At 35.9% G+C, this 144,179-nt stretch overlaps 2 protein-coding genes, 1 long non-coding RNA gene and 1 pseudogene across 3 annotated transcripts; 2 read left to right on the top strand and 2 right to left on the bottom strand.

Annotated features, from left to right (window-relative positions):
- Positions 1–32,657: 32,657 nt before the first annotated feature.
- Positions 32,658–33,499, top strand: LOC141714373 (uncharacterized). The gene is made up of 3 exons (XM_074517893.1): positions 32,658–32,870; positions 32,955–33,313; positions 33,433–33,499. The coding sequence occupies exons 1-3, from the start codon at positions 32,658–32,660 to the stop codon at positions 33,497–33,499; spliced, it is 639 nt and encodes a 212-aa protein (XP_074373994.1).
- A 7,551-nt stretch (positions 33,500–41,050) lies between these two features.
- Positions 41,051–43,797, top strand: LOC141712479 (uncharacterized). Its single transcript, XR_012571612.1, has 2 exons — positions 41,051–41,172; positions 41,493–43,797. It is a non-coding gene; the product is annotated as an uncharacterized LOC141712479 (long non-coding RNA).
- A 926-nt stretch (positions 43,798–44,723) lies between these two features.
- Positions 44,724–104,496, bottom strand: LOC141714372 (formin-like protein 18; annotated as a pseudogene).
- A 7,508-nt stretch (positions 104,497–112,004) lies between these two features.
- On the bottom strand, positions 112,005–112,886 carry LOC141714371 (uncharacterized). Its single transcript, XM_074517892.1, has one exon. The coding sequence runs from the start codon at positions 112,884–112,886 to the stop codon at positions 112,005–112,007; it is 882 nt and encodes a 293-aa protein (XP_074373993.1).
- Positions 112,887–144,179: the final 31,293 nt, after the last annotated feature.

The following is a 144,179-nucleotide window of genomic DNA, read 5'->3' as shown; positions in this document are numbered from 1 at the left end:
GATATTATCCATGCGCTTTAGTTAGATAATAAAATCACATATTTTGATACTATAAAGTACATCTTGACAAAAAAATATTATTAAAATCACAAATTTTGTTTATTTTTTATCAGAATATTTAAGTAGTGGTTGTGTATTAAGATAATATTTTCTCTGGCGAGAGACTCAATTATAAATAGGCATTATTTTGTATTACTCAATTTTTTTAACATATAAAATATAAATAAGATTATTTAAAAAGTAAATTAATATTAAAAAAATAAAAAGAACATATGTAATACATCAATAATAAATAATAATGTCATTTGTCACTCCATATTAAAAGATAGTGGTACATACGTTTATATTTATACTGAAAATAAATTGTGCTATCAGACGAAAATACAATACATTAAAAAGTAATACTTAATTTAGTTTTGTTTTAATTTATAAGATAAAGAAATAAAATATAATTATACGTAGCATGAGCATATTACAAATAACATTTTGAATTTATAGAATAAAGTTAGGAAATGGATATATCAAAAATAATATTTTACATAATAATTAATTTCTAATCACAAAACAAATATAACGAGCTAACGACGTCGTTAATTTATACATTAAACAAAACTGATAAATATTAAATTAGTACCAAAATTGTTCCAGAATAAATTTGTTAATGGTGTAATTTTAATGGTAATTTTGTATGATTTTACCAAGATCGATTATTATTAATAATTGTATTGTTTTCTATTGGTCAATTTGGTATCAATTTGCGACCTTTATCATTATTTATATTTTAAGGTTGTACATATTAAAAAACTTTTAATATTTAGAAGAGATAACTAATAAACTAGAATGTTGTGATGTGTCTTTATAGAATATGTTAATTATCTCGTCATTGTGAGAAGATGTTTTAAAGAATGTTTATCAAAAATAATGTTAGAAATTTTTGGATGTTCTTTATATTTTTGTAAATTTTTAAATTAATGGACCAATAATTTTTAATGGTAGGTAGTTTATCCTGTAATTTGATTATTATCCTTTCCGTTATATGGTTAATGTTTAAACTATAAATGTGCTTAAACTATATACAAAAAATAGAACTATTCATAGTATTTAATTACAATATTATAGACATAAAAAGGGAAGAGACGTTATCGAATGATTCATTGTTAGTGTTTACACATGATGATATTGCTATAAAAATATTGGTACACATTATTGCAACTTCATGAATATATATCTTTAAAATTTAAAAAAAAGATCGTATATAACTAAACTCCGTGTGCTTAGCACGGGCAAGATAACTAGTTGTATTTAGATTACAAAGTCAATGTATATTAAAAAGTCAAGCAACTAGTAACAATTTTTCCCGTCATTCTACATTTTTATAGGTTAGCTTGGTATTCTCATTTTTACTACTTATGTAACTTGTAACAAACTCTTTCATGTAGATACAACTTAGAGATATTCTCCTCTATCCCGTGTTGTACTGATTTGTTCTTCGAGTCTTCTGTAACCAACACATAATGGCGCATACTATTTGATTAAATGATTTTTAATAAATTAAACGATGTCGTAGAAAAGTACTTAGTTTTATTATTATAACGGTATGTAGTTGTTAAAAAGTCAAAAACTATCATTCTTTTATTTATTATTTTCTCTCTTTTTGTATCTCAGTTATACTTTTATTTGCTACGTTCTTGGTTTATATATTACCAAGATTACAAAGTCAAAAAGACTAAATAAACATAAAAACTATCATTCTTAAGCTTTGCTACTTTTCATCCTCTATTCCCTAGTTAATGGGCTTCCACGGTAGATTTGTATACATCTCGACGGTTGTGCTCAGTATTCACTGTTCAACTGCTGTTTGAATTCTTTATATGATCATCCGTTGGACTTTATGAATATTCGTTGGATATATGATCATCCGTCGACTTTCTGAACATCCGTTGATGGCTTTATTGATCATCCGTCGACTGCTATATCAGGCATCTGTTGATAGTCATTTGATCATCCGTCGATGGCTTTGTTAATCATCCGTCGGTAGATATTTTGGCACTTGACTTCATTTCACTTATGCAGAATTACAAGACATCATTTACATACAATTAATCAACCTATTCTACATATCTAGTTAAAGTCAACATGACTTATAGGCTACTACAGAATCTATACAAAGATGTATACAGAACTGTGCTACAGACTTATTATTATATAAGCTACTCACTCGATGGATAATTAGTTAACATCCGTCGGGACTATAATCAGTTATCCGTCGGGACTATAATTCTTATTCGTCGAGTGCTACATTATTTCACTAAGTAAAATCTACTTAGATGTTTTGTTTATGAAATCATCAAGTACACAACATATGCACAACAATCTCCCCCAATTTATGTCTACTGGAATTGTAGCCATAAATTAAAAGATACTTGATGATAACAAAATATCCTAAACATACAGCTTTAAAGATAAGCAGATAATACTGAAAAGTGCTTCAATTAATCAAAATGTACAAAGTTTGGCTCACAGTCATTTCAAGATGCTCCTCTAGCCTGAGCAGATTTTTCTAGTTTCTTGAAGGTCTGGATCTTCTTCCAAGCTTCCTGTTATTTTCATCAATCTGATTTTGGAGCTGCCTATGGAATTCCAGTTCATCAGATTCTGAGAGATCTAGCTTTTCTTGCATTTCCAAGAGAGTCTCATTGCTAGAGATACTCAATTGGTCTTCTAACCTGAAGAATCTTCTCACACCTTTGTCATCTATGAACTCCATTAGATGCACTCTTCTCCCTGTGTATGGGATGATTAGAGTCTTTGGAAGTGCATCTTTAGCTCTAATACTCCTTAGTTTTTCAATCTTCTTCAATACTAGTCTTCTTGCAGTTACATTGAACCCAAAGTTCTTCTTGAAGGATGAATAAACTTTAATCAGTACAGCTTGGCTTTCTTGAAGAATCCTGTGAAGTGGCCACACAATCTCCTTTCCTCCTTTGTACTTGAACACTAACCTTTCAGGTAGGTTTCTGTATGCATCAATTCCCCTCACTTCATCTAGTTCATTCAGATAGAGGTTTAGATCAGAAAATTCCTTGATGTCACACAAGTACAAGTAGTCTCCCCTGTTAACTTTGGGTTGAACTTTAACTACTGATTTGGATTTGAGAGGTGACAGCTTCACTTTCTTGACTGCCCTTGACTTTGTCCTTTTTTGCTTGCTAAGGATTGGTAAATTGAAGTCAGAAATTGGTATTTTATCCCACTTTATTGGCTCATCCTTGGGCACAATAGGTTCACCGTGAATATTCCTGTAGGGATTCACCACCCTTATATCCTCAAATGCCACAGAGGGCTTTGATGCTTGAGTTGTAGCTGGTGTGGGTACCTTAGAAAATTGATCTTCCAATCATTTGTCAACAATATCCAGTTTCCTTTTTTTTTTCTTCTAGCCAATTCTTTCTTTTTTGGAGATTTCTTATGTTCTTCAATTTTCTTCTTTGATTCAACAGCTTCAGATGGTTGAGAGGGAATTTGTTGAGATGAATTTACAGCCTGTAGCTTAGCCAAGATAGCAATCTGCTCTTTCTTTTGTTTAGTCTTCTTTGCATCTAGAGCAGCTTGCTTCTTTTCCTGCTTTAATCTGGCTTTTTCTTCCCTCTTTGCTTGAGCAAATTGTGGATGTCCAACTACCACACAAATTTTCTTTCTATTTCTGAATATCTTAGCAATTCTCCTTTTTGAAGCTGAATCAGCTGGATCTTTATAGAAGACAATTGATCTTGACAGAAGCTTCTTCTCATCAGGCTTGGGTGTCTCATACACAGTGTCCAAGGGGTTCTTCAAAGATGATTTTGGATAGTTTGCCCTTGGTTTAAGAATTATTTCAGCCTTTGTAGACTTGATGCAGGAAGATTGTCCTCTTTCCAGATAATTCATGCTCATCTCATTCACACTGATTTACTTGAGTTGAGAGTGATGGATGGCTGACTTAACTGGCTCTTTGACAAGTTCAAACTTTTTCTGTATCTCCTCATCAATCTTATCCCAGTTGATCAAACTCAACTTTCCTTTCTCAGCAACTTTCAAATTTGCTGCTGCTTTAATTAGATCTATACCATCTGCAACTGGTGGCTTGGAGATAGTAATTGAAGGTACAATTACTTTGCTGATTTGAACTTGAAGTTTCTCCCCCTCACTTGGTTCTCTCTCCCCCTTTTTGTTATCATCAAGTTGAGGGGTTAGGCCTTGTGCTTTAACCAGTTGCATGAGAAGATTTGTCTGAGTCTGTTGATTTTGAAGGAGGGTAGCCACTGAATTCTCAATAACTTGAACTCTATCTTCCAGCTTGGCCAGCTTCTTTTCAGAATCTGATTCTCTCCTCAATATTAGTAATAGATCCTGCATGGTACCAAATGGCATGACTGAATCCAGCTTCTCAGAATTGTAGGTCTTCAAGTCAGCTATATCCTTTTTGAGTTCATCCACACTCAGATTCTGTCTTAATTGCTGGATCTTCATGAGATGTAGAGAGTCTAGGTGAGCTTGAAGAATAGCCTTGGTACCAGCATCTGAAGTCATCTGAAGGGCCTTTTGAATAGCCATGACCTGTTTAACCAAAGATACACCAAATTGTCCTGGTGTAGATTCCTTTGTCCATGCCCATTCATGTAAATTTGGAACATAACTTGGGCCTTCATCTCCCCCTAAGTTCATGCTTCCATCCAAAGAAATAGAGTCATCATCATTAGAATTTACTCCAAATTCTTCAGATGGCTCATCAGCTGTAGGAGGCATTAAATTGATAGCAGCTTTATCCCTTTTCAGAGATTTTGAAGTATGCACCAAATTTAATGTCTTTTCTGCCTCCTCATTGCCCTGAGCAGCCAACGATTGATAGGCTGACACAAGATGAGTAAAAGTGTCAGCATCCAAGGAAATGTTATCAATTGCAGCCTTGTAATGTTGCTGAAATTGTCTTTCCTTTTCAGCATCATCCACAATCATTGACTCATGAGCAATGGCTGTATCCACCCTTATTACTTCTGTACCTGCTTTTCTCTCAAAATCTATATTTTGTTGCATCAGGGTCTCACCCTGGCTCCCCACCCTCACACCCTAACCTTCACCTACTAAGGTGGGACTCCTCTCACTCACTTTTGCCAATCCTGAATAAATGGATTGCTGACTTTCACTCGTTTCCTCTCCTTTTTCCTGGGAGCAACCCAGCCTCTCACTCAATACACTTTCCTCTCTCAGTCCTAAGAGTGACTGTAAAACCACTAAATCTTCTGCACTTGAAATAATTGAAGTTTGAAGTTGTGCAGAGATACTCGACGGAGAAGTGATATCCGTCGAGTGAGTGGTAATGCTATCCGACGGATAACTGTTGTTAGGCTTATCCGTCGGGATACACTCACTACTCGACGGATGAGCAATATCCATCGAGAGAGTATAAATGAATGAGGTGGAAAGAGAAACTATTGTTGACTCTGTGTTGATTGATGATATTTGGGGCACAGATGTCACAATAGAATCTGAAAGAATTGGCAAGTGAGCCAACAAATCATCTAAAAGATGATTCTCACTTGCACTAGATTTTGGCTTCCCCAACAGAGTTAAAGAAGGGGAATCAGGAATTGAAGTGTTTATCATATTCACTTCCAGAGAGTTTGTTGGTGAGTATGGTGTTTCAGATGCTTCTATTATTAGAGATTTTGGCTGTGACTCCACATTTATTGGAGCCACATCAAACTGAATTTGAGAGAGTGCAGGGACTGTATTTTTAGCACCAGTTTGCACTGTGTGTGTGCCCTGGGCATCCCCAAAGGTCTTAGATTTCTTCTTTCTTGTGTAAGTTTGGGGTGAGCTTGTGTCCCTAACCCTTTTGACCTGTGCTCTTGGCTGAGAGCTTTGTTCAGTAACTGCATCCTTTTAGGAGGATGTAGCTAGAAGTGAGCTTTTATCCTTTTTAAACACTGCAGTTTGTTGGGAAACTGCAGTGTGGCTAGGCTGGGATTCACTCAACTCTCCATCCTTATTCTTGGGGTTTCTTTGATGTTCACCCCTTCCCTCACCTGACTTTCCCTCCTTCACACTCCCCTCTTTTGCTTTTGTGGATTTTACAACTGGTATCTTTTGAGAGATACCAGAGGGGGTTTTCTTTGATTTAGATTTGGAAATTATAGAGGGTTTGGAGGCTTTGGTAGGCAACTGTTTGGTCATTGGCACAGTTGCCATAGTTACTCCTGAAATCAAAGAAATAATGGAGGTTGGAATAGTTGTAGGGATGGATGAACTTACCTCACTTACCTGAGGTGCCTGCATTACAGAAAAATAGAACATTGGCACATCCCTGTGATGGTTGGCTCTGTTCAAATCTGCAATGAGTCTTCTCTCTTGAACCCAACAAGCCAATTTGTTGTTTGGGTTCTCAAGTACAATCTCTTGACATAGATGGTTAGCCAATAACATGAAAAATCTAGCATAATACACATTATTTCCTCTTTTAGCTAACTCACCTAGTTTAAAACCTAACTCAATCAAGACAAGGTCACTGAAATTATAAAATTTATCTGTAACTAGCATGTATAGCATGTTAAGCATGGAAATATTCATGGAATCAAAATTACTGACTTTTCCAGAGAAAACTTTAGTAACCACATCACACACGAAACTTCACTCCTTCCTAAGACCCAGTCTCCTAATATCACTCAGTTTAGTAGTAGGAAGTGCATAATGCATGGAATTAAGCATATTGATAATATCAGTGTCATTGTGTGGTGAAGTCACATTATTATCAGGAATTTTGAAACATGCTTTTATCACATCACTATTGATACAGAACTCATTACCTTTGATGGTTAGAGTGATGGTCTTGTCAGCAGAGTTGTAGATAGCAGTGGTCCACATCTCTTCAACAACTTCACAGAAGATTATGGGTGATTCCAGCATGGTGTAATTTAGCTTGCAATTCTTCACAAAGTCCATCATCTTGTGATAGTCCTCTGATTGCTGAATACCCTTATTGACCAAAGCAGTGAAGTTGTTCTTCTCATAAATGAACCCAGTATGAGACATAATCTTTACTACAGGTGCCATTGTTAAAGAATGAAAGCTTGAAGAGAAAGATAATATTTGCTTGAGAGAGAATGAAATAAAAGCAGTTGAATTTGAGAATGATAAAAGAAAACAATTGGAATGAAATAAGCTTTTATACTATCTCAAAAATAACTGACAAAAATAATAAAGAAAAGTAAATTAACCAATAGAAATTGCCTAAAATAGCCGTTTAAAAGTAAACTGTAAAAATTCCACCCATTATCCGTCGTGTAATGCTTACAAACTGTAAGTATACTCGATGGATAATGTTTAGGGAATTAACGGCTGAGATTTAGACAATTCGACGGATGAGGACAAACTGATATCCGTCGAGACATAAAGTATTCCAGAAAAATAATTGACTTTTATTAGCAAGTAGTATATCGACGGATGACTAAACTCGATGGATAAGGATCATCCGTCGAGATGCAAATTTTGACTTAGCCAAAATTTCATCCAAGACTTAAAAATTAACTAAATTTCTGTCTACATTACAACTTGCAAAATAATTCAGATAAATTTAAGAGTAATTAAGCATACCTAACTCACTTACCAACCTTGAAAAGGTGGATTCATCCAGTGGCTTGGTAAAGATATATGCAAGTTGCTTCTCACTTGGAACAAAATGTAACTCCACAGTACCATTCATTACATGTTCCTTTATGAAATGGTACTTGATGTCTATGTGCTTTGTCCTTGAATGTTGCACTGGATTTTCAGTGATGGTAATTGCACTTGTGTTATCACAGAAAATAGGAATCCTTTCAACTTGCAAACCATAGTCCAGCAATTGATTTTTCATCCATAAAATCTGTGCACAGCAACTGCCAGCAGCAATATATTCAGCTTCAGCTGTAGAAGTAGAAATTGAATTTTGCTTTTTACTGAACCAGGACACAAGCTTGTTTTCTAGAAATTGACAGGTTCCTGTTGTGCTCTTTCTATCAATTCTACAACCTGCATAATCTGCATCTGAATAACCAGTTAGATCAAAGCCAGAATCTCTAGGGTACCAAATGCCAAGTTTTGGTGTTCCATTGAGATATCTGAAAATTCTTTTAATAGCTATCAAGTGAGATTCTCTAGGATCAGCCTGAAATCTAGCACATAAACATGTAGCAAACATTATATCTGGCCTACTAGTTGTTAAGTATAGAAGTGAGCCAACCATGCCTCTATAACTTGAAATATCCACAGACTTTTCAGTAGTGTTTAGTTCAAGCTTAGTTGCAGTGGCCATGGGAGTTTTTGCAGATGTGCAATCCATTAGATCAAACTTCTTTAAAAGATCAAAAATATATTTAGTTTGACTAATGAATATTCCATCACTAACTTGCTTAACTTGCAAACCAAGAAAATAAATTAGTTCTCCCATCATACTCATTTCATACTTACTTTGCATCAATTTGGCAAACTTTTTGCAAAGTTTCTCATCTGTAGAGCCAAAAATAATATCATCTACATAAATTTGAACAAGTATACTAGAGCCATTTAAAATTTCTGAAAAATAAAGTTTTATCTACAGTACCTCTTGTGAAATGATTTTCCAAAAGAAACTTTGATAAAGTGTCATACCAGGCTCTAGGTGCTTGCTTCAGTCCATAAAGTGCTTTCAGTAGATAATAGACATATTCTGGAAAATTTGGATCTTCAAAACCAGGAGGTTGACTAACATACACTTCTTCCTCCAAATCTCCATTTAGAAAGGCACTTTTGACATCCATTTGATAGACCTTGAAATTGGCATGGGCTGCATAGGCTAAGAAGATTCTGATGGCTTCAAGTCTTGCAACAGGAGCAAAAGTTTCATCAAAATCTATTCCTTCTTGCTAACAATAACCCTTAGCAACCAATCTAGCTTTATTCCTGATTATTATGCCATTTTCATCCATCTTGTTTCTGAATACCCACTTGGTGTCTATTGGATTCTTTCCTTTAGGCTTGGGTACCAGCTTCAATACTTTATTCCTTTCAAATTGGTTTAGCTCCTCCTGCATAGCTAAGATCCAATCAGGATCCAACAAAGCTTCTTCTACCTTCTTTGGTTCTTCCTTTGATAGAAAGCTGCTGTATAGACATTCTTTCTGAGTTGCTCTTCTTGTTTGAACTCTAGAGGAAACATCACCAATGATAAGCTCAAAGGGGTGATCTTTTGTCCATTTTCTTTGCTGACGTAGATTAGCTCTAGATGAAGAGACCTCATGATTGTCTTGATGTGTGATTGAGTTTTGATTGTTAGAAACTCCCCCTGAGTTTGTGGATCTTTGATTTGAGAAAGAAGAATTTTCTGTAGGTGATCTGTCTTGACCTCCTGCTCCTTTTGATAACCCGACGGATGGTGAATTTTGAGTACCGACGGATGAGGCAGGTTGTCTTCCGACGGATAACACAGATTGCCTTCCGACGGATGAAGCATTATGCAACTCGACGGATGTTGAGTTTTATGCTTCATTGGTAGTAGATTTGTCTGCATTATCCTTAGACACTGTTTCTTGATCACTCTCATCATCACTGTCATCATTAACCATCTCAATATTGTCGAATTTGAGGCTCTCATGGTAATCTCCATCTTCCAGTCCTTCAATCTTTTTATCATCAAACACAACATGTATAGATTCCACAACAATGTTGGTTCTTAGATTGTAGACTATATATGCTTTACCAACAGCATATCCAACAAAAATTCCTTCATCTTCTTTAGCATCAAACTTCCCATTTTGATCAGTTTGATTTCTCAGGATATAACATTTGCAGCCAAAGACATGAAGAAAGTTTATAGTTGGCTTCTTGTTCTTGAACAATTGATAGGGAGTCATGCATCTTGCTTGATTAATTAGAGAAATGTTCTGAGTGTAGCATGCAGTATTTACAGCTTCGGCCCAGAAATATGTTGGTAGTTTAGATTCTTCAAGCATTGTCCTTGCAGCTTCAATAAGTGATATGTTCTTCCTTTCCACTACTCAATTCTGTTATGGAGTCCTTGCTGCTAAAAACTCATGCAGTATCCCATTTTCTTCACAAAATGCTCTCATGACAGAATTCTTAAACTCAGTTCCATTGTCACTCATAATTCTTCTAACTTTGAAATCAGGATGATTGTTGACTTGCCTTATGTAATTGATGATGATTTCACTAGACTCATCTTTAGACTTTAGAAAATATGTCCAAGAGAACTTTGAGAAATCATCTACAATTACTAGGCAAAATCTTTTCCTAGAGATGGACAATACATTGACTGGTCCAAACAAATCCATGTGAAGCAGTTGTAAAGGCTCTTCAATTGCTGAATCAAGTTTCTTCCTGAATGATGCTTTGATCTGCTTCCCTTTTTGGCATGCATCACACAGTCCATCCTTTGAAAACTCCACTAGAGGAATACCTCTTACCAATTCTTTCTTTACCAGCTCATTCATGGTCTTGAAGTTTAAATGAGATAGCTTCTTGTGCCATAAGCAACTTTCATCCTGACTTGCTTTACTGAGAAGACAAGTTACATATTCTGCTTTAGTTGAGTTGAAATCAGCTAGGTACACATTTCCTCTTCTCACACCAGTGAGAACCACTTTGTTGCTTTGATTATTAGTCACAACACATGCTTCTTTGTTGAAGGATACTGAATTGCCTTTGTCACAAAGCTGGCTGATACTCAACATATTGTGTTTGAGACCATCCACTAAGGCAACCTCCTCAATGATGACATTATCTTTTGAAATCAAGACATATCCCACAGTATAACCCTTGTTGTCATCTCCAAAAGTAATACTTGGGCCAACTCTCTCCTTAAACTCTGTGAGCAGGGTAGAATCACCAGTCATGTGTCTTGAACAACCACTGTCCAGGTACCAAAGATTCCTTCCGTTTCCCTGCACACATCAAAATCAAATCAAGTTGATTTTGGTACCCAAGTTTCCTTGGGTCCTGCCTTGTTAGCTTTCTTCTTCTGTTTCTTAGGTCTTAACTCATTTGGCTTAGGAATTTCAGATTCTTCCTTAGTCATTTGGGTTGGGCCTTTGAAACCATTTAATGCAACAAAATTATCATGCATATTATGGCTACAGGAAATGGCATGCTTGGTGTAAACATGTTATTCCAGTAGGGCATACTAAATGGCATTTGAGGCATACTGTATGCAGCATAATATGGATTAGGTGCAAATGGCATATTAACAAACTGTGCATTCATATTCTGTGTAGGCATAGCATTAACAGGCATGGGAGGCATTGCATTCATGTTAGGAAATTGAGACTGAACAGACATGGGAGTAGGCATGGCAGATTTGCAATTAACAGACAAATGATTTACACTACCACACTTGAAACAGATTTTTCTAGGAGCATATTTATCAGGTGTGTAGTTATTGTGTTTGTTAATCCCTATTTTACCATTCCTGTTGTTTTTCCTTTTAGTCTCTGTTTTTATCTCAATTTTCTCAAGTCTGTCACTTAGCTGTTTGACAGTCATGTGACCAACATTACCCCTTTTTCCTTTCTTAACTTGACTTGACTCTCCTGAAACAAAGTTCTTGGAAACAGACTCATACTTCTCATTTAGCTTGATTAGTTTGGCTTTGCTAATGGGCTTGCTCACAGCCGACAGATGAGGATTTTCATCTTTCGACTGATAACACTTTTTGTTATTCGACGGATAGTCCTCATCATCCGCCGAGTCTACATCTGTCAGCAAACCATCTACCAAATTAGGTTCTAGTTTCTCTTTATTCTTTTTCCAGGCTTCATCACAAAAAGACTCAATTCCTTGAACTTTGGTGATTTGAGCATGGACATCCCTGAATGTTTTCCATGCTTTAATCACCTCTTATTCACGCTCGAGCTGCTTCTTTAAAATCTCTTCCTTTTTCAAGGACTCAGTTAATTCCTCCTTGACAATCTTACACTCAATCCTTAGTTTCTCAAAATCAACAAACTGAGACTCAAGCATATTATTCCTCTCACTTAAAAATAAGTTGTTTTCTTTGATTTTAGCATTTTCTTTAGTAAGAGACTTAAGTGTAACACGCAAATGATATAATTCTATAGACATGTCATTTATGGCATCATTACACTCAGCTTTAGATAAATGTGCAAGGTTTGTAGTAATTACCTGATTGCTTGAGGAACTTGTCTCTGTTTCATCAGACTTGGCCATTAGGGCTAGATTGACATAGCTGACATCTTCATCTTCATCCAAACCATCTGCTGCCCAGTCATTCTCTTGTGTAATAAAAGCCCTTTCCTTTTATTTGAGTAGATCAAAGTATTTTTGCTTATAATCCACAGACTCAAACCTTTTCTTACTGGAATCTGACTTTCTACACTCATTTGCAAAATGCCCTGCCAAGCCACATTTGAAACATTTGAATTTTGACTTATCCACCATGTTTCTATTTGGCTTGGCTGCTCCAAAGTTCTTCTTAAACTTGAGATTGGCAAATCTCCTGGAAAGAAATGCTAGGTGCTCATCAATGTCCTCCATGTCATCTTGACTCAATGAATCTTCACTTTCTACTGCAATCCCCTTGCCGTTGCTTTCACAGACCTTAGAAGTTGACTCAACAGCTTCCATCTTCACTTCCTTCTCCTTTTCCAAATCAGCAACTAGTACAATGGATTCTCCTTTCTTCTTCCCTCTCTCCATCCTTTCATCCTGCTCTATCTCAAGCTCATAGGTCTTCAGGATTCCATACAGTCTCTCCAAAGTAAACTCTTTATAATCTTGTGAGTTTCTTAATGAGACTGTCATTGGTTTCCATTCATTTGGAAGAGATCTAAGGAATTTCAGATTAGAGTCTTTATTCTGATAGACTCTTCCATGCAACTTAAGAGCATTTAGTAGTTTTTGGAATCTACTAAAAATGTCAGTGAGTGACTCACTTTCCTCATTGTGAAAATGCTCATATTGCTGAATCAAGAGCTCCATTTTATTTTCTCTAACTTGCTCGGTGCCATCACAGATTATCTGTATAGTATCCCAGACTTCCTTGACAGTTTTGCAGTTAATAATATTGTCAAACATGTCTGCATCAACTCCATTGAATAGAATGTTCATGGCCTTTTTATCCTTCCTGACTTTTTCAATGTCAGGATCAGACCATTCGTGCCTTGGCTTGGGAACTGATGGCTCGTTTCCTGTTGCAGCTCTCATTGGAACATGAGGACCTCTTTCTATGCAGTCCACATAGGCCTCATCTTGAGAAAGCATATGAAGATGCATCTTTACCTTCCAATGATGGTAATTATCTTTATCTAGAAAAGAAATCTTGACTCCAACGTCTTTCTTGTTCATCTTGCTGAATTGTTTTGATCTTTAAACTCTTTGTAGATTAAGAGCTTGCTCTGATACCAATTGTTAGTCCCTTAACAATATAGCAAGAATTACAGAAGGGGGGTTGAATGGAATTCTTGAACCTTTTTCTCGAAATAAAAATGTTCAACTCGAATAAAAATATAAGTGTTTTGATTAGCACAGTGCGGAATATAAACTTAATTGAATCAAAACATAAGTAATTAAAAACAAGAGTCTTTAAAAACTTTCTGGTGGATTTAAACAATTCCACCAGAGATATATATTATATATCGAGAGGACTCTGTGTGCAAGAATGCTCACAGCCGCTTACAAATCGAACTACTGAGAATACAGGGAAATGCTAAGGATTTTGCTTACAAAGATTTCTCTCTTTTTGTATCTCAGTTATACTTTTATTTGCTACGTTCTTGGTTAATATATTACCAAGATTACAAAGTCAAAAAGACTAAATAAACATAAAAACTATCAGTCTTAACCTTTGCTACTTTTTATCCTCTATTACCCAGTTAATGGGCTTCCACAGTAGATTTGCATACATCTCGACGGTTGTGCTCAGTATTCACTATTCAACTGTTGTTTGAATTCTTTATATGATCATCCGTTGGACTTTATGAATATCCGTTGGATATATGATCATCCGTCGACTTTCTGAACATCCGTTGATGGCTTCATTGATCATCCGTCAACTGCTATATCAGGCATCCATTGATAGTCATTTGATCATCCGTCGATGGCTTTGTTAATCATCTGTCGGTAGCTATTTTGGCACTTGACTTCATTTCACTTATGCAGAATTACAAGACATCATTTATATACAATTAATCAACCTATTCTGCATATCTAGTTAAAGTCAACATGACTTATAGGCTACTACAGAATCTATACAAAGATGTATACAGAACTGTGCTACAGACTTATTATTACATAAGCTACTCACTCGATGGATAATTAGTTAACATCCGTCGAGACTATAATTAGTTATCCGTCGGGACTATAATTCTTATTCGTCGAGTGCTACATTATTTCACTAAGTAAAATCTACTTAGATGTTTTGTTTATGAAATCATCAAGTACACAACATATGCACAACAATACTGTTTTTCAAATATTGCAGATTATAATGCTCTACACTGACTAATTCGGTAATTATAAATCCCAATATCATTCATAATAAGTGATAATATATTACAATTCTTCTAAATATATATGCATTTTTGTTATGCAAACCTAGCTGTTATAGTCATACTAGAACTACATGCAAGTAGTTGAAACTGGTAACTAAGATTTTTTATGCGTTTTGTTCATTTCTTTGCACATACTAGAACTACATGCAAGTTGTTCATTTCTTTGCACGTCATTATTTTTGCAGAATTGTATTGACCTAGATGTATAATTTTTAGCTAAAATAGAATTGTGTTATTAACATCTCTCTTAAATCAAATGATTATATAGCTAACATAGAAACCTGTAAAAAATTCAACTTTGGTATTGTCTAATAAATAGATGCTTAGCTTATTATGTCGGTGTTTTTCATTAATATCATTCCTCCTCCAACTCTGTTTATTGAGTGTCTTTTTTGATATCTTCTAGCGAGATAATTGCTTATGCTGGTATTTTTTGCGTTGTATTTGCAGATGGAGGTTTGCAATATTTACCAAAGTTTAATTATGGTAACAATCACACTCTCTTGATTCTCCCATAGTTGAGAGTTATGTTGCAGCAAAAAAAGAGGCATACAGAAAAGTGCTAATGTCACTGTTCCAGGACCTGAAGAGATGTGTTAAGAGGCCAGGTGGTCTTATAAACATCAGCAATAGTTATGACGTTTTTTTCGATAGCTATCAGTTAACATAAACTTAGCTACTAATTTCTTTTTTTCATATATTCTCAGTTTGTTTTCCGGCCTCAAGAGGTAATCAGTCAATTTTATAATTGTATAAATCTTATTTTGTCCATGATTTCGAACACCTCTGTAGTACGTGTCCATATGTGTTTTTTGATTACTGAAGTGTTATTTTTGTTGGCTTAGTATTCGATGATACTGTGAAGATTAGAAAAACTGTGAAGATTAGTAAAGCTGTTTTGATGATTCTTACCATTTTTGTTAACTTGCATATCCTTGACTGAAGATATCATAAAATGGAAACGTTGTCTTTATCTTTTCAGTCGCCGATGTCATTGCTTTGCCTTTGGTTTCCATCTACTTATCTTACAAAGGTATGTGTACGCATGCACTCTTAATATATAATCCAGTTGAGTCTACCTCATTTTAGGATAGCTTGTAATTAAGTGATAGCTTAACACACATAAGAAAAAACTCATAACCATGTACATTCTCATGTTTCATATCTTTTTCCAGTATACATGTTCGTGTTGAATGCAAAACAGGGGTTATCAACCAACTCAGGAAGAGTTGAGATGAATTTTTTTTTGCCCCCTTATAACTTAAACCTGTTTTTGCTCCTGCTACCTATACTTTAACTGACTCATATGCATCGGACTGGAGAGCAAAAAGACGCAGCTTCTTATATCAGCTAGCAGATTGCTTGTGTTGATGAAGGTCAAAGTGTATGTGGTTATTAGTAGATTATAAATATGCAGCAAAACTGTAGAATTTTTAGTACTGATTTTAATTATTAATTTGTATAGTGAGGAAATAGAGAATATTTTGATAGATGATTAGTATTAGTACTTTTGCACGTTTAAATGTTGATTGGTTTTTTGGGTTATTAGAGCATGTGACTAGCACCTATATTTTTTTAACTTAGCACATTAATTTTTTGACATCCTTCCAACAAAAAATAATTTTAATAATTGACATCTCACAAAAAGTCAGTTTTTTAAATAATTTTTTAGAGAATTCTAAATTTATAATTCTATGTATGGGATAAATGATAAATTAAATTTATAATAATGTTAGTTTAGTAAATGTAAGAAAGAATATTGTATTTTTAAGAAAGTAAAAAATTTCACTAAACAAAATTCTATGTATGTTGGCTAATCTGGTTAAAAAGGGTGGATATGTATAATAAGTAAAAAGTGAAATAAATTTTTTAAATATCGAAAATATTTTGTATCAATTAACTTATTTTTTTTTACAAAATTTAGTATTATAAGCCATATATACAACTTATAATTTTTTTAATTTTTTATTAGCTTATAAATTAATAAAATGACGAAAATAAGTACTATCTTAAAATTTTAAAATTAATTTTTAACTTCCAAATTAAATAAAAATTATGATTATAGAGTGTAGGCAAATTCACATTAGGTGTTGTGTTTCTGAATATCTATAACCATTACATTACTATCATTATTAGAATTATTAAAATTTCTTGGCATGACTTATATGACTCTATAAAATAATTTATGACTAATGTTAACAAAACAAAAAAATAAAAAAAAATGTACAAAAATTGATACTGAATAACGAAGCATGACTTATGACTTATGCTGTATGAAATAAGTATTTATATATGAGTAATGCTAAACACAAAAAATGTACAAAAATTGTTACAAAATAACCCGGTTATGGCTATATATGTGGTATTATGAAATACTTTAATTGTTGTTATTAATATGAACGCATAGAGTCCATTTTTAAATACAAATATTATTAAAATCACAAATTTTGTTTATTTTTTATCAGAATATTTAAGTAGTGGTTGTGTATTAAGATAATATTTTCTCTGGCGAGAGACTCAATTATAAGTAGGCATTATTTTGTATTACTCAATTTTTTTAACATATAAAATATAAATAAGATTATTTAAAAAGTAAATTAATATTAAAAAAATAAAAAGAACATATGTAATACATCAATAATAAATAATAATGTCATTTGTCACTCCATATTAAAAGATAGTGGTACATACGTTTATATTTATACTGAAAATAAATTGTGCTATCAGACGAAAATACAATACATTAAAAAGTAATACTTAATTTAGTTTTTTTTTTAATTTATTAGATAAATAAATAAAATATAATTATACGTAGCATGAGCATATTACAAATAACATTTTGAATTTATAGAATAAAGTTAGAAAATGGATATATCAAAAATAATATTTTGCATAATAATTAATTTCTAATCACAAAACAAATATAACGAGCTAACGACGTCGTTAAGTTATACATTAACCAAAACTGATAAATATTAAATTAGTACCAAAATTGTTCGAGAATAAATTTGTTAATGGTGTAATTTTAATGGTAATTTTGTATGATTTTACCAAGATCGATTATTATTAATAATTGTATTGTTGTCTATTGATCAATTTGGTATCAATTTGCGACCTTTATCATTATTTATATTTTAAGGTTGTACATATTAAAAAACTTTTAATATTTAGAAGAGATAACTAATAAACTAGAATGTTGTGATGTGTCTTTATAGAATATGTTAATTATCTCCTCATTGTGAGAAGATGTTTTAAAGAATGTTTATCAAAAATAATGTTAGAAATTTTTGGATGTTCTTTATATTTTTGTAAATTTTTAAATTAATGGACCAATAATTTTTAATGGAGGTAGTTTATCCTGTAATTTGATTATTATCCTTTCCGTTATATGGTTAATGTTTAAACTATAAATGTGCTTAAACTATATACAAAAAATAGAACTATTCATACTATTTAATTACAATATTATAGATATAAAAAGGGAAGAGACGTTATCGAATGATTCATTGTTAGTGTTTACACATGATGATATTACTATAAAAATATTGGTACACATTATTGCAACTTCATGAATATATATTTTTAAAATTTAAAAAAAAGATCGTATATAACTAAACTCCGTGTGCGTAGCACGGGCAAGATAACTAGTTGTATTTAGATTACAAAGTCAATGTATATTAAAAAGTCAAGCAACTAGTAACAATTTTTCCCGTCATTCTACATTTATATAGGTTAGCTTGGTATTCTCATTTTTACTACTTATGTAACTTGTAACAAACTCTTTCATGTAGATACAACTTAGAGATATTCTCCTCCATCCCGTGTTGTACTGATTTGTTCTTCGAGTCTTCTGTAACCAACACATAATGGCGCATACTATTTGATTAAATGATTTGTAATAAATTAAACGATGTCGTAGAAAAGTACTTAGTTTTATTATTATAACGGTATGTAGTTGTTAACGGTACAACACGTGTTAAGGGCGAGAATATTTCTTGAATCCCGTGATCAACAACATTATAGGAAGTCACGAATGAGCCTTTGACACGTGTCTGACATAGAACAAATACTGTGATGGAGTGAGAAAGGGTAAAAGCTGGAAAAATATGTTTCTCTGTGTTGCTTTATTTTCTCTGTAGTTCTACTGTTTAAGGGGAGTAGCTTTTGAATTTTAATGAAGTTTTATGTTAAGTTTCATTCTCTTAATTAGCTTTAATTAATCGTAGTCATAGAGGTTGATTACAATTTGGTATCAGAGCTATCCGGTCCTTGGCCATGTCAGATGGGACTCGATTGAGAAACTTGGATGAGAGGATGATCCTCCATGAAGGTAAAATGGCTGAAGTAGCCAAAGTAATGGGCAAAACTAAAGCAGATCTAACCCAACAAGTCATTGATCTTAACCAAAAGTTTAACTCTCGTTGGGATGGGGTTGAAGATAGAATGAAGAAGATGAGTGGTGGGTTTGAAGAATTGAAGGCTATGTTGATGAAATTGCAGATGGGTCATCAAGGAGAGGGAGACTCGAGTATGAATGAGGGGCTACGAAAGTGACACCAGATAAAACCACAAGCTCCGTTCTCACTATCGAGGTAAATACTTCATCCCTTCATACACAATTTCCCTTCTGTCAATCTCACACACCGTTAATTCCTCTCTCTGCACAAACAAATAACTCTTATTCTCTGTCGCCATTCCACACTAGCTCTCATCCACTGCTTACGACCCACTCGACTATTGGCACTAATCAGTCACTACCATATCTACACCATCAACCACTCATATACACCCACAGCCCTTTAGTAGTCAACCCACAACCATGAACTCTGTTTATACTCCACCACTTGTGACGCATATACCTTATCAGAATCACCAGTTAGTGATTCCACAATTCCAACCTCATAACTTTCAGCAAATTCCACATACACCTCATACCCCTCATACACCTCATAGTCAAGGTCCACTGTTCATTGCACACACGGTGATACCCACCAGCACCGTTAATCACCATACACCTGTTTTCAACCCAAACCCCAAGCTCGAATTTCCTCGGTTTGATGGGAATGACCCCAAAAGTTGGATCATTAGAGCTGAGCAGTACTTTGAATTTATAAATGTGGATGAGCAGAGGAGGGTCAAATTGGCAGGAATGCATTTTGAAGGGAAGACGGAAGTTTGGTTTAGGTATTACCAAACCAGTAGAACTAATATAAACTGGAGAGGATATGTAAATGATTTGGTGATTCGCTTTGAAAACCCCGACAGTAGGGATATGTTGGACCTTTTCAATAAATTGAGACAAGAAGGATCAGTGGTAGAGTATGAGGATAAGTTTGAGGAATTGAGAGCCTTAATTGTGGCCAAGTATAAGGGTTTTTCTGAAGATTATTTTGTTTCCAGCTTTATAAGTGGTCTTAAAGATTATATCAAAACATCAGTAGGGATGTTTCGTCCACAAACCCTTGGAGATGTTGTATTCTTAGCGAAACAAGAAGAAGCTAAACACAGCAAAAGTACGGGGCATACTTACAACAAAACCATTACTACCAGAGCTGCAGGATATGCTACTACGGAGAGTAAGGGGGTTATCACCACAAACCCTCTTCCAGTGTGGTTACTAAGGAGTTCGGGAAAGGCCGATCCATCTTGAGTAGTAAGGAGATATTAGAAAGAAGGGAGAAAGGTCAATGTTTTCATTGTGACGAGAAATATCACCCGGGGCAGAATTATAAAGCCAGGCTATATATGCTTAGTGGGGAGCAAATTGAATTAGAAGAACCGGAGAATCAAGAAGAAGAGTTTGGTACGGGATTGATAATGGATTGCCCAGGAGAAATATCACTTAATGCTTTGGCAGGTACTATATCCATGGGAACACTAAGATTGCAAGGGAAAATCAAGGGCAAAAGAGTAAGCATATTAGTGGATAGTGGTTCCACTCATAGTTTTATAGACTCGAATATGGTCAAATCATTGGACATCACTGCTGAAATTATATCTCCTCTGTTGGTAACTGTGGCAGAAGGTACTAAAGTCAGGTTGGACTCTAGCTGCAGAAATGTTGAGTATTGTTGGATTTTTAACGCAGCGGGGCATGGCAAAACACTTTTTACACATAAAAAATCCAAATAAAAGCATATAAATCGTGAATAAAAATTCGAGGGATCGAATCTAACCTTTAAAAATAATCCGGAGACAAGGATCAGAGATCCTTAGCAGTTGCTTCTCAAGTGTGAAGCACTCCACCGGTATCCACCAAGAAAACGATGTTAAGGAGGAGGAAGGAGGTGGAGAGAATTGAGTTTTCCAAACTTTTTGGGTTTTCGGGTTTGATGTGGGTTAGAATAAAATTGGGGTCTATAATAGTGTATTTATAGGCAAAATTTTCAGCTGAAATTTTCCCATAAATATTATTATTATTATCCCATTTATTATTCTCATTAATAATTAAAACACCTTTTAATCATTAATCCTTTTTCTAAACACTGTAGAAATAATTCTCTCTCTTGATTTAATTTCCAAAAATTAAATCCTTTAATTAATAATATTAAGAACTTTTCTTAATTATTTTATAATCAATTAAATATCATTTAATCAATTATTAAATTTGCCAATTAATTATTTATTTCATAAATAAATAATTATTAGCCATTATTAATTAATTCCTCCACCATTAAATCATTCTCCTTTTATGGTGTGACCCTGTAGGTTCAATATTAAGCCGGTAGTAGAAATAAATAATAATAAAACTATTTTATCATTATTTATATAAATTTTCTAATTTATTAAATATGATTAATTAATTAATCACATTTATTCTACATCGTGAGTGATGCTTCTCAACATATCGCGACTATCCGGATAATATGAATTCACTGCTTAGAATACCAAGAACCTGTCAGTGAATAGTTACCGTACAATAAACTCCTTCTACCCTACAATGTCCCGATTAAATACAAGGCATGGATCTCGTGTCAAGCCTATCTAATTCAATCACTTGCTTACCATTTACTATGCGTAGTTCTATGCAAATTAGAAACTCCTTTCTAATTTCATTCACTCTGGCCAGAGATTCCTGAACTAGCATAAGTGGATCAACCTTGAACATTCGCTTCCTTCACTGGAAGGGGTAGATCCTTTATTGATCATACACTATCTTCGTGTACAAATTCCTATACCCAGAAGAGCCCTAATAATTGTCCCTGGAGACTAAGAACTAAACCAGAGCATAGTTCAGTGTACACAAGATGACTATGATGACCTCAAGTCTAAGGATACTTGTACAAGTATCACTATGTGAACAACTGCTGACACGTGAGTGAACTCCATCAGTTGTTCAGCTGTGCGAGTCATGTTCAGTGAACTTATTCCATAATAAGCACCTACATACTAGCTATAGTGTCACCACACAAATGTCTATGAGAACAGACATCCTTCATAATGAAGCAAGCATAGTATGTACCGATCTCTGCGGATTATTAATTACCAGTTAGTAATCCTACGACCAGGAACTATTTAAGTTTAGAGTTATCATCTTTTTAGGTCTCACTATTATGATCTAATCATAATCCATAAAAAGCTTTACTCTAAACTATGGTATATCTTATTTAAACACTTAAATAGATAAAGCCCGTAATAAAAACAAAACAAGTCTTTATTAATATCAATGAGATCAAAACAGATTACATAAAAGTTATTCCTAAATCCTAATACACAATTGGACTTAGGACATATTCCTTTCAATCTCTCAATTGTACTAAAGCCAATCACTCTGGTATCTAATACCCATCTTGACGATCAAAGTGACTTTCATAAAGTAGCTTTGTGAGTGGGTCTGCTATGTTGTTATGCGTGTCAACTCTAATTCAATACAATACAAGAAATGTTACCGCGCTCCCACTAACCCTTTTGTAGACGCATGGTTCATCTACGTTTTTTTGATAAAATCAAACTCTTTGATTGTCTCATCAAAACGAATGTTCCATCTTTCGAGAAGCTTGCTTTAAACCACATATGGTTCGCAGCAGCTTACACACTAGGTTTTCATTTCCCTTGGAAAGAAAACCATCTGGCTATTTGCCAGATCACATAGTCGTAGTAAGCAGCATTCGCAAGCAAAATCCGAACTGATTTTAACAGGGCTACAGGTAAAAGGTTTCATCAAAGTCAATCCATTGCCTTTGTTTGAATCCTTTTCCCAAAAGCCTGGCCTTAAAGGTCTCCACCTGGCCATCTGCTATAATCTATCTTTTGTATACCGTATACATAGATTCCATTCTGGATTTCATGGCACTATGCCATTTCTCTGAGTCAACACTACTCATAGCCTCATTATAGGTCACAGGGTCGTCATCATTAATGATCGACAAATCATTGTCATTCTCAATGACAAGGCCATATTACCTCTCAGGTTGGCGAGACACTCTTCCTGACCTATGAATGGGCTGTTCCACAGAAGGTTGTTCAGTCAGAACAGGTGTTTCCACTCGATCTGTAGTAGTTTGTGCTTCTTGAACTTCATCAAGTTCAATTTTGCTCCCACTGTTTCCTTCAAGGATAAACTCCTTTTCCAAGAAGGTAGCATGTTTGGATACAAACACCCGATGATTGGTGTAAAAGTAATACCCTAAAGTCTCTTTAGGATATCCCACAAAACCATATTTTACGGATCGATATTCCATCTTATCTGGGTCAACTTTCTTGACATAAGCTGAACATCCCCAAATCTTAACGTGTTTAAGACTCGGTTTCCTTTCTTTTCATATCTCATACGAAGTTTGAGGAACAGATTTTGGAAATCATCTTATTCAGTAAATATGCTGAGGTTTCCAATGCATAACCCCATAGGAATACTGGAAGATTTGCATAGCTCATCATGGACCGAACTATGTCTAACAAAGTTCGATTTCTCCTTTCAGTTACTAATCTGGAGGAGTCCACTGAGAGAATATACCATTTACTTTGAGATAATCTAGGAACACTCCATTAAAGTATTCACCACCTCGATCTGATCGAAGAGTTATAATACTATGTTTGGTTGTTTCTCCACTTCATACTTATACTCTTTGAACTTTTCAAAGGCCTCAGACTTGTGTTTCATCAAACACATATCCGAATCCAGATCTATCATCTATGAAAGTAATGAAGTATGAAAATCCACCCATGGCTTGCGTAGACATTGGTCCACATACATCTGTGTGTACCATTCCTAGCAAATTTGCAGCCCTCTCTCCATGTCTACTAAATGGAGACTGCAATGCCACTATAAAGTGAGATTTTCATCATCCCTTTTCTTTTATTAGTTTGTTCAATCTGAAATAAATTATGTCACATACATACAGACCATTATTTAAAGCACCACGTCCATAAAGAATATTATCTCTAAGAATAGAACATTCATTATTCTCAATAATAAATGAAAATCCATCCAAGTCTAACATGGGAATAATATTCCTCACAATCGAGGGAACAAAATAACAATTATTTCAAACAATAGTCTTGCCCGTAGGCATATGTAAATGAAATGATTCTACATCTTCAGCAGCAACTCTTGCTCCATTTCCATCAGTAGAATCACCTCCTCTTCCTCAAGAGTCCTACTTCTCCTTGGTCCCTGCAACAAATTGCAGATATTAGAACCACAGGCGGTATCTAATACCCAAGTAGAAATGACATATTCACTTCTATCATGAACATACCTGAATCAGAAGCGGTAGTCTCACTACCCTTCTTCTTCAATTCTGCAAGGTAAACCTTGCAGTTCCTCTTCCAGTGCCCCACCTTGTTACAGTGAAAGCAAACAACTTTGCTCTTGGAGTCTTCAGCTTTTGGTGGAACCGGCGTTTTCTCACCTACTTTCTTCTTCTTGGAAGAGTTCCTCTTCCTTTTCTTAGGATTGGAACCTTCACCAATTAGAAGAACAGAACTCTTCTTAGGGGGAAAATTCGATTCCGCAGTCTTCAACATGTTGTGGAGTTCAGGCAGGCTGACATCCAACTTATTCATGGGAAAGTTCACAACAAACTGCGAGAACGAACTCGGAAGCGATTGCAAGACCAAGTCTTGGCTCAGCTCCCCATCCATGGCAAAACCAAGTTGTCCAAGACGTTCAATCAAATTGATCATCTTAAGTACATGGTCATTCACAGATGATCCCTCAGACATCCTACAACCGAACAACTCCTTCGATATCTCATATCGAGCTGTCCTCCCTGCCACATCATACAACTCTTGTAGATGCATGAGGATAGTGTGAGCATCCATATGCTCATGTTGCTTCTGTAACTCAATGTTCATGGAAGCTAGCATGATGCATTGAGCAACATTTGCATCATCTATCCACCTACGATACACAACATGTTCATCATTATGTGCATCACTAGCAGGTTCAGTAGGCTTAGGTGAGTCAATCACGTATTCCAGCTTCTCAATCCTGAGAACAATTCTCAAGTTTCGAAGCCAGTCAGCATAATTAGGACCAGTCAATTTGTGAGCATCCAGTATGCTCCTGAGTGATAGTGCAGAAGACATAACGTACAAAGTAAATCTGTAAATGATAAACACATAACAACACTTAGCAAATATTCGATTTCATTTCAAAACACTATATGAATCGGGTCTTTATTCATAAGTGGCTCCCACTAGTTTATCTAATTTATTCAACCCCCTACGTGAAAAATTAAGCATTCATAATGCTAGTGGGAATAGGGATCCTACATTCCATTACACGACCCCGACTGTAGCACGAACCGCCATGTAATGTTCAATAGGCAGACAACTCTTGTCAATTACATCTCATGTTATTCCCTAATCAAACTTTAGCCTCTTGAATAATTGAGTCTCGGCTGTAGCACGACAAACTCAATATTCTAAGTCAAGTCTAACCCAACATTCCGTACAGTTGAATCAGTCCCCAAAGGCCCACGACTGTAGCACGTACCGACCTTTAGATTCTTATTCAATGTACACATCTCTATGTAATAGACAAGTATTTCTTATTTCGAAATCAAAGCCCTCGGCTGTAGCACGAACCGACAATGATTCAAAAATAAGAAATACTTTTCTATCATGTTGGAAGGCTATGACCGACACAAGCCCGTTGTGTCATTGGCCAATTACTACTTGATATTATTTAATTTTAGAGGGATTATATTACGTTACAATCATAATCATATTATAAAGAGATTCTTCCTTTTAAATTAAATATTTCAAATCAATAATAAATAATCAGATGATTCCAAGATCGGGTGGAGCATTGTCAAGAGGCGTCACTTAATAACCCTTTCTTACAGATAGAAATTTGTTGTTGACAGAATCATCCTTTCTCTCATATCGAAAATTCATATTCAATTGCGTGTTTCACAAACACAAGAATCTCATGATTGTATTCATAATATTGTTCTTAAGGTTATGAAACAATTTCACTATACTAGGTTGTCTAACAAACGCCTTATATTCATTTAAGTTCACCTAAATCTATCATCGCATGATAAACTAAGCATATATCACATATATCAACATGAATAAACATCAAGGTAGGCATGTTACATCATGTAGCACATTAGTCTAAGCATTATACATCTCTATGTATCACATGAAGCATTTAAAATCAATTTAAACGATCAAAAACAGCTTTAAAACACTTCATGGAATATAAACAGTTCAAAACTTTTATATAAACTAAAATTGATCACACCATTAGATCCGTCTCGAAAAAACTAATCCAACGGTATATTGCACGCCCAAAACGGAGTTACGAAACTCCCAGAAAATCAATTTTAATATCAACAGACGGGCTGTAACGCATTACAGGAACACGTTACAAGCCCTGTAACGCATTCTGGTGATGCGTTACACCCCTTTTAAGCCATTAAAGGGTGTAACGCATTCCGTGAATGCGCCACAGGTGTGTAACGCATTCCCGGAATGCGTTACACCCCCCTTTTTTTTTAATATTTTTGCAACAGCCGCCGCCTGTCCTCCTCGATCAGCGTGTTTGTCAGACTCTGTCCTGTCTATCTTTTATCTCCATACAGCAGCAGTAATAGTACAGCAGAAACAAAGCAGATGTATATATATATACAAACTAACAATTTATTTATATATATATGATTATTTAATTACGAATTTAATTGCAACAACTTCAAAAATTCATAATAAAAAATCTATACATCCTAAAATTATGAAAAAAATACTCAGACGATCTACAACACTTGTAGAACCCAGATCAACATTCAAAATTATTCTGAGAAACGATTTCTCATCAGACAAAATTAATCCATGATATAACTTGTAAAAATCATAATAAATTCATACAAGCACATAAAATTCTGAAATTTTTACCACAGATCTATATGCATACAACTTATGCTCTGATGCCATTGTTGGATTTTTAACGCAGCGGGGCGTGGCAAAACACTTTTTACACATACAAAATCCAAATAAAAGCATATAAATCGTGAATAAAAATTCGAGGGATCGAATCTAACCTTTAAAAATAATTCGGAGACAACGATCAGAGATCCTTAGCAGTTGCTCCTCAAGTGTGAAGTACTCCACCGGTATCCACCAAGAAAACGATGTTAAGGAGGAGGAAGGAGGTGGAGAGAATTGGGTTTTCCAAACTTTTTGGGTTTTCGGGTTTGATGTGGGTTAGAATAAAATTAGGGTCTATAATAGTGTATTTATAGGCAAAATTTTCAGCTGAAATTTTCCCATAAATATTATTATTATTATCCCATTTATTATTCTCATTAATAATTAAAACACCTTTTAATCATTAATCCTTTTTCTAAACACTTTAGAAATAATTCTCTCTCTTGATTTAATTTCCAAAAATTAAATCCTTTAATTAATAATATTAAGAACTTTTCTTAATTATTTTATAATCAATTAAATCTCATTTAATCAATTATTAAATTTGCCAATTAATTATTTATTTCATAAATAAATAATTATTAGCCATTATTAATTAATTCCTCCACCATTAAATCATTCTCCTTTTATGGTGTGACCCTGTAGGTTCAATATTAAGCCGGTAGTAGAAATAAATAATAATAAAACTATTTTATCATTATTTATATAAATTCTCTAATTTATTAAATATGATTAATTAATTAATCACATATATACTACATCGTGAGTGATGCTTCTCAACATATCGCGACTATCCGGATAATATGAATTCACTGCTTAGAATACCAAGAATCTGTCAGTGAATAGTTACCGTACAATAAACTCCTTCTACCCTACAATGTCCCGATTAAATACAAGGCATGGATCTCGTGTCAAGCCTATCTAATTCAATCACTTGCTTACCATTTACTATGCGTAGTTCTATGCAAATTAGAAACTCCTTTCTAATTTCATTCACTCTGGCCAGAGATTCCTGAACTAGCATAAGTGGATCAGCATTGAACATTCGCTTCCTTCACTGGAAGGGGTAGATCCTTTATTGATCATACACTATCTTCGTGTACAAATTCCTATACCCAGAAGAGCCCTAATAATTGTCCCTGGAGACTAAGAACTAAACCAGAGCATAGTTCAGTGTACACAAGATGACTATGATGACCTCAAGTCTAAGGATACTTGTACAAGTATCACTATGTGAACAACTGCTGACACGTGAGTGAACTCCATCAGTTGTTCAGCTGTGCGAGTCATGTTCAGTGAACTTATTCCATAATAAGCACCTACATACTAGCTATAGTGTCACCACACAAATGTCTATGAGAACAGACATCCTTCATAATGAAGCAAGCATAGTATGTACCGATCTCTGCGGATTATTAATTACCAGTTAGTAATCCTACGACCAGGAACTATTTAAGTTTAGAGTTATCATCTTTTTAGGTCTCACTATTATGATCTCATCATAATCCATAAAAAGCTTTACTCTAAACTATGGTATATCTTATTTAAACACTTAAATAGATAAAGCCCGTAATAAAAACAAAATAAGTCTTTATTAATATCAATGAGATCAAAACAGATTACATAAAAGTTATTCCTAAATCCTAATACACGATTGGACTTAGGACATATTACTTTCAAGTATGAGATCCAGGGGCATAAATTTTCAAACGAATTGAGATTATTTCCACTAAGCAGTTCTGATGTTATTTTAGGTGTAGATTGGCTAAGGCAACATAATCATGTGACATTTGATTATCATAAAGTCACTGTCAAATTTCAGAAAGGTGGACAGTGGATTATCTTACAGGGTGACACCAAGGAGGGCAGTATACAAGCTATCTCTGGCAAACAACTCAGAAAGTTGATGAAATCCTCTAAAGGAGTGACATAGGGATATTTTTGTATGATGACTGTATCTCCTGGCCAGACTACACAACATGAGGAATCTGATAACATTCCTACAGTGTTACAAACTGTGGTAGAGCAGTACCGTGGGGTTTTTGATGAACCTAAGGGCCTGCCTCCAACTAGGGTACAAGACCATAAAATTCCTCTCTTGAATGGCAGTCAACCAGTGAACCAAAGGGGCTATAAAGTTCCTTATATCCAGAAAGCAGAGATTGAAAGGTAGATTAAAGAAATGTTACAGAATGGTATTATTCAAGAGAGCACCAGCCCCTTTGCTTCTCCCATTATATTAGTCAAAAAGAAAGATGGTAGTTGGAGAATGTGCGTGGATTATAGAAAGCTCAACAACATCACTGTGAAGAATAAATACCCCATTCCTATAATAGATGAATTGCTTGATGAGTTGAGGGGAGCTTCTTGGTTCACAAAGCTTGATTTACGAGCTGGCTATCATCAAATAAGAATGGCTACTGAAGACATATACAAGACTGCGTTCAGAACTCACCAAGGCCTATACGAGTTCAAGGTTATGCCCTTTGGGCTAACCAATGCTCCAGCCACGTTCCAAGCATTGATGAATGCAGTTTTTTAGGATCAAATAAGGCATAATGTTCTTGTCTTTTTTGATGATATCTTAATTTACAGCAAGTCCTTGGATGAACATGTTCAACACTTACAAGTTGTGTTTCAGAAGATGATGCAACACAAATTATATGTTAAAAGAAGCAAGTGTCAATTTGGACAGCCAGCTTTGGAATACCTTGGGCATATCATCTCTAAGGAAGGAGTTTCTACAGATCCTTCTAAAGTCCAGGTGATGAAGAAATGGCTTGTTCCTAAGAGTCTGAAATAATTGAGAGCTTTTCTGGGACTCACAGGTTATTATAGGCGCTTTGTCAAAAACTATGGAGCCATAAGTAGACCATTGACAACATTGTTAAAGAAAAATGCTTTCAAATGGACTGATCAGGCCATAGATGCATTCAATCAGTTGAAATCAGCTATGATCTCTACTCCAGTACTCGCCCTTCCTGATTATTCAATGCCATTCACATTAGAGACTGATGCAAGTGGCCATGGAATAGGAGCTGTTCTTATGCAGCAGAATAGACCTATAGTTTTTCTTAGCAAGGGACTCTCTCCTAAACATCAAAGCTTATCTACCTATGAGAAGGAACTGTTAGCCATTATTATGGCAACTCAGAAGTGGCACACATATCTACAAGGGCATCATTTTGTCATCAAGACTGATCATCATAGTTTAAAGTTTTTATTAGAGCAAAGACTGTCTACATTACTCCAGCAGAAGTGGTTGGCCAAATTAATGGGCCTCGACTATGAAATCTCTTACAAAAAAGGCAAGGATAACTTGGTGGCTGATGCCTTATCCCGATTACCAGAAATTTCAGACCAAGGACAGGTACATGAGTTGACTGTCGCACAACCCGAATGGTTGACTGAAGTGATCAACAGTTACACTGATGATGATTGGGCTAGCACAATAATAGAGGGATTGTTGCTGGGAGATCCAAAGTTTCAATAATACTCCAGCAGTAAAGGATTACTCAGGTTCGAAGGAAGAGTATATGTTGGATCTCAAGGAGAATGCAGAAAGAACATTATCCGGGAATTGCACGACAGCCCTGCTGGAGGACATTCAGGACAGGAAACGACCCTGAAGAAAATTTCTCAGTTCTTTTTCTGGCCTAAAATGAAGTCTGAGATAATTGCATATGTTAAGTCCTGTGATGTATGTCAAAGGGTGAAATCTGGAAACCAGTTTCCAAGTGGTCTTTTGCAACCCCTTCCAATCCCAAATGAAATTTGGCAACACATTTCAATGGATTTTGTTGAAGGTCTTCCCAAATCGTCTGAAAAGGACTGTATTATGGTGGTAATTGATAGGTTAAGTAAGGTGGGTCATTTCATTGCCTTATCACATCCTTTCAGTGCCACCACGGTTGCACAACTCTTTCTAGATGTAGTTAATAGACTGCATGGTATGCCTCTGTCGATTGTATCTGACAGGGATAAGATATTTACAAGCACATTTTGGAAAGAATTGTTTAAATTGATGGGTACCAAGCTTAATCTAAGCACTTCTTACGACCCCCAATCTGATGGACAGACTGAGAGGCTCAACCGATGTCTCGAGCAATACCTCAGAGCTATAGTCAGTCAACGCCCCAAACAATGGGCAAAATGGCTTCCACTTGCCGAATGGTGGTATAATTCTTCTTATAATAGTGCTATTAAAATGAGTCCCTACGAAGCGTTATACGGAGTCCAGCCTAGGCAGATATGTTTCTCTGCATGCCATCGTTCTTCAGTTGCTACAGTGGAGGAGTTCCAAGTTAAACGAGAGGCCATGGATCACATTCTCAAAGATGCCATCAAGCAAGCTCAAAACAAGTACAAACAATATGCTGACAAGAAACGCAGAGAAGCCACTCTAACCGTTGGGGACTGGGTATTCCTTAAGTTACGACCTTATAAGCAAATCTCAGTGGCAGTGCGGAAGTATTTGAAACTTTCACATCGTTTCTTTGGTCCTTATCAAGTGGTGGAAAAGATAGGCCAGGTAGCTTATCGACTTGCATTACCTGCAGGCAGTCAGATCCACCCGGTCTTCCACATTAGCTTGTTGAAGAAAAAGGTTGGGACCAAATATTCTCCTATTACAGTACTACCTCGCCTGGGAAACGAGGGTCAGTTCGTTGTTTATCCAGTTAAAGTGCTAATAATCAGGAGTGTCAAGCGTAATAATGTGGCAGTGGTCCAATGGCTAATTCAGTGGTCATATACCATTCTGGAAGATGCTAGCTGGGAGGATGAAAGTTAGATTATGGAGCAATATCCGGAATTCGATCCTTGAGGACAAGGATCATTTTGAGAGGGTGCTAGTTGTAACCAACACATAATGGCGCTACCTATTTGATTAAATGATTTGTAATAAATTAAACGATGTCGTAGAAAAGTACTTAGTTTTATTATTATAACGATATGTAGTTGATAACGGTACAATACGTGTTAAGGGCGAGAATATTTCTTGAATTCCATGATCAACAACATTATAGGAAGTCACGAATGAGCCTTTGACAAGTGTCTAGCACAGAGAACAAATACTGTGATGGAGTGAGAAAAGGGTAAAAGCTGGAAAAATATGTTTCTCTGTGTTGCTTTATTTTCTCTGTAGTTCTACTGTTTAAGGGGAGTATCTTTTGAATTTTAATGAAGTTTTATGTTAAGTTTCATTCACTTAATTAGCTTTCATTAATCGTAGTCATAGAGGTTGATTACAATTCATCAATGGCGTTTGCAACATCATTAGTGCTTTTATCGTGAAGGTCATCATCGATTGAATCTTCATCATCTCTAGTTTAATTTTCGCCCAATTTTCATCTTTTAGGTTTGTTTTTTTATCGATCTTTATGATTTCGATCTTTTTTTTGTCATCATCTACATATCTCGTATCATTATCATCATTTCGTTTTATATTTTGTTATAAACCGAAATCGTATAAAACTTTCGATATTTTCATCTGCAAATAATATCTAATCGAAAACACTATACACATTGATACTTACGATTACAGTTCATATTCTCGTTTATTTGTTTACGATAAGCTTCATTATCTTCATCGTTTCAAGATTACATCGACAATTCTCTGTTTTAGTTCTTAATTTCTTTTTAGGACTTTTGTCAAACACTTAAAGTGCAGTCATCTGGTTCATGCATATCTATTACTAATTCGGTATGTCTACATCCAATTCTCGTGGTAATGATAATGAAACACATAATGAAACACAAACTGACAATTTTTCACGACAACGAGATAATCATCTTTATCTACAAAATTATGATAGTCTTGGTATGAAGTTAGTCAGTGAACCTTTCGATGGAACTGGTTTTAGTATTTGGAAGCGTTCTGTCACCATTGTGTTGTCAGCCATAAACAAATTAGGTTTTGTAGATGGTTCACTTCCTAACCCAGATATAAGCTCTACATCTTTCAAGAGCTGGTCAAGGTGTAATGATATGGTTATCTCCTAGTTACTTGGCGCTCTTTCCAAAACTATTGGTCGTAGTGTTATATACGCCACAACTGCTCATCAAATTTGGTTGGAGCTAGAGGAAAGATATGGTGTGTCTAATGGTACACAAATGTTTGGTTTGCATAAGGAACTGAATGAGTTGTCTCAAGAAAACAGTAACATTGCTGAGTATTTCACAAGGTTCAAAATGCTTTGGGATGATATTGACTCATTGTGCTTGGTTCCTATGTGTACCTCTGGTTGCACATGTGGTGCATCTCGGAAGTTAATTCAGTTTCAGCAAGATCAGAAGGTGATACAGTTGCTTATGGGACTTAATGATTCTTATGCTGCAATGAGAGGATCTATTCTAATGAGGTCACCGCTTCCAACAATCAGTCAGGTTTACGATATTCTTCTTCAAGAAGAATCTCAGAGAGAAATTCATCAGGAAGTCATTTTATGTCTGACTCTGCTTCTTTGGTCGCAAATTCAAGGTTCCAGTCTTCCACTCAATCATCTGGAACTTTTGTTAAGAAAATTGGTTCTGAATCTCTACTGTAACTACTACAAGATTCAGGACATACAATTGATAAATGTTACAAAATTCATGGATTTCCTGCTGATTTCAAGTTTACTAAAAACAAGAGGTTTTCCAATTCAGTTTCTTTTGACTCTGCATCTCAGAATGCATCACAGATTGATTCTGCAGGATCTAGCAACATTGGGAACTACACTACATCTTCTGTTGGAAATTCACACAATCAGGGCACAAATTCACTAGCTTCTGTTGGATATCTCACTAACAAGTATAGCAACAAAGAGGCAAGTGTATAAAGAATTTAACAAGTTGAGGCCAAGACCACAGTTAACAAAACAAAACATGCAGGTAAACAAAATCAGTAACTGAAATAACGAAGAGAGAAAGTAAGATGTACCCGAAACCATAGCTTTCAACCGTGACTGAAACAAAGGTTTACAGATACAAAATGCCAAGAAAATGATCACAGCTGAGTCACCAGGCCTTGCTCGAAGTCCTGGCTGCTCTTGAAGAGATTATTGCCCCCTACCTGCTGCGTTTGGGATGTGCGCAATATCTCCACCAGGATAAAACAGCTCGGAGTTTATGTTAACAGCAGCAACAAAAGCTCCACTTCGACCAGCACCTCAGTCACCGGAAAAATATCAGCACTTCAGGACTTATGGGAGAGAAATGCAGAGAGGTTGAAGAGAAGAGATGAGAATGTAGTGTGTGTTATCATTCATTCAGTTTAGCCTCTATTTATAGGAGAGGAAAAATGAAACTGTCCACACACTTAATGTCTGAATTAAACTGCTCCATTAATAAAAAAATAAAAACTGATCAGATTTTGAATTCATTAATGAAAAAATCAAAACTGAACAGCTTTTGAATTTAAATTATTTGTAACAGCTTTTCACATTAAACACCCACATTATAATCAGAACTTGACTCATCAGTACTGATATCAGAACTTAACAGAACTTGTTAAGTTCTGATTTTATTCATCAGTTCTTAAGTTCTGATTCTGATATCAGAACTTGTTAAGTTCTGATTTTATTCATCAGTTCTTAAGTTCTGATTCTTATTTCAGAACTTGTTACAGATCAGATTATTTGCAGGACTTAGCCTATTTCAGTACCCAGCCCAATAATCCAATCACCGATAAATAAATTCGAATTAAAATAATTCTCAAATAAATAAAATCCTCGCCCAGGTCGCCTCGCGTACGCGAGACGCCGAGACATTCGCCCAAATCGCCCTTCGACCCGACCCGGTCCGGTCCGGTGCGTGGCGGGGCGGGGCGCGCGTGTGTGTGTGTGCGCGTGAAGCACACAACAACACAATGGACCATCACACACCTTAGTAGTTGTATACTACTCATGTGGGTAATACCATATAAAGCACACACCCTCCTTTATTTATTTCAATGTGGGACAAACATTCTCAAATTTTTCCAAGCTTTTCCAAGCTACTTTCAACTCTCATTTCATATGGATTTCATTAAGAAAATTCTTAAAACCATACATGAAAATTTAAGTTCAAATATCATTGAACAATTTCCAATCATTAGATTTTAGGATTAACATCAAGAACATAATTAAATTAAGCTCTAAAATCCTAATTTTCTAACAATCCCCCACAAATCCATACAGAAATGTGATCAATTTCCCATCATGACTTGTTTTTCAGAGTCGGTACCCTTCCAGGTTTGAACCCTCCTAATTCCTCTACTTCAATGGCTATCGGACTCAGATGGAATGTTTCACCTTGAATCTTAATCCGTTTAGTATAACCATATTCCATAGACGACGACAAGTCAAAGGTTATGGTGCCAATCTACGGCTTTGAGACATTAATGGTCATGTCTCGATCCTGTTCGTCGAATGCTTCAAGGATTAACCCAATCCTCTAATTGCGACCACACAATTACATTCGCTTAGCTGGGCATCTCCAGAGATATACTGCCTCTATCTCGTCAAATGACTTGATCCCATTCAGAGTTTTACCACTCTTGCTTTTCTGGCAGTGTCAGTACCTTCTAGGTTTACAGGGGATAGACTCAGATACTATAGTATCATCTATGTAGCAAAGGTACTACCAACTCATCCTTACAGCTTGTTATTACCCATTGAATACACTTCGAGGGATCTCCTCTCATGTGTATTGGGTTCCCACTGTTGATGAATTATGATGGGTTGACAGTCCCATCCCCAACCTTGACTTAAGGACCACTGCAGGTTCCAGTCCTTTAGTAAGAGGATCAGCTATATTATTCTGAGTTCCTATGAACTCTATAGCTATGATCCTATCAGTCACTAAACCCCTTATAGACTTGAGTCTAACTTGGATGTGTCTCTTAGTTTTAGCATTATGCTTTTTACTGCTAATCTTGTCGATAGTTGTTCGACTATCACAGTGAATAGCAATAGCAGGAAGCGGTCTGCTTACTACAGGTATTGCAGACAAAAGTCCGTGTAACCATTCAGCCTCCGTCCCTGTGGCATCAAGTGCACACAACTCAGCCTCAAAAGTAGACCGAGTAACAATAGTCTGTCTGCTTGACTTCCAGGATATTGCTCCACCAGCCAAGGTGAACACGTATCCAGTCACTCCATTGGAACCAGACTTCTTAGCTATCCAACTTGCATCACTGTACCCTTCAAGCACACCAGGAAATCTCCTGTAGTGTAAACTAAGGTACATTGTGCCTTTTAGATATCTAAGTACTCTATCAAGAGCATCCCAATGAGTTCTGTTTGGACAACTTGTATATCTAGCCAATTTAGACACAGAATATGAAATATCTGGTCTAGTACAGTTAGCAAGATACTGCAAGCTCCCAATAATCTGAGAATACCTTAACTGAGAAACAGGCACTCCTGAAGTATTCTTGACAAGGGCAACTTTCGAATCATAAGGTGTACTAGCGATTCTACACTGTGAATAACCATATTTCTCAAGTATAGATTTCTCTATATAATGAGATTGAGTCAAGGTTATTCCTTCAGTGGACTGAATCAATTTGATTCCAAGAATCACACTTGCCTCACCCATATCCTTCATTTCAAAATGCCTTTTCAAGAATTCTTTAGTCTCGTTAATAATCTCAATATTGGTTCCAAACAGTAAAATGTCATCCACATATAGGCACAAAATAACACACTCATTACCTTTAACTTTAGTGTAGACACACTTATCACTTTCATTAATCTTATAACTGAAAGGCAATATAGTTTCATCAAACTTTTTATGCCAATCTCTGGGAGCTTGTTTCAAGCCATAGATGGACTTGATCAACTTACATACTTTCCTTTCATTGCCTGTTGCAACAAATCCATCAGGCTGATCCATATAAATCTCTTCTTCAAGTTCACCATGAAGAAAAGCCGTCTTTACATCCATCTGATGGATGATAAGACCATGGACTGAAGCCAATGCTATAAGCATTCGGATTGTTACCATTCTTGCAACCGGAGAGTATGTATCAAAATAATCAATTCCTTCCTTTTGCTTAAAACCCTTAGCTACCAGTCTAGCTTTGTACTTATCTATTGAGCCGTCAGGATTCAACTTCCTTTTAAAGACCCATTTGCACCCAATAGTAGAACACCCAGGAGGGAGATCAACCAACTCCCATGTTCCATTGGAAACAATAGAGTCAATTTCACTCTTGACAGCGCCCTTCCAGTGCCTTGACTCAGAAGAATCCATAGCTTGCCGGAAAGTTAAAGGTTCGTCCTCGATATTGTAAGTGATGAAATCACCTCCAAAATCCTTGACTACCTTTGCACGCTTACTCCTCCTTGGTTCCTCTAATTCCTTAGGAATAGAGCTACTACTAGGTTCCGCCCCCACATTTGTCATCTTTTCCACATGATCAGGAATAGAACTTGATGTGTGAGTAAGATCTTCCTCAGAAGTCGTTTCAGGTATTCCAGGTATTCCAGTCTTCATAGGGTAGACATCCTCAAAGAATGTCGCATCTCGAAATTCAACTATCGTGTTTGCCACTATACCATCTATGTCAGATTTTAACACTAAAAATCTCATAGCTGTAGTGGTTTCAAGATAGCCCAGAAAGATACAGTCAACAGTCTTTGGACCTAGTTTCTTTCTCTTGTGTTCAGGTACAAGTACCTTAGCAAGGCACCCCCACACACGAAGATACTTAAGACTAGTCATCCTGCCTTTCCATAACTCCAAGGGTGTTTTATCCATGTGTTTCAGAGGGACTCTATTCAAAATATGGCAAGCCGTATTTAGAGCCTCTCCCCACATGTATTTAGGCAACCCAGAGTTAATAAGCATACTATTAATCATATCTTTAAATGTTCTGTTCTTTCGCTCAGCAACCCCATTAGACTCAGGTGTGTATGGTGGAGTAACTTCATGAACTATACCATTATTTGCACAAAATTCATTAAAAGCATTACTCGTATACTCACCACCTCTATCAGATCTCAATCTTTTAAGTAGCTTACTAGTTTGTTTTTCTACTTCAGTTTTATATATAATGAATTTAGTAAGTGCTTCATCCTTATGTCTAAGTAAATAAACATAACAATATCTACTACTATCATCTATAAAAGTAATGAAGTATCTAAACTGGTCCTTGGTCAACACACCACCAAATTCACAAATATCAGTGTGTACTAAATCCAACAAGTCTGAATCCCTAACAACGTTATGAAAAGGTTTCCTTATCTGTTTAGCAGACACACATACTTGACATTTAGAATTCTTTTCTATGGTATATTTTGGAATCAACTCTAAGTTCATCATGTTCTTAAGAGCACCAAAGTTCAAATGACCTAGTCTAGCATGCCATATATTTGAGGATTCAATACAATTAACAGTAGGAATAACATTATTATTCAAACTTCCCAAAACGGGATCCGCATTAATAACAAATAAACCATTTGACAAGTAACCCTTGCCAAAGAATGTACCAGTGTGAATAAGAACTACTTTATTACATTTGAACGAAATTTCAAAACCACTAGAAACTAAACAGCTTCCACTTATTATATTTCTACGCATGTCGGGAACATGATGCACTCTCGTCAGAGATAGAATACGTCCTGAAGGGAACTTCAGATCCACGTTTCCAACTCCATGTACTTGAGCAGCACTAGCATTCCCCATCTTCACAGTCAAGCTATGACTCTGTTGATAAGATACAAATAAACTAATATCAGCACAAATATGTACATTAGCTCCAGTATCTATCAACCATTCATTTGACAGATAGGTAGAAAATATCACAGGGTTGTAGGATACATACCGGTCAACGTTGGTTTCAGAAGCCGTAGCCTCACCAACAACCATGTTCACTACAGGCCCACTTGCGGTTCCAAGCACAACATTCGCTTGCGCTACCTCGGTTTTCTTCGCTTTCTTCGTAGGGCAGTCCTTACTCCAGTGCCCAACCTGCCCACAAGACCAGCATGGTTTGTTTGCCTTGGGTTTCTTGGCCTTGTCCTTGTCATTCTTAGGTTTATTACTATTAGCTTTCTTAGCAAAAGCCTTCCTCTTTTGTCCTACAGTTGCTATGTTTACCTTCGAGGTGCCGTGTTCAGTTGGCATCACATGTCCCTGTTTGGACTTGTGTTGTTCTTGCACCGAGATGTCCAGCATAAGGTTGGTCCAGGTGATCTCTCCTTTCTGTCTTTTCAGGGAGAGAGAGAACTCTTCCCAAGACTTCGGGAGTTTTTCAATCACACTCATCACCTTGAACTTCTCCGGGAGATTCATTCCAGACTCCTTCAAAGCATGCACTATCATCTCGAACTCATGCACCTGCTCAGTCATGGACTTATTGTCCACCAGCTTGAACTCGAGGAACCTTGCCACAGAATACTTTTCTAGACCTTGTGAGTCAGTATTATGTGTCTGGTCCAGCTTCTCCCATAAGAGTTTTGCAGAGTAGGCATCAGAAGAATAGACATCAAACAAAGTGTTTGTTAGTGCCGCCAGAATGGCCGCTCTAGCCACTCCATCCTTCTCAGCCCACTTCGCAAAAGCCTTAACTGTTTCAGCCTTCTCTTGATCCACTACTGGTTTCTCATATTCCACAACCGGCCACAGACCCTTTATAGTCAACCACAACTTCATCCTTTTCTGCCAGCGAGAAAAGCCAATGCCACCATTGAATTTCTCCGGTAAACCGGTTAGTTCAACAGCTTGTGGGAAACTATAGGTGGTCCAATCAATGGCCCCAGCAGTTGCACCCGAACTGCTACCACCACCAACGATAACCTCACTTTCGTTAACCATTATGTTAAATTCTAAATAACTAATAATCTCTTCAAGAATGTTGGATATCTCACTAACAAGTATAGCAACAAAGAGGCAAGTGTATAAAGAATTTAACAAGTTTAGGCCAAGACCACAGTTAACAAAACAAAACATGCAGGTAAACAAAATCAGTAACTGAAATAACGAAGAGAGAAAGTAAGATGTACCCGAAACCATAGCTTTCAACCGTGACTGAAACAAAGGTTTACAGATACAAAATGCCAAGAAAATGATCACAGCTGAGTCACCAGGCCTTGCTCGAAGTCCTGGCTGCTCTTGAAGAGATTATTGCCCCCTACCTGCTGCGTTTGGGATGTGCGCAATATCTCCACCAGGATAAAACAGCTCGGAGTTTATGTTAACAGCAGCAACAAAAGCTCCACTTCGACCAGCACCTCAGTCACCGGAAAAATATCAGCACTTCAGGACTTATGGGAGAGAAATGCAGAGAGGTTGAAGAGAAGAGATGAGAATGTAGTGTGTGTTATCATTCATTCAGTTTAGCCTCTATTTATAGGAGAGGAAAAATGAAACTGTCCACACACTTAATGTCTGAATTAAACTGCTCCATTAATAAAAAAATAAAAACTGATCAGATTTTGAATTCATTAATGAAAAAATCAAAACTGAACTTGACTCATCAGTACTGATATCAGAACTTGTTAAGTTCTGATTTTATTCATCAGTTCTTAAGTTCTTAAGTTCTGATTCTGATATCAGAACTTGTTAAGTTCTGATTTTATTCATCAGTTCTTAAGTTCTGATTCTTATTTCAGAACTTGTTACAGATCAGATTATTTGCAGGACTTAGCCTATTTCAGTACCCAGCCCAATAATCCAATCACCGATAAATAAATTCGAATTAAAATAATTCTCAAATAAATAAAATCCTCGCCCAGGTCGCCTCGCGTACGCGAGACGCCGAGACATTCGCCCAAATCGCCCTTCGACCCGACCCGGTCCGGTGCGGTGCGTGGCGGGGCGCGCGTGAAGCACACAACAACACAATGGACCATCACACACCTTAGTAGTTGTATACTACTCATGTGGGTAATACCATATAAAGCACACACCCTCCTTTATTTATTTCAATGTGGGACAAACATTCTCAAATTTTTTCAAGCTTTTCCAAGCTACTTTCAACTCTCATTTCATATGGATTTCATTAAGAAAATTCTTAAAACCATACATGAAAATTTAAGTTCAAATATCATTGAACAATTTCCAATCATTAGATTTTAGGATTAACATCAAGAACATAATTAAATTAAGCTCTAAAATCCTAATTTTCTAACAGCTTCTACTACTCAATCTCCTTTTACTGGTTTATCTCCAGAATTATGCTATCAATTGGTTACTCTACTTAAGTCAGCTCAAGTTTCAGATTCTTCCACACCATCATCTGCAAATTTTGTTGGTAACACTACTCATACTGCTTGTTTTTTTATTCCTACTGGGATTACTTGGATAATTGATAGGGGAGTTAGTGATCATATGTATGCACATGAATATATTTTTACCTCGTTGCACTTATTATCCAGCCCTGTCACTATTTCTTTACCTAATGGAGATATTGTTAAAATCACACATAGTGGTACTATTCCATTAAATGATAACATTATTCTACACAATGTTCTCTATGTCCCAAACTTCAAATTCAATCTATTTTCTGTTCATAGACTCACTGAACAGTTACAATGCTTCATTGGTTTTTCCTCTGAAATTTGTTTTTGGCAGGCCTCTTCTCTGAAGATGCCGCTGGTTCTTGGTAGACTTCACAGAGGCCTTTATCTCTTCACTCATGGTGCTTCAATTCCTTATCATGCTCCTTCTGTCTACCGCAACTTTGTTGACTGTAATAATACTCAATTCTCTTGTAATATTTTTATCTCTACTTGGCACTCTAGACTGGGTCATATACCTTTGTATAAATTGAAAGATCTTGCCTTGTGTAATAAAATCTGCTATTGACAATGACATTCTTTCTTGTGCGATCTGTGCTAAGGCAAGAAAACTCAAACTTCCATTTTCCCATATCACCATTCATACAAGCAATTGTTTTGATCTTATTGATGTTGACATATAGGGTCCTTACCCTGTCGAAACATATAATAAATACAAATACATTCTCACTATTGTAGATGATTACTCTAGGACTTCTTGGACCCACTTGATGGGTTGTAAAAGTAGTGTTTTTGACTTCTTTAAATATTTCATTGCCATGGTAAAAACACAATTTTCCACTACTGTTAAGACTGTCAGAACTGACAATTCCCTAGAACTAGGACTCAGTAATGCAGCTATTGCTTTCTTTCTATCCAAAGGCATCATTCGCCAAACTTTTTGTGCTTATACTCCACAACAGAATGGTGTTGTGGAGAGAAAACACAAATATTTACTAGAAACTGCCAGAGCTTTGCTATTTCGGTCAAATCATCATGCCCAGTATTGGGAAGATTGCATTCTGTTGTGGAGAGAAAACACAAACATTTACTATAAACTGCTAGAGCTTTGCTATTTCAGTCAAATCTTCTTGTCCATTATTGGGGAGAATGCATCCTTACTTCCACTTAATTAATAGATTTCTCACCAAATTACATCATGGTGTTTCTCCTCATGAAATCCTTTTTGGTCATAAACTAACATATCATCACCTGAGAGCATTTGGATGCCTTAGTTACATATCTACACCATCTTCCAATAGACCTAAATTCTCTGCCAGGGCATCTCCTAGCATCTTTCTTGGTTATCCTTATGGCAAGAAAGCATACAAGTTTCTTAATTTGGAAACCAAAACCATTCAAATCTCCAGGGATGCCACCTTTCATGAAAATATATTCCCATATGTTCGCACATCTTCTGGACAATTCATTCCATTATGTGTTCCTGATTTTTCAGATGCATCAGTCCCCAATTCTATTACTCTTGATAATTCTCCACACACACCTACTATTTCTCCTAAACATTCTTCCCACATCCCTTCTATCAATGTTCCCAGAAAATCAACAAGACCTACTAAACTCCCTACCTATCTTCAAGATTATTTGCATACTTATTCTTCCTCACAATGTAATTCCACTGTTTGTGCTTGTACACTATCCAACTTCTGTCATAATAATTTGACACAAGATCCTCCTTCAAGTATTTGCTGTAATACTATAAATATCTCTTCACCACCTCCTATTACTGAACCGGTTTCTTATGAAAAAGAAATTCAGTATCTTGAGTGGAGACAAGCTATTGCAGTAGAGTTTTCTGCCCTTGAGGCAAAAAAAACATGAGAACTTGTTTCTCTTCCATCTAGAAAGATACCGATATCCTGTAAGTGAATTTTTAAAGTTGAATATCATGCTGACGGATCTATTAAAAGATATAAAGCTCGTTTAGTTGTTAAAGGATTCACTCAAAAACAAGACATAGATTTCAATGAAACATTTTCACCCGTTGTTAAAATGACAACAATTAGGACTCTTGGTTGTGGCTGTGAAAAAGGGTTGGCATATGTCCCAATTAGATGTTAATAACGCTTTTTTACATGGAGACTTACATGAAGATGTGTACATGAAGCTCCATCCTGGTCTTCTCGTTTCAGATTTGAATCTTGTCTGTAAGCTACTAAAGTCTTTATATGAACTTCTTCAAGCATCAAGACAGTGGCACTCTAAATTGCATGATTCTCTTATTTCCAGGGGTTACAAGACATCTAAAAATGATTATTCATTGTTTTACAAGAAGACTGGTACTTCTGTTGCTTTCTTAGCAGTCTATGTAGATGATATCATGATATAGCTGAGATTAATAATATCAAGGCCTTCCTTGATTCCACTCTTTAAGATCAAATATCTGGGCAAGCTTCATTACTTTTTAGGGATCGAATTTAATCATGTTCCTGAGGGTATTATCCTTTCACAAAGAAAATTTGCTCTGGACTTGCTCAAAGAGTTTGACTCTCCCACTTCTACTACTGTTGTCAGTCCTTTAGACCTTAATGTAAAGTTTCAACATGGTATAGGTCTCCCTATAGATGATTCTTCTCTATAAAGACAGCTGATAGGCAAGCTTAACTTTTTAACTCATACAAGGCCTGACTTATCATTCTGTATCCAACATTTTAAGTCAATTCATGTCTGATCCCAGACAACCTCACTGGGATGCTTCGTTACATGTGCTCATGTATCTTAACAATGATCCATCTCACGGATTGTTCTTCAGCAACTCCCCTTCCTTTTCTATAGAAGGTTATTGTGATGCTGATTGGGCTTCTTGTCCCCATACTCTTAAATTAGTTAGCGGTTTTGTCATTCTTATAGGCGGTAGTGTTATTTCTTGAAAATCAAAAAAACAACACACCGTCTCTTTGTCTTAAGCAGAGGCTGAATATCGTTCTCTTCTCAGAATTACAGCAGAATTAGCATGGTTATCAAGATTGTTATCTGAATTTGAAGTACCAGATATCATACCTATTCCTGTTAAATGTGATAATCATGTAGCAATTTACGTTGCCAGGAACCCTGTTGATCATGAACAAACAAAGCATATTGATGTCGATTGTCATTTTGTACGTGAAAAACTGGTCTCTGGTTTAATATCTTTATCTTATACTCCTACTTCTACCCAGCTCGCTGATGTTTTCACAAAAGGCTTAAATGATTTACAGCATTGCTCTATTCTGTCCAAGTTGGGTCTGCTTTCTTCACCCTCCAACTTGAGGGGGGTGTTGGGATTATTTGATACAATTTACCATACACAATTGTATTTAGATTAAAAGGTCAATGTAGATTAAAAGGTCAAGCAACTAGTAACAGTTTTTCCCGCCATTCTGTATTTATATAGGTTAGCTTGGTATTCTCATTTTTACTACTTCTGCAACTTGTAACAAACTCTTTCCTGTAGATACACTTAGAGATCTTCTCCTCCATCCTGTGTTTTCTAAGCTTTATGATTATAGTATTAACAAGTGACCAGGTGGGTAAGCAACAAGCAGCATTACATAACTAAAAGGAATGCTAGATCATTTACAAGTTTGAGCATTGTTAATTTACTCATCTTCTTTTTAACATGCATTACAAAGAAGAGAAGTACCCAGTGCGCAAAATTTCCGATTGACCATGGTCTTTTTACATAAAGAGCTTGATTCCAGATGGCTCCAATCTCTGGCCTAGCTGATAGACCAGCACACAACCCACAAACCTTCCACTACAAAAATACAACGAATTAAGATCAATATAAGATATGCAATTGAATATTGCATATTTCCATTAAAATCTAATCTGCTCAACATAAATTATAAAGGTGGAAAAGAAAAGGTCACAAATGATAGGCAGAAAGCACTGGGTTAGTAAGAGAAAAATATGTAAGATCCCATATTCATTTATAACTTGATATATAGCCAATTACACCGTCTATCCCTTCCCCTAACACGTGTCATCCTCCACAGGGACCATGTTCCGCGACCCCTCTTAGCAACCATGCTCCATTACATGATACCAGACGCTAGTAATAAAGATATTACTTGAGCAAAGAAAAAGAAAAAAATAGAGTTATTAGATAACTAAAATAAAAGGATTTTAAGTCAGTATATGGTTTACATTAAAAACTTGTCAGTAATATCTTTAAGTTGCCTAGACTGAGGAAAGCCCTCGTATCTACTATAGCAGATCAATCAGGCATTTAGCGCACACATTGAAAATGCTAAAGAAAAACTCAATATCTCAAAACTTTGAACATTATAAGCATATCAATTATAGAACATCAGATAGCCGAAGGCAGCATACCCTAATCACAAAACTGCGAGCACAATCTGAAACATCATGTTGAGTAACAAGTCCACTTCAAAATTTTAAAAGTTACACACTGTCTCCTATTTGCCATCATTCCATCAAAATCCTCTCCGCTCCTGAACTCCATCCAAGGTCCTGCTTTTAGCAACCGAAGGGGGATTTTTTTTCCGCCGTGCAGTAAATTTAAACTGCTTATCATGGAAAAGTAATTGTCTAAAGCTAAATCATGACAAAAATTATTTGACAATACTGGTTTCAGCACCCTTATGTGAAATATTTGTCTTTGTTTGTTTGCTTGTTGCTTCCTTCTCTGCCTTTTTCTTGTCCAACTCCTGTTGCTTACAGTTTTCCTCGTGACCTTTATTGAACATCCTCACAAAGTCAAGTAAAGTTAAAACGACTACAACAAAGGTCATTAGTAAAATAAAATTAGAGGTTTAAATTTTGGAGAATATGCACGCGGACAACAATAATGCAGACATTCTAATGATCATCTCTAATATAAATGTAATTTGCAGAGATATTAAATTCTGGTGGGTCTTTATCCTAGAATCAAGGGTGACAATTAAATTACTTTATGGTTCTATCATCACAATTACAGAACATATCTTCTTTAGTAGAGGGAGACATTTTCCAGTAGAGCATCATACGCATAGCATCTGGAAGTTTGAAGTATGATGCAGAGCAGTGTTCTAATTAATGCAAAACAATAATATGGGTTTAGCGAAAGGATTTTAGCTTAATCAAGCATAGAACTGATGCAAAACAAACCATCTGACTAATTCTACAAACACTACTATTGTTATTTTCAAACAGCACTAAGGATGGGATATCCCAGCCAACTGCTGTTTGTCTTCTTCATTGACTATTTTATCGAAATTTCTAATTTCATGTTATATGTACATTTAACAGATGACCTAAGCAGTTGAGCAGCAAACACCATACTTATATATAATATATATGGAAACTGAAATGAAAATTATTGACCTCTCACAACGAGCTATTCGCTACCTTGCTCAAATGTACAACAAATTGCATCTTCTCCAAAGTAAAGAATTAATGCAAACAATACTACTGTTATTCTTAAACAGCACCACCGGTGGGATATCCTACCCAACTGCTGTTTGTCTTCATCATTGACTTTTTTTATCAAATGTTTTAATTTCAGATGTTATATGTAAATGTAAAAGATGACTTGAGCAGTTGAGCTACAAACACCATATATACATAGCAACTTAAATGAAAATTATTGACATCACACAACGAGCTAATCACTCATGTAGCATTAGATACCTTGCTCAAATGTACAACGAGCTGCATCTTCTCCAAAGTAAAGAATTGATGCATCTATGTTTCTTCCCTTAAAATAAATATAAGTGTTAGAAATAGTAGGTTCGGAACAAAAACAAATTATGATAGACATAAAAGGGGACCCTCAAGCTGACTTTTAAAAAATGTTAGAGCAAAGGAACTCCCTTGAAACCTGAGTAGCATTGACAGATAAATTAGAGAACCGACAAGGTTAGGCAATGAACAAGAAAATGTAGATTTGAACAAGAATTTCAAGTATGGCACCTTAAACTGACTTTGAGATCCATTATAGTTTCAACAATCCAGCTTATTAGTTTTAAGATTCCAGAAATCCTAAATATGAATTTTGAGTTTGTGCAGTTTGTAATGAGAAACCAAAATCATAAAATGTTTTTTGTCTTTTCTATAATATATGTCTACCCCTTTATCCCAAAGAGGGTGTATAAATTACAGAGCGGTTAGGTTAGGTCAACTTAGACTAGAAATCTTATCCATTAACAATAATGCCTTTTATAAGCGGCCACATGCTAGAAAGGATTTAATTAGTTGTAACAATAATCGTTCCCCTGGGGCGGTTACTGGGACAACAACTTTTCTAACCTTTGTTCAGAATTATTATTCAAGGCAATCACTGTTACACTCCCGTAGAAACAAACTTGTTCTTCGGTTTCCACTACACGAACCCACAAAAGCTTTCTTTGTTGTATATAAAGCAATCGCATTCAACTCTCCAACATTAAAAAGCTCTACTTTTCTCTGTTTATCGCGACAAGGAAGCACTGCGGTTATTATCATCCCATCAATTTTTGGTCCAAGACAGTTTCAGATATTTCATTCAAGATTTGAGTAGTTGTGGCCGCAAGAGAGAAATACGTGTCAATTATCTCTATGTTAATATCTATATGTTGGTAAACCCCATAAAAATTTGTTCAAAAGGCAACAAAGGCATTAATGAGGATGAAAGAAGGGTTCAATATTCTCATCGGAGAATATCATAAGGACATATGTCATTATCATCAGATCTGGTTTGGTAAGGACGATCATCGACGATCGTCGTATGTATTATACCTTTTTCTCTTTAGTTCCTTGTATGTTATTATATTTTGTTACATGTTAGTTACACCATTTTTTTCCCTCAATCGTTCATTTTTGTGAAGAAGATATTCGACGATAGTTAATAGTAGGTCCTGATCGTTCATGGTAAATCCCATGTGAAGAAAGTTATGGGCTCAGATAACGCATATTTACACATTTCTCGTCTTGCACTAAAGCCGGGGGTCTTCACGGAAACAGCCTCCCTATTTTTCGGAATGAGGGCATGTTTTGCGTAAATCTTACCCTACTCAGAACCCGCTCTAAGCGGGTTCATACTTAGTATGTTTGGTTTGGTTTATGCTAGAGAGGATTTAAGTAGTGTCATTTTACTGCAGCAAAGAATAAGAATTGGATCACGGCATACCATTATGACTACTTAAAATGAATAGTTTAGAGTTAGAATTGCCCGAGTCAGGGACACCATGTCATCAAAAGCACTACTTATTATCTTCTTTTTTAACATGATTATTACTTCCATATTCCATTTTTATGCTTAATTGCTTATATCAGGATGGAAGATGGTGGAGGTGATAACTTTTTACTATATTTACCAATCTTCTGCTTTCTAATTCTAATTCTGAACCATTTGAATGACGATATCTAACACATGGAAATTAAAACTAAAACAAAGACTAACATTAAGTTGCCTAGCATGGATGGAATCTGACTCTTCAATCTAAAATTAATCAATAATTATTTTGAAGTACCCGATCTTGACAAATATGATGGATATTAGTTTTTTAATATTTTATATATTTAAAACCTCAATAGATAAATACCCTTGGGAGAGGAGAACTTTTATTTATTATCGCTTTAAAAAATACACAATGCCTTTTATGAGTGACCAGAGCATTCTACGAGGTAATTCATTGATTGAATATTCATTTATCGAAGTTCTATTACATTCTTATTGCGAAAACTGGGAAAAAAAAACAAGACCATCTCATTCAGGTAATGAAAGCATATCACGGGTGGTGTGCATAAATTACCTTTTGAAATTTTTCCGACACGGGTCCGTCACTTTCAGACAAGGACAATTCCTGGACTACCTTCTCCAAACCTTTGCAGATAGCTTGCAATTCCTCCGCCAAAATTTTTACTTGTATCTGTAGGAAATTGAATGTCAAATCAAAATATTGTCAATGTTACCCGTAACTTAGTCTTAGAAGTCGCTCGTAAATTCAAACCTTTGCTAAAGATGTCAAGCTGTCAAGATCTTTAGAGAAATCAAGAACTTCTGGCAGTTTGTCATCAAGCACCTAGAAGTGATCCAGAAGAATATAGTTGAGAAAAGATGGCCAACAGAAATCAAAGGAAACTATATGCTCAAACCTTTAAATGACATAATCTTGATCCAGTATCTAATCTCACAAGATATTTCTCTACATAAACAAAAATATAGTAAAAAAACAAAAAACGCGATGCAGGGTTCACATCTATTATACTATACTTATATCTATCTATACTACATTATACTATTATCATGGCCAACAGAAATCAAAGGAAACTATATGCTCAAACCTTTAAATGACATAATCTTGATCCAGTATCTAATCTCACAAGATATTTCTCTACATAAACAAAAATATAGTAAAAAAACAAAAAACGCGATGCAGGGTTCACATCTATTATACTATACTTATATCTATCTATACTACACTATACTATTATCATGGCCAACAGAAATCAAAGGAAACTATATGCTTAAACCTTTAAATGACATAATCTTGATCCAGTATCTAATCTCACAAGATATTTCTCTACATAAACAAAAATATAGTAAAAAAACAAAAAACGCGATGCAGGGTTCACATCTATTATACTATACTTATATCTATCTATACTACACTATACTATTATCATGGCCAACAGAAATCAAAGGAAACTATATGCTCAAACCTTTAAATGACATAATCTTGATCCAGTATCTAATCTCACAAGATATTTCTCTACATAAACAAAAATATAGTAAAAAAACAAAAAACGCGATGCAGGGTTCACATCTATTATACTATACTTATATCTATCTATACTACACTATACTATTATCATGGCCAACAGAAATCAAAGGAAACTATATGCTCAAACCTTTAAATGACATAATCTTGATCCAGTATCTAATCTCACAAGATATTTCTCTACATAAACAAAAATATAGTAAAAAAACAAAAAACGCGATGCAGGGTTCACATCTATTATACTATACTTATATCTATCTATACTACACTATACTATTATCATGGCCAACAGAAATCAAAGGAAACTATATGCTCAAACCTTTAAATGACATAATCTTGATCCAGTATCTAATCTCACAAGATATTTCTCTACATAAACAAAAATATAGTAAAAAAACAAAAAACGCGATGCAGGGTTCACATCTATTATACTATACTTATATCTATCTATACTACACTATACTATTATCTATCTGTACCTTAATATTATCATATTTCGCTTACGCTACGGGGTGATTAATACTTTTCTAAAAAGTATGCCAACACTTTCTAAAATAAAGTTTAAACAAATATAATTTTATTAAAAAAAATTAAATCATGTATCTGATACATTAACAGCTCAGGAAAAAACAAATAAAGCCTAAAACGTAGTTGACAAAACGGTTGTGACAGTTGAAGAGGAGGCACAAAAAATGGGAAGGATTGAGGAGGCTAATGAGGACAAAAAGGTTGATGGGGATATCCCTCCACGTGTCAAGGTGGTTACACAACAGAGCTCGGGTGGATCCACTGTCAACATTCCTTAGCTGGGGACTCTACATTTACATTTCATTTCATCTGTCATTTCATATGAGTTTTCATGTATAAGACAATATAAGTAGCACAGGAGGGCCAGGGGAAAAACAACCATTATGATTATCTTGTGTAAAATATTTATATTTTCTCTATTCAGTCATTCTCTGTAATCTCATTTATATCAGATTATTCTTAACGGGACTGTTTTTCTTTGTGGCTATTCCCCTAAGAATTTATCATCTAGTTTCAACTCTGTCATATAGAGTTCTGGCTAGTTATCTTTCAGTATTATATCACTGGTATCAGAGCTAATCGAACCTTGGAGTTATGGGTCAAGGCCGGAACACCAGATCTGGAACATCTGACGATGAAGGAGGAGAAGTGTCAGATTTGGGTCGTATGGAGGTAAGTCTAAGGACTCTCTTCGAAGCTCAAAATCAACGTTTAGTACAAACCTGCAATAATAATAATCTGAATATAGAATAGAATGCTAAATCCATCTCTGAGCTCAATGATTTGTTGTTGGGTTTATCTGTGCAAGTTGCTAAATTAGTAGCCTCTGAGAATAAAGACTCCGCCCATACTACATCCCCACCCTTAGATAGGGAATCTCCCCACACTGAGCACCAGGCTAGATATCTTCTTTTTCTGTTAGAATGACTAAGGTGGAATTCCCAAAGTTTGATGGAAATGAACTCAGGTCTTGGTTGTATAAATGTAACCAATTTTTTCAAATTGATAATATCCCCGATCACCAAAAAGTGAGGCTGGCAGTTATTCATTTAGAAGGAAAAACCCTTCTATGGCACCAGACTTATATGCAAAGATGCAACAATGTTATGCCTACTTGGAGCCAGTATACAACTGACATTACTGTTAGGTTTGGTGACTTATATGATGACCCGATGGCTGATTTAAAAGCACTCAGGAAAACTGGTATTGTCCAGGATTACCATGATGAGTTTGATACTCTTACTAGTAGGTTGACTCTACCTGAAGATTACCTACTTAACTGCTATCTAGGTGGGTTGGAAGATGATGTGCAATTATCGGTGAGAATGTTCTCTCCTAAGTCTATACAGCAGGCTCTTTGTCTTGCTAAGCTTCAGGAAGCAGCGTCAAAGGCAAAGAAATCCAAAACTAACCCTAAATCACCACTATTGCCAACACCTGCCACCCCAAAACCCTTCTCCACCTATACTGCCTCCAACTCTAAACCTTACACCACTAATCCAGTAAACTCAAACCCTGTTAAACTCAATGCCATACCCAAACCAGCTATTAACCGAAGAACCCTGACCCCTACGGAACTGAGTGAGAAACGAGCTAAAAACATATATTTTTTGTGTGATAAACAATATGTGCCAGGGCATAAGTGTAAAGGCAAGAAGCCCCAGTTTTTTCATATAGAAGTCGAGGATGAAGAAGAACTTTTGGAGACAGAACAAGATGTTAATGCAGCACAAGATATACATGAGCATCAATGTGCTCAAATTTCCTTAGTAGCAATTGAAGGGGTCACTGTTTATCAGACAATGATGGTTACTGGGCACCATGGGAAGAAAAACATCCATATCTTGTTAGACAGTGGAAGCACCCATAATTTTATTGATATTTCTCTGGCTCACAAACTGGACTGTAAGGTGGAGAATATACCTCCAATGGCAGTAAGAATTGCAGATGGAGGACAGTTGCATTGTGACAAGATCATCAAGAATTTTCCTTGGAAGCTTCAAGGGGTACTATTTCAGGCAGATGTATTGTTAATTCCCCTCAGCGGCAGTGATATGGTACTTGGAATTCATTGGTTTACCCAACTGGGACCAGTTTTATGGGACTTTGCTAATCTTACAATGCAATTTACCTACAAGGGAGAGAAGGTAAACTTGAGGAGAATTTCTAGAAAAAAACTGAAGAACATACAATCTCAAAAGTTTGACAAACTAATGCAAGCTTCTGGGGAATTATCCATGATACAACTTATCCCTGTGGAGGTAGGCAATACACCTCAGTTGGCATCAGTGGAAGGCACTACTCCTCAAACCGATAAGACCTTAACTGCTATTATGGATCAGTATCCCACTGTGTTTACAGAATCAAAGACATTACATCCAGTAAGGGAGAACTTTGATCATAAGATTCCTTTAAAAGAGGGAACGGATGCCATCAACCAGAGGCCTTACAGGTACCCTACTGTTCAGAAAATCATAATAGAAGAAATGATTCAGGAGATGCTATATCAAGGCATTATAAGGCACATCACTAGCCCTTTTGCTGCACCAATTGTGTTAGTCAAGAAGAAAGATGGGAGATGGTGGATGTTTATGGATTATAGAAACTTGAACAAGGCAACGGTGACAGACAAGTTTCCTATACCTATCATAGATGAGTTACTTGATGAGTTATATGGGACTAAGTTCTTCTCTAAAATTGATTTGAAATCAGGATATCACCAGATTAGAGTCCACCCTCAAGACATTCACAAAACTGCCTTTAAAACCCACTTTGGCCATTTTGAATACCTGGTCATGCCATTTGGGCTGACCAATGCTCCCTCTACCTTTCAATCTTTGATGAACCATGTTTTTAAGCCTTTATTGAGAAAATGGGTTCTAGTGTTCTTTGATGATATTCTTATTTACAGTTCTTCATGGGCTGAGCATTTAACACATTTGCAGCTAGTCTTACAGATTATGCAAGAAAATTCCTTACATGCCAATCAGAAAAAGTGTTTCTTTGGAGTCTCTGAAATCCACTACTTAGGACATGTAATTTCTGCAGAAGGGGTTCATACTGAAAGAGATAAAATTGCATTCATTCTGGAATGGCCTGCACCTACCACTCTCAAGCAGTTGAGGGGCTTATTGGGTTTAACAGGTTACTACCGCAGATTTATCAAGAATTATGGTAATATATGCAGGCCACTCACATTATTGCTTAGGAAAGATGCTTTTAGTTGAAATACAGAAGCTCAATCCGCATTTCAGCTCTTAAAAGATACCATGACTTCCCCACCAGTGCTGGCCCTTCCCAACTTTGAGAAGCCCTTCATTATTGAGACAGATACTTCTGGAAAAGGCATGGGGGTTGTTCTTATGCAAGAAGGTCACCCCATAGCATACATCAGCTAGGCCTTTTTAGAGAAAAATGCCCTTCTTTCAGCTTATGAGAGAGAACTCTTGGCTATAGTTTTTGCAGTCACCAAATGGCAATATTACTTGATGATGCTTCCTTTTATAATCAGGACTGATCAAAAGAGTCTCAAGTTCTTACTGGAGCATAAGTTAACAACTCCCTTCCAGCAAAAATGGCTTTCTAAAATTAGCTGGCTTTGACTTTACTGTGGAATACAAGAGTGGCACAGACAACAGAGCCGTTGATGCTCTCTCTAGAGTACATGTACTGCAGCTGCTTACCATGGTTGTTTCCTCAATACAATCTCAGCTAATGATTGACATTCAAAATCATTGAAAGATAAATATCCATTTGAAGAAGATCATTACAGAAGTGTAGCAGAATCCAACATCACACCCTCACTATACGTGGGATCAACACAAACTAATGAGAAAAGGGAAGTTGGTGATTGGAAGTAATACTGCTATCAAGCAAACCATTCTGCAATGGATGCATAATTCATCTCAAGGCGGATTTTCAGGTATCTTTGCCACCCTTAAGAGAATTCAGACTTTATTTTATTGGTCATGCATGAGACAGTCTGTTGTAGATTATATTAAGAATTGTCAGGTGTGTCAAAGATGTAAATATGATAATAGTGCATCACCCGGGTTATTACAGCCCCTTCCTATCCCTGATTGTGTTTGGGAGGAGATAACAATGGATTTTGTGGAAGGTTTGCCTAAGTCTGGAGGAAAGGATGTTATAATGGTAGTTGTGGATAGGCTGAGTAAGTTTGCCCATTTTATAGCTCTTATTCATCCATTCACTGCTCTTAAAGTAGCCCAGAGTTATCTAGATAACATATATAAACTGCATGGCTCACCCAAGTCCATTATTTCGGATAGAGATAAAGTTTTCACAAGTGCTTTCTGGAAAGAATTTATGAAGCTGTTGGGGGTCACTCTCAAACTGTCTACTGCATATCACCCGCAGACTGATGGGCAATCCGAGGTGCTTAATAGATGTTTGGAGGGATACTTACGGTGGATGTGCCATACACTGCCCAAAGACTGGTCGATATGGTTACCCTTGGCTGAATTTTGGTACAACACCAATTTTCATTCCGCTACCAAAATGACTCCCTATGAAGTGATGTATGGTCAAGCTCCACCTACTCACAGTCCTTATATTTCTGGCTCTAGCCTCATAGATGCAGTGGACAAAAGTCTACAAATGAGAGAGCAGACTATCAGCATATTGAAGCAAAACTTGTGTAAAGCACAGAATATAATGAAGCTGGCTGCTGATACCAAAAGAAGTTAACGACAATTTGAAGTGGGAGAGTGGGTGTATCTCAAATTGCACCCATATAGACAAACTTCAGCTGTTGCACGATGTAACAAAAAGTTAGCATCAAAATACTTTGGTCCCTACTTAATCATCAAGAAGATTGGCAATGTGGCTTACACTCTACAATTGCATGTATCTGCCAAAATTCACCTTACTTTTCATATTTCCTTGCTAAAGAAACATTTTGGTTCACCTCCTGCAAACAAGGATCATTCACTTCCTGATGACTGCGATAATACTAGTGCAACAGTTACTAAGATCCCTTTCAAGGTCTTGGAAATCAGGACCGTCAAAAAGAACAATGCTGCAAGTGTTCAATGGCTTATTCAATGGAACCAATTGTCGGAAGAAGAGGCAACTTGGGAAGAGGCTAGAGGAATCATGATGAAATATCCAACTTTTGATCCTTAGGGTCAAGGATCTTTTGATGAGGGGAGTATTGATACATTCACAGCTCAGGAAAAAACAAATAAAGCCAAAAAGGTAGTTGACAAAACGGTTGTGACAGTTGAAGAGAAGGCACAAAAAATGGGAAGGATTGAGGAGGCTAATGAGGACAAAAAGGTTGATGGGGATATCCCTCAAGGTGTCAAGGTGGTTATACAACAGAGCTCGGGTGGGACCACTGTCAACATTCCTTAGCTGGGGACTCTACATTTACATTTCATTTCATCTGTCATTTCATATAAGTTTTCATATATAAGACAGTATAAGTAGCACAGGAGGGCCAGAGGAAAAACAACCATTATGATTATCTTGTGTAAAATATTTCTATTTTCTCTATTCAGTCATTCTCTGTAATCTCATTCATATCAGATTATTCTTAACGAGACTGCTTTTCTTTGTGGTTATTCCCCTAAGAATTTATCATCTAGTTTCAACTCTGTCACATAGAGTTCTGGCTAGTTATCTTTCAGTATTGTATCAGTATCTAATATAATTATAAATTCTATGAATTATTATTAAACTTAATTTCTGATTGCACCCAACTTCTTTATCATCTCTTTTATAGGGAATCAAATACTTTCAAAATTAATTTGGGTAATTCAAATTATAATATAACAAAATAAATAATAAACCAAGAAAAATTTAACACATTGTTTTTAAAAAATACCAAGTCATCCACATATTCCTCTCCTATTCAAGACTCCACTTTCCTATAGGCTCTGTACCCGCGCATCTAAGCGGCCTATACTGTAGGACGACATTTTAAGATTTTAATTATATAAATTTTGAATCCTTCAATAATATGATATATACAAAATAATATGTAAATATTTTAACTTCATTAGTCTTAATAATATATAATTATTATTTTTTATAATTTATTTATATAAAACAATAAAATTACAAATGTTATAATCAATCCGTGCATCACACAGTTTAATCTTTTCATTCTCTCCCGCGAATCAAGAAAGATAGTTCGGTCAGTAAATGCATAATTTGGAATGGAATCCCGGGATTGAGCTTCTCATGGAAATACAAAAATGAATTGTTAATAAAAAAAACGATACCAAATCATACGCGTAAACAGCTACTATTCATGACTCCCACTTTCTTATACGCTCTGCACCCGCGCAGCAAAGCGACCCCATAGGCCGTAGTATGAAAACTTTTTAAGATTTTAACTAACTAAATCTTAAATTTTTCAATAATATAATACATACAAAATAGTACGCAAATATTTTAATTTCATTAATCTCAATAATATTTCATTATTATTTTTATAATTATTTTTTATAGAATATAAAAATAATAAAATCACAAATGTTATAATTAGTTCGTGAAGCGACCTATAAGCTACAGTGAGAGGAATTTTTAAAAATTTTAACTATCTAAGTATTAAATCCTTTAATAATATAATACATACAAAATAGTACATAAATATTTTAACTTCATTAATCACAATAATATATAACTATTTTTTCATAATTTATTTTTATAGAATATTAAAATAATAAAATTACAAATGTTATAATTAGTCCGTGCATGGGTTATATGCTAGTATACTATTATAAGAGAAATATGGTTTCGTTTGGTCGGTTATTTTACACATTCCAAAAATAAAAAAAAAATTAGCACCTTCCAAAAAAATGGAATATGTTTATTTATTTGAAATATATCCTCCAAATTTATTCAAACAATCAAAATAATTATAAACAAATAGGAAAATAAATTAAAAGGGCATAAGTCTAGAGATTTCAAAAGTCAAAATTATATAAAAATAAAATTGACATCAGAAAATAATTCGCAATATAAAGCAAACATACCAAGATTAAATAAAAAAAATATTATCATCACACGATTACAAATTAAACACGAACTTTCAATTCAAAATGTAAATATTATATTAATAATAAATTATCAAATATTAAAATTAATCGGTGCATCGCATATGTTATCGACTAGTACTATTATAAGCATAACACTCTCTCATTGTTGATTGCATGTTAATTGTTTGGTACAATAAATAAAAGCCGTAAGACATTAAAATAAATAAATAAGAGTTGTTCGATGTAATACTAAACTAATTCTTTCTTTTAAAATGTAAGCTACTACCTGAAGTTCAGGGTCCGAATCCCCTCAACAACATATTATATTTAAACACTTATGTTATTATATTATCTAAATTATTACCAAAAGTTTAAGGTTCAGATACATATTATAATTAAACTCTATATTATCCATTTTTAAGATACAAGGAAAGGATCATAGATAAAAATTGAACATATATAATTATATTTTTTGATTCTGTATAATTTATTTTTTTACTAATAAAAATACTATATATTAAAAAATGAATAATATTAAAAACTATCCGCCCATCGTAAGGGTATAAACTACTCCCTCGGTCCCTTTTTACTTGTCACACTTGCAAAAAACACACATATTAAGAAAAATTGAATTATATACCCTGTTTCCATGTATACCCCTAGTGATTTCATTAAATGATGCGGTAGGTATATACATTAGTTTTAGAGTCAAACATTGAAATTAGAAATGCAGGGGAAGACATAGAAAGACTTGTAAAAATGTATTTAAATATAAGTGAGAATCCCACAGGAGAAGAATTTATGATTATGCATACTGAGTCAGAGTCCGTCGCTTAAATGCGATTTACCTTGGTTCACGTGGTTTGCAGGCTATTGCGTGAGTCCGTAGGGTTTATCCAGTGCGCACCCGAAGAGTAACGGCTGCGGGTTACTTACGATTAAAAAAAGTAAAAAAATAAAAATAAATGAGATAACTATTTAGGGATAACTCTTTTTTTTCAAATATGAAAACTAAAAAGCGGAGGGAGGAATATATCTATCTATCTATACTATACTACTCCCTCTGTCCCTCCCAATTGTTATCGTTTCTGGGAGAGTGTCCGGCACGCATTTTAAGATGAAGAAAAAGTATAGTTCTATAACTTTTTTTAAAAATTTTATTTTTCTGAATAAAAGTTTAAATATTCTATTTTTATTCAGAAAAAGAAAATTTTTAAAAAAAGTTATAGAACTATACTTTTTATTCATCTTAAAATGCGTGCCGGACACTCTCCCAGAAACGATAACAATTGGGAGGGACGGAGGGAGTATATTATTATAAACAGAACACCCTCTATTTGGTAGTCAGTTGCTCGGTACAGTTGTTTGGTACGACAAATAACAACCGTCAGATCTAAAGTCAGAAAGATGAGAACCGTTGGATACAATAATAAAATATTATTATATTAATATTTAAACCGCTCTCATGGATTCAGGGTTCGAACCCCGTCAACAACTTATTATATTTAAACTTTTATATTCTTTATTTTAACAATTTCTACAGGTCGGTCCCTTGAACAACATATTATATTATAATATATTATTTATTTTCAGTCAAGTCACAAATTATTAAAAAATATATATTGTTATAACTAATTCTATTCTTCAATTTATTTTTCAACTATTAAAAATTATATTATAAAATATACTATTAAAAATTATCGAATGTTAAAAGCAATCCGTGCACGGGTTATAGGCTAGTATATTACTAAAACTGAATCATTAAAAGTTTGGTAATATATCCATATTCCGGTTTTGATTAGTCAGTATATTTTAAAAATACATATTAACGTATTCCGGTATATGCCCATGACCTAATATTTTCAAAAGAGTTTTTCTAATTACAAAACATCTTAAAAAATTTGAAATTGTTTTTTTAATCAATCTATACTAATTAAAACACATTTAACTATACCAACTTAAACACATCCTTAAACTTAAGCTAAATATTTTAAAAAGTATTATAATTAAAATGCATATACTAATTTTAGTCAAAATCTGTAAAAGTATTTTTAATTTGGTTAGCAAATTAACAGATATACATATACGGTATTGTAATTTCCCTGTCAAATTGTCAAGTGTGGCCCATTTTGGTCCGAACATCATATCAAATTGTTAAGTGCGGGCCAATTTGCTCCCGCATCTTATAATTCCCCTTTTTTGGTACACAGATAACGGTCAAGATCTTGACAAAAAAAGAAGAAGGGCGTGTTTGAAAAATCTATTAAATGTTTTAATTAATTTATAAATCCGCAACAATTTTTTGTCTACCCAATTTATAAGTTGAATTTATAATTTACAAGCTGATAAGTTGAATGTTAGTAATGACATATTTTTTCTCAACTTATTTTGATTTTTTGTTTTGTTTATTAACTTTAGTTTTTAAAAATAATTTTTTAAATGTTAACCTAACTTAAAATTTAAGAATGAAGACAATTATATTTAAAAATTATTTATTTTAATTTATTTGAGTAAAAAATTCCGACTTATAAGTATAAATATCCAAACATTTATACAACTTATAAATATTCATTTACTTATCGCTTTTAAGTCACTTATTCGATTTAAGTTATAAATTATTTATTTTAAAATTTCTCAAACGGGCACGAAGATAAAGATCAAGATCAAGCACATAATTTAATTAACAATACTTAAATTCAATTTTTCAACACCCTTCATGAAATAATTTAAGGGTTAAATATTATATAGCTCACCAAACTCGTGAGATTCATTAAAGTCAAAAGAGGATTCCTAAATCATTAAATTCATAATAAGTCTCGTCCAACTAAATCTTAATTTTGATTTGATGACAAAAATGGATTAAAATTGACGTATCTGACTAAAGGGAGTTAAAATTTTGTTATTATTTATATTCTTTCTAATTCAAAATTTTAACTTTTTTTCGAAAAATATAATAATCTACTTATTTTATTAAAGATTTAATTAACTTTCCACCCTTAAATTATGCCATGTTGTACCCATAAAGACTCGAGATATAAAATCGTACTATTTTTTTTTATCGTTAATAACCAGCAGCCGAAAATTGTACTATTTAGCTCTAGTGTATAAAGAATAAACCTTTTAACCCTTATCTCACAACAGAGTACGTAAATATACAAATCGAGAGCGGTAAATAAGTCATTTTACTTTGGTGATATTGGCTTGATATTTGTCCCACCTCGTTTTATTAATATTGATAACAAATTATATATTATATAAAATTAACAAAAAATAGTAAATAATTCAAAACACACTATAAATTATTTCACTTACATTATATATAAATTGCAATAAATAAATTATAACTTATTAGGTATTACAAATATACCTATTATTTTATATTATAAAATATATAATATATTACAGGGTTGAGTTCTATGGAGTCCACCTTTTTATCGGAGTCCTCGGAGTCCATTTACGTTCTGCAAATAAAATATATTGTAAAACGTGTTATTTTGCAAAACATGTTACACAAATAGCATAACTTCAACAAAATCATGCAAATCTCATATATTTACGGTACAATATGTATGTTCTGCAATATGTTCTGCAACATGAACATTTATGTTCTGCAAACTAAACATGTTTTGTAGAATATATATTTTTGCAATGTTCTGCTTGTAAAATGTATGCAATCTACAAGATTTTTGATAGAATAGTGATGTTTGTCGAAAAATAATATGTTTTGCAATATTTTAAGCTATATTTTACTTGCAGAACATATATGGACTCCGAGGACTCCAATTAAAGGTGGACTCCATAGAACTTTACTCTATATTACATGTTATTTATATTCAGAGAGGGACAGATTTTCCCACAGGGATTACACAAATAACATAACTGCCACACATAAAATTACAATTTCCGTCAATTCCTTATTCCCACATTTTTTCGCCGCGTTAAAAAACCAACCAATTATCCCTGCCGATTTATAATGTTCTGATTTTTTTTACCTATATAAAGAAGTAGGGGTTAAATAATACATTTGTCGTAGTTTAAGGTCAAACGAAATGTTTGATACATCAAGGGGATCCATCGTTGCATAATTTAAGGGCGGAAAGGTTTTTAAACCATTACTAAAACAAAATGTCACATTTACCCCTACGTACCACATTTGGCCCTCTCTTATTTTGGTTTTCCCTAGATTCCTATTTTCCATACAATTCTATATTATTTTTTAATAAAATAAATTATTGAAATCATACTAAAATTGCAATTATTTTATTATAAATTTTATTTAAATGCACAAACAACGTCTCTATCAGAATCTTATATACTATATTTTCTTACTATTTTAAAATAATGTTAAATAAATAAAATAAAATTTATCAATAAGCAAAATCCATTTCTAATAATACTTCGTACGTAATTTGATTCCACCTGTATTTTATTTCAGCTCTGCATTTTCATCTCCTTTAATTCATCCTAGAGTGTCTGGGAAAGTGGGAATAGAGTGTCTGGCGGGGTCTGTGGGATACTCATATGCGATACTCCACCGGAGTGTCCGGTGGGTATTTTGGGCCAATTGAAATATTGGGGGTATTTTGGGCCATAACTATTAAATTGGGATTATTTAGGGTCTTCACTGTAAAAGAAAAAAGATAATTAAGTGTTTGGAGTTGAGGTTAGGCGACCACACCTTCTAGGCAGGGGTGTACGCGGTTCGGATCGGATCGGTTTTGGGGTAAAAGTCGAACCAAACCGCGAAGAACGGTTTTAGAAAATTGTTATCCGCAACCGCATTTGCGGTTGCGGTTAACCGCGTCAATTGCGGTTGCGAATTTGCGGTTATTGCGGATCGGTTTGCGGTTCAACCACTTATTTTAAAATAATTAATAATTTGTAAAAAAATAAATTCGGAATATTAATAAATTCAAGTTTAAGTTACGTGATAAATTTACATTCAAAAATAAAATACAAACTAATGTTACGTATGGAGCAAGAATATTAAAAACATACAAAAATACAGAGGCGAGAGAAAAGAAAAAAGAAAAGCATAAAAAAAATTAAACGTTGATTACATTTTTCATTTGTTTGGTTATATATCTTATAATGATTGTGAATCTTATGAACGAAGTCCTAACATTAACCTAAGATTAGTTAATAAATGTATATACTTATTAATTTATATGATATCAACTATATTTTTGAAAATATATTTTATTATAAATATATGTTGCGACTTGCGGTTACGGTTGCGGTTGCGATTTTCAAGAATTTAAAACTGCATTCAAACCGCGAATGAACGGTTTTTAAAATTTAAATCTACAACCAACCCGCGTTTCGCGATTATCCGCAAAATGAGGTCAGTTGCGAGCGGTTGAACGGTTGGATGCGGTTGAGCGGTTCATGTGTACACCCTAACTTCCAGGTACAAGGTCTCTCCCCCATTAATCGGGCATGTTTGTTGTTCAATCTTATTTTAGTTCAAGAAAAAGCTATAATTTTGAAGACTTTCGCCTAATGTACGGTCCATTTGGTATTTAATCACAATTGCATTTCCTAATATATAAGGAAATTATTTAATTACAAATTGAATGAAAGTTCTTTAACGTTAGGGTGTTTCCTCCAAATAGCATGTCCACATACCATGTGATTTTCTATAAATATCTTTTGGGTTGATAGCTCTCATGTTTAAAGATTAAAAAGACTTGTCAGTTTTATTTTTTCGTATCCAAAGAATTAGGCAAGATTACCACATACATACTTGTTACGTCACCAATAATGTAGAACGGGATTGAATACAGTGTAAAATACAATTAAATTGATTTCGAACACAAGTAACAGTAAATAAATATATTCAATATAACAAACTCTGTTACAATGGAACTGTTCTCTTTCAGTGATAAACAAAAATCACGAGAGCTGCTAGGTTACAATGTATGATCTGAAAGAGATATGTCATAAGTCCAATCATGTATGAGGATTTAGGAATAACTTTTATGTAATCTGTTTTGATTTCATTCATATTAATAAAAGACTTATTTTATTTTTATTGCGGGCTCTATCTATTTAAATGTTTAAATAAGATATACCACAGTTTAGAGCAAAGCTTTTTATGGATTGTGATGAGATCATAATAATGAGACCTAAAAGATGATAACTCTAAACTTAAATAGTTCCTGGTCGTAGGATTACTAACTGGTAATTAATAATCCGCAAAAATCGGTACATACTATGCTTGCTTCATTATGAAGGATGTCTGTTCTCATAGATATTTGTGTGATGACACTATAACTAGTATGTATGTGCTTATTATAGAATAAGTTCACTAAACATGACTTACACAGCTGAACAACTGATGGAGTTCACTCACGAGTTGTTCACATAGTGATAGTTGTACAAGTATCCTTAGACTTGAGGTCATCATAGTCATCTTGTGTACACTGAACTATGCTTTGGTTTAGTTCTTAGTCTCAAGGGACAATTATAAGGGCTCTACTGGGTATAGGAATTTGTACACGAAGATAGTGTATGATCAATAAAGGATCTACCCCTTCCAGTGAAGGAAGAGAATGTTCAATGCTGATCCACTTATGCTAGTTCAGGAATCTCTGACCAGAGTGAATGAAATTATAAAGGAGTTTCTAATTTACATTAAATAGATCTAAACATAGTGAATGAGAAAGCAAATGATTAAATAAGATAGGCTTGACACAAGTTCCATGCCTTGTTTTTAATCGTGACATTGCAGGGTAGAAGGAATTAATTGTACGGTAACTCCTCACTGAATAGGTTCTTGGTATTTTAAGCAGAGAATTCGTATTATCCGGATAGTCGCGATATGCTGAGAAGTATCTCTCACGATGTAGAATAAATATGATTAATTAATTAATCATATTTAACAAATTAGAGAATTTATATAAATAATGATAAAATAGTTTTATTATTATTTATTTCTACTACCGGCTTAATATTGAACCTACAGGGTCACACCATAAAAGAGAATGATTTAATGGTGGAGGAATTAATTAATAATGACTGACAATTATTTATTTATAAAATAAATAATTAATTGGAAAATTTAATAATTGATTAAATGAGATTTAATTGATTATAAATTAATTAAGAAAAGGTTCTTAATATTATTAATTAAGAATTTAATTTTTGAAAATTAAATCAAGTGAGAGAATTATTTCTAAAGAGTTTAGAAAAAGTATTAATAATTAAAAGGTGTTTTAATTATTAGTGAGAATAATAAAGGGTTAATAATAATAATATTTTATGGGAAAATTTTCAGCTGAAAATTTTGCCTATAAATATACTATTATAAACCCTATTTGCCTCAACCAAATAATTAACCCTAATTCTAAAGTAGAACAAGAGGGAGGCAACTAATTCTCTCAACCTCTTCCTCCTCCATCACATTGTACTCTTGGTGGATACCGGTGGAGTGCTCACACTTGAGGAGCAGCTGCTAAGGATCTCCATTCATCGTTCTTGGATCGCTATTAAAGACCTCCATCTTTCCATTAACGTAAAACTTCTTAAGGTAAATATACTAAACTACGAATTAAATATTATTTTTCGCATGGATCCTGCGGAGGGTTTCGATTTTTTTTTAAGATTAAATTTACGTTTTCGCTGCGTTTATGTGCTAGAAACCCTTCATGATCTTCTCGATAATGATAACACATATAATGTAAACCTATGTCTGTGTTTATATAGTACACAGTTACAAGATAACTTCTAATTGATATGAAATATGATTCTGTCTCCTAAAATATATCAATCAGATATCTTATACAATTCTTTAAGTCCTCTAACTCTTTCCATGCATATCTTCTTTTTGTATTAGTCTCGATCTTCTTTCCTGTAAATCAGCTTCCTTCCTTAACTGTTAGTCCTCCCGTACTTCAGTTCTGATATCCATCTTCTGATAATCTAAATCCTGATATCCTTAAGTTCTGACTTCCGGTAAGTACCGATTCCAGTAAGTACTAATATTTCCTGTTTGTTAAGATCTGAAAACTAAATATGAAACATATTATACATGACATCTCAAATATATCTAACAATCTCCCTCAACTTGTAAATTGTGCAAAAATATACAAGTTAATAGATTTGATGATGTCAAAAACATTTAAGTTCAAATGCAATAAGAGTTTAATAAGACTATTAACTACAACTTACAGTCCTTATAGCTTTACCAACTTCACTGGATCAATCTGAATCCATAATGATTCTTAACAAAATCTCTTACCAGCTTGTCTTCAGCTTTCCTCAGAAATTCAACTAACTGTGCTTTGACCTGCATCAGTTCTTCATCTTTACTATCACCAATTTGATAAATGGCTGTTCTGAGAGCTTGAATCGATGTTCTTTCAAGTCCATCACCAAGTCTGATAACTCTCGGATGTGAAGAGTTTTCATTATAACATAATCATCTTCCTTTTAGAATAACTTCCACCTTAGCAGAATTCTTCAGCATAGGAATTTCTCTTCCATCATCTTCAGTAATCATTGGTATATACTGAGAAGTCTTTGTACCATAGATTCTAAATAGATCTCTTATAGCCTTCAAAATGTATTCTGACCATCTTCTTGTAACATCAGATTTTACTTCCAGAAGATAGTGAATATGTTGAAGTTATCTGACAGACTTCTTTAGCACATCAGTATCAGTTAGTCTGTAAGTTAATCCATCGTAGAGAAATAAAATCAATTTCTCCTTTAGATTTTCCTTATCATGAGCATCTATCACGATTTGAGCAGACAACACTTTGTCAAGGTGCTTTTGTTTGATTTGTTCATATGGTTTGTCTGTCAACATGAAATGATCTCTTAGAGTAACTTCTACTCCTGTTTATATTTTCTCTTCATCAGAACCTAATCCAGCTTTATCTCTAGGTTGCTTGGATCTCAACCCAAATGTTGCGAGTTGATTCATCAAGAGATTGGATTTTGGTTCAACTGGAGTAGCTTTCTTCCATAACAGCTTCTTCTTATCAGCAATTGTCATCTTTTCCAAATTAACTTGATTAGAATTTGATGTTTCTTCTGTAGCTTGCTGTTCTTCATTCTGAACAACTTGAGCAGTGTCAGAGGTTGTTTTAGATTCTTCAATTATCTTTCTTCTCTTCAGAATTTGAATAGTTTCATCTTCTATCAAATCATCATCATGCACTGTAGTTTGATAGACTGGAATGGAAGAACTTATCTTTTTCTCAATCTTTAAAGGTTCACCAACCTTTTCTTTTCCTTTTGACTTAGGATCAATATCAGTTTGTGATCTAGTCTTGGACTTTGAAGTCTCAGAATTTGACTTTTCCCTGATCACAGTGCCTTTTTCCTTAGGCCTTGGAGGTTTCTTTGCATCAGAAGCTTTAGACTTAAGATTTGTCTCCTCAGCAGCAAATCTAGCTTCTTCCTCCTTGAGAGTTTCTAAATCCATTCCTGAATTTTGTTTCAGAAATAATATTCTAGCTATCTCCTCATCAAGTGTCTGGATTTTAGGATTTTTGTAATAAACAGTAGTCTGCTTCCCCTTTAGCTTCAGAGTTTGTAAAAACTTTTGAGAGTCTTTAGATCCTGACTGAATAAGAATATCAGAACTTGACATCAGACTTTGTTTATCAGAACTTGACGAACTTGAATTGTTCTGTGTAGAAGATTTTCCTTGAACTTTTCCTTGACCTCTACTCTTATCAGAGTTTCCCTGGTCATCACTTTTATCATCTTTTTTCTTCAGTATTTCAGTAGGTGAGCATTTGGACTTAACTACCTTCTCCCCTTTTTTGGCATCATCAGCAAGTAAGAGAGAAAGAAGAAGTTCAACTGAAGATTGGATTTCTTCCAATTGAGCTTTCTGAGAAACTTGGTTAGCCAGGACCTCATCAATTTGGGCATGTTGCTTCTCTTGAATCTTCTCAATGGCTTCAATTTTCTCAAGAGTAGGTCTGATATATTTATTTTCGTCAAGCTTAGGATGTAGATCTAGCTTATCAGCATGTTCCTTTAGTGTATCAACCTTTTCATGAGTAGAAAAATGTAGACCTTGAAGATGTTTGGTAGATAGAGCAGTGATCTTGAGTTGTGTCTTTAAATCAGCATTTGTGAGCAACTCATCAGCTTTAGCAATATGCTCTGTCAGAATGTCATTCACACCTTCCTTTCCATTCCTATTTTTCCTAGCTGCTTCTTCAGACATGATTGTTTTGGATCTTTACTTTATGTGTGTTAACAGATAGGCTCTGATACCACATGTTAGGTCACACAACACTGTAGAAGGGGGTTGAATACAGTGTATAATACAATCAAATCGATTTCGAACACAAGTAACAGTAAACATATATATTCGATATTGTTGGATTTTTAATCGCAGCGGGGCGTGGAAAAACACTTTTACACACACAAAATCCAAATAAAAGCATATAAATCGTGAATAAAAATTCGAGGGATCGAATCTAACCTTTTAAATTAATTCGGAGACAACGATCAGAGATCCTTAGCAGTTGCTCCTCAAGTGTGAAGCACTCCACCGGTATCCACCAAGAAAACGACTTTTAGGAGAAGGAGGAGGTGGAGAGAATTTGGTTTTCTGAAACTTTTGGGTTTCTGTGGTTCGAAATAAAGTTAGGGTCTATAATAGTGTATTTATAGGCAAAATTTTCAGCTGAAATTTTCCCATAAATATTATTATTATTATCCCATTTATTATTCTGATTAATAATTAAAACACCTTTTAATCATTAATCCTTTTTCTAAACACTTTAGAAATAATTCTCTCTCTTGATTTAATTTCCAAAAATTAAATCCTTAATTAATAATATTAAGAACTTTTCTTAATTAATTTATAATCAATTAAATCCCATTTAATCAATTATTAAATTTGCCAATTAATTATTTATTTCACAAATAAATAATTATTAGCCATTATTAATTAATTCCTCCACCATAAAATCATTCTCTTTTTATGGTGTGACCCTGTAGGTTCAATATTAAGCCGGTAGTAGAAATAAATAATAATAAAACTATTTTATCATTATTTATATAAATTCTCTAATTTATTAAATATGATTAATTAATTAATCACATCATCGTGAGTGATGCTTTTCAACATATCGCGACTATCCGGATAATATGAATTCACTGCTTAGAATACCAAGAACCTGTCAGTGAATAGTTACCGTACAATAAACTCCTTCTACCCTACAATGTCCCGATTAAATACCAGGCATGGATCTCGTGTCAAGCCTATCTAATTCAATCACTTGTTTTCCATCTATTATGCGTAGTTCTATGCAAATTAGAAACTCCTTTCTAATTTCATTCACTCTGGCCAGAGATTCCTGAACTAGCATAAGTGGATCAGCCTTGAACATTCGCTTCCTTCACTGGAAGGGGTAGATCCTTTATTGATCATACACTATCTTCGTGTACAAATTCCTATACCCAGAAGAGCCCTAATAATTGTCCCTGGAGACTAAGAACTAAACCAAAGCATAGTTCAGTGTACACAAGATTACTATGATGACCTCAAGTCTAAGGATACTTGTACAACTATCACTAAGCGAACAACTGCTGACACGTGAGTGAACTCCATCAGTTGTTCAGCTAGGCGAGTCATGTTCAGTGAACTTATTCTATAATAAGCACCTACATACTAGCTATAGTGTCACCACACAAATGTCTATGAGAACAGACATCCTTCATAATGAAGCAAGCATAGTATGTACCGATCTTTGCGGATTATTAATTACCATTTAGTAATCCTATGATCAGGAACTATTTAAGTTTATAGTTATCATCTTTTTAGGTCTCACTATTATGATCTCATCATAATCCATAAAAAGCTTTACTCTAAACTATGGTATATCTTATTTAAACACTTAAATAGATAAAGCCCGTAATAAAAACAAAACAAGTCTTTATTAATATCAATGAAATCAAAACAGATTACATAAATGTTATTCCTAAATCCTAATACATGATTGGACTTAGGACATATTCCTTTCAATCTCCCACTTGTACTAAAGCCAATCACTCTGGTATCTAATACCCATCTCATCTTTATGACGATCAAATTGACTTTCAAAAAGTAGCTTTGTGAGTGGGTCTGCTATGTTGTTATGTGTGTCAACTCTATTTCAATACAATACAAGAAATGTTACCGCGCTCCCACTAACCCTTTTGTAGACGCATGGTTCATCCATGTTTTTGATAAAATCAAACTCTTTGATTGTCTCATCAAAACGAATGTTCCATCTTTCGAGAAGCTTGCTTTAAACCATATTAATCGCAAGCAAAATCCGAACTGATTTTAACAGGGCTACAGGTAAAAGGTTTTATCAAAGTCAATCCATTGCCTTTGTTTGAATCCTTTTTCCACAAGCCTGGCCTTATAGGTCTCCACCTGGCCATCTGCTATAATCTATCTTTTGTATACCGTATACATAGATTCCATTCTGGATTTCATGGCACTATGCCATTTCTCTGAGTCAACACTACTCATAGCCTCATTATAGGTTACAGGGTCGTCATCATCAATGATCGACAACTCATTGTCATTCTCAATGACAAGGCCATAATACCTCTCAGGTTGGCGAGACACTCTCCCTGATCTATGAATGGGCTGTTCCACAAAAGGTTGTTCAGTCAGAACAGGTGTTTCCACTTGATCCGTAGTAGTTTGTGCTTCTTGAACTTCATCAAGTTCAATTTTGCTCCCATTGTTTCCTTCAAGGATAAACTCCTTTTCCAAGAAGGTAGCATGTCTGGAGACAAACACCCGATGATCGATGCAACAGTAATACCCTAAAGTCTCTTTAGGATATCCCACAAAACTACATTTTACGGATCGATATTCCAGCTTGTCTGGGTCAACTTACTTGACATAAGCTGGACATCCCCAAATCTTAACGTGTTTAAGACTCAGTTTCCTTACTTTCCATATCTCATATGAAGTTTGAGGAACAGATTTGGAAGGCACCATATTCAGTAAATATGCCGAGGTTTCCAATGCATAACCCCACAGGAATACTGGAAGATTTGCATAGCTCATCATGGACCGAACTATGTCTAACAGAGTTCGATTTCTCCTTTCAGATACCAATCTGTAGGAGTCCAGTGGGAGACTATACCATTTACTTAGAGATAATCTAGAAACACTCCATTAAAGTATTTACCACCTCGATCTGATCGAAGAGTTATGATACTATGTTTGGTTGTTTCTCCACTTCATACTTATACTCTTTGAACTTTTCAAAGGTTTCAGACTTGTGTTTCATCAAACACATATCCGAATCTAGATCTATCATCTATGAAAGTAATGAAGTATGAAAATCCACCTATGGCTTGCTTAGACATTGGTGCACATACATCTGTGTGTACCATTCCTAGCAAATTTGCAGCCCTCTCTCCATGTCAACTAAATGGAGACTGCAATGCCACTATAAAGTGAGATTTTCATCATCCCTTTTCTTTTATTAGTTTGTTCAATCTGAAGTAAATTATGTCACATATATACAGACCATTATTTAAAGTACCACGTCCATAAAGAATATTATCTCTAAGAATAGAACATTCATTATTCTCAATAATAAATGAAAAAATCCAGCCAAGTCTAACATGGGAATAATATTCCTCACAATCGAGGGAACAAAATAACAATTATTTCAAACAATAGTCTTGCCCGTAGGCATATGTAAATGAAATGATTCTACATCTACAGCAGCAACTCTTGCTCCATTTCCATCAGTAGAATCACCTCCTCTTCCTCAAGAGTCCTACTTCTCCTTGGTCCCTGCAACAAATTGCAGATTTGAGAACCACAGGCGGTATCTAATACCCAAGTAGAAATGACATATTCACTTCTATCATAAACATACCTGAATCAGAAGCGGTAGTCTCACTACCCTTCTTCTTCAATTCTGCAAGGTAAACCTTGTAGTTCCTCTTCCAGTGCCCCACCTTGTTACAGTGAAAGCAAACAACTTTGCTCTTGGAGTCTTCAGCTTTTGGTGGAACCGGCGTTTTCTCACCTACATTCTTCTTCTTGGAAGAGTTCCTCTTCCTTTTCTTAGGATTGGAACCTTCACCAATTAGAAGAACAGAACTCTTCTTAGGGTGAAAATTCGATTCCGCAGTCTTCAACATGTTGTGGAGTTCAGGCAGGCTGACATCCAACTTATTCATGTGAAAGTTCACAACAAACTGCGAGAACGAACTCGGAAGCGATTGCAAGACCAAGTCTTGGCTCAGCTCCCCATCCATGGCAAAACCAAGTTGTCCAAGACGTACAATCAAATTGATCATCTTAAGTACATGGTCATTCACAGATGATCCCTCAGACATCCTACAACCGAACAGCTCCTTCGATATCTCATATCGAGCTGTCCTCCCCGCCACATCATATAACTCTTATAGATGCATGAGGATAGTGTGAGCATCCATATGCTCATGTTGCTTCTGTAGCTCAATGTTCATGGAAGCTAGCATGATGCATTGAGCAACACTTGCATCATCTATCCACTTACGATACACAACGTGTTCATCATTATGTGCATCACTAGCAGGTTCAGTAGGCTTAGGTGAGTCAATCACGTATTCCAGCTTCTCAATCCTGAGAACAATTCTCAAGTTTCGAAGCCAGTCAGCATAATTAGGACCAGTCAATTTGTGAGCATCCAGTATGCTCCTGAGTGATAGTGCAGAAGAAATAACGTACAAAGTAAATCTGTAAATGATAAACACATAACAACACTTAGCAAATATTCAATTTCATTTCAAAACACTATATGAATCGGGTCTTTATTCATAAGTGGCTCCCACTAGTTTTCTTAATTTATTCAACCCCCTACGTGAAAAATTAAGCATTCATAATGCTAGTGGGAATAGGGATCCTACATTCCATTACACGACCCCGGCTGTAGCACGAACCACCATGCAATGTTCAATAGGCAGACAACTCTTGTCAATTACATCTCATGTTATTCCCTAATCAAACTTTAGCCTCTTGAATAATTGATTCTCGGCTGTAGCACGACAAACTCAATATTCTAAGTCAAGTCTAACCCAACATTCCGTACAGTTGAATCAGTCCCCAAAGGCCCACGGCTGTAGCACGTACCGACCTTTAGATTCTTATTCAATGTACACATCTCTATGTAATAGACAAGTATTTCTTATTTCGAAATCAAAGCCCTCGGCTGTAGCACGAACCAACAATGATTCAAAAATAAGAACTACTTTTCTATCATGTTGGAAGGCTATGACCGACACAAGCCCGTTGTATCATTGGCCAATTACTACTTGATATTATTTAATTTTAGAGGGATTATATTACGTTACAATCATAATCATATTATAAAGAGATTCTTCCTTTTAAATTAAATATTTCAAATCAATAATCAATAATCAGACGATTCCCAGATCGGGTGGAGCATTGTCAAGAGGCGTCACTTAATAACCCTTTCTTACAGATGGAAATCTGTTGTTGACAGAATCATCCTTTCTCTCATATCGAAAATTCATATTCAATTACGTGTTTCACAAACACAAGAATCTCATGATTGTATTCATAATATTGTTATTAAGGTTATGAAACAATTTCACTATACTAGGTTGTCTAACAAACGCCTTATGTTCATTCAAGTTCACCTAAATCTATCATCGCATGATAAACTAAGCATATATCACATATATAAACATGAATAAACATCAAGGTAGGCATGTTACATCATCTAGCACATTCGTCTAAGCATTATACATCTCTATGTATCACATGAAGCATTTAAAAGCAATTTAAACAGTCAAAAACAGCTTAAAAACACTTCTGTTAGCTATAAACAGTTCAAAACAATTTCATAAAATATTATATAATATACCATTAGAAGCGTCTCGAAAATACGAATCCAACGGCACCAAAATCACCCCATTCTGAGCTTCCACGCGCCCGCACGCGCCCCGAGAAGATGTCCCACGCGCCGCCACGCGCACACGCGCTGCAGGCGCGTGTCAGACCTCCCCCCACGCGCGCCCACGCGCCTCACGCGCCTCAGCATGACGTAAGCATGTCGTCACCAGCGCGTGTCTTCCACGCGCCGCGCGTGGCACGCCAGCGCGTGAGCCCCACGCGCGCGTGGTCGACGCGCGGTCCTTCCCTGTGCGTGAACTGTCGCCGTCTGACATTCTTTCTCAAATTCCGTGCACCTGACTCTGTCTTCTTTCTCGGTTGCAGCAATCAACAGATTACACATGTAGATGTACAGATATATATATACATACTTACAATCAATTTATATATATATACATATTTAATTACGAATTTTAATAGAAATAACTTCAAAAATTCATAATAAAAAATCTATACATCCTAAAATTATGGAAAAAATACCCAGACGATCTACAACACTTGTAGAACCCAGATCAACACTCAAAATTATTCTGAGAAACGATTTCTCATCAGACAAAATTAAACCATGATATAACTTGTAAAAATCATAATTAATTCATACAAGCACATAAAATTCTGAAATTTTTACCACAGATCTATATGCATACAACCTATGCTCTGATACCAATGTTGGATTTTTAATCGCAGCGGGGCGTGGAAAAACACTTTTACACATACAAAATCCAAATAAAAGCATATAAATCGTGAATAAAAATTCGAGGGATCGAATCTAACCTTTTAAATTAATTCGGAGACAACGATCAGAGATCCTTAGCAGTTGCTCCTCAAGTGTGAAGCACTCCACCGGTATCCACCAAGAAAACGACTTTTAGGAGAAGGAGGAGGTGGAGAGAATTTGGTTTTCTGAAATTTTTGGGTTTCTGTGGTTCGAAATAAAGTTAGGGTCTATAATAGTGTATTTATAGGCAAAATTTTCAGCTGAAATTTTCCCATAAATATTATTATTATTATCCCATTTATTATTCTGATTAATAATTAAAACACCTTTTAATCATTAATCCTTTTTCTAAACACTTTAGAAATAATTTTCTCTCTTGATTTAATTTCCAAAAATTAAATCCTTAATTAATAATATTAAGAACTTTTCTTAATTAATTTATAATCAATTAAATCCCATTTAATCAATTATTAAATTTGCCAATTAATTATTTATTTCACAAATAAATAATTATTAGCCATTATTAATTAATTCCTCCACCATAAAATCATTCTCTTTTTATGGTGTGACCCTGTAGGTTCAATATTAAGCCGGTAGTAGAAATAAATAATAATAAAACTATTTTATCATTATTTATATAAATTCTCTAATTTATTAAATATGATTAATTAATTAATCACATTTATTCTACATCGTGAGTGATGCTTTTCAACATATCGCGACTATCCGGATAATATGAATTCACTGCTTAGAATACCAAGAACCTGTCAGTGAATAGTTACCGTACAATAAACTCCTTCTACTCTACAATGTACCGATTAAATACAAGGCATGGATCTCGTGTCAAGACTATCTAATTCAATCACTTGCTTTCCATCTATTATGCGTAGTTCTATGCAAATTAGAAACTCCTTTCTAATTTCATTCACTCTGGCCAGAGATTCCTGAACTAGCATAAGTGGATCAGCCTTGAACATTCGCTTCCTTCACTGGAAGGGGTAGATCCTTTATTGATCATACACTATCTTCGTGTACAAATTCCTATACCCAGAAGAGCCCTAATAATTGTCCCTGGAGACTAAGAACTAAACCAAAGCATAGTTCAGTGTACACAAGATTACTATGATGACCTCAAGTCTAAGGATACTTGTACAACTATCACTAAGCGAACAACTGCTGACACGTGAGTGAACTCCATCAGTTGTTCAGCTAGGTGAGTCGTGTTCAGTGAACTTATTCTATAATAAGCACCTACATACTAGCTATAGTGTCACCACACAAATGTCTATGAGAACAGACATCCTTCATAATGAAGCAAGCATAGTATGTACCGATCTTTGCGGATTATTAATTACCAGTTAGTAATCCTATGATCAGGAACTATTTAAGTTTAGAGTTATCATCTTTTTAGGTCTCACTATTATGATCTCATCATAATCCATAAAAAGCTTTAATCTAAACTATGGTATATCTTATTTAAACACTTAAATAGATAAAGCCCGTAATAAAAACAAAACAAGTCTTTATTAATATCAATGAAATCAAAACAGATTACATAAAAGTTATTCCTAAATCCTAATACATGATTGGACTTAGGACATATTCCTTTCAGATATAATAAACTCTGTTACAATGGAACTGTTCTCTCTCAGTAATGAACAAATATCACGAGAGCTGCTAGGTTACAATGTATGATCTTCTCAATAATGATAACACATATAGTGTAAACCTATGTCTGTGTTTATATTGTACACAGTTACAAGATAACTTCTAATTGATATGGAATATGATTCTGTCTCCGATATTAGTCAGATATCTTATACAATTCTTTAAGTCCTCTAACTCTTTCCATGCATATCTTCTTTTTGTATTAGTCTCGATCTTCTTTCCTGTAAATCAGCTTCCTTCCTTAACTGTTAGTCCTCCCGTACTTAAGTTCTGATATCCATCTTCTGATATTTATCTTCTAATAATCTAAGTCCTGATATCCTTAAGTTCTGACTTCCAGTAAGTACTGATTCCAGTAAGTACTGATATTTCCTGTTTGTTAAGATCTGAAAACTAAACATGAAATATATTAGACTTGACATCTTTAATATATCTAACAATACCTAGGTACAGGCCGAGCATGCAAATGATAGACTTCCTTCCTTGAAAATGTAGGGAACTAAAGCAATATTGCACCTTGCATAGATAATGCACAAGAGTCATCTTGTCGTTGCGAGCACGTGTTTCAGTCAACTTAGAGAGTTTTTCCAACTTAAATCCAAACAATCAGCCAAGAAGCATTAAAGAGCGATACACAGACATTTCACACAAAACACACCTCTTTTTATTTTTGCGTCCAATTTTTTTTCTTTTTTCAGATAATGATCACTGAGAAGTGCAGATAATTACTGGCTGATAACAATCACAAACAGGATTTATGAAAAACTTGTTCAGTTTCTTTTACACTTACAAAAATGACGATTGATAGACCAAACATATATAAGTAAATACATTGACATTATGACTTGTTTATTATCTGAAAATGCAAGCACATTTTTAACGGTGTTGCAGTCTTATGACGAGTTTCTTTGCATGCGAAATACCACAATGAAGGAGCTTACCAATCTACGTAACTTACCCCTTGCAGTTGCCTGGTTCAAAGCATTTCCCAGTGAGAGAATTGTTTGCATATTTTTTTTCAACTTGCTAGAACTCCTGATCTGATAGGATATTATTATAATTATCAATCATCTCGATTTCCATTCAACTGTTTTCAGTGCTGATCAAGGGAAGGGAAATAAATAACTTGCTTATTCTGCAGTTGAATTCACCGCGTCCAAGCTGTTCCGCAGGTCAGAAACCTGATACAAAACTTCATGCATCAAATTAGCCCAATAAAAATGTCAGGTTCTGCGCTGTATTAGAATTCATTGTGTTAGTAGTACTGTTACTGTATAGTACTAATGTTAGTAGTAAACTAGTAATTAGTAGAAGGGTAGCTTTGTCTTTTTATTTCAGGAGTTAGTTACAGGAAGTCATGTCTATAAATAGTTGATAGAGTCTTTTAATTCAGTTTATGCATTATGAATATATGAAATTGGAACTTGTTCCACAAGTCTCTCTCTTCTCTCTCTAGGGTTTCTCTCTCTAGAGATCTATCTTCTTCAAGTTTCTATCTGATTCTCTCTCTCCCTCTCCCTCTCTCATAATTTCTGACTCTATCTCTCTATTTCTGCCTCTAATATGCATTTTCTCTATGTTTCTTTGCTATATCTAGCTGTTATCTCTCTTATATAATAAGAAGATACCAAAAATAGTTACAAAACTAGTTCAGGAACCCCCAATTCGTGACAAAAGATACATACAGTAGAAAAAAACAACTAAATTGTTCCACAGGTCAGAAACCTGATACAAAAACTTCATGCATCAAATTAGCCCAAAAATACATGTAGCAGGAGAAAACAACTAAGCTATTCCTAACCTGGGATTTAAACTGCAACTTAAAAGAGAAAACTCTGAGCTTAGATCGGCCCGTGGTACTTTCATTAGTTCGAAGAAGAACTGCCATGAGTATTCACAAAGCACTAGTGCTGAATCAGAATTCATATATAAAGCTTTATAACATAATACAGACCAGGGTCAAAACCACAAACTTGTTCGCATTTCCCTAATTTATCATGTTCACCTTTGTAGCTCTGCACCAAAAAATCTTCTCTAAATGATTGACTTCAATTATGCACATGTGTGTGTGTGTCTGTAACATTTTTTAATACATCTACTACTGCACTTTTTCTAAATGCTATAACTTCAAATTATTCATAAAACTGTGTTTTTCAGTCAAGTTGGAAATAATAAAAAAAAATACAACTACTGGTTTTAAAATCAGATCTTACTACCTTGAGCAATTCCATCTCCTCTTTTGTTGGACAAAATTTTATGAGGTTATCGACCTGATCGGCATCTATTTCCGAATGTTCCAAGGCTAGGACTGAGTTCTGAAAGATTAAACAACATTAATAGGCTAATGACGAATCATAACTAACTCTACTAGCCACTAGCTATCTGTAAGTAGTTCTAAGACCATCTCCAATGGTAAGGTCCAAGTCCAAATATTTTGGGACCCATTGACATGCCAAGTAGACAGAAATCGGATTTGATGTTCGGGTGGCTATATTGCTCCAATGCAAAACTGAGACCAACAATTAATTGACCCCTGTTAGATTTTGAATATAAACTACTGCAGATTAGAAGTACACAAACTACATATTTATTTCAAACACCACACAATCATACACAAACTAATACATATAGTAGTGGAAGTTATAACCACCACAATAACTGTCAATTTAAATCATACTAATTCTAATTCTCACTATCAGGTCTGCAGTTACAAACCTGAACAACTACCCCAAATTCTATCTTATAAAACTAACTATATATACTTTCAGTAACAAGCTATGTATCACTTAGACTTAATAAGCATAATTAAAATACAATCAGTTGCAGCAGCTAAGGCATATTCTAACACTCCTCCTTGCCGCTGATGCTGCAAACTCTCACTTATACCAAAGATCAGTAGTCTTCATGAAAACCTGTTGTGACCTTTTGCATCTTTAATCACGCACATCTTGTCCTCAAAATGCACTTGAAAACCATTCTCAAGTAATTGTCCAACACTCAACAATTTTTTATCAATTTCAGGAACATACATCACATTAATAATAATTTTAATTCCTGATATAGTTTCAATTGCAATGGAACCTTTACCTTTTACAAAGATATATTGTCCATTTCCAACTCGTACCTTTGCTATTGATTTTCGATCAAGTTCTTCGAAGAGTTCAACATTATTTGTCATGTGGTTTGTACAACCACTATCCACTAGCCATGTTTCACCTTGGCTGATATAACACGGTGACACGAACAATTGATTTTCTTCCTCTTGATTTGATGCCACGAATAAGTGCTCTTCTTCCTCTTGATCCATAACTTGTGCTTCGTCTACTTGTGTTTCTTTATTTCTGCAGATTCTTTCAACATGACCCATTTCCTTGCATTTATTACATTTTACATCAGACCTGCTCCAACATCTGAATAAAAGGATGATTTATTCTGCCATAATGCTGGCATGGAGGGTAAGTGTTTATTTTGTTGCCCACTTCATTTTCGGTTGCTCCATTTACTTGAGGGGTTCCATTATCACTAATCCTATTACCATAATTTCCCTTATTTTTGCACCAATCCTTCTTTTCTCCGCCAAAATTTTGGCTTGATAGAATCTGCAATTTAGCTTGCATTGCTCCTTCAAGAGTGGCTTCATCTCTCATCAATTTTCTCTGTTCATGAGCTTCTAATGCACTAAAAAGTTCTGCCAACGATATTGTTGCTAGATCCTTACTTTCCTCCAATGCTGAGATTTGGCCTCGAATCTTTCCGGCAATGTAACCAACAATTTTTCAACCACCCTACTATCGGACATCGCTTCACCAATGAGTCTGAGTTTGTTAACAAGTTCAAACAATTTATCAGCATACTCTTTGACAGTCTCCAACTCCTTCATTTTCTGCAACTCAAATTCCCTTTTAAGATTCAAGATTCTCATGCTTCTTATTCGTGTATTTCCTTGAAACTCTTGTCCGAGATACTCCCAAATTTTGTAGGCTGTTTCCAGATTCATAATTCTGGTGAACAAAGATTCAGATTTAGCAGAAAACAGACAAGTTTTGGCCTTATAAACCTTCGATTGCTTCTCATTATGAATATAAACTACTGCAGATTAGAAGTACACAAACTACATATTTCACACACACCCATACACAAACTAATACATATAGTAGTGGAAGTTATAACCACCACAATAACTGCCAATTTAAATCATACTAATTCTAATTCTAACTACCAAGTCTGCAGTTACAAGACTTGCAGTTACAAACCTGAACAACTACCCCAAATTCTATCTTATTATACTAACTATATATACTTTCAGTAACAAGCTATATATCACTTAGACTTAATACGCATAATTAAAATACAATCGGTTGCAGTAGTTAAGGCATATTCTAACAACCCCACTTCTTACATTATAAAACACATACTTCTTACAATATAAAATAGAGTAGATGAATAAAATATAATATATAAGGCGGAAGTAGCACAGTTAGGCTCGACCCGGAGGAGGGCCTGGACATGAATTTTAGTTTGCTCCAGCGTTGAACACAAAAGTTCGATCCATTTCACATCTTTCAACGCAGCACTCGGGCTCGCGTTGGAGATGGTCTAATGTGCGGATATACAAATATAATCAGGTATACAACATCCTCCAGATATAAAGCTTGTACAGAAAACAGGGTTAGAGAAACATATGCATGTCATTTGTATTTTTTACGATTTTACTTCAACTTCTGAAGGATTTCTCAGGGCCAGAAATCACATAATGGGGACTCGTGAATCTCGCTTAAAATGCATATGCATATTGAGATGTACAAACTAAACTAATTACTTTTTTAGTTTACATTCCTAAGTTGCATCACATATGGAATATTAATTATTCAATAAATGGCATAATATACTAGTAATTTTTATTTTTTTGAACTTAAAAGGTTTCTGATGATGTAGGAATCTAAAAGATGATTTTATACATTAGGTGTCAAGACTGAGGTGTATGCTATTACCAGAGCGACTCTTATGAAAATACTGGTTATGACAAAATTATTAACCAATATAAAGTCAAAAATGTGTAAATAAGAGGTTTCCCAAATTTGACATTGAGCAATACTATCATAGTAAATGCCAATTATATATGGAACAATAGGCTTTTAGATGATACAAGGAAGAATATCAACCAGATCAATAAATAACCAAGGAAAGAGTCTTATATATAAGATTTACAAAGAGTTTTCTATTGATAATAATATGATTTATTTTAATATTCAACATGATTTCAAAATAAAAAATATATTTTTTCCAAGCATATTTATATCCAAAAGTTATGAGAATTTATTCTCAATATTTACCTACCACAAGAGGAAAACATAGTAAATACTCTCGGTATAGGAATTTTGCCCTGAAAATACTTTCATTTATGAATTTCGTGAATCAAAAGAACGCATGCCAAACTATAATTTTCTTATATTTAATTTTTAAAAGAATGAATAGTAAACACTGTGAATTTCATAAAACCTTTAAAATATACATTCAGTAATCATTTTCTTCCTCGTCTTCCATTTATCTTTCTCTTTATTTTCATAAAATATTTTTCATTAATTATTTCCATATCATTTAAATGTACGTTATAGTTCCTTAAAAATTAGTAACGCAGTTTATTAATATTTTAAGAATCATAATAAAAGAATATATTTAAGTAAAAACTACTACTGTTTATTAATTTTTATATATAATTTATTCCTCCCGTAAAGTATTAAGATCTTAAATGTTTGTCTATCTATATAATACTACTAAATACAAGTTGTATTCCTTCCTAACTCAGTTTTCCCCCTGATGTTTCCTCCCATCTTATATACTTTTCTTCTCCCTAATTATGAAAATTCGCCAATTCTCTTTTCTTAACTTTTCTTCATTCGTATTCCAATAATTATTAGCACATCACTCTATAAGCATGTAAAGCACATTTTAACCATATTATTTTACATGATTATATATATTTATACACACACAGACACACATGTTCTTTTTAGTCTTCGTTCGCAATGTTCAAAATATATAATCAAGATATAAAGAACTATATAAATCAAATTTTAATTCTATTTAGACATTGTACATATACTTATACTATTATGCCACAACTATGGATAAAACATGGAATAAAGAGTTTATTAATATATTATTCTCTAGAATATTCAAGATTTTGCAATACAACCTTATGCAAGAGTGTTGAACTTGAGCTATCAGTTGTTACTGACCTCGACAAACCCTAAGAGGAATACTATAATATAAAAAATAGAATATTAAAAAGTTAACAATGTTAAAATAGATTACCAACTTCACTTTCCCAGGCTTGTTCATTACTGGGGTACGTGAATTCGTTTTAATCCCTGGACCCACTTTACCTGATCTGGGAACAACGGCTGAGAACGGGGACTCTAATTCTGCTATATCAATATCCGGTGCCCTGTAACGACTCGTATACTTTTATATTTAATTAAAGTTTAATTATGGAATTATTAAATGAATAATATATGTGTATAGCTTCTGTTAGCTAGGTGTTATCTTACTTTTATCTATGTGTGTGAATTATGGTGTCCAGAGTGGTTCGTGTAATTAATTATGGACTTGTATTGAATTGTTTTCACTTTTAAAAGTGGATTTAATACAAGTTTATTTGTGTAAATATGTGGATTATTTCTAAAATTGTTTTTATGACTTTATAATTTCAATATTTATTTTTGGGATTTTATAAAATTTAGAAATCAATATTTTATCAATTATTCAACCCTGTATGATTTTCTGATTGCATTTATTTGTAAAATCTGTATTTAATTCCCGAATTATTCAAAAAATTATGTAACTCATATTTATTTAAGTTTGGAATATTTCGGGAATTTTAAAATTATTTTGGGGATTTTTGAGATTTATTTCACCCGCGTGTTGTTTCTTTATTCGTTAAAAGCGGGTTTAAAATTCTGTTCCGGAAATTGTTTTTAAATTATGAAAATTACGTTTTTATTTACTTCGGGATATTTATAATATTTTAAAAGTATTTTCGCGATTTTCCTAATCTCTTTTATTCGCAATTCGATTCGTTATATTGCGAATTTCGGAACGGGTTTGGGCTTGCAGTCGGTAATAGAGACACGTGTCAACCATTTTGGGTACGTGTCAAAATACTACTAAGCCTCCAGTTGCGTGTTAAGTGCAGATTGGATGATAAAAAAAATAAATAATAAACAAAACATACACAGAGACACAGCTGGTCTCTCATCTCTCTTTTATTAATCTCTCTATCACACTCACTCTTTCTCTCTGCTCTCGAACTCTCCTCCTGGTCTCTCCCTCTCTTATCTGTTCCGCTTGATTCTCCGTAGCTCTTCCCTGTTCTGGGTTCTAGTCGAAGGACTTAAGAATTGCTATCGAGCTAAGATAACCTAGTGATCGGTCTACAAACGTAGCGAGGTTTCAATCGAAGAACCTGAGTGTTGAAGTCGAATCCAAGGTGACCTAGTGGTTAGACGATAAAGCCTGAGCGTCCGAGTCGGCTCATAGTCGATCATTAATAGTTGTAAAGCTCTGCAAGGCAAGTACCCCTGACCATTCTTTTATGGTTCAGTACATATGAATAGCTAAATGCTTTATTTTCATAATGGAACAGAAATGTTTTAAGTTACGTATACCCTGTAGTTATAAATCACTGTTTTCAAATTGTTTTGGGGAAAAGTAACTTCGAAAGGTACCTATCCCGAATGAAATGATTGCAAACCGGATTTCATATGTGCGCTGGTAAAATGAATGGTTTTGGGAATGAGATAGGTACAAGTGTTTTTGGAAACTGGATAAAGAGAGTGCTTTGATCCCCCTAGGTCGTGGAAAGTGTTGATACCCGTGGCAACACGGATGACAGGTTGATACCCGTGGCAACGCGGATGACAGGTTGATACCCGTGGCAACACGGATGATAGGTTGATACCCGTGGCAACACGGATGACAGGTTGATACCCGTGGCAACACGGATGACAGGTTGATACCCGAGGCAACACGGATGACATGTTGATACCCGTGGCAACACGGATGACAGGTTGATACCCGTGGAAACACGGATGACAGGTTGATACCCGTGGCAACATGGAGGAAAGGTTGATACCCGTGGCAACACGGATGAGTTAATGATCCTAGTCATGGGACAGTTGAGTTTAGAAATGGAAATAGTATGCTAGTTACTGAGGTCCAGTTATACGTGTTTTTACTTGTTATGTAGCAAGTTATAATTTCTGTTCCGATAATTGCTCTATCATAAATTATTTTACTTGTTATTCATATAGTGGTACCGCTGAGCAATTGATTGCTCACCCTTGCAGAATGTTTTATATTTGTATTGCAGATACCTAGGAGATTCTTCCGCAGTAGTCAGGGCAGGGTTCCAGTTCCTTTCGTGTCAGGCTCCTCTGAGGTAATTGTGCTGGACCAAAGATGGTCTGTTGAGTTACCGCGTTAGGTTAGTTATTTCAGGATTGTTTACAATTAGTTGGGTTGTAATAGTTGTAACCTAAGTCATACTTAAACCTGGAAAAAGATCTTGATAAAGAGGTTGTAATTATATTTTATCATTGAATTATTTATCGTATGGTTGTTGTTGATGACGTGAACTCCTGACCCCGGGATTGAGGCCATCACAGTTGGTATCAGAGCTACAGGTTTGAGTCCCTGATTTAGGTTAAGAGTAGAGTCAAAAGAGTGCGAGAAGGTTTATGTATAGATGTGAGTCAACAACTCAATCAGAGGAGCGAGTATATGAGTTTAGTCAAGGGTTTTGGAGATGTAACCCTGGCGTTTATTGAGGATTGGCTGGAACTGCCCTAACCTAGAATACATTTCCTTCGTATATGTATTATTAGTAATGTCTGATAGAGATTTCTAGTTTTCTCTCGGGAGAATGAGTTTGATTGTGAAAATTTAGCATTGAGTGGGCTCTTGTTGTGTCAGCTGAAGAGACGCCAACGTTATTTCTAAATATCGCATTGTCTATGTCAAGGAATGTTTCTAGACCGATTGTGTGACCTTGATGAGTTCAGATAGTATGATAATAGTCAGTGGCCACTATGATGGCCAAGTTTTATAGTGAATATGGATCAGAACGGGAGGTGGTATCTTTGAACCCTTATACTTATTCCTTGAAACGAATTTTGTTTCCAGAATCATTGTTTCTTATCCTATAAATTGCTTACTTTTCCTGTGAGAAGGTTGAGAACTTGGAGTAAGCCACTTAAGATTCTGTTGGTTCAGTTATAAATCAGATTTCCCCCCTCCTTATTTATAAATCTCTATTTAAACATTATTTCTTTTCTCGGAGATTCTATCGGTTGATTGGGGCAAACCGTGCATATGAGTTGACCATTTGTCTGTGTGACAAAAGGATCTGGTGGGACGCCACCGATGTATGTGTTGTGAGCTATGCAATACTAAGACTGACCATCTTATGTACTTGTATGGTTGCTTTCAGTCATACCTACATCTTCTTCACTGTTTCTTCTTATTCGATTCCCTTGACGCGGAAATTTCATTGGATATTCTTGAAAGGAATATGTACTAAGTCCAATCATGTATTAGGATTTAGGAATAACTTCCTGTGTAATCTGTTTTGATTTCATTGATATTAATAAAAGACTTGTTTTGTTTTTATTACGGGCTTTATCTATTTAAGTGTTTAAATAAGATATACCATAGTTTAGAGTAAAGCTTTTTATGGATTATGATGAGATCATAATAGTGAGACCTAAAAGATGATAACTCTAAACTTAAATAGTTCCTGGTCATAGGATTACTAACTGGTAATTAATAATCCGCAAAGATCGGTACATACTATGCTTGCTTCATTATGAAGGATGTCTGTTCTCATAGACATTTGTGTGGTGACACTATAGCTAGTATGTAGGTGCTTATTATAGAATAAGTTCACTGAACATGACTCGCACAGCTGAATAACTGATGGAGTTCACTCACGTGTCAGCAGTTGTTCACATAGTGATAGTTGTACAAGTATCCTTAGACTTGAGGTCATCATAGTCATCTTGTGTACACTGAACTATGCTTTGGTTTAGTTCTTAGTCTCCAGGGACAATTATTAGGGCTCTACTGAGTATAGAAATTTGTACACGAAGATAGTGTATGATCAATAAAGGATCTACCCCTTCCAGTGAAGGAAGCGAATGTTCAAGGCTGATCCACTTATGCTAGTTCAGGAATCTCTGGCCAGAGTGAATGAAATTAGAAAGGAGTTTCTAATTTGCATAGAACTACGCATAGTAAATGGTAAGCAAGTGATTGAATTAGATAGGCTTGACACGAGACCCATGCCTTGTATTTAATCGGGACATTGTAGGGTAGAAGGAGTTTATTGTACGGTAACTATTCACTGAATAGGTTCTTGGTATTCTAAGCAGTGAATTCGTATTATCCGGATAGTCGCGATATGCTGAGAAGTATTCCTCACGATGTAGAATAAATGTGATTAATTAATTAATCATATTTAATAAATTAGAGAATTTATATAAATAATGATAAAATAGTTTTATTATTATTTATTTCTACTACCAGCTTAATATTGAATCTACAGGGTCACATCATAAAAAGAGAATGATTTAATGGTGGAGGAATTAATTAATAATGTTTAATAATTATTTATTTATGAAATAAATAATTATTTGGCAAATTTAATAATTGATTAAATGAGATTTAATTGATTATAAATTAATTAAGAAAAGTTCTTAATATTATTAATTAAGAATTTAATTTTTGGAAATTAAATCAAGAGAGAGAATTATTTCTAAAGTGTTTAGAAAAAGGATTATTAATTAAAAGGTGTTTTAATTATTAATGAGAATAATAAATGGGATAATAATAATAATATTTATGGGAAAATTTCAGCTGAAAATTTTGCTTATAAATATACTATTATAAACCCTATTTTTATTTGAACCCCAAAATTTTATAAAACCTAATTCTCTCCACCTCCTCCTCCTTAACGTCGTTTTCTTGGTGGATACCGGTGGAGTGCTTCACGTTTGAGGAGCAGCTGCTAAGGATCTCCGATCGTTGCTTTTGGATCGCTATTAAAGGTTAGTAATCGATCCATATGTTTTTACCACGATTTATATGCTTTTATTTGGATTTTGTATGTGTAAAAGTGTTTTACCATGCCTCCGCTGCGATTAAAAATCCAACAATGGCATCAGAGCATAGGTTGTATGCATATAGATCTGTGGTAAAAATTTCAGAATTTTATGTGCTTGTATGAATTAATTATGATTTTTACAAGTTATATCATGGATTAATTTTGTTTGATGAGAAATCGTTTCTCAGAATAATTTTGAATGTTGATCTGGGTTCTACAAGTGTTGTAGATCGTCTGGGTATTTTTTTCATAATTTTAGGATGTATAGATTTTTTATTATGAATTTTTAAAGTTCTTGCAATTAAATTTGTAATTAAATAAGTATATATATATATGATATTGTAAGTATGTATATATATTTGTACATCTGCATCTGCTGTGGACTGCTGTACTGTTGTGTTGTTCTGCACGGAGAAAAGCAAAGCAAAGGTACAGAGTACAAGTACGGCGACACAACAACCGAGGAGGAAAACGGCGACTGCTGAAAACAGAACGAAGGACCGCGCGTCGACCACGCGCGCGTGGGGCTCACGCGCTGGCGTGCCACGCGCGGCGCGTGGAAGACACGCGCTGATGACGTCATGCTGACGTCAGCATAGGGGGTTAGGCGCGTGACGTGCGTGTGCGCGTGGGGGCGCGTGGAAGATCTTCTTTCGGCGCGTGCGGGCGCGTGTTAGCTCAGATTTGGGCGATTTTGGTGCCGTTGGATTCGTCTTTTCGAGACGCTTCTAATGGAATATTATATGATATTTTATGAAATTGTTTCGAACTGTTTATAGCTAACAGAAGTGTTTTAAAGCTGTTTTTGATCGTTTGAATTGATTTTAAATGCTTCATGTGATACATAGAGATGTATAATGCTTAGACTAATATGCTAGATGATATAACATGCCTACCTTGATGTTTATTCATGTTTATATATGTGATATATGCTTAGTTTATCATGCGATGATAGATTTAGGTGAACTTAAATGAACATAAGGCGTTTGTTAGACAACCTAGTATAGTGAAATTGTTTCATAACCTTAATAATAATATTATGAATACAATCATGAGATTCTTGTGTTTATGAAACACGTAATTGAATATGAATTTTCGATATGAGAGAAAGGATGATTCTGTCAACAACAGATTTCTATCTGTAAGAAAGGGTTATTAAGTGATGCCTCTTGACAATGCTCCACCCGATCTGGGAATCATCTGATTATTGATTATTGATTTGAAATATTTAATTTAAAAGGAAGAATCTCTTTATAATATGATTATGATTGTAACGTAATATAATCCCTCTAAAATTAAATAATATCAAGTAGAAATTGGCCAATGACACAACGGGCTTGTGTCGGTCATAGCCTTCCAACATGATAGAAAGTAGTTCTTATTTTTAAATCATTGTCGTTTCGTGCCACAACCGAGGGCTTTGATTTCGAAATAAGAAATACTTGTCTATTACATAGAGATGTGTACATTGAATAAGAATCTAAAGGTCGTTATGTGCCACAGCCGTGGGCCTTTGGGGACTGATTCAATTGTACGGAATTTTGGGTTAGACTTGACTTAAAATATTGAGTTTGTCGTGCCACAGCCGTGACTCAATTATTCAAGAGGCTAAAGTTTGATTAGGGAATAACATTAGATGTAATTGACAAGAGTTGTTTGCCTATTGAACATTACATGGCGTTTCGTGCCACAGCTGGGGTTGTGTAATGGAATGTAGGATCCCTATTCCCACTAGCATTATCAATGCTTAATTTTTCTCGTAGGGGGTTGAATAAATTAGGTAAACTAGTGGGAGCCACTTATGAATAAAGACCCGATTCATATAGTGTTTTAAAATGAAATCGAATATTTGCTAAGTGTTGTTATGTGTTTATCATTTACAGATTTACAATATACATTATGTCTTCTGCACTATCACTCAGGAGCATACTGAATGCTCACAAATTGACTGGTCCTAATTATGCTGACTGACTTCGAAACTTGAGAATTGTTCTCAGGATTGAGAAGCTGGAATACATGATTGACTCACCTAAGCCTACTGAACCTGCTAGTGATGCACATAATGATGAACATGCTGTGTATAGTAAGTGGGTAGATGATGTAAATGTTGCTCAATACATCATGCTAGCTTCCATGAACATTGAGCTACAGAAGCAACATGAGCATATGGATGCTCACACTATCCTCATGCATCTACAAGAGTTGTATGATGTGGCAGGGAGGACAGCTCGATATGAGATATCGAAGGAGCTGTTCGGTTGTAGGATGTCTGAGGGATCATCTGTGAATGACCATGTACTTAAGATGATCAATTTGATTGAACGTCTTGGACAACTTGGTTTTGCCATGGATGGGGAGCTGAGCCAAGACTTGGTCTTGCAATCGCTTCCGAGTTCGTTCTCGAAGTTTGTTGTGAACTTTCACATGAATAAGTTGGATGTCAGCCTACCTGAACTCCACAACATGTTGAAGACTGCGGAATCGAATTTTTCCCCTAAGAAGAGTTCTGTTCTTCTAATTGGTGAAGGTTTCAATCCTAAGAAAAGGAAGAGGAACCCTTCCAAGAAGAAGAAAGTAGGTGAGAAAACGCCGGTTCTACCAAAAGCTGAAGACCCCAAGAGCAAAGTTGTTTGCTTTCACTGTAACAAGGTGGGGCACTGGAAGAGGAACTGCAAGGTTTACCTTGCAGAATTGAAGAAGAAGAAGAAGGGTAGTGAGACTACCGCTTCTGATTCAGGTATGTTCATGATAGAAGTGAATATGTCATTAAATCAAATTTCTACTTGGGTATTAGATACCTCCTGTGGTTCTCAAATCTGCAATTTGTTGCAGGGAATAAGGAGAAGTAGGACTCTTGAAGAAAAGGAAGTGATTCTACTGATGGGAAATGGAGCAAGAGTTGCTGCTGTAGATGTAGAATCATTTCATTTACATATGCCTACGGGCAAGACTATTGTTTTAAATAATTGTTATTTTGTTCCCTCGATTGTGAGGAATATTATTCCCATGTTAGACTTGGCTGGATTTTCATTTATTATTGAGAATAATGAATGTTCTATTCTTAGAGATAATATTCTTTATGGACGCGGTACTTTAAATAATGGGCTGTATGTATGTGACATAATTTATTTCAGATTGAACAAACTAATAAAAGAAAAGGGATGATGAAAATCTCACTTCATTGTGGCACTGCAGTCTCCATTTAGTAGACATGGAGAGAGGGCTGCAAATTTGCTAGGATTGGTACACACAAATTTATGTGGACCAATGTCTACGCAAGCCATGGGTGGATTTTCATACTTCATTACTTTCATGGATAATAGATCTAGATTCAGATATGTGTTTGATGAAACACAAGTCTGAAGCCTTTGAAAAGTTCAAGGAGTATAAGTATGAAGTGGAGAAACAAACCAAACATAGTATTATAATTCTTCGATTAGATCGAGGTGGTGAATACTTGAATGGAGAGTTTCTGGATTATCTCAAAGTAAATGGTATAGTCTCCCACTGGACGCCTCCAGATTGGTATCTGAAAGGAGAAATCGAACTTTGTTAGACATAGTTCGGTCCATGATGAGCTATGCAAATCTTCCAGTATTCCTATGGGGTTACGCATTGGAAACCTCAGCATATTTACTGAATAAGGTGCCTTCCAAATCTGTTCCTCAAACTCCGTATGAGATATGGAAAGAAAGGAAACCGAGTCTTAAACACGTTAAGATTTGGGGATGTCCAGCTTATGTCAAGTAAGTTGACCCAGATAAGCTGGAATATCGATCCGTAAAATATAGTTTTGTGGGATATCCTAAAGAGACTTTAGGGTATTACTTTTACACCGATCATCGGGTGTTTGTCTCCAGACATGCTACCTTCTTGGAAAAGGAGTTTATCCTTGAAGGAAACAGTGGGAGCAAAATTTGAACTTGATGAAGTTCAAGAAGCACAAACTACTACGGATCAAGTGGAAACACCTGTTCTGACTGAACAACCTTTTGTGGAACAGCCCATTCATAGAACAGGGAGAGTGTCTCGCCAACCTGAGAGGTAATATGGCCTTGTCATTAAGAATGACAATGAGTTGTCGATCATTGATGATGACGACCCTGTGACCTATAATGAGGCTATGAGTAGTGTTGACTCAGAGAAATGGCATAGTGCCATGAAATCCGAAAAGGAATCTATGTATACGGTATACGAAAGAATGATTAGAGCAGATGGCCAGGTAGAGACCTATAAGGCCAGGCTTGTGGCAAAAGAATTCAAACAAAGGCAATGGATTGACTTTGATGAAACCTTTTACCTGTAGCCCTGTTAAAAATCAGTTCAGATTTTGCTTGCGAATGCTGCTTACTACGACTATGATATCTGGCAAATAGCCAGATGGTTTTCTTTCCAAGAGAAATGAAAACCTAGTGTGTAAGCTGCTGCGAACCATATGTGGTTTAAAGCAAGCTTCTCGTAGATGGAACATCCATTTTGATGAGACAATCAAAGAGTTTGGTTTTATGAAAAACGTAGATGAACCATGTGTCTACAAAAGGGTTAGTGGGAGCGCGGTAACATTTCTTGTATTGTATTGAAATAGAGTTGACACACATAAAAAACATAGCAGACCCACTCACAAAGCTACATTCTGAAAGTCACTTTGATCGTCATAAAGACAAGATGGGTATTAGATACCAGAGTGATTGGCTTTAGTACAAGTGGGAGATTGAAAGGAATATGTCCTAAGTCCAATCATGTATTAGGATTTAGGAATAACTTCCTGTGTAATCTGTTTTGATTTCATTGATATTAATAAAAGACTTGTTTTGTTTTTATTACGGGCTTTATCTATTTAAGTGTTTAAATAAGATATACCATAGTTTAGAGTAAAGCTTTTTATGGATTATGATGAGATCATAATAGTGAGACCTAAAAGATGATAACAATAAACTTAAATAGTTCCTGGTCATAGGATTACTAACTGGTAATTAATAATCCGCAAAGATCGGTACATACTATGCTTGCTTCATTATGAAGGATGTCTGTTCTCATAGACATTTGTGTGGTGACACTATAGCTAGTATGTACGTGCTTATTATAGAATAAGTTCACTGAACATGACTCGCACAGCTGAACAACTGATGTAGTTCACTCACGTGTCAACAGTTGTTCACATAGTGATAGTTGTACAAGTATCCTTACACTTGAGGTCATCATAGTCATCTTGTGTACACTGAACTATGCTTTGGTTTAGTTCTTAGTCTCCAGGGAAAATTATTAGGGCTCTGCTGGGTATAGGAATTTGTACACGAAGATAGTGTATGATCAATAAAGGATCTACCCCTTCCAGTGAAGGAAGCGAATGTTCAAGGCTGATCCACTTATGCTAGTTCAGGAATCTCTGGCCAGAGTGAATGAAATTAGAAAGGAGTTTCTAATTTGCATAGAACTACGCATAGTAAATGGTAAGCAAGTGATTGAATTAGATAGGCTCGACACGAGATCCATGCCTTGTATTTAATCGGGACATTGTAGGGTAGAAGGAGTTTATTGTACGGTAACTATTCACTGAATAGGTTCTTGGTATTCTAAGCAGTGAATTCGTATTATCCGGATAGTCGCGATATGCTGAGAAGTATTACTCACGATGTAGAATAAATGTGATTAATTAATTAATCATATTTAATAAATTAGAGAATTTATATAAATAATGATAAAATAGTTTTATTATTATTTATTTCTACGACCGGCTTAATATTGAACCTACAGGGTCACACCATAAAAAGAGAATGATTTAATGGTGGAGGAATTAATTAATAATGGCTAATAATTATTTATTTATGAAATAAATAATTAATTGGAAAATTTAATAATTGATTAAATGAGATTTAATTGATTATAAATTAATTAAGAAAAGTTCTTAATATTATTAATTAAGAATTTAATTTTTAGAAATTAAATCAAGAGAGAGAATTATTTCTAAAGTGTTTAGAAAAAGGATTAATAATTAAAAGGTATTTTAATTATTAATGAGAATAATAAATGGGATAATAATAATAATATTTATGGGAAAATTTCAGCTGAAAATTTTGCCTATAAATATACTATTATAAACCCTATTTTTATTTGAACCCCAAAATTTTATAAAACCTAATTCTCTCCACCTCCTCCTCCTTCTTAACGTCGTTTTCTTGGTGGATACCGGTGGAGTGCTTCACGTTTGAGGAGCAGCTGCTAAGGATCTCCGATCGTTGCTTTTGGATCGCTATTAAAGGTTAGTAATCGATCCATATGTTTTTATCACGATTTATATGCTTTTATTTGGATTTTGTATGTGTAAAAATGTTTTACCATGCCTCCGCTGCGATTAAAAATCCAACAATTCTATGGTAATAAATTTCTGCGACTAGATGGTCCTCGTTATTGAAAGCAAGTAAGTTGACTATCAGGAAGAATGAAAGTCCTATATGAGGATGTTATTTAAAAATAATGGTAGTAGCAAGGGTGCAGGATCTAATAATGGAATTATAGCTTTAGAAAAAGGTAATCCAATGATTGATGAACCACTTGAGGGTGATAAGAAATCATCCTTAAAGGAATGGTTGGTTGAAATTTGAATTATGGGTCCTGGATGAGTCTAGAGTTCCTTAAATTGACCTGAATTATTAGTTGTTCAATGTAGATGGGTGATATAGCCACCCAAGTCTTGTAGTATATTAAAGTGGATGTGGTAATTGAGTAGTGATGGGAAGTTAGTCAGTTGCTGTTATATTGAGGAACTGTGCTACAGTGTTTAGTTTCTTGGTATTTTAGATTTCCTGAACTGTTGTTGATTCTGTTACTGTCATTGTTGCTATGATTGCTAGCGCTGTTAATGTAGATTTCTTTGTAAATGGACCCCGATATTAAAGACATGGGTACTGTGATTGGGCATCATTTTCCTGATACAGGTGCACCGTTTAAATGTGATATCTTTTGTCAAGTACTTTTGTTATGTTTTGAATAAACTCATTTATATATATTTCAGGAAAATACCACCCAAGCAAGCTACCCTGTCTAAAGAAAATGGTAGTAGTTTTGCGGAGGGTCCGATTATAAATGAAATTCTAGACTTGTGCAGCAACAACAGTTGCAGCTAATCCAACAGGTTCAGCAGCAGCAATTATTGTTGTAGCAGCAACAACAAGGAGCAAACCAAAGTGCTAGTTTCAAATCCTTTCAGAACGTTAACCCTCCTGAGTTTAAAGGTGAACCTAATCCAGTAGATGCTAGAGCATGGTTAAAAGAAATGGAGAAAGCCTTCAACCTCGCCCAAGTAAGTGATAATCTTAAGACTGATTATGCAAGCTACTTCTTAAAGAATGAAGCAAACTATTGGTGGGAGTCAACTAAGGCAATAGAGGGAGGAGGCCCTGTTCCATGGGCGAGATTTACCGAGTTGTTTCTTGAGAAATATTTTCCTGACTGTGTGCGGAGTCAAATGGAGATTGAGTTCTTAGAACTGAAGCAAGGAGACATAAGCGTAGCGGAATATGAGGCCAAGTTTACCGAATTAGCTAGATTTGTGCCAGACTATATAAGCTCTGAAGCTCAAAAAGCTAAAAGGTTCCAATAGGGGCTGAAACCTGAGATTCGGAGCGGAGTTATTGTCTTACAACTAAAGACTTATACCTCAATAGTTCAGGCAACCATGGTAATAGAAAGTGATCAGAAATTGACCGCCCAGGAAAAAGAAAGGGAGAAGCGGAAAGTGGATGTTATGGAAGAAAAACAAGATCAAGAAGAATTCAACCAAGGGTTTCAGAAGTGATTTGAAAAGAATACAAACAGAAGATTCAGGAGACAGACTTTATTCCAAACAGGGTCTGGTGCCCCTTCAGTTGCTTCTGTTCCAACCAATTCAGTCAAACCGGTATTGGATTGTACGTTGTATGGTGGGAGTCACAGTGGTCAGTGCAAAGGGAATGATAAGTGTTTTAGATACGGTCGTAAAGACCATTATGCGTTAGAATGTAATTCAGAAAGTCCAATAATCACTTTCTATAACTGTGGTAAAGTTGGGCACCTTGCTAGGAGTTGTAGGACCGTTACTCAAAGCAGTGTTGGAGGTAGTGTATCCCAAAGACCAATATCCAGTACGGCTAGAGCCAGAACCTTTAAGATAACCGGAGGATCCAAGGCTCGAGACTCGAATATAGATACAAGTATGTTTTCTCTTAACTCGGTACTTGTTAAGGTTTTAATTGATTCAGGAGCATCCTAGTCTTTTATACTTAAGAATTGTAACGTAAGAAAGACATTGCAAAGGTAATATAACAAAATAAGGAGCCTTTTCAAATTATACAAGCAAAGAAATCATTAAAATAAGGAAGTAAAGTATACCTAGTATGAGTAATGAATATGAGAGTTAGAAGAAATTCAGGTGGTAAATGAAGTTCCATGGATCCTTCCAGACGAATTACCAAGGTTACCTAGATTATGATATAGAGTTCATATTGGTTCAACACCAGAGTTGAGCCAGTGACAAAAGTCCCTTATCGTATGCCCCAGTAGGAACCAAGTAATCAGTTAAGGAAACTTCAGGATTGTGGGATGAAAGAATAATAAGACAAGGTGTATTTCGTGTTGTACACTGATGCGGTTTATAGAAGAGAAGAATGGATGTATGAAGTTAAGTGCAGATTATCAGAGATCTGAAAAGTTAACAAATAGGAGTAGGTAATCTCTGCATAGAATTGGTTATTTATATAACCTAATGAAAGAAACGTGTTAATTCTTAGAGGATGACCTAAAATCAGGCTACCGTCAGCTAAAGGTAAGCCCGAGGTCATACTAAAGACTGTGTCTAGAGTAAAGTATGGATATTGTGAGTTCTAATGAGGTTATTTGGATTAACAAATGCACCAGTTACGTTTAAAGATTTATTGATCAAAGTATATAAGGAATACTTGTGTAAGTGTAATTGTATTTATTGACAACATCCTCAGCTATTTAAAATCTAGAAAATTCATATAGAACGCTCAAGGATTTCCCTTCAAGGTTAAAAGGGGAGCAATTGTATGTTAAGATTTTAAGGTATGAATTATGATTGAGATTACCAAAAGATTATGGTATCCTATTAATAGTCACTCAAGCAACACTAGTATATATGATTAAGATCCCTGAGGAGTTAACAAAAGAATCGTAAAGAGTGAGGGTTGAAGTTTGAACAATTGAAGGTGAAAAATGAAGCCTCTGTATGGAGTTCATCCTCAGTCTAAGTTGATTGAAGAGTTAAAGGAATCATCGGATCCTGAACTAGTTCACTCAATTATGAATACAGAATAGTGATTGAGAAAGGTTAAAAGTAACTCATGATATACCAAGGGCGAATGCAGATTCGTATCGGAAGGATATAGATATAAAAGTTGGAGCATTGATATCGCTGGAAGTTTTGCCTTGGAAAGAAATAGTAAGATTTGAGCATAAAAGTAAGCTAAGCCCTAGAAATTCAGGATCGTGTGAGATATTGAGAGAAATAAATAAGTTATCTATAATCTAGTGTAGTTGCCATAGTGGCAGCACACTCCTAGTGTGTTTTGGGTCTTTGTGTCAAAGTAAGGTATTCTTTATTCTAGATCATAGAAAGCAAGACCTCAGGAATAAGTTTATTCTTATAGTGAATATGTTTTGGAAGAATTCCCGAGCAGGGGGGATCTACTTAGGAGTTAGAGTCAGATATGCTTGACAAATATCCTCACCTGTTTAGTTGGATCAGATTCTGAGGACATAATCTTTTTAAGGGGAGAAGAATGTAACGACTCATATACTTTTATATTTAATTAAAGTTTAATTATGGAATTATTAAATGAATAATATGTGTGTATAGCTTCTGTTAGCTAGGTGTTGTTTTACTTTTATCTATGTGTGTGAATTATGGTGTCCAGAGTGGTTCGTATAATTAATTATGGACTTGTATTGAATTGTTTTCACTTTTAAAAGTGGATTTAATACAAGTTTATTTGTGTAAATATGTGGATTGTTTCTAAAATTGTTTTTATGACTTTATAATTTTAATATTTATTTTTGGGATTTTATAAAATTTAGAAATCAATATATCATCAATTATTTAACCCTGTATGATTTTCTGATTGCATTTATTTGTAAAATCTGTATTTAATTCCCGAATTCTTTAAAAAAAATATGAAACTCATATTTATTTAAGTTTGGAATATTTCGGGAATTTTAAAATTATTTTGGGGATTTTTGAGATTAATTTCACCCGCGTGTTGTTTAGTTATTCGTTAAAGCGGGTATAAAATTGTGTTCCGGAAATTATTTTTAAATTATGAAAATTACGTATTTATTTACTTCGGGATATTTATAATATTTTAAAAGTATTTTCACGATTTTCCTAATCTCTTTTATTCGCAATTCGATTCGTTATATTGTGAATTTCGGAACGGGTTTGGGCTTGCAGTCGGTAATAGGGACATGTGTCAACCATTTTGGGTACGTGTCAAAATACTACTAAGCCTCTAGTTGCGTGTTAAGTGCAGATTGGATGATAAAAAAAAATAAACAAAACATACACAGAGACACAGCTTGTCTCTCATCTCTCTTTTATCAATCTCTCTATCACACTCACTCTTTCTCTCTGCTCTCGAACTCTCCTCCTGGTCTCTCCCTCTCTAATCTGTTCCGCTTGATTCTCTGTAGCTCTTCCCTATTTTGGGTTCTAGTCGAAGGACTTAAGAATTGCTATCGAGCTAAGATAACCTAGTGATCAGTCTACAAACGTAGTGAGGTTTCAATCGAAGAACCTGAGTGTTGAAGTCGAATCCAAGGTGACCTATTGGTTCGACGATAAAGCCTAAGCGTCCGAGTCGGCTCAGAGTCGATCATTAATAGTTGTAAAGCTCTACAAGGAAAGTACCCCTGACCATTCTTTTATGGTTCAGTACATATGAATAGCTAAATGCTTTATTTTCGTAATGGAACGGAAACATTTTAAGTTACGTATCCCCTGTAGTTATAAATCACTATTTTCAAATTGTTTTGGGGAAAAGTAACTTCGAAAGATACCTATCCCGAATGAAATGATTGCAACCCAGATTTCATATGTGTGCTGGTAAAATGAATGGTTTTGGGAATGAGATAGGTACAAGTGTTTTTGGAAACTGGATAAAGAGAGTGCTTTGATCCACCTAGGTCGTGGAATGTGTTGATACCCGTGGCAACACGGATGACAGGTTGATACCCGTGGCAACACGGATGACAGGTTGATACCCGTGGCAACACGGACGACATGTTGATACCCGTGGCAACACGGACGACAGGTTGATACCCGTGGCAACACGGACGACAGGTTGATACCCGTGGCAACACGGACGACAGGTTGATACCCGTGGCAACACGGATGACAGGTTGATACCCGTGGCAACACGGATGACAGGTTGATACCCGTGGCAACACGGATGACAGGTTGATACCTGTGGCAACACGGATGACAGGTTGATACCCATGGCAACACGGATGACAGGTTGATACCCGTGGCAACACGGAGGATAGATTGATACCCGTGGCAAAATGGACGAGTTAATGATCCTAGTCATGGGACAGTTGAGTTTAGAAATGGAAATAGTATGCTAGTTACTGAGGTTCAATTATACGTGTTTTTACTTGTTTTGTAGCAAGTTATAATATCTGTTCCGATAATTGCTTTATCATAAATTATTTTACTTGTTATTCATATAGTGGTACTGTTGAGCAATTGATTGCTCACCCTTGCAGAATGTTTTATATTTGTATTGCAGATACCTAGGAGATTCTTCCGCGGTAGTCAGGGTAGGGTTCCGGTTCCTTTCGTGTCAGGCTCCTCTGAGGTAATTGTGCTGGACCAAAAATGGTCTGTTGAGTTGCTGGGTTAGGTTAGTTATGTCAGGATTCTTTGCAATTAGTTGGGTTGGAATAGTTGTAACCTAAGTCATACTTAAACCTGGAAAAAGATCTTGGTAAAGAGGTTGTAATTATATTTTATCATTGAATTTTTTATCGTATGGTTGTTGTTGATGACGTCAACTCCTGACTCCGGGGTTGAGGCCGTCACATGCCCTGATAAAAATGATCGACATATTGCATTCTCATGTTATATTATAGTGAGAACATATATGAGAAACTTCAATTATTGACCAAAAAAATTTGTAAGTACTTGGAAGCATCAGCAGATCTTTGTGTCTCATCCCACAAACTTCCTTGTAATGCTCTAGTTAGCTTTAGCCAATGCAACAACTTCAATTTTTTGGTCTGATTTATAGTACGTGATAAGCGTCCTCCCCTTCCCGCACATGGGGGCGTAGAAGGGGGTGGAGGAGTAGAGGAATGAGGATATGCAGCTCCTGGTGGAGGGGGCGAAGGAGGACCTTGTTGATTTGCAACTCTTGCTGGAGGAGGACCTTGTTGAGTAGCAGATCCTGGCGAAGGAGGCGGAGGAGGATCGTGTTGAATTTTAGCTCCTGGTGGAGGGGGCGGAAGAGGACCTTGTCGACTTTCAGCTCCTGGTGGAGGGGGTGGAGGAGGACCTTGTTGACTTCCAGCTCCTAGAAGTAAGAAAGGAGGAGCAACTGCAGAAGGTACACGGGATGATAAATTGGAGGGATGATGAATTGGGAGCTGGAGGAGGCGCAGGCTAGGAAACCGGTGTAGGTGGAGGAGGTTTTCCCTTTAGAGATGAATCTTCCTTCAATGCGGGAGTAAAAGAAACCTGTGAAGATGAATTCGGAGGTAGAGGCTGGGAAACTGGTGTAGGTGGATGAGGTTTTCCCTCTAGAGTTGAATCTTCCTTCAATGGGGAAGTAGAATGAGAAGATGGTCACAAAACCCCACTGGATTCAATGGTTTGATCTTTCTCCGAAGTAGGAACTACAGGGGAAGAAAGTCCGCTTTTAATATCCTGATTATTCTTCCCAGGAACTGGAGGAGAAGTGTGTCTTTGTGGAGGAAGTGGGGGCGAGGTGGGAGGCTGCATATATTTGACAGGAGATATGACTTGAGGTTGATCAGCTGTAATATCTTTAGTATTATTTGAAGACTGAAAAGCACCTTCTGGGGGTTGTAGGAGAGGATGTGCAGATTTTACAGTTCTAGGCGTACAGTCTTTCAAAGGAGTTTGTGATGCATGAGTTGTTGTGGAAGGAGAAATATGAGACTTTCCAATTTTAATTGCTGAAGGAGGTGGAGGTGATACTGTTGCTGCTGAAGGGGATTTGGTTTTAGAAGAAATCTCCTCGGGAGGCTTCCTGGGTAGGAAAGTGTTGTGCATATGTTGTGTACTTGATGATTGCATGAACAAAACACCTTAGTAGATTTTATTTAGTGAAATAATGTAGCACTCGACGGATAAGAATTATAGTCCCGACGGATAACTCAATATAGTCCCGACGGATGATGACTTATTTATCCATCGAGTGAGTAGCTTATGTAATAATGAGTCTGTAGCACATTTCTGCATTCACCATTGTATAAATTCTATAAGTAGTATTCAAGTCATGTTGACTTTAATTAGATATGCGGAATAGGTTGATTAATTGTACATAGATGATGTCTTGTAATTCTGCATAAGTGAAATGAAGTCAAGTGCCAGTTTGCTACCCGACGGATAACCTACAATGAAGTCGACAGATGATCAAATAGACAACCCGACGGATGATCAATATCTCGACGGATGATCATGAACCCGATGGATGAAGAATTCAAACATCTGTTGACAGTGACAACACAGTCACATGCGTCGAGTGGATGCAAATGGAATGTGGTAGCCTATTCAACTGGGTTTTCGAGAACAAAGAAGCATTACCATTTACATGCTATTATGAAGATATTCAAAGATGCTGGAATAGAGTAATGAAGTAGCATTGTAATAAGATTAGATAGTTTTTGTTTTATTATCTTGTCTTATTACTTTGTAATCTTGGTGATATATAAACCAAGAAGTAGCAAATAGAAACAGAATCTGTGAGACAACAAGAGAAACATTTGTAAGCAGAATTCTTAGCATTTCTCTGTATTCTCAGCAGTTCAATATTTGTAAGCAGCTGTGAGCATTCTTGCACACATGGTTCTCTCGATATATAATATATATATCTCTGGTGGAATCATTCAAATCCACCAGAAAGTTTTTAAAGACTCTTGTTTTTAATTACTTGTGTTTTGATTCACTTAAGTTTTATTCCGGATTGTGCTAATCAATACACTTATATTTATATTTGAGTTAGAACATTTTATTTCAAGAAAAAGTTTCAAAAATTCCATTCAACCCCCTTCTGTAATTCTTGTTATATTGTTAAGGGACTAACAGAAAACAGCTGATGGAACATTCTCAAGTTCTTTTTTGTTAGCGTCAGGCAGTTTTGTAGGTAAAGAATTTATATCTTCAGAGGTTGATAGATGTGGAGACTTCTCTGGACAAGAAGGTGCATGTGGAGAAGGAGAAGACTCTGTAGAAGCTACTCTGAAGGAGGGCTGTGATGCTGACAAAGGCACAGTTCCTTCAGATTTGCACTTTATGGATTTTAGATTGGTCCTCTCTTCACTCATATCTTGAACTTGAGTCGGTCTATGTGAGGTCTCAGACTGTATCTTACTTTCGGGTGGTCTAGGCCTCTGTTGTTTATCTTGATACTTTTCAGGAATCAGCTGATGCAAAAAGGTGCCCGGTTCCACAGTTTTCTGAGTGTCAACATCTAGCTTCTCCTGGGAGTTATTTGTTGACCCAGTTATCTGCTGGATCATATCCAATGCAAAATCTTTATTTGGCGCTAACCAATCTACACTATTGAAAATCTCTTGGATTTTCGCAAATGCCTCCATGGGAGACCATCCTTTTCCTCAAGAAAAGACAAATCTACTGGAACTCTAGACGCAGCAGCATCTAGGGCTGTACAAATAAACCGCTCAACCGCTCGCAACCAAACCACATTTGCGGATAATCGCGAAACGTTTAAAAACCGCTCATTCGCGGTTTGGATGCGGTTTTAAATTTTTAAAAATCGCAACCGCAACTGCAACTCGCAACATATATTTATAATAAAATATATTTCCAAAAATATAGTTGATATCATATAAATTAATAAGTATACACATTTATCAACTAATCTTAGGTTAATGTTAAGACTTCATTTATCAAATTCACAATCATTATAAGATATATAACCAAACAAATGAAAAATATAATTAACATGTAATTTTTTTATCATTTTCTTTTTTTTTTCTCTCGCCTCCACATTTTTGTATGTTTTTAATATCCTTACTCCACACGGAGCATTAGTTTATATTTTATTTTTGAATGTAATTTATCACGTAACTTAAACTTCAATTTATTAATATTCCAAATTTATTTTTTTGCAAATTATTAATTATTTTAAAATAAGTGGTTGAACCGCAAACCGATCCGCAATAACCGCAAATTCGCAACCGCAAATGACGCGGTTAACCGCAACCGCAAATGCGGTTGCGGATGACAATTTTTTAAAACCGCTCTTCGCGGTTTGGTTCGACTTTTACCCCAAAACCGATCCGATCCGAACCGCGCACACCCTAGCAGCATCCATATCTGAGAAGAGAACCTTCATCCAAATAATCAAATTTTTAATACATAAAGTATATACATAAAGAATGCTTGTTTGGAAACAAAAGTACAAAAGAGAAATCCAGGCTTGTCAAGAATTTACATCTGCTCTGAAGTGCTTTTAAAATTGGTCCTTTTCATGCCACAATGTATCAATATGATTCCAGTCAAGCATTATAATATTTGACCTAACAAAAGCTGTATTAAACATGAGGCGTAACATCAATTGTTCTTGTTTTGTGTCATCGTGTAAGTTGATGCACTCAAGTACAACATCACTTTGAATGTGGCAATTGATATCAATTTTAACTAATTCACATTCCTCCTGCAGCGACAGATTTTGCAAATATTATTATAATTTTGAAGAAGTCCCAACAGTTGCAGTACATTCTATATTAAACAGAGATATTGAGGCAATGAACAAGGGGAGTACAACCTAGAAAGTTAATGTTCAGAAACATCAAATTTGAGACTAAAAACTCCTGCTGTATTTGTTTGACTTGGTAATTAACAACTAAATGTCATGCCAAGTAACATTTTTTATTAATGTTAATATTACAGGCTTATGAACTCCGTGGTACTGCTTACTGAGATCGGCATAAAAGAGAGGGATCAGATGAAAGGAGAGGAGAGGGTACATTCTCCCCACATGAACCAGTTGTGCACCGTGGTGTTCATGATCTAATCATATTAATTACATACTGAGTCTTTAAGACAGACATGTTGGCCTTCTTCAGTTGAAAGCATGACTAGACATTATACAACATATAGCAACCTTAAAAACTTTTTAAATTTCATACAGCTGACTGTTTTAGACATAAATAAATTGAACTGCGTACTTTGTACCCCTACAATAGATCTCAGCTCACCACTATCTAAGTCGGCCACAAACTACATGGATTATATTTTATATAGTTTGACGAATCCAAATAGACGACTATTTCTCACATTTGTTTGCAAATTTAGGGAAGCCTCTTTAATAATAGTTGCTTCATTGTTGAAGTGTAGGTTTAAAGTTGGAATATTCTGTTGGCTATTTACATTCTATGAATAACGATCAACTAAATGTTCTTTAGATAACAAGAGAAACACATAATAAAATTCATATTTAACACTCAAATACAGGAGGCCAAAGAAATTTCAGTTTATTGGGAAGCAGTCAAGATTATCTAGCACCAGATATCACTTTTTACAAATAGATACATGTCTGTCTTGGTAAAATAATAAAAAATCACATAGGTGGTAATAACAATCCAAGGACAGAACGGCCAAATTTACCTGCTTGTAATGTCGAACAGCCTTGCTTCGCTTTGGTGTTGAATATATAAGTTTAGCATTTCGATCAGAAACCTTAAAAGGCTCTTGTCCATATATTCGGAATATTGGCCGGCAACCTCCTTCTCCGTCAAAGTCAGGAATCATTCTGATAATGACGCAATCCAATGTGAGTTCCCTGTCCTTTGGGGGCCATTCCGGGACCACATTTCTCCTCGATACATATTGGAAATACCTTACCTGAGAAGGCATAGGATTCGTTGGTGAGCGAGCATGTAAAATTTTACGGGGAGCCTGCTTGTATACCATGTCTAAGGTCTTCTTCTCCCCATAATACTACTTGCTGTAAATTAAGAGTGCAGCCAACATGAAAGCCAGAACAGACCAACCACCCCAATCACAATGCATTAGAAGTACATTTTGTTGCCCCTGTGATAGCCAATTCTCACCTGATTGAAAAAAATGGTGAATTACCTCCACTTGGAGCAATGGACAACCTTTGTAATGCCGTGGGTAGTCTATTATAGTTATGTCATACTCGGCCAACGTATTAGCAATTTGGCTCGGTTCCCCTTCCTCGTGGAAGTTAAATACCAAGATCGAGGCTTCAGGGAAATGATCCTGAAGTTGATTAATAACACCTCCAACATAATTTTTATATTCTTTCCCGAGTATGGCTTGCAAAACAACAACCAAATACTCCACAAGCAAAATTTGACAACATAAATACTTAACCGTTAAAATTAAACCAGGCATTAACAATATAAAATCCTGAAAACATTATTAAGGGCACAAATTTATTGAGAAATATTTTCAGTTCCTTTAAAATAATTCAATCCTGTTCTGACTCATCCACGATGATATGGATAGAAAATACATCCCAAAAACACATTAAATGTTGCATTAATTACGCTTGGGCTTCTTGTCCGAAAAGTCCAATACAGACCTGTCTGGTCCAAGTTTCGTAGCAGACCTGTCTGGTCCAAAGCTTCGTAACAGGCCTATGACGGCCCAAATAACCAAGGCCCACAAGTAGAGGTCATCCAAGTCCACGAACCTGAGTTGTTCACGGGCTAGGCCCAATACAGCTGGAAGAGCAGAGATGTGTGTGTTCTAAACGGACTCGAAGTCCTACATAGAAGGTTCTGGATCTTCTTCCCCAAGAGGACTCCTAATTACCATCTAAGTTGGAGACTTGTCCACCAAGTCTCCTAACAGAAGTCTAACCCTAACCTCACCTCTATATAAAGGGCTCTACCCCTCAATCTAGAACTACGTTTTTGGCTTGATTCTCTACAACACAGAGATACGTAGGCATCTTGCAAGGATCGATAGTCCTGAACGCAAGAACAACCATTAAAGCTCGAAACTCACCAACCCTAGCATTAAATACTAAAGTACTAAGGCTTTCATTCCACAACATTTGGCGCCTTCTATGGGAAACTTACAACAACCATGGTGAACACACGGAGCAGAAACACTAGTGGGACAGATACTCATGTCCCATCGCGAACAATCGCATCAGCAGTAGAAGTATCACCACACTCAACTTATGCCCCCACCCAAGAAGGAACCCTAGTAGGGGCAACTGAGGCTCAACCACAAGGGACGAATCCCCCGGCTCCTCAAGGGACGAACCCCCAACTTCAGCAGATGCATACACTTGTGTACTCTCAACCCCTTGGGTATGAGTACTCGACAATTGTGACTACTAACCCCCCTTACGGGATGCCTCTATACCCCGAAGTTGGAGGGAGTGGACACCCTGGTAGGAGTGAAGCACAAGGGCGGATGCCCCAATATATATGTGGCTTGGATCCTATTCCGGAAGATCAAGAATTCTCTGGGCCTTATACTGAAAGAGTCTCTGAGTCATCGGATGACGATGTTGCTCCAAGAAGAAGGCGTGCTGGCAAGGAGCCGACGGCTGACACTGAACAACGCTCTAGGTGCACTCAAGGGATGAATCCCCAAGATGTTCAAGAGAGGATCAGGGTTCATGAAGCAAAGATTCAAAGGCTGAAGTGAGATCTGGAGACACATCTGGCCCCAAGACCCCCACTTAATCTAAGACGGAGAAATCCTCCTCCAATCATAGACCTAGATGGTTCAATATCAAGAAGGGCAGCTGCCCAAAGGGCTGATCCAAGTGATCTTATGCCCCTAGGTGATCCTGGTGATCCAAATCCACCATTCACTGATGAGATAATGAATGCTCGTATCTCAAGGAAGTTCAAGATGCCCACCATCAAAGCATACAATGGTACTGGCGACCCCGCTAATCATGTTAGGACGTTCTCTAACACCCTATTGTAACAGCCCGTAAACGACGCTATTAAGTGTCGGGCCTTCCCTCAAACCCTATCAGGCATGGCTCAAAGGTGGTACAGCTGTCTGCCCCCAAACTCTATTGGATCCTTTAAGGACTTGAGTCAAGCTTTTATCAAGCAGTTCATAAGAGGGCTACTCTACGCTCACTCCAAGGTATAGCTCGTGTCTCCCCCTTCTCAATTAATCGTTGCTCTAATAGTTTGAAGAGTAGGTTGGATGAGAGAGCGGACGAGTAACCTAGTACCGTCCATTTTGATGCATTTTATCACCGAAGTGTGCTTCGTGAGAAGGACGCCGAGGAGATTAAGTCGACTTACTCATGGCCCGACTGCTTGAGGGTTCGTAAAGCCAAACCAAGTGAGAGGGCATGCAATCTTTGCCACCAGAGGTTGTTTGTGTTCAAGGCGGCCCTTAACTCCGGGCTGAGGTTCCCTCTACACCACTTTATTCCGAGGCTTCTAGCCGAGCTGAAGATCCATCTGTGCCAGCTTTACCCTAACGGGTGATCTTTTATTAGGGGTGAGCATCGGTCGGTTTGGGCGGTTTGGAGGGTCCAAACCGAACCGAACCGAAATTAGCGATTTCCCTAAAATCCAATCTGAAACCAAACCGTTACGTGAAAAAACCAAACCAAACCAATATGTTTAAAACGGTTCGGTTCGGTTTGGTTTCAGTTTAAACCGTTTTTCCTGTAAAACAAAGTTAAAAATAAAATTAAACTTGAATTTGTAAATAAGAATCAAAATTTTGTATCATATTATAGAATTATATTTTCTATTATAATCATATTCAAAAATAATATATAAAAATAATGATTTTGAAAAATAAAAAAAGGCAAGAAGAGGAAAAAGATGCGACCAATTCTTATGCTTTTATTGAATAAAAATAAAAATAGTGAAAACATAACACATTACATAAATATTTATATCTTAGAATAAACTATATTATGATTAGTTCTTTTATATGTTTTAGTTTACACATATGTTGTACATTATAATTTTATTATTAATTGTACTTTACAAATATATGTATATTAATATTTTAATTTAAATATTCGGTTCAGTTCAGCTATATCGGTCGGTTTGGAGGTAAAAACCGAAACCAAACCGAAAAAGTTCGGTTTTTAAAATGTCAATCCGTAACCGAACCAAACCGTTAGTAAAATTTCGTTTGGTCGGTTTGGATTGGGCGGTTTCGGTCGGTTTGGCAAATTTATGCTCAGCCCTATCTTTTGTCATCCTATTTATAGTGAAATGCCATGACTTGGGCATCCCTTTGAGTGTTACAATGTTCCGTAGCATCTTCATGTTGAAGGCGTCTCCTATGACTAGGCCTGATTGGGTAGTGATTCAACACCGAGCCCACGTTCCTCAAATGGTGAACATCAGTTCCCTAAATGAATCAAACCATATCTGGAATAAGAAGTTCGTGGTTGTTGAGTGGAAGGACGGAGACTGGGGTGTATACTTCAGACGCGATTTTAGTAGCCCATTCGATAGCTCCCACTTTATTCTCAACCTTTCTGCTGTTGAGCTTCATGCTCGAGATCTTCTTATTGACGATGACGGGAGAACCCCTTATTGGGAGTTCATGACGGAAGTCAAGCTTGTCGAGGCTGGCCTTAGCTTCCTCTCCATGGAGGGTACTTATCTTTGTTTTCCCTTACTTTGTACAAGTTTATTCTTACATTTGTTTCTTTTCTTCTTATTTCAGTTGCTAAGGCTCTCGACGCCAAAGCCAAGCCGAGCGGTGCTGTTACGGGAAGGATGGCTAGGGATGCCATCAAGAAGGCCAACCATATCCCGAAGGTCCCTGCCTTCCTCGAGGCGTCAGGATCTGGCCTTAAGAGGACCAAGGATTTTGACGGGAGTGTCAGGACTCCTTTCGAGCCCGGTTGGGGTATTTCTTCCAATGACTCTATTTTCGGCAACCCGGCCCTTGCTCTCGAGTGGTCGAAAAACTGCATCACTCCTCCTGACCTATTATTCGTCTCTTCTGGTGAGAAACTCCTTGAGGCTGAGATGTTGGGAGCTCAAGCCCTCTATCAGGTATATTTCTCCTTGTGTAAATTTTTGTTTAAGTTCTCTTTTTTTTAGAACTTGGAAAATATTGTATGGATCATTCCTTGGGGGCTCGGCCCTTCTTAATTAAACTCATGTTTTCTTTGTCAGACTAATGTCTATTCCGTAGCGTCCTCGACTCAAGCTGTGAAAATAAGAGGTGACTACAACGCATTGCAAGATTCCATGAAGCAGATGACAATTTCCTCAAGGGAATGGGAGTCTAGGACCCATGAGATGGAGGGTAAGCTTGCCATCATGGAGAAGAAGTATGCTAGCTCGGAAGAGAAGAGGAAGAAGGAATGGAAGGACCTCGAGGTTGCTTATCATAGATCCACTAGGTTCACTACCATGATGGATGAGCACGATGACGAGATGCACCCCATTAACATGGCAATAGGTTGGAATATGGGAGTCAAAGATGCTCAAGGCGTATGGCCAGACGTGGTTGATCCAAGCCTTCTTTCTTGTCCTTGGCAGATGCCTGTTATGGACTTATCTGAGCAAACTTCCGGATCGGTGCCTTCGACTCCTTGTTTGAGGTCCCAGTCAAGCTCCAGCCACTCGGGTTTCGGTTCCGGCTCTAAGGGCAAATCCCCCTCGGGTAGCCCTAAGTCCAGGGCAGCCCTTCGAGGGAAGATGAGGGAGCCAATTTCGGTGAGCAGCGGTTCTTCTTCTGATGAAGGGTCGGATGGAGAGGGGGAGGATTCTTCTGACGAGTGAATGATATGTCCTTGCATGGCCTTGATTGTCGTATGTGGCTTTTATTTTCAGAACCCATTTATTTGAACTTTTATTGGTTTGTAACCTATTGGTCCTTCGGGACTTCTAACTTATGATCCTTCAGGATCTTTTATCTATGCATGTTTAATTTCATTTCATTCTTGTCTTTTATTTTTGGTAATTGGTCCTTCGGGACTTGCATTCTTTGGATGCTCGTACTTAAATAAATTGGTAGACAAGATGAAAGAAATAAACTTGCATAAATAGATAATATCTCTAAGAAATGGGTTCAACCCTTACATAAAATGGTTTCTTCGACCTTATTTATAAAACTAATGGTAAGTACTAGGAACTGGTAGTAAATGTCCTAAACATAATAAACCTTCAGGTTCGAAGCATGCCAAGTGCGAGGCACTTCATCACCATTCAGGGTCTCTAACTTGTAGGATCCTCGTCCCAATGTCCTCCTGACCTTATAAGGCCTTCCCAGTTGGGGGCCAGCTTGCCTCTCTCCCCTACTCCTGATGCCTCAATCTTCCTCAGAACCAAATCTCCTTGTTGAAAGAACCTTTCTTTAACCCGTCTATTGTAATAGAGAGAGGCTCTTCGTTGATGCTCTGCATTACGGGCGTTAGCTTCATCCCTGACCTCGTCAATGAGATCGAGAGCGAGCCTCATGCCTTCCTCATTTGTCTCTGGTTCGTAAGCTTCGATCCTAGGGGATCCATGAATGATCTCAAGGGGCACCACTGTCTCGGCTCTGTAAGCCAGCATGAATGGGGTAGCTTCAGTTGTCACTTTGTAGGTGGTACGGTATGCCCATAGTATAGGCAGCAACTCATCCACCCAAGTGTTTCTCGAGCGTTCCACCCTTTTCTTAAGTCCATCAAGGATGATCCTGTTAGCAACTTCCGCTTGCCCATTTTCCTGAGGATGTGCAACCGAGGTGAAGCGAAGTTCTATGCTGTTATCGTTGCAGTACTCTCTGAACTCTCCATTATCAAATTGCTTACCATTATCCGTGATAAGGATGCATGGGATTCCATATCAGCATATCATATTCTCCCAAAAGAATTGGGTAATTTGCTTGGTGGTTATCTTGGCTAGTGCCTTAGCCTCAATCCACTTTGTAAAGTAGTCTATGGCTACCACAATGAACTTTCTCTGTCCGATGCCATGGGAAATGGTCCAAGTATGTCCATTCCCCACATTGCAAAAGGGATGGGTGTGTTGATCGACGTAAGCCTCTCTGGGGGCTGTCGTACTATCGGATCGTGCCTCTGGCACCTGTCGCACTTCTTCACATAAGCCTTTGCATCAGCTAGCATAGTTGGCCAGTAAAATCTCAACCGAGTTATCTTGTGAGCGAGGGCCCTGCCCCCCAAGTGTTGTCCACAAATCCCTTCACGGGCTTCTTTAAGTGCCTCATCTGCTTCAAGAGGTCTTAAGCACTTCAAGTACGGAATAACAAATGACCTTTTGTAAAGAAAGCCTTCAATCAATGAGTATCTTAACGCTCTAACCGACATCTTGCGTGCTTTTTGGGCGTCATCGGGGAGCCACCCAGTTTCTAAGTGGGTCTTGATCGGGTCTATCCAACAGCTTGCCACACCAACCGGTGCTATCAGATTTATGACAAGAATATTAGGGGTCTTCAAGACCTGGAAGTAAATAACTTCTCGGATAGTTCTCGACTTCAGACGAGGCGAACTGGGAAAAGGCATCTGCCGTAGTGTTCTCCTCCCTCGGAACATGTTCTGCTTACCATTCATCGAACTGAGTCAGTATTCCCTTTACAACTCTCAGGTACTTGGCCATAGTTTCATCCTTGGCTTCAAACTCTCCATTAACTTGAGCAACTACAAGTCTTGAGTCTCCGCAGACCTTCAGTTTTTTGGCCCTCTCGGCTCTAGCTAAGCCTAAGCCAGCTATCAATGCTTCATATTCTGCTTTATTGTTCGTAGTTGGGAAGTCCAATTTCAAAGCATATTCAATCATAAACCCATTAGGGCTTTGCAAGACTAGGCCCGCACCACTAGATTTTGTTTTGGACGCTCCATCAAAATGGAGAACCCAATACTCTTTTAAGGTTGTTTCTTCATCCTTCTCCTTCTTTCCTTCTTCTGGGGTTACTATCTCCTGCCCCCCGACTTCTTGGTCGTTGATGGTGCATTCGACCACGAAGGCTTATACTTGATATTAAACTCTCCTAACTCAATCGCACCTTGATGAGCCTTCTACTGGCCTTCGGGCTATGAAGTATATTTCTCAAGGGTTGGTCCATCTGGACTTCGATCTTGTGAGCCTGAAAGTATGGTCTTAACTTCCTCGAGGCCGTGATGAGAGCAAGTGCAAACTTCTCCGTGGTGGAGTAATTCAACTCTGCTTCGTGGAGCACTTTGCTTACATAGTATATAGGTTTCTAGAGCTTCTGCTCTTCCTTCACGAGGACTGCACTCACGGCTTGTTTAGATACCGCGAGGTACAAGTAAAGAATGTCCTCCGGACTTGGTTTAGCCAACAACGGGGCTTCAGTTATGTACTTATTTAGTTGTTCAAAGGCTTCTTGGCTCTCAATTTTCCATTCAAAGTCCTTCACCTTCTTAAGGGTTTTGAAATAGGGCAGGCATTTGTCTTCAGACTTGGAGATGAACCTCCCTAGAGCTGCAATTCTCCATGTCAGCTTCTGAACGTCCTTGATGGAGCGTGGTGGCTCCATGTCTAGGATGGCTTTGATCTTTTCGGGATTGGCCTCTATCCCCCTCTTAGAGACCATATGACCCAAAAATTTTCCAGACCAAATGCCAAAAGCACACTTGGCTGTGTTTAACATCATCTTGTGGCACCTTAGCACTTCAAATGCCTCTCTGAGGTGACTAATATGATCGGCCTTGCTTAGGATTTTTACTAACATGTCATCGACATTGACCTTCATGGCCTTCCTAATTAGATGGGAAAATATCTTGTTTACCAGTCTTTGGTAAGTAGCTCCTGCATTCTTAAGTCCAAAAGCCATAACAAGATAACAGAATACACCAAAGTTAGTTATGAAAGATACCTTAGGGGTGTCATCCTTATGTATTCTGATTTGATTGTAACCACTGAAGCCATCCATGAAGCTTAGCATCTCATGTCCAGCAGTGGCATTGATCAGGGTATCAATCCTTGGTAGGGGTAACCGGCTTTGGGACAAGCATCATTCAAATCAGTGAAGTCAATGCACATCCTCCACTTTTTATTGGCCTTCTTGACCATTACGGGGTTAGCCAACCATTCAGGGAATTGCACTTCCTCAATAAATCCAGCTTCTAAAAACTTCTCGACCTCCTGCTTAATGGCTTCCAGCCTATCAGGGGCATAAGTTCTCTTCTTTTGCTTTACAGCCTTCCAAGTTGGATCAACGTTCAACCTATGAGTTATAAGGTTTGGGTCAATCCTAGGCATATCAGCTGCTGTCCAAGCAAATACATCATTATTTTCCTGGAGGAAAGTTGTCATTCGACCCTTCAAGGGCTTGTCCAGAGATGCCCCCATGTACGTGACCTTCTCCGGGTCTACGAGGTCTAAAGGAATTGGGACCAAGTCCTCGGATGGCTTTCCTCGCAGTTTGTCATTTTCTCGGATATCCATGTCTTCTATGGGGAGGATCTGCTCCCCTGTTCCATCGGGCCTAAGTGCTGCAACATAGCAACTGCGGGCCATCTTCTGATCTCCCCTTGCTTCTCCAGGACCATTCCTAGTAGGGAACTTCAGTACCATGTGGCAGGTTGAGGGCACAGCCTTAAAAGAATGGATCCCTATTCTACCCATGATAACATTGTAGGTAGAGGCTGCCTTGACAACCTGAAAGTTCAACATCTGTGTGGTCTCCCTGGGCTCTTCTCCGATAGTTACGGGAAGTTGTATTGCTCCTTCGACTTTGTATTCCACATGGTTAAACCCGTAAATGGGTGTGTTGGACGGAGTTAGCTGAGAATCATTGTAGCCCATCCTTATGAACGTATCATAGAACAGAATGTCTGGAAGCTCCATTGTCCACTAGGACCCTCATAACAGGGTAATTTCCAATTATCGGAGTGATAACAAGAGGATCATCCCGAGGAAATTGATAAGTGGCATTTTATACCACTTAGAACGTCTTATAACGGCTTGAATTGATGTCTTGAACTCGAGTATTTTGTGTATTTAACGCATTTTCGAGTGTTTTTTGCATTTCAGGGTATAACTTGTTTAGATAGGAGAATTTCATCAAAATAAGCCTTAGGATGTACTTGGGATCAGTTACGGGGAGTTGTGCGAAGAATTCAGTAAAAATCAGAAGCAAAAATTAGATTTTTGCAGAAGGCTTGCAGGCGCCAACCTGGAAGGAGTAGGCGACCGCCTGATAGAGGAGGCGGCTGCCTGGTAAAGGAGGCGGCTCCCTGGGTGCGGGAAATTAAATTCTGGAGTTTAGAATTCAAGTTCTAATGGGCTTCTATTGGCGCTGTTTCTTGTGGACTCTTATATAAACTTATTGGGGAGACATTTTCAATAACAAGTAACAAGGAGAGAAGATCAAGAAGACCGTTTTAGCACGCAACAACGAAGAAGAGGAAACATACGTTTATCTTGTGATTCTTTTAATTCGTTGTAACAGTGGATGCTAGTTTTCTTTACTCTTTGAACCGTAATACTCTTGTGACGTACTGTGACGACTGAGAATTTTGCGACGTAATTAAGTATGCCTTATGTGATTATTATTATGTGATTAAGTGTTGATTAATTGTCTTTACTGTATATTAGAATCTAGGAGCGTAAGTAAAAGCGTTCCAATTTAAAGAGCCAGCTTAGGAGTTAAGCTGTGTTGTCGGGCCGTCAGGTAGAACGGAACCCATACAAATAAGGATTTAAAGTATATGAAATGTGTGTTATTATATGAAATGAAATGTTTAAGAAAAGTACTGCGTCCTAGTGACGTGTCAGTCAATAATGAGAAGCGTAATTGAAACGGTGAGCGTCGGGCCGTCAGGCTGAACGTGACCCGGTACGCATAGAAAAAAATAAAGATTAAAGAAGGACAAATTTTATGATCAGACATGAGTTGTGATGTGTTCGTATGTGTGTGATTGCTTGTCTGTGTGCATGACTACGTGATCTGTTGACATTTTTATGAAATTAAGGGAATTATTTGATTTAAATAAGGTTTATTTAACCTTCGCGCATTTTTATAAAATTATCTGAGTAAGATAAAGGCATGAGGTTTGTTCTGTTATCTTCGTATTAGTCCTAGAGACTTTCTAAAAATGATGGGCGGATTTAATTGGTGATCGTTGCATTTTAAATTGATTTTTATGTGATAAAATGCTATTATTAGCATGAACTTGCGAAAATCATATAAAATCAACCGTTTGCTCAAAAGTTTATTATGAGTAATGGTTGGAAAGCTAATTTCGAGATCTACGTCTAAAAATTGCCATTCGCAATAATTTTTGACTTTTCGAGGGGGATATATTCAATATTTTATTTCTATCTTATTTAAGTAAAAAGAAATGATTAATCAAACATGAAAAGGGGATTAGTTAATTACTAAAATACCCCTGCCCTCTAAACATATATATAAACTCATTTCCTCCTCCTTCTCTTCTTTTCCACCCGGCCACTTTCTCTCATTCTCTCATTCTCTCATTTTTCTCTCATCTCTCTCACTCTCGAAGCTCTCTCTTCTCTCTCTCTCTTTTCCTCTCGGTATATCTCTCTTCTTCACTTGATTTTTATGGATTCTTCCATAAAATTTCATTCTTGTTCCATATATGAGCTTTGATCCAATTGCATGTATAGTTTGATACTTGCATGTGAATTGTGTGCGTGTGTATAGGTTCGGCTATGCGGAGTGGTTATTTTATAAAATCAAGATGATGTGAATTTGTGGTGATCATGTCTTGTATGTGTTTGTTTTTGTGATTTTTAGAAGTAATCGGAGGTTTTATGGTAGGATACCCTCGAATGAGGGCACCACCGTGAGGCCACCGCCACCGGTGATGAACTCCGGTGAACCGGTGGTGAGTGATGATGTAAACACTGATCTCTACTACACCAAAACTTATTCTTTTGATTGTTGCATGTGTTATTATTAAAAAAATCGGATGGTATTGGTCTTGGAAGTTATTGATTTGATTCTTGTTAACTAAAGTGATTAGAGGTTGATATTAGGATGGTTAATGGTTTAGAAGTGTAAAAATTATTATTGCATGCTAATCTTTGGTTCGGCATTTGTACTAATAAAAAGGGAATTAGATTTTTGTGACTAAATTCTTAGTGTAAACTAAGCTTAATTAGTGAAAATGTGATTGCATGTGGTTTAGAGGAAGAATTAGTGATGCATGTCATTGTTTGGTTCTTAAATTGTGATTTAAAACTTTGCATGACAAGATTGATCCTTGCATGTGTGATTTCTTGAAAAACCCGAATGGGTCTTATGCTTAAAAAGAGAATTAAGTTGATTTTATGAGTTTAAATGCTAATTATCTTAGTGGCTAGTGAGAACTTGGTTGTATGACAATGATTATTTGATGGTTGTTCGAAAGTGATAAGTTGAATGGAGTGTTTAATGGAATTAGGAAGAAGAAATTCGAATATAAATATGAGATTATAAGTTGCCTTGGTTCAAATTTTATTGATAAGGAAAGAAGTAAATTGGTGTGTTGTTCTTGCTTGGATTCATTAGAATTTAGGATTAAACCATGGAAAGATGCTTGCATGTTATGTATGAGATCAAAAATTGAAATGCATGTCATTGTTCTTGAAAATTCGAATGATATAGTTATTTTTATGAGAATATTAAGTTGGATTAAGTGAATATTTGATTGATTATATGTTATATGGATTTGGTATGAAATTTGCTTGAATTTGGGAGATGTTTATAGAAAAGACGAATGGTTCATAAGCATTTAAAAGGTCAAATTCTAATTTAAGTGCTTGAATTGATCATGGAGATTAGTTAGGGATTGTATATGAGATTTTTGCCTAATTTGCTATGTTTGGTTTGAATTAGAGTATAAAAGAAAGGGAATGATTGACATGTGTTCACTATGGTTGTCGTGTTGGTTTAAAGGTAACGTTAGGGTCGTTATTATAAGTTTTTCCGTTTTTTTTATTCGTATAAGAGTTTCAAGTATAAAGAGCTATGGGTACTAATATAAAGTATAATTTGATTTCGAGTCGAGATAAGGATGTTTATAAGTCGATTGTCGAGTATATAAAGGTGTAAAGGTTAAGAATAAGGTATATGATGTGCTATGTGCTTATGTGCTTATGTGCTTATGTGTATAAGCTATACTCGTATATTCGAGTCAAGAGTATAATCGAGCCATAGTAAATAGTGATCGTTCCAGGAACGAGAGTTGAGAAACTGATTAAGGTTTTGGTTTTTATTGTAGATTCGGAGCATGAGGGCATTCAGGCTAGGAAAGGAAAGGGTATACTAGGTGGCAGTAGTTCAACCTTCAGGAAAGCGAATTCAGGCAAGTAACTTTCATTACTTATGAAAATGGTTATAGAGAGGTTATTGTTCATACCATGTAGAGTATGGAACTGTTTAAATAATGAACCCCTGTTAAAGATTTGAGATACCCTGTCTTTGATCTTGTTAAACTGTTATTGATAAGCTTATTGATTCAACCCTTTGGTAACCTGTCTTTCCTGTTCAAGTTATTCGTTAAGCCATGAACTGTTATAAACCCTATAATTACCTTTACGAACCCCTCGTAATGATACCTTATTCCTTGATCACCATATTTCCTATTGATCCTTGAAGCGGTTTTGATTCCCTAATTTGAGTACCTTGTTATCATTTGATCAAAATCCCTAGAATTGCTCCTCGCTAGTCCTTGATTCATTTCCTTAACTTTGATTTCTTGAAATTTGACTTAAGAATGAGTTTCGACTCGAAAGAGTCTGAATGATTTCATATTCTTGGTAATGAGAAAATGAATTTAGAAAACCTACTTTTTCCAACTCAAGGTTTTCCAAACGAATTCCTGATGGATTGGATTGGGACGTAAGAGGCTAGTGGGACTAGTCCAGTCATGGTAAGAGGCTAGCGGGTCTAGTCCAGTTTAAGGCTGAAATTATGCCGTATGGTACCTTAAAGACCGGATGGAGGTCGGTACGGGCTGATCACCCGTATTATAATGAAATGAAAAGATAAAGTGGTCCAATCAAGGGTTCTATATTGATTTTAAAAAGGAATTGAAACTTCCTATTCAGTAATTGATTCTTTAAAAATAAAAAATGGTTTATATTGTTGTGAAAAAATTAATTGTGATATTGTGAAGCTTAAAGCTTGTGAACCCTGATTTTAATCTGTTGATCATATAATTGATTTCATATAATAAAAATATTGTTGCTTTCCTTTCTGAAAGATCTGTTTTGATCATTTAATGATTTGTGGTGAATGTCGGCTTTCACCCTGCTTCGAGCCTTGTTCCTTGAAAGCCCCACATTTTTCCTTCATAACCCTTTCATTACCCGAAAGATGGAAATCTGCCACCTAGAACAAATAAAGTAGAATGCCCTGAGATTGGTAAAGTATATTGTGGATTTTATATCGTAGAACTGCTTTATAGTTACTTGCTGAGTTTTATACTCATATGTTTTGTTTTAATCTAACCATGGAAGTTAAGCAAGAAGATGGCCAGGCTTAGGCGCACTGCTCGTAAGAGCGTACCTGGTGGTCCCTATCGTATTGAGGGCTTCCGGTTGCCAGAGCAGGTTGTGGTATTTCTGAGTGAGCAAGTGCTTAGAAGGAAAATTGTAAAGATACAATGGGTTATCTGTCGGTTCCAAGCCGGAATCGATTATGTTTATTTAATATTATTTTGGGGCTATAAGTTATATTATATGATTGGTAGTTGTAATCTTATCTCATACTTTATCATGTTTGATCCTGTTAGTAGTTAATCGGGGTTTATGCTTATTTAAGTATTGGATTAAAGGTGTGTGGGTCCTCATTTCCTAACCCCGAGATTGAGGGCGTCACAAGTTGGTATCAGAGCTACAGGATCTAGTCCTTGAGACAAGTTAGGAATAAAAAGGGTATTTTGGGTATATATTTATATCGCGAGAGAGTTCGACTCATATAGAGTTGAGTTAGACTATTAGGTATAGTCTAAGGAAAGTGTATATTAGTTAAAGTGGAAACTAGAGTTAGGGTGTGAGTTAGCTGGAAGCTTTATTTAACCCTAACATTGTTCCTTGGTTGCTGTTTTGTGTTTTCTCTCAGGATCCCAGTAGTGGTAGTGACTCAGATTCAGAGATTAGTTTGACCGGTACCCCAGTGGATCCCATTCCACCCTCTCCAGAGCCTGTGTATGTTAGTTCAGACCCAGAGGAGGACCCTTCTGAGAGTAGTGAGATCCCTATGCAGATTTCACCCTTGAGGCCAGATTCAGAGACCCCTGCCCCTGATCCTGAGTCTGAGATGCCTAAGACTGTACCTGTCAGTGTTGGTGGCAAGTTAGCCCATGATCGAGACTTTGTTTATTCCCGTATTCCTGAGTTGGGAGCTTTGGTGGATAGGTTGATTCGAGACTCTAGGCAGAGCACTTCAGTTATCGATGATGAGTGGCGAGTTCGGGTTAAGATGGTGGAGCAGGTTGCCCGGAGGAGATTGAATGAGGGACCATCCACTAGTGATGCTGATGCTGAGGCCCGGAGGCTGCATAAGATCATTCGCTGGATGTTGGTTGTGTTGAGAGAGATTCTGGATGATTAGACGGGACTGTTGGTTGAGCCCGTAGTTGTTGTTTTCAGCCCCAGTAGGCTTTGGGATACTTAGTCAGATGTCGGAATCCCTTTTTCATTTGTTATATTGTATTTCAGAACTTTGTGGTAGTAGTAGTTGGTAGAAGTTAGGGGTAGATAGGGGGATATTTTCCAGTTTTTCCTCTGTTTAACCCTGCTATATTATTGAACCTTATTTCAGAACTTGTGATAGCCAGACTTTTCTTTATGTACCCTTTGTTTAAATAAATCCATTATCATGTTTTCCATTGTGCACCCTAATTATCTCATAAACTGTTCTAAATACCATGTTTTCATATAACCATATTTAAAATTCCTAATACCCTATTATGTGCCATGATAAAACAACACTGATATGAGAATTATGTAGTAATAGGATTGCATGTGCAAAATTGGGTAAAGCTTAAAACCCGCAAAAAGATTTCATAATAAAATGTTGTTGTATATATGCCATGATATCGTATTGCTAAATAATTGCTCAATCAGGTTTGTAAGAAATGGCCAACTCACCAGATCACCCAGAAGAAGAAATTCCAACCCAAGACCCAGAAGTAAACCCAGAAACCACCATGATGAGCAGACTTGCTCAGCTTTTGCAACAACCTGTGGCCCCTAAAGTTGGAAACTTCAAACACTTTCAATCGGTTCATCCCCCAGAATTCTTAGGTTTGCCAGACCCGATTAAAGCACAGTCGTGGTTAAGAGAAATGGAAAAAGATTTTGAGTTAGCAGAAGTTAAGGACAACAAGAAAGCTCAGTATGCAAGTTATTACCTTAAAGATGAAGCGAGTTTCTGGTGGGAATCTTTGAAGGCATTGTTGGAAGGTAAAGACTTAACATGGGAGAAGTTCACTGAGATGTTTCTGGAGAAGTATTTGCCAAGCTATATGCAAGATCAGTTGGAGATGAAATTTCTGGACCTTAGGCAAGAGCATATGTCGGTAGCGGAGTATGAAGTAAAATTTTTGGAGCTGTCTAGATTCGTACCTGAGTATGTAAATACGGAGGCAAAGAAGGCTAAGAGGTTCCAACAGGGACTTAAGCCATGGATTAGGAGTCAAGTAGCGTTGTTGAAGATCAAGAATTATGCTGCCTTGGTACAAAATGCAATGATAGTAGAAGGAGAGCGTGAAGCTGCAAGGAGAGAAAATGAAGGAAGAAAAAGGAAATTTGAAAGCTCGGAGCAAGAGCAAGGAAGCTCGAAGTTTAGAGGAAAGTTTGGAAGGAATGGTGGAGGTCAAAACCAAAAGTTTCAGAAGTTTAAACCCGGTAACAGAGCTCAGAAGAATCGTTTCCGGAAAGCAGGACAACCGGGGAAGGATAACAGACCTCAGATTCAAGAGTGCAAGAATTGTGGAAAGAGACACCCAGGAAGGTGTAATAAGTTGGACGTAACCTGTTTCAAGTGCAACCAGAAAGGGCATTACTCTTCAGAGTGTCCAAATGGAGCAAAGAAGCCTGACTTGGCTTTTTTAAATGTGGAAAGGTGGGCTATATGGCCAGAAACTGCAAGGAGCCCGTTCAGAAGGCCAATGTTCTTAGGATTGCTGGACCACCGTCTCTCCCAGCACCATCAGCTCAACCCAGAGCTAGGACTTTTAATATGACAATGAAAGATGTGGTGCAAGATGTGGACGTGGTAGCAGGTATGTTTGTTATTAACTCAGTAGAAGTAAAAGTATTGATGGATTCTTGAGCAACTAGATCTTTTATCTCTGAAAGTATTCTTGACAAGTTATATTGTGTTGCGTACCCTCTGGAACCTAATTTGATTATAGAGGTAGAAAATCAAGAGAAAGTTATTGTTAGCAAAGTGTGTCCCGATTATGATGTGATTATAGAAGGTCGACACTTTTCTGCTGACTTAATTCCCTTTAAGTTAGGAGAATTTGAGGTTATACTAGGAATGGATTGGTTGTCAAACCATGAGGAGAAGTTAAGGATCAAGGATGGTGAGGAAGTGATATTCAAAGGAAAGAGGCAAGAGAAGAAATTCTTAACGGTTGTCGAGACGAGGAGATTAATACGTCAAGGATGCGAAGTTTATTTGGCTCATGTTATGGATGTGGAGAAAGAATCTGTAAGGATCGAAGATATTCCAATAGTAAGAGATTTTCCGGATGTATTTCCTGATGAATTGCCTGGACTACCTCCAGATAGAGATATCGACTTTACGTTTGATTTGGCTCCTGGAACGGAACCAGTATCGAAAGATCCCTATCGTTTGGCGCCAGTCGAGATGAAGTAATTGGCAGCTCAGTTGCAAGAATTGTTGGATAAAGGAGTAATTCGGCCGAGTGTATCCCCGTGGGGTGCACCAGTGTTGTTTGTAAAGAAAAAGGATGGAAGTATGAGGTTGTGCATTGATTATCGCGAATTGAATAAGTTGATGATCAAGAATAAGTACCCTCTACCGTGAATTGATGACTTGTTTGATCAGCTAAAAGGAGCTTCATGGTTCTCCAAGATTGATTTAAGATCTAGGTATCATCAATTAAAGATTAAAGTGGAAAACATTCCCAAGACAGCGTTTTGAACAAGATATGGGCACTACGAGTTTTTGGTAATGGCGTTTGGTTTGACGAATGCGCTAGCCGCATTTATGGATCTTATGAACAGAGTGTTCAAGCAATATTTGGATAAATTCGTTATTGTGTTTATTGACGATATACTGATTTACTCCAAGATGGAAGAAGATCATAAGGAGCATTTGAGGATTTTCTTGGAAATTCTGAGAAAAGAAAGGTTGTACGCTAAGTTTTCAAAGTGTGAATTTTGGCTAGAGGAAGTGCAATTTCTTGGTCATGTAGTTAATAAAGAAGGAATCAAAGTGGACCCAGCCAAGATAGAAGCTTTAATGAATTGGGAAAGACCCAAGACTCCTACGGAAGTCAGAAGTTTTTTGGGATTGGCCGGATACTACAGAAGGTTTGTGCAAGATTTCACTAAAATTGTTGTCCCATTAACAAAGTTGACAAGGAAGAACGAGAATTTTATATGGACGGAAAAGTGTGAGGAAAGCTTTCAAGAGTTAAAGAAAAGACTGGTAATTGCCCCAGTGTTGGTGTTACCTGATGAAAAAGGAGAATTTATAATATTCGGTGATGCTTCGTATAAAGGACTTGGATGTGTGTTAATGCAACACGGGAAGGTAATAGCATATGCGTTAAGGCAACTCAAGCCGCACGAGAAAAGTATCCAACGCATGATTTGGAATTGGCAGCAATTGTGTTTGCCCTTAAGATTTGGAGGCATTATTTATACGGGGAAAAGTGCGAGATTTATACAGATCATAAGAGCTTAAAATATATTTTCACTCAAAAGGAATTGAATATGAGACAAAGAAGGTGGTTATAATTGATCAAAGATTATGATTGTGCGATAAACTATCATCCTGGAAAGGCAAATGTGGTAGCATACGCTCTAAGTCGCAAGGAAAGGTTGAATATGTTAACGTCATAGGAAGAATTGATCAAGGATTTTGAAAGGATGGAAATAGAAGTGCAGACTCCAGAATTTGGAGGTGAAGCTATATATGCGATGTCATTTCAACCCGAAATTTTGGAAAAGATTCGATGTTATCAAGAGCAAGTGATGAATCACGAAAAGGATAAGTTGACAGGAGAAGAAATTAAGGCTCAAAAGGATGGAAAAGGAACAACACCGTGTTAACTCACGTATTTGGATACTTAATGTCATGGAACTAAAGCACGAGATTTTGCAAGAAGCGCATAACTCGAGATTTTCAATTCACCCTGAAAGTACGAAAATGTACCAGGATTTAAAAGAAAGTTATTGGTGGCCAAACATGAAGAAGGAAATTGCGGAATGGATAAGTAAGTGTTATACGTGTCAAAGAGTCAAAGCGGAACATCAGAGGCCAAGCGGATTGCTTCAGCCACAGGATATACCATAATGGAAATGGGAGCATATTGCGATGGATTTCGTGGTAGGATTACCTAAAACCAAGTCTAATCATGATGCAATTTGGGTGGTAATCGATCGGTTGACGAAGTCAGCGCATTTCTTGCCGATAAATGAAAGATTTTTGTTGGAAAAGTTGGTCAAATTGTATTTGGATGGGATTGTGATGCGACACGGAATCCCTGTAGCTATCATGTCTGATAGAGATCCAAGGTTTAACTCGAGATTTTGGAGACAATTCCATGATCATTTGGGAACTAAGCTGAAAAATGAGTACGGCATATCATCCGCAGACGGACGGACAAAGTGAAAGGACAATTCAGACAATTGAAGATATGTTGCGGACCTGCGCAATAGATTTCAAAGGAAATTGGGACGATCATTTGCCATTAATTAAGTTTTCCTACAACAACAGTTATCACGCGAGTATTGGCATGCCGCCTTATGAAGCATTGTATGGAAGAAAATATAGATCCCCTACATATTGGGACGAGGTTGGCGAGCGCAAATTAATTGGCCCAGAGCTAGTTCAACAAACAAAGGAAAAGGTAGAAATGATTCGAAAAAGATTAATTGCAGCTCAAGATCGACAAGCAAAGTACGCAAATCAAGAACGAAAAGATGTGCAATTCGAATCTAAAGACAAAGTCTTGTTAAAGATATCTCCTTGGAAAGGTTTAACCCGATTCGGAAAGAAAGGGAAGTTGAGTCCTAGGTATATTGGACCATTTGAAGTACTGCGACGAGTTCGAAAGGTGGCATATGAATTGGCGCTACCTCCGCAAATGCAACATCTACACAATGTATTTCATGTATCTCTTCTGAAGAAGTATAATGCTGATACGAGCCATGTGATTGAGTTGGAACCAGTGGAAATCCAACCAGATTTGTCTTATGTGGAACAACCAGTTCGAATCTTGGACCGAAAGGAGAGGACACTTAGGAATAAAGTTGTACCTCTAGTTAGAGTATTGTGGAGAAATCCACTAGTTGAAGAAACAACTTGGGAATTAGAAAGCGAAATGAAAGAAAAGTATCCCCATCTATTTGCATAGACTAGATTCTGGGGACAGAATCCTTTTAAGGAGGGTAGATTGTGACGACTGAGAATTTTACGACGTAATTAAGTATGCCTTACATGATTATAATTATGTGATTAAGTGTTGATTAATTATATTTACTGTATATTAGAATCTAGGAGCGTAAGTAAAAGCGTTCCATTTTAAAGAGTCAGCTTAGGAGTTAAGCTGTGTTGTCGGACCGTCAGGTAGAACGGAACCCGTACAAATAATGATTTAAAGTATATGAAATGTGTGTTATTATGTGAAATGAAATGTTTAAGTAAAGTACTACGTCCTAGTGACGTGTCGATCAATAATGAGAAGCGTAATTGAAACGGTGAGCGTCGGGCCGTCAGGCTGAACGTTACCCGGTACGCATAGAAAAGAATAAGATTAAAGAAGGACAAATTTTATGATCAGACATGAGTTGTGATGTGTTCGTATGTGTGTGATTGCTTGTCTGTGTGCATGACTACGTGATCTGTTGACATTTTTACGAAATTAAGGGAATTATTTGATTTAAATAAGGTTTATTTAACCTTCGCGCATTTTTATAAAATTATCTGAGTAAGATAAAGGCATGAGATTTGTTCTGTTATCTTCGTATTAGTCCTAAAGACTTTCTAAAAATGATGGGCGGATTTAATTGGTGATCGTTGCATTTTAAATTGATTTTTATGTGATAAAATGCTATTATTAGCACGAACTTGCGAAAATCATATAAAATCAACCGTTTGCTCAAAATTTTATTATGAGTAATGGTTGGAAAGCTAATTTCAAGATCTACGTCTTAAAATCATCATTCACATTAATTTTTGACTTTCTGAGAGGGATATATTCAATATTTTATTTCTATCTTATTTAAGTAAAAAGAAATGATTAATCAAACATGAAAAGGGGATTAGTTAATTACTAAAATACCCCTGCCCTCTAAACATATATATAAACTCATTTCCTCCTCCTTCTCTTCTTTTCCACCCGGCCACTTTCTCTCATTCTCTCATTTTTCTCTAATCTCTCTCACTCTCGAAGCTCTCTCTTCTCTCTCTTTTTTCCTCTCGGTATATCTCTCTTCTTCACTTGATTTTTAAGAATTCTTACATAGAATTTCATTCTTGTTCCATATATGAGCTTTGATCCAATTGCATGTATAGTTTGATACTTGCATGCGGATTGTGTGCGTGTGTGTAGGTTCGGCTATGCCGAGTGGTTGTTTTATAAAATCAAGATGATGTGAATTTGTGGTGATCATGTATTTTATGTGCTTGTTTTTGTGATTTTTAGAAGTAATTGGAGGTTTTATGGTAGGATACCCTCAAATGAGGGCACCACTGTGAGGCCACCGCCACCGGTGATGAACTCCGGTGAACCGGTGGTGAGTGATGATATAAACACTGAGCTCTACTACACCAAAACTTATTCTTTTGATTGTTGCATGTGTTATTCTTGAAAAAAAACCCGAATGGTTTTGGTTTTGGAAGTTATTGATTTGATTCTTGTTAACTAAAGTGATTAGGGTTTGATATTAGGATGGTTAATGGTTTAGAAGTGTAAAAATTATTATTGCATGCTAATCTTTGGTTCGACATTTGTACTAATAAAAAGGGAATTGGATTTTTGTGACTAAATTCTTAGTGTAAACTAAGCTTAATTAGTGAAAATGTGATTGCATGTGATTTAGAGGAAGAATTAGTGATGCATGTCATTGTTTGGTTCTTAAATTGTGATTTAAAACTTTGCATGACAAGATTGATCCTTTCATGTGTGATTTCTTGAAAAACCTGAATGGGTCTTATGCTTAAAAAGAGAATTAAGTTGATTTTTATGAGTTTAAATGCTAATTATCTTAGTGGCTAGTTAGAACTTGGTTGCATGACAATGATTATTTGATGGTTGTTTGAAAGTGATAAGTTGAATGGAGTGTTTAATGGAATTAGGAAGAAGAAATTCGAATATAAATATGAGATTATAAGTTGCCTTGGTTCAAATTTTATTGATAAGGAAAGAAGTAAATTGGTGTGTTGTTCTTGCTTGGATTCATTAGAATTTAGGATTAAACCATGGAAAGATGCTTGCATGCTATGTATGAGATCAAAAATTGAAATGCATGTCGTTGTTCTTGAAAATTCGAATGATATAGTTGTTTTTATGAGAATATTAAGTTGGATTAAGTGAATATTTGATTGATTATATGTTATATGGATTTGGTATGAAATTTGCTTGAATTTGGGAGATGTTTATAGAAAAGCCGAATGGTTCATAAGCATTTAAAAGGTCAAATTCTAATTTAAGTGCTTAAATTGATCATGGAGATTAGTTAGGGATTGTATATGAGATTTTTTCCTAATTTGCTATGTTTGGTTTGAATTAAAGTATAAAAGAAAGGGAATGATTGACTTGTATTCACTATGGTTGTCGTGTTGGTTTAAAGATAACGTTAGGGTCGTTATTATAAGTTTTTCCGTTTGTTTATTCGTATAAAAGTTTAAGTATAAATAGCTATGGGTACTAATATAAGGTATGATTTGATTTTGAGTCGAGATAAGGATGTTTATAAGTCGATTGTCGAGTATATAAAGGTGTAAAGGTTAAGAATAAAGTATATGATGTGCAATGTGCTTATGTGTATAAGCTATACTCGTATATTCGAGTCAAGAGTATAATCGAGCCATCGTATAGAGTGATCGTCCGGGAACTAGAGTTGAGAAACTGATTAAGGTTTTGGTTTTTATTGTAGATTCGGAGCGTGAGGGCATTAAGGCTAGGAAAGGAAAGGGTATACTAGGTGGCAGTAGTTCAACCTTCAGTAAAGCGAATTCAGGCAAGTAACTTTCATTACTTGTGAAAATGGTTATAGAGAGGTTATTTTTCATACCATGTAGAGTATGGAACTGTTTAAATAATGAACCCTTGTTAATGATTTGAGATACCCTGTCTTTGATCTTGTTAAACTGTTATTGATAAGCTTATTGATTCAACCCTTTGGTAACCTGTCTTTCATGTTCAAGTTATTTGTTAAGCCATGAACCGTTATAAACCCTATAATTACCTTTCAGAACCCCTCGTAATGATACCTTATTTCTTGATCACCATATTTCCTATTGATCCTTGAAGCGGTTTTGATTCCCTAATTTGAGTACCTTTTTATCATTTGATCAAAATCCCTAGAATTGCTCCTTACTAGTCCTTGATTCATTTCCTTAACTTTGATTTCTTGAAATTTGACTTAAGAATGAGTTTCGACTCGAAAGAGTCTGAATGATTTCATATTCTTGGTAATGATAAAATGAATTTAGAAAACCTACTTTTTCCAACTCAAGGTTTTCCAAACGAATTTCTGATGGATTGGATTGGGACGTAAGAGGCTAGTGGGACTAGTCCAGTCATGGTAAGAGGCTAGCGGGGCTAGTCCAGTTTAAGGTTGAAATTATGTCGTATGGTACCTTATAGACCGGATAGAGGTCGGTACGGGCTGATCACCCGTATTATATTGAAATGAAAAGATAAAGTGGTCCAATCAAGGGTTCTATATTGATTTTAAAAAGGAATTGAAACTTCCTATTCAGTAATTGATTCTTTGAAAATGAAAAATGGTTTATATTGTTGTGAAAAAAATTGATTGTGATATTATGAAGCTTAAAGCTTGTGAACCCTGATTTTAATCTGTTGATCATATAATTGATTCGATATAATGAAAATATTGTTGCTTTCCTTTCTGAAAGATCTATTTTGATCCTTTAATGATTTGTGATGAATGTCGGCTTTCACCCTGCTTCGAGCCTTGTTCCTTGAAAGCCCCACATTTTTCCTTCATAACTCTTTCATTACCCGAAAGATGGAAATCTGCCACCTAGAACAAATAAAGTAGAATGCCCTGAGATTGGTAAAGTATATTGTGGATTTTATATCGTAGAACTGCTTTATAGTTACTTGCTGAGTTTTATACACATATGTTTTGTTTTAATCTAACCATGGCAGTTAAGCAAGAAGATGGCCAGGCTTAGGCGCACTGCTCGTAAGAGCGTACCTGGTGGTCCCTATTGTATTGAGGGCTTTCGGTTTCCAGAGCAGGTAATGGTATTTCTGAGTGAGCAAGCGGTTAGAAGGAAAATTGTAAAGATACAATGGGTTATCTGTCGGTTCCAAACCGGAATCGATTATGTTTATTTAATATTATTTTGGGGTTGTAAGTTATATTTTGTGATTGGTAGTTGTAATCTTGTCTCATACTTTATCCTGTTTGATCCTGTTAGTAGTTAATCGGGGTTTATGCTTATTTAATTATTAGATTTAAGGTGTGTGGGTCCTCATTTCCTAACCCCGAGATTGAGGGCGTCACACGTACTGTGTTTTTATTAAGTATTTTTATTAGTTTATATTGTTGTGTTATTATCATGTTTTTATATGAACCTATGGTGATGATGAGTTCTATCATGGGCTAATCGTGATCATGGGATCATAACATATTTACTATGGATTTCTTTAGTTAATTGTTTAATACCTTGGTATGTGGTGATTGTATGATATCTAGCATAGGTTGTGCTTATTCGTCTTATGTGCGTCGCGAACATGTAAGATAGTCTGTTAATCTCTTGTGAAGTGACAGTGAATCTTGAGATTTAGAACTTGCCATGCTAGCATAGGTTCATGTTTTGTATGCATGATTAGTGAGTAACTCTAACCGTTTTACTTGCCCTGTGTAATCATAATGAATGACTTGCGCTTCAATCGTTATGTTGTCAAATTCTGTAGACATATAGGGTCTCAACATAATTGATGTCTATTCAACTTCTATCTTAATTATGGATGCTTGGTAGAATGGTATTCGTACAATGAAAGTTGGCGCTTATCAGTTTCGTGTTGTTCGATTAATATCATCACCGTTACATGCTAAGGGTAATAACAATAACTATTTAATGAAGTAGTAATGAAGTTATGGTCTCATGTATGTTTAATATTGATAATTTAAGTGTTTAATTCTCGTAGTTAATATTAGTTAATCAACTTTAATTGTTATTGTCTTGACATTGAAGAGTAATCATATATTGGTGAGAAAGTGTTAATTAAATATAATTAATCAGAGTCTCTGTGGGAACGAACTAGAAATCATTTTATATTACTTGCGAACGCGTATACTTGCATGATTTATTTAGCGCATGCTTTGTGCCTAACAAGTTTTTGGCGCCGCTGCCGGGGACTCGGTGTTAATTGTTTAGTTTATGTACTTGCCATCAGTCATTAGGATTCATTGATTAAGACTTGTTACTTATTGCTTCCAGTTGTGTTTCAGGTACTCTAGCGAGTGTTTATGCAAACACGTTCTTGTACCCACAAGAGAAATCTAGATACGGCTGAGGAGACAGATACAACTCTTGACTTTCCGGAGAAGATAGTTTTTGAAGATTCGGATAAAGAGAGTGAAAAGAAAGAACCTGTAACAATGGGTGATCGTATAGTTCAAGCTGATCCAGCTCTTATGGACTTTTCTCGGCCTAAAATTGATGACATTCAGTCAAGCATCATTCATCCAGCTATTCAGGCAAATACTTTCGAAATCAAGCTAGGCACTATTCAGATGGTGCAGAATTTTGTTTCTTTCGGAGGTGCTGCGACTGAAGATCCCAACATGCATATCAGGAATTTCGTCGAGATTTGTAGTACTTTCAAATATAATGGTGTTACTGATGAGGCTATTAAGGTGAGGCTTTTTCCATTCTCTCTGAGGGACAAGGCTAAGGACCGGTTATATTCTTTACCAACTGGGTCCATCACTACTTGGGAAGATCTCGCGCAAAATTTTCTGGTGAAGTTCTATCCAATGGCCAAGACTGCATCTATGAGAAGTGCTCTTACTCAGTTTGCGCAGCAATAAGGAGAATCTATGTGCGAATCTTGGGAATGCTACAAGGAGATGTTGAGAAATTGTCCACATCATGGTATGTCTGACTGGATGGTGATCACTGGTTTCTACAATGGTTTGGGGGCCCAATCTCGGCCCATGCTCGATGCAGCTTCTGGAGGCGCTTTGTGGGCCAAAAGCTATACTGAAGCCTATAATCTCATGTGTGTTTAATATTGATAATTTAAGTGTTTAATTCTCGTAGTTAATATTAGTTAATCAACTTTAATTGTTATTATCTTGACATTGAAGAGTAATCATACATTGGTGAGTAAGTGTTAATTAAATATAATTAATCAGAGTCTCTGTGGGAACGAACTAGAAATCATTCTATATTACTTGCGGACACGTATACTTGCGTGATTTATTTAGCGCATGCTTTGTGCCTAACAAGTTTTTGGCGCCGCTTTGTGCCTAACGAGTATCAAAACATAACTCAAAGGATGATACCTGGGAAGGTAGCAAGTATTCTAGAAGTTGATGCAGCTACAGCTATTGTAACGCAGCTCCAAACGCTGTCTATGAAGGTCGATTCTTTAGCCAACTATGGAGTCAATCAAATAGCTATTGTCTGTGAGCTTTGTGTAGGCTCTCATGCTATGGATCAGTGTTCTCTTGTTAATGAATCTGTTCAGTATGTGAACAATTATTAGCGAGCGCAGCAGCCTGTGCCAGCTACTTATCATCCTAATAACATAAATCATCCCAATTTTAGCTAGAGCAATAATCAAAATATTCTTCAGCAACCTTATCAGCAAGCTGCAAGTAAACAGTTTAATCCACCTGGATTCCAACAACCTCGGTAATATGCTTAAAGGCAATCATATCCTCAACAAGGAGGTGTTGCTCCACCTTCTAGTGCTGATTTCGAGGAGTTAAAGCTGTTGTGCAAAAGTCAAGTTGTTTCGATCAAGACCTTAGAAAATCAAATTAGACAAACAACCAATGCCTTGCTCAATCGTCAACCTGGAACACTTCTCAGTGATACTGAAGTGCCAGGAAGGAAGGAAGCTAAGGAGCAAGTCAAAGCTGTCACCTTAAGGTCTGAAAAAGTTGATGCTGAAAAAGAAAAAGATGGAGAAGCTGAAGTCGTAGATGAAGAAGAAAAGTAAAAGGAGAAAGAGGGGGAACCAAGGAAGACTACTGTTGAACACACTCTTCCTGAGGGTAATACAAGGGAGAAACAGCTCAATCCTCCACAACCTTTTCCTAAGAGATTGCAAAAACAAAAGCTGGACAAGCAGTTTGGTAAGTTTCTGGAGGTGTTCAAGAAACTTCACATCAACATACCTTTTGCTGAGGCTCTGGAGCAAATGCCTAGTTATGCGAAATTCATGAAAGGTATTCTTTTAAGGAAGGTGAAACTGGATGATCTTGATACCGTTGCTCTAACGGAAGAGTGCAGTGCTGTGCTGCAACAAAAGTTACCTCCAAAACTTAAGGATCTAGGTAGCTTCACCATTCCTTGCACCATTGGCAAGTTGTCATTCGACAAGTGCCTTTGCGATTTGGGAGCAAGCATCAATCTGATACCGTTGTCTATCTTCAAAAAGCTGAATTTGCCTGATCCAAAGCCCACCTACATGTCTTTACAATTGGCTGATCGTTCTATTACATACCCACGAGGCATCGTGGAGGACGTGCTAGTAAAGGTGGACAAGCTCATCTTTCCTACAGATTTTGTCATTCTGGATTTCGAGGAAGATAAGAAGATTCCCATAATCTTGGGAATACCTTTCTTGGCTACAGGTCGTACCTTAATTGATGTGCAAAAAGTTGAACTTACTATGAGGGTGCAAGATCAGGATGTGACATTCAATGTGTTCAATGCAATGAAATTCCCTACGGAAGATGAGGAGTGCTTCAAGATGGATTTGGTCGATTCTGCAGTTATTTCAGAACTTGATCATGTGCTAAGGTCTGATGCCTTAGAAAAAACCTTATTGGGGGAATTTGCCAGTGATGATGAGGAAGGCAATGAGCAGTTACGATTTCTAAATGCTTCTCCTTGGAAACGAAAGCTAGACATGCCATTTGAATCTCTTGGTAATACTGATCTCAAGAATGCTGAGGGAAGGCTCAAACCATCTATTGAGGAAGCACCTACTTTGGAGCTTAAACCATTGCCTGAACACTTGAGGTATACTTTTTTAGGTGATGCATCTAATTTACCTATTATTATTGGATCTGACCTTTCAGGTAGTGATGAGGACAAGCTCTTGAGGATTTTAATAGAATTCAAATCGGGCCATCAGATGGACTATAGCAGATATAAAAGGGATCATCCCTTCGTACTACATGCATAAAATTCTGCTAGAGGAAGGTAGCAAGCCAACGGTTGAGCAACAGCGAAGGCTTAATCCTATTATGAAAGAAGTGGTGAAGAAAGAAATTCTAAAGTGGCTGGATGCATGAATCATATATCCTATTTCTGACAGTTCTTGGTGAGCCCCGTGCAATGTGTACCTAAGAAAGGAGGTATTACCGTGGTAGCAAATGAGAAGAATGAGCTCATCCCCACTCGAACAGTCACATGATGGAGGGTATGCATGGATTATAGAAAGTTGAATAAAGCCACAAGGAAGGATCACTTCCCTCTTCCATTTATTGATCAGATGCTTGATAGGTTGGCTGGTCATGAGTATTATTGTCTTCTGGATGGCTATTCGGGATACAATCAGATTTGCATTGCACTAGAAGATCAAGAAAAGACTACTTTCACTTGTCCATTCGGCATGTTTGCTTTCCGCAGAGTTTCTTTTGGCTTATGTGGTGCACCTGCCACTTTTCAGAGATGCATGATGGCTATATTCTCTGATATGATAGGAAATAATGTCGAAGTGTTCATGGATGACTTCTCCGTCTTTGGGCATTCGTATGATGAATGCTTGAATAATCTCCGTTTGGTGCTCAAAAGGTGTGTGGAAACCAATCTGGTGCTCAATGGGGAAAAATGTCACTTCATGGTGCAGCAAGGCATCATTCTTGGGCATAAGGTCTCTATTAAGGGTCTTTAGGTGGATAAAGCCAAGGTGGGAGTCATTGAAAATCTTCCGCCACCTATTTCTGTGAAAGGAATCCGTAGTTTTCTTGGTCATGTGAGTTTTTATCGGCGTTTCATCAAGGACTTCTCTAAGAGATCTAAGCCGTTGTGCAACTTGCTCGAGAAAGATGTGCCCTTCAAATTTGATGATGAATGCTTGGCAACATTTGAGACTCTCAAGAAGAGTTTGATCACTGCACCAGTTATTACGGCACCTGATTGGAGAGAACCTTTTGAGATGATGTGTGATGCAAGTGATTATGTAGTGGGAGAAGTTCTTGGGCAGTGAAAGTCTAATATCTTTCATGTGGTCTACTATGCTAGTAAGACACTAAATGGAGCTCAGCTGAACTACACCACTACTGAGAAGGAGCTCTTGGCTAAAGTTTTTGGTTTCGAGAAATTTCAATCTAATCTACTTGGGACAAAGGTGATAGTATTCACTGATCACGCTGCCACCACTATCTGGTCTCAAAGAAGGATTCGAAGCCTAGACTTATTCGTTGGGTGATCTTGCTACAGGAATTTGAGTTAGAGATCAAGGATTGAAAAGGTACTGAAATTCAAGTAGCTGACCATCTCTCTAGATTGGAGAATCCCGATTCTACTTTACATGATAAGACGTTGATCAACGAATCTTTTCCGGATGAGCAGTTGTTCGCAATTCAAGAGGAAGAGCCATGGTTCACAGACATTATGAACTATCTTGTTAGCAATATAATGCCTCCTAACATGAATGCGGCTCAAAAGAAGAAGTTTATGCATGAGGTGAAGTGGTACATGTGGGATGTAATAACCCCAATTTTTTTGGAATTTTTGAAACCCTTATGAATAGTGATTTTGTCGATTATGCTGAATAAGAAAACTTTTTATACCACACTATGTAGGGGTTCTTTTATTGATCTTCTGAGATATTATTAGTACTCTATGTGGTATATAAGTGTATGTAAAGATCGTCAGAATCCAAATCCGAACACTTTGATTTTTCCCGAAAATCCACCAGATACCGAAAGAATTGAGTATAAGGTAACATGGTTAAAGGGATTTAAATTCAAGGATTATAAGAGAGGATCATTAAAGGATTATAAGATATTGAAAAAGATTTAGGGGAACCCAAGTAATAAGATCCCGGATGTGATCCCTCAAACAACGAAAGAGAACATAGTTAAGCGAACCGTAAAACAAATAAACGACCAAGGGACAAGCACATACAAGTAGAATGGGAAGGAAGCTTCCAAGAAAAGCTAAAACAAGTGGTTAAAAGAGAAGGTGACATCATCAAACCTTAAGGGAAAGACATGTGGCTTGGAGGTGAGGTCATCCAAGTGATGTCATCACTTTATCAAAGCAATCTCCACCAAGTATTCATTTCACAAACACCAAAATCAAAAGCAACCAAAACAAACTCATTTCTCTTCTTCCCCCATCTATTGCTCTCGGCTTTTCCATGAAAAGCAAAGGAAAAATTTCAAAAATCAAGCTACACACCTTCATAATTCAAGAGGTTTGTTTCTTTAGCTTCCATAATTCATAACTTAGATGAGCCATAAGTTTAAGCTCAAGATTCCATGTTTAACATAGCTAATCAATTCATCAAAGTTCTTGGTGAATAGTGTTTTTCAAGAACTTGAAATTTTGTTCTTGAGTTTTTGTTTAGATTAAGCTTTGGTAAGGACTTTCAAGGGTGATTCCAAGCTCCTTAGTTACTTTTACTCACCAAGGAAGGTATAATCTCATACCCTAGCCTTACTTTTGTATATTTAGAGTTTTTGTGTTTGGAATGGTTCATGAGAAGCTTGATTATGGTGTATTTAGAGATGTGTTGGTTTTGTGATGTGTTTGGAGTTGTAAATCTTGTTGATTAGTTAAAGAACTTATGTAAGCTTTTAGTTCATGATTGGGAAGTAGTGTAAATTGGAAAAACTTGAGGTGTTGGGGTTGTTTTAGTGAGGTATGGATGGAGTTTGGTTGTATGGTTGAATTGTGGTTGGTTTGTGGTTGATTTGGAGTAGGATAAAAATTGGTAATCGCGTAAACATAGCCGTCGTAATGTCCGATTTACTTTACACTGTTTTTGTTCTTAACATCAGGACCCTAGGACTCACTGTTAGGTTTTGACCATTGCCATGATTAGATATTTCATGTTACGAGCTTCGTTTTGATATGTGGTTCGTTTGAATCCGATGTACGGTTTAGGAGAAACGACCGTTTTAAGTAACGGCGTTTCGCGAATGAACCATTACCCCTCGCCTTACTTTAAAACCTTGGTTAAGGATTTTAAATGACTAATGGGGATATGAATCAATTATGTTAAGTGGATTAGGCAGTTGGTAAGGTACTCGCAAAAGAATCGTCTTAAAATCCTTAATGGTTAATTTATTAAAAATGGTGGAGCCGAGGGTACTCGAACGACTTAAGTGATTCGTTAAGCAAAGGAGTGACCATAAGCGAACGTTAGGGTTCAATTGGTTAAAGTCTAGTTTCTTAAGCGACCGGGGTTTAATTCCAACTTATGTTGTTGTTCATAGGTTATCGGACCCACTCTAAGCTTAAGTCTATCCGGGAGCACTCAGGCAAGTTTTCTACCCGTTATACTATTGTTGTGATGTATATATGTATATGCATTATCTTGTGATAAGTGCATGAATGTTATTAGCAAATCTTGCGATATATTGGAGTATGCTGATATGGTATATATGCATGTCTGTTTCGTAATCTTGATATCTAATTGTTGATTCAATTGCTTATAGTTGCATAATACCTATGCTAGAGATAAGCAGTAGTTGCGTATACCCTTAGTATAGGGGACCCAAAGGTGAACATTTTTCTAAACCGGGAGTCGATGTTTCCGAGTATAATATATATATATATATATATATATATTGATATAGTTTTCAAAACTATTAATCGAATAAGGTTTATTCGATAACTTTATTTTATTTATTTAATGAATATTATTTTTGAATATTCATTCGAGGATTTATGACTCCGTTATTTTATTTAATGAATATTATTTTTGAATATTCATTTGAGGGCTTATGACTCCGCTTATTTACTAAATATTATTCTTTATTTTATTAAAGAATAATGTTTCGATAATCAAACTTATTTTCGATTATTCAAATAAAGATAGTACTTTCGTATAAGTATATCTTTGGTTATTTAATATTCATTTCAAGTATGAGTTTTAAAACTTCTACTTCAAATTGTTTATATAGAGATTATCCTTTTGGGAATATTATTTAAATAATAATATTCAGATATTTTCTAATATATTGGGACTGCTTTATTTTAATAAATCAGCAGTACTCCAAACATTCTTAAAAATGTTTCGAGTCTTCAAAATGATTTTTAAAAGTTAGAGCGGATCCCAAAACTCATTTTTTTTTATATTTAAGATCTTCCTTTCAAAGGGGATTTAAATACTCGCTCAAAACCTGAGGGATCCGGCTCTGTGGTGTATTTTATATTTGCAACAAGGTTGCTATTTTGATAAATGAATTGATTACTTACCCAACGTTCGGGAAGTAAGTCCATCTATTGAGTCGGCATAAGCAACATGGACTCAGTGGGCGTCCATGAAAGTGTAAGTGGCTCAGTGGGAGTCCATCAAATGCGTAAGTGGCTGAGTGGCAGTCCAGCATAAGGTCCTATTGCGGCCAGGGTGATGACCAGTGGGGAATTCGTCCATCTACTAGTAGAAAAGGTTACTTATTGGTATCTTTGCCTGATCAGCAAGATATCAGGTTTATGCCAAGGTTTTCTCCTTTCCAAATTCATTGGATATTACAACTCTGTTTATAATTTTCATAACAGAGGTTTTCAAGGAGTGTATGAAATGTATATATATATATAGGTGTGTATAAATATATCAGGACTTAATGAAGTATCTCGTAACTTCATTATTTATAATGATATTTCAAAGATTGAATCTATTCAAGTCTTATCTTGTAGTCTCATCAGTGTGATGAACTTTTGAAACTAATTACAACTTGAACGGTGGTAGTTCAAGTAGTATTCGGAAAAGATATAAGTATATTAGAGTATCTTGTAACTTCGTCTTTTAAACTTATATCTAGTAAATGATTATCTTATGCATATCAAAGATTTTCAGAAAAATATTGAGACAAGGTTAGATATATGAGATCACCTTGCAACGATATTTTTATACAGTTATAAACTGGAACTCTGTGTATATTATACATGTCAGAGGACTACACCATAAAATGCCTACTGTAACACCAAAAAAACGTTGCATTAGGGGGTAAATATGTTGCTCTTGCCCCACTTTTAAGCTAAGGTAACATTTTCTTAAAGATAGGTTTTTCCATGTTGCCTTAGGGGTCTAAGGTAACATCTTTGGTGCCTAAGGCAACATCGTATTTTAACTTGTTTATATGTTACCTTAGCTTGCTAATGCAACATAATGAGAGATCAGTTGTAACTTATTTTTTATGTTACCTTAGAGTTTTGAAATGTTTTTAAAAAATGGGCCCCGCGGTGGGACCCACTAGCTGACATGGCAAGTGTGGGGCCCATAGTGCTGAGTTGTCTTGATGACATGGCAAGTGGACCCATAGAACCTAATGTATCACTTTGAAAAGCTGTTGTAACATTATAACTAGCCTAATAAAACATTTTAAACATAATATGGTAACAGTTTAGGAGGCTGTGGTAACACTTTAGCACAAACAAATTGAAATGCTTATTCTATAAAATGAAGAATCCCAATTATACAATTTCATAACTGCAAAATAATGCATCCAACCCAAATATTAAACATCCAAATATACAACCAAATTAAACGTCCAAACTAACTATAAACTAGTTCACATTCTTTACTTAACAACAATCAAAGATTATAAATTTTAAAAAGTACTACTAGAAGCTAATGTTTGAATTTGCTTCACTTTCTCCTCGACTCCACCATCCGGGCCTTTCCTTTTTAAAACATGTGAATCTTTCTTTTGTAAGTCTTCTTTGTTCCCTGAAATATTAACCAAGTGAGTTAAAAAAAAAATTATATGGTCATTAAGAAAAAGAATTGATAAATAAAGAAAGCAGGTGTTAATAGTGTGATTTACCGACACTTAAAAACTTACCAATCACACTCCATTGCATATCCTCTCCTTAATAGTACTTCAGGGGAAATGTAGTCTGGTGTTCCTTAAGAGAGGATCACTGTACCTTTCCAATGGCAGCAGTGGTGTTGCCAGCAGCATCCAGTATAAATTGATACTGTAAAATTATTCACTGATATACATACAAATAACTGAAATAATAAGATTAAATATTAAGAGATGAGTCATGAGAGTAGAGAAACTTAAAATGCACCAACTTGATGCCTCATGTTGAGAGAATCATGTTCAACTAAGTCTATATCCACTAGGAAAAAGTTACTTTTATAAAATTAAGAACACTTGATGTAAAAAAAATTTATCCTCACTACACTTTTAAAATATAATACTTCACCCAAAACCAACAGTACATGTTTCACTTCTAGCAACCATACAGTGAATTCTGGTCTCTTATTCCTGTAAAGAGATCATTTTCAGTGACATAAGCAAAGGGAAACTAAATTATCAAAAAAACTATATTAATATATTTACTCATACATATTAAGGACTAAAGGCATCCTCACCAAATTAACCCAAGAGTCAAGACTTATAAAGCTTAAAAGCAGGTTACAAAAAAGAAAATCTTGCTGGTTTTAATATAAAGGTCCTGTTAAAAATTGAAGGTGACACAACAACTAAAAAAATGTAAAGTAACTCCAATTCAAGGGCCAGGCTGATTACATTGATAAACTATATGCATACTACAAAGAAGATATCAGCTGTCACCATACTACAAACAAGACTTTCAAAAATCCACAAAGGATAAATATATCCAATACTAAGAGAATATTTCCAACGCACAAGAAGAATTTGTCAAATAAATGCTCATAAATGGAGGCTTTCTAATAATGATATTATTGCAATCAACAAATACACTATCACTTAGGAGAGAAAACAAACTGAAATTCTAAATAAAAAATTTAGATATGAAAAACAGAACTTAAAAAGAAATAATCAGTTCACCCTCCAGTCTAATATATTCTTTGAATTCAAGATCAAAGAAAACCCAATCTCTGATAATTAGATCTAAAACTAAATAAATAAATAGGTAAAGATTCTCCTGAAAGGAAATATTATTGAAAGAAACAAAACAAAACAAAAAAATTGATTTTTGAGAGGAGGCTTGGGTTTTTTTTATTGATAGTTGAACATAAAATTCTAGAGCACAATAATTAATATAAGAATAGAATTGATCAGAAATGTATCCTAAGAATTTGTTCACATAGTGTGCTGGTCCTCGTGTAGTCTAGCAAATCGAGGTGCAGCATAAGATTTTTCTCCAGACAAGATTTACATCATGTAAAATTAACTTGGTAAAACTAAATAAAAGAATACTTATTTAGCAAAAAAAAAGAGAATAAAAATGAAAGAATACTTAGCAATTTAAAGATCTGTGAGGAATCTTTATTCTGGATTGTGATCAATGAAATCACCCAAGAAGTCACAAGTCACACTTGCTTTTGCTTTCTGTGTAACCAGGTAATTAAGTAGTATATTTTGGGATCTAAATAGCTTAATCCTAAGCAGATACGATACTCTATCACGTTGCTAACAGAAGTACCATCGCAAATCTATCATGTTAACAGGAGGTCAATTATTCAAGAAGTTGAAAGACGGGGTGTTGGAGCCTAAGAAGACATGAGAAAAGCACTCGTCGCAATGATATGAGGCGAAAACATATCAGCATGACAGCATTGATCATTCCAAGTGCTAACAGGCATAAACAATTCGAGGCTAGAAATTTTCATAGTATTTAAAAATAATGTTATCCAAAAGTAAAATAGCAAAGCAGAAACTTGAGCTGATAACGAAAGATTTAAAAAAATGACTAGAACAATTCATAGTACCTATTCTTGAGCCAGCTGAAACTCCTTCTCAGAGACCCTTTGACTTTCCCTTCGACAAAGTAGACTTTATAGCTAACAACTCTTCTCTTCCTCTAAAACTCTGGATCACTGAATATCGATGATTTCGAAGATGTTCTGTTTACACTTTTACCCTTCAGCAAAGATATGCAGCATTCTTTGAAAAAAGAAGCTTTACTCACTAAGATGAAAACATATGAAGTAAGCTAATACTTAAGGTATAGATAATCTGAGCAACTTTGACTGATAGAAAGATCATGAAAAGAAAAGCATAGTAGTACTAAACAGACCTTTCTTCAGTGATCTAGCTAAGTTCTTCGAGTCATAAATAAAATAAGAGCTTCCCAATAAATAAAAAGGCATCTTGATAGCAAGTACTAAAAAATATAGCTCTCTTTCCCACTGAATCTTACTTCTGTAATGTTGCTGGAGTGCTAGCACATGGTAGAGAAATAGCATAAAAATCTCATTTTCAAGTCTTTAACTTTAAGCATAACTTCATAAAAATAATTTATATTGCTTACGCTGAAGTTTATTACTTGTGGTGGTAGAACTCGGAACCAGTTCACCTTAACGGTTTGTTATTTGCTGCGTCAAGATATGTCACGCCTGATATGCTGACCAAGTCGAACGAGTAGTCTGACTTTCTCAAACTAGTGGACTTCCGTGATAATAATGATTCACCATATTGTACAAGTAGGATACACCTACACCTCACTGTAACTAGAAACTAGATTGCATCTTATTAGTCCCCTCAATAAAGTAACAGCTACTTCACAATGTTACAGAAAGTATAAAATATCCAACGAGGTATAAAGAATAATTTTTGCAATATATCATAAAGGGTATAGCTTACCTGAGTGATGGACTTATTTGCTGCAAGCTCATCAACCTTGCCAATGTTTACCTGAACAGGATTAACAAGAAGGTCACCAGCTATTTTCCGCACTTCCTTGGGCCAGGTTGCTGTATACATGATAGTTTGCCTGCGCGCTGGAATCTCATTTACAATTTTACGAATTTGAGGTTCAAAACCCATGTCCAGCATTCGATCAGCCTCATCAAGAACTAGAAGTGATATCTGCCTAAAATCAATTTTTTTCATCTCAAGGATGTCATTAAGCCGGCCAGGAGTCTCCATAATGATATCAGCACCACGATCTAATTCTTTCAACTGCAGCCCCTAAGCCCCAATCAGGCGTTGATCAGCATCTGCACAGTAGCCTCTAAGCCCCAATAAATTCTTGTGTCGTACCCTTCCTAAAACTTCGACCTCCACAGCAAATTCCATCTCTTTTTTTGAATTAATAGATTTCAACTTCTTTACAGCTATCTACACAGAATCAGATAGAAATCAGACTCTAAAATTCGTCATACTTGTAAGTTGTGATGCAATAAATGCTAAAGAAACCATTGTCAAAGAGACACCCCTATTCTCTTGGTAAAACCGTAACAGGATGCACTGATCTAACTATTTTAAGCGGACTAATTGATATCATTTTTACATAGTTACTTGAAGGCCATCTGAGGTTTTGCCCCAGTAAACGCTTCTGAATCCTCCATTTCCATGTTTGTGCTCCTCACTGAAGCCATTTGTTGCCACATTCAATTCTTTGTATGTAAAAATTCTCCATGGACCGTCGACTGTGATGAAATCCTATATAAATGCTAAACACAAAGTAATGATTATCCGGCACAAAAATGTAGTACATATAATATACTTTACAGCAAAAAACTGCACAATCTATCCCAGATTCAGATAATTCATGAACACGAACAGTATACAAAAGTAAGCTGATTTAATGGCAACTAAATTCGCATACATTTCCTCAACTTTCTCATCACTACAAGAACTCAACAAAGACCCCGTGATCCTTCCTCTGGGATTCAACCCTCATACAAGAAAATAGAAAGATCAAGTTTCTCTTATAAACCAGAGTAATATTATTTTAGATAATGCATTTGAATAGGCTAGTAATGTGTAACCCCTCCCAACACCACCACCACGGCCATGTGTCCCTGCCACTCCGGTTGTTGCTCCATTTAGCGGTGTTGCTCCCCATCGAAATGTATTAGCAGCCGGTTCATCAGGTAAAATCAGTCGACCAACGGATTGTCTTCGTTGACGAAGGAATAGTACACTAGAATCGTCATGCCTCCTCGATAATCTGTCTCTTGTTTGAGGCATCTTCTTTGACTGCTTCAATTAAAACACAAAAAATCAGTTCGGCACAATAACACACATACACACACAAAAACCAATACGAAGATCTGCAGCTGTTGTTTCAATTAAACATCAATTCACCACAATTACAAACTTATCAAATCACTACAATTGCACAAACATAATTATCGAAAAAGATTGATTTAAATATCCTACTTAATTTACAGAGACTAGTCAATAATAATGAAAAACACAATTACAAAGACACACACACAAAAACTAAAACAAGAAAGACATACACAAAACAAGATGAGGCGTATCGAGAAATTATAACGAAGTAATACAAAATAACAGCTGCATCTACAATCTACAAATTATAATAAAAACTAATTAAATTAGCACAATTACATATGCACACAGACAAACTAAAAGAAGAAGATAAGAAAATACATACATAAATTAACACATAAATATAATTATATATTTTAGATGTATGTGCAAAGAGAGAGATATATATACATAGAGAGGAGAGAGGTAGAGCGAGGCGAGAGGAGAGAGAAAAGCGGAGAGAGAGAGATCAAATGAAGTTTAAGTGAACTCAAAATGAAGAATCAACCCCCCAATTTGATATTCAATTGAGCCCTAATTTGATATTGAAATCAATTGAGCCCTAAGTTAAAATACAAATACCTAATTATTAATTAGAAATTCCGAGTTATAGCGAGTAGGTGAAGAAATAGTAGACAGAGATCGAGAGAGAGTAATGACTAATGAGATTGAGAGAGCACAGAGGGGGGAAGAGAGATGAGATTGAGAGAGCACAGAGGGGGGAAGAGAGAGAGTAATGAGTCTCGTGTGGGTTTTAATGGGCTGAAAATAGGCGGCTTTAACCCAAAAAAATGGGCGCTGGGTTTGAATATTTTCATAAATTTTACCTCCATATCAAATTTCTAAGATTCCATAAATCTATTTTCAAATATTTAAATATTATATTTATTTATTTTATTTTTTATATAAATATGTATATTTTAATATTTTTATTTTTAAACTTATATAACAGTGCTCATATCAAGAGGACGACAATTTATATGTTTTATTATTTTAAAAATTCTATTTTAAAATATTTATTTTAACTTTTTTTGCTAATTAATTCCTCTTTAACTTTTTTAAGTTTTAATATGTACAAAATACGCATATCGTCGCAGATTTTATTCATTCTATTTGTATATCACCCAAATTCTTGAAAATGAATTTAAATTAATAATTAATCTTAAAAACATCATATTTATGTTTTGATACTCTAAGGTAACACTTTGACCAGAATGTTACAAGCTGCAACACTTTTGACCTAATGCAACACCACAGTTTTGGCTAAGGTAACATAAAAAACACAATGTTAAATTAGCTCATAACTACCCGATCTAAGGTAACATATTAGGTAACATTCTTTAGGTAGGGGGTTGCGATAGGCCATCTATGGCGTAGTGGGATTTCAAAGATTGTGAAAAGTATATATGTATGTATATACTGAATATTTTGCGACTTTGTCGCGTTAAGATATCAACTTGGTTTATTTTTTACTTGACCAAGACTTTCATGAGTAATATGAGAATGCTCATATATTGTTAATCATTATACATATTATTTCGGTGAGCTTGTTGCTCACCCTTGCTTTCTTCTTTCATCACACAACAACAGATAGACAAGATGAACAGGACCAAGCTCCCAATTCGTGAGCGGATAGGAAACGTTCCGCAGTTTCCTGTAGGCGTTGATGCCGTTGTGGCTGGGGTAGGAACTACCAATAGGCTAGGCTTTCAACTTCTGATGTACCAGACCTATGTATCTATATGAATTGTAATAATGGCAAAGAATATGTAAATTTATTCAAAAACCCTTTTGAGGTGTAATTTCTGCATTTTAAATTTGCTTGTGTGAATGAAAAATTTCTGCATTTTAAATTTGCTTTATGTAGTATATGATTTTTCAAAGCAAGAGTTTATTTATTTCCCTTATTTTTGATTTATAAGGAATATTCTAAACCTTGGAGAAATTTTTTTTTAAAAGTTATTTTGTTCACAAATTTCAAAAGTGATTTTATAAAATTTCTAAAAATCCAAGTTATTTTATGGTATAAATTTTATAATTTTTGAATGTGTATTTTATTTTATAAAAATGAATCTTTACAAATTTTATTTGTTATAATTATCAAATCACATAAGAGACCTTGCATGCAAATCACCCTTCTATTCTCTCAAAGGGCAAATAAGACTTTTCCAACCCCACTAACTCATTTGTTAATTACCAAATTACTACATTAGCCTTGCATGCAAAATGGCCTAACTTTAGCTAAAGGACATTTTTGTAAGTTCTCACTTCCACTCATTATTTTGTCAACCAAAAAACATAAAACAAAAAGCAAAGTGGGAGAAGTCATTCCACTCATTCCACACTCCAACACACCATAATTTT

The sequence above is a fragment of the Apium graveolens genome, chromosome 3, assembly GCF_009905375.1.
Source record: "Apium graveolens cultivar Ventura chromosome 3, ASM990537v1, whole genome shotgun sequence".
In the NCBI taxonomy this organism is placed as follows: Eukaryota; Viridiplantae; Streptophyta; class Magnoliopsida; order Apiales; family Apiaceae; genus Apium; species Apium graveolens.
The sequence above is the reverse complement of the archived record's forward strand: the minus strand, read 5'-3'. Positions and strand labels throughout refer to the sequence as shown.

Excerpts from the sequence above, each read along its gene's own strand:
- LOC141714373 (XM_074517893.1), top strand. The coding sequence starts at position 32,658 with ATGTCTACATCCAATTCTCGTGGTAATGATAATGAAACACATAATGAA. Across the intron at positions 32,871-32,954 it reads CCATAAACAAATTAGGTTTT|TTACTTGGCGCTCTTTCCAA; the intron begins GTAGATGGTTCA and ends GTTATCTCCTAG. Across the intron at positions 33,314-33,432 it reads AGAGGATCTATTCTAATGAG|GTTCCAGTCTTCCACTCAAT; the intron begins GTCACCGCTTCC and ends CGCAAATTCAAG.
- LOC141714371 (XM_074517892.1), bottom strand. The coding sequence starts at position 112,886 with ATGGAGCTTCCAGACATTCTGTTCTATGATACGTTCATAAGGATGGGC.